Source organism: Mustela lutreola, chromosome 17 (assembly GCF_030435805.1).
Source record: "Mustela lutreola isolate mMusLut2 chromosome 17, mMusLut2.pri, whole genome shotgun sequence".
Classification (NCBI taxonomy): domain Eukaryota; kingdom Metazoa; phylum Chordata; class Mammalia; order Carnivora; family Mustelidae; genus Mustela; species Mustela lutreola.
In genome coordinates this window covers 39,057,205-39,189,898 of record NC_081306.1, presented here as the reverse complement: position 1 = coordinate 39,189,898, position 132,694 = coordinate 39,057,205, and the positions used below count along the sequence as shown (strand labels likewise).

Sequence of the window (132,694 nt, the reverse complement as noted above, 5' to 3'; positions counted from 1 at the left end):
CCCCTTGGCCGGCTGAACATCTGATTCCCCGAGCCCACTCACCACAGGGAAGGGTAGGGGCCCGGGGCGGCCAGGAGAAGAGTCCAGAGGGGCGAGTCCCCCGGCCGTCTCCTGACTGTCACCGCTTCGGGGCAAAGGGGTCGGAGGCTCCGCGTTCCGAGCGACCCGGGATCCCAATCAGGGCGGCGCCCCGGGTCTTGGAAGCGCAGACTCCTGCAGAAAAAAGCAGCACGTGCTTTTTCTCAGCCTTGCCTGCTCACGCTCAGCTGATGTTCATTCCCTCGGTTTTCTTCTTGATAAATTGAATTAGGTAATTTCTAGGAGTTGTAGCCGCTGATAACAAATAATTCCCCGCTTGGGGACAAAACTCTAAATACTGAGCACCTACTACGTGACAAGCACTGTCCCTCCGTCGTTCGTCGGTTTTGCTAATCGTCACAAAAACCCGGGAGGTACTTTTTAGCCCTAGTTCGCAGCCGGGGACAGAGGCTCAAACAAGGGGAGTGGCCTAAACTTGACGCAAAGACCAACCACTAGGTTGGGTTCCCTCACTGTAGCAGTCTCATCCCCCGCCGCTAATGCTTGGTGGGTTTGTAGTAACACTTGGAAAAGAAGGATCTGCAAGCTTAATGCCCCTTACATTCGTAGCTCCTCTAGGTCTTTCCAGGGCCTTCTGTAGCCTTTGGTGTTTCCCATCTCCTTTCATGGGATCTGCAGCGTGATCCAGCAAGAGGACAAAGGACAGCTCAGACCCCACCGTATTTTTAACATTTCCTCAGACCGTCTTATCCCTGGGTCACAAAGTTTAGCTCTTCAAAGCCCACCTCCCATACCAGTCGTCATCATCTCGGCATCCTGTGGGGGAGAAATGAGGGGCGGGCCTGACTAGCATTAGGGGAGAGCCAGGTCAAGAATGGAGACGGGACAAGAGTGGCCCAAGACTTTGTGGCCAGCAGGGGTGCTGGCCTCAGAGAGATGGCCCCACGGTGTGAGAGCCCCACCAAGGAAGAATAGGGGTGCATCCCCAACCTCACCAACCAGTCAAAAGTGGGCTTGGGTCAAGCCTGCTAACATCTGGGCAGCTGTGGACACCCGTAGGGGCCCCTATCATTCACGGCCTTGCAACTGCTCATGAGGTAGTTCAGTGAGGTCCTTTCCATTTGGACTAAAGTTGGCTGATGTCCTTTCAATTTCTTGATTAATTTCCCCTTCATGATATGCCTTTGTTTACTGACTCAAACTCCACAGAATCCTTGGCCTCTCGCTCCCTTCTCCTCCAATGATTGGTTCCCACCCCGCACCCTGCACCCCAGCAGCATCCCCTACCTTGGAAATCCATATTCATGAATGAGATGGTGTGAGCTTGGGATTTCCCAACATCACTTTGTGGGGACATTGCTCACAGACACAAAATAGGTCCTGCTGCTTCATTCAGGAGCAAGTTGAGTGTGACCTGTTATCCTGGGTTCTGTCTTGAAAGGCTTGGGGGGGTAGGGGACACACAAAAGAAGCCCTCTGGTAGGGAGTGAGTAAGCTCACAATGGCAGCGCAGCAAGGCTTGTGCAGTGAGGAGGTTAGAGGTACCCGTGAACCCTGGGTACCCTAAGAGGACCAGGGCAGAAGTCCCGTTTAGAATACCAGTGGTGGGGTGCCTGGTGGCTCAGTGTGTTAATCCTCTGCTTTCAGCTCAGGTCATGAGCTCAGGTCCTAGGATCGAGCTGCGCATCCAGCTCTCTGCTCAGCCGGGAGCCTGCTTCCCCTGACTTCTCTCTGCCTGCCTCTCTGCCTACTTGTGATCTCTGTCAAATGAACAAATATTTTTTTAAAAAGTATTTATGGAGCACATACTCTGCAACAAAACTGGCAACATCCACCCTCATGGAGCTACACTTTAATGGGGTGGAGGCGGTCACGGAAAGTGGGGAGTGCTACAGGGTGGAAATGAGCAGGGTCAAGGGCATGGCGGTGAGGTGGCCAAAGTGGTGCACCGGTGTGTGATCTCGCATCGGTGTTTGGAGTGGGTGCCTTGAGAAGGTGAGCAGAGCCTGGAGGGAGGTCGGAGTTAGCCGTGAGACCAGAAGGACCGGCTTCTGACTGTGCTCTGAGGGGAACTATTACATGGGAAGAGGGAGGATGTGGGAGAAAGAGGGGAGAAGGGGCCGTGCTGGGATCCCAGGGTCACCCACAGCAACGGGAGAAGGTGCAGCACGTGGGTGCCCATGCAGCTGGATGGAGGTGGGGCAGGGGGTTTGGTCTTGGGACTGCTTCTGTTTTCTGTATGACACGGGAAGCAAGGTCAGCAGTGAGGCCGAGGCCAGGGGAGCGGTGCTGGGGTTCCAGGAAAGAGGAGGAAGTAGCAGAGTCACCGAGGAGAATGGGCACTTGGCTAGGCGAGAGAGCCAGGCTCTGACCACGGGGCAGTGTAAGAGCGGACCGAGGGCAGTGATACTACGTCAGAGTGGGACCGGGAATCATCTCACCCGTGTTACCAAAAAGAGACAAAGCAAACCAAGACTTAATACCCTGCCCCACTGCAGTTTCAGCCCTTCCCAGGAGTGCAGTTTTAAGCCAGTCCATCTGGAATCTCCTGGCCAGCAGCGGTGAGGTGATCCACGGGGCAGAACCCTGCTATCCTCCTAAGAGGAGGCTCTCTCCTTGCCCTGTCCCCTTCTGCCTACGAAAGGCTCCCATTTTGTGCAGCTCTCCGGAGCGCCTTTTCTATCTGCAGGACGGGATGCTGCCCCTTCACAAGTCACGGACTAAAGTCAATTTGATCTTTAAACCTACTCAGTCGAGGTTATAAACACCTCAGTTCATCCCCGGGGCCATCCCATGAAGTAGAGTTGCCCGCCCCTCCACTGCTTGACTCAGAGAGGTCCAGTCATTTTTCTAAGGTCTCTCAGCCACGAAAGGTGGATCTTCCGATCCCACATTGGCACTCCTGCCGATCCTTATACACTGCTTCCACGCAAAGTGCACCAAAAAAGCCAGCCACTGCTGATTTTTACCAGAAATGCACTCCGATTGTAGAAGACTTGGAACATATCTTCCTCTGAGCACATTTTTCAGATAGCTAAAATTCTACACGCTTATCTCATGTGTACATCGAAATTTTTTTTTTTAGTATTGCTTCATCCATATAAGTGAGTAAATACGATTTTTAACTGTTATGTGTACAGGTCTTAGGAGCACTCTGCAAGGGATCTGGTCAGGCAGTGCACGTGCTGGCCCCTGCCTGGGAGGTGCCACTGTCCTCCAGACCTTGGCAGTCACCAAGGACTCTCCTCAGATGTAGCCAGAGGAAACCAAAACAAGAATCATCCTCTTTTTGCAGAATGCTGATTACCCATCACGTGAGTGTCTTGCACATTCAGGAAACTAGTATCTCACATGGTTGGGATTGTGGTTTAAAAAAAAAAAAATGTTGAGAGAGAAAGAAAGAAAAAGTAGCAGCAGCAGATATTTCAAAATCCAAGGCGGTAACCAATTACAAGCGCCTGGCTCAGAGAACGCACTCACCAAATACTTGCTAAATGTTTATCTTAGATAAACACTGTTTTAAGTTTTATGGGAAGTCTCCTAATTCTACTAGGCAAATATTTCTAGGTATTTCATAAATTAAGTACATACGTTCTATGCAACACAGGTGACAATTTCGTTCTGGGTCACATGGTAACTCTCATCATAATATATATTACTAAATAATATATATTACCATATTTAAATCCAAACAACAGCCTTCATTCTCTAAGAAGTGGTCCTCCTTCCGTCGGTCTACCTGGTAGAACGCACTCATAGAAACACAGAAAATGTCTCTGTTAAGTCAACATTTTCCAGCAATCCTCACAAGAACAGAGAGTAAATTCTGGATAGCAAGTTTCTAGCTAAGTAAGTCTCCAAGCAGCTGTAATCAAACCCCCTGAAAAGCAGCTCCGTATTAATGGATGTAACCGGTGTGTCTGGACTATTAGGCAAAAACAGGGAAGTCAAACACATTTGCGGCAACCATGTGCAAAATTAATCTAAAGCCTTTTATAGTTAACAGAACATGGTGCTTTTCCAAGACTTCTTGATTGGGGCACGGCGGAGGGGGGGGGGGGGTTGGAAGAGTCCAGAAAAACGACGCCAAATTTGGATGTTGAGGGCAGCACACAGAGGAAGTGGGCTGAGGTTTGGACAATAGCTGGTTGCTGTCCAGATTTCCACAAACAGAACAGCTCTCAGCTGAGCTCATCACTTAACCTTTGTAAGCCAGGCTTCCTTAATATTAAGACTTCAAGCATCCTCTCAAAACTCTTAACAACGTCTCTTCTGTGGGGGCATTTCTACCTTCTCACCTTCCACAATGACGGGATCCCCATTTCTGAGTGGAACTTACCGGGAGAAACCCAACCTTTGTCATGCTGTTACGAGTCGGGCACTATGTGGGGATTCAGATCAGGGCCAGGATAGTCAGATTTTATGACCCCCAATTTACATATACAGAAAGTACCTATCTCTCCACTCAGTGAGGCCCATTGTGGTTTGGGATAGTGTGTTCTTCCTGTTGCCCCAGTTCCTGGGATTGCAGGTGCTCAGGTACCACTGATCTTGCCCAAGATCATGCAGCTGGTAAGGATTTAAACCTAGATCCTTCCACCTCCAGAACTGAGCTCTGGCCCACAGGACCACGAAGTGCATCCCTCTTCAGGCTAGAAGTAGGTCTGGATCATTCCAGACAGCCATTCCTGGTTTTAAAAAGCCAAGAGTGCCCAGAGTGTAGGGAAGATGAACATGACTGACGCCCTTCGAGACCTCACTCCGCGGTTTTCGTGATTACTGAGTATCATCAGCAGGGGGGAAATGTACCTCCAAAACTTTTCTACCCTCTTCCAGAGGTCAGTGGAAGTTACTCAGATGTGCATAGGTATTTCCCTTTGAACTCTGTCACCATTGTTTATGAGAGTAAAGAGAAACCAAGTGCTTGTTACCATTTAGCAGAGCACCGAATTCAGTGGCAACTGGGCGTCTTCTTTGGTTGGGGGAAAGCACATGACCACTCCCAAGCTGAGATGAGAGGTCACCTCCTTAGGGCCGTGAGGGACCTCTGCGAGCTGCCCCAGCTGGTGATTTTTACAGCCCCTTGCAGGGCCTCCAAGGGTTCTGACCTTCCTTCTCTCAGCCTTTATTCTGTTTAACCAGTGACACCCAGAACTTGGTTCTTCTGCAAGCCACAGAGTGAAACAGAAGAGGCTGAGGCTTTGACATGGTTTCACAGTTTCATGAAGGAGCTCTGTGAAACCAGCCGGCTTGGAGGGCTGAGGGGACTGAGGTCCCCTAGAAGAGAGGCCACCTCTGCTGCAAGGGCCCTCCCCATCCTCAGTCCCTCTCTCCTGGCCAGCCCACCCCACCCTGTCCAGTGGCCCAGTGGCCCCTACCTGCCGCTTGCACTGTTGTCATGGCTAGCTTCAGGGGGCTGCCCCTGGGCACAGGGAGGGAGCCTGAGGACGGGGCTGGGAACAGCCCCCTGATGCTCCAGCAGAAGACAGACAGTGGCTGACATGAAGGAGTGATGGAGGAGAAGGCCCCGGGGGAGGAGCCATCGCGGGGCAGGGAGGCCCAGGAGGAACCAGGCAGAGGACAGAACACAGCCTCACAATACCTCCCTGTTCCGAGATTCTCAGGTTCCGAGCATGGAGTCCCACCATTAGGTACCACCCACGGGACTTTGCCTCTGGCAGTTAAGACAAGCCCACTTAAGATCATTGCCAAGGGCATTCTTGATTAAATCCATGACTTAGGAGAAGTAGGAACTGTAGAGCTATCCAGGTAACCGGCACCAAAGACAAAGGCCCAGAGTCCCATTTTGTCCTGTGTCCCACCAGTAGGGACAGGTGCAGCAGGGGACTGTAGCCTGCACCATGAGGTAAGAAGAGCCCCCTGAATTCCAGGAACCAAGCACCCTTCGAAACCATCATTCATTCATTTCTGTGGGTCGTTTCCCTGACCTTCCTCAGTCGAGTTCCTTCTGGGGTTCCAAGGTGGACCTAAAAAAAAGGAAAACTATTCTACGCCTCCACCAGGAGAAAGCAGGCACCCGGGAGCTGTGCGTAAAGCTGGTGTCAGGATCCAGAAAAGCAAGGGCTGCTGGGAAAGGCCCCACAGGGCCCACTCTGTCCATGGTGGGTCCTGGGTTCACTGGTCACCAGCACTTCAGCCTGAGTACTGCGGGCCAAAGGCTGAAATGGTGTGAAATGTGGACCGGCTCTGCACTGCACACCACACACCATGCTGCCTGTGAGTCTGTTTTCAAACCTGAGCTCTCATCTGAGGATCACATCATTACAGTGAACAAAACCAAGTAGTGGAGAACAATCTGTGGTTGGTGGTGCTATCCGTAACACAACCCTCAGCCCTCTTTAGCTTCAGAGAAGCCCCCGACAGTGAAAACACATCCTCTACCCACATGCTTACACACTGGAACCAAGACCTGTACAGTCTGTCTTTTTTAAGAAACCCCCTAAATAGCCTGAGATGTTAACTGTGAGGTCTTTCTTTTAGAGGTGACAGAGCCTTCTTGCCCATCTCATGGCTACGGCTCCTGGCTTTCGTCACCTCCAGGCCTCTGGAGGGGGGTCCCAGCCTCTAGTCCCTCGGGGCACCCCTCCCACCAAGCCTGGGAAGAATCACCTTCAGAGCCACGCACTCACGCACTCAACCGCGCCAAACAGCTCTCCTTGCTTGAACCCGACCACGGTTCCCCGGTGCCGCAGCACAAAACCCCAGCACTACGGTGTATCGTCCCAGAGTTACGGCGCCGTGAGCAGCACATTCTACATGGCTTAGTCCTTCCCTCCTCCTCGGGGCTTCCCACATCACTCACTTGGCACGTTTTCCTGGGACCTGAGTTGATTGGTCCTGCTCCCCACGCAGAGAGTCCAAGAGGTAGGGTGAGCTGCCCTGCGGTTTTCTGATTAAGCACACGGGCTCCAGGAGATCAAGCTGTCCAGATTCCAGGCCTCCATTGCCTTGACCTACAGACTTGGAGCCCACCTAGGGTTCAGTTTCCTTACCTGTCAAATGGGGTAAGAATTGTAGCAACCTCATCGGATTTTTGTGAGGGGGAATGCGTTTGTGCAGGGGGTGGGGGGCACTGAGTAAGACAGTGGTGCATGGTCTCTGTCTCCGCGCACTGGGTGCTGCCTGGAATCTTGTACAGGAATCTGCACGTCAAAACACCAACATCAGGTAAAGAAGGACAGTCCCTCTGCACCCACACGTATCACAGTAAAGTTCAGGGCAGATCTCTTCATCCTTTCCCAGGGGTTCCATGCGTATGTGATTTCCCAGAGCTGACTTCTCCCCTTGTGGACAGTCTACGTTTTGTTGTACAATTTGCTTTTTCTTCTCACTTGAAGATCTTTGCACCTCCATGGAGATGCCCAGGCCCTTTGTCCTCTTACTACAATAGAAGAGATGTCCCCGTTTGTTGGAAGGTCAAGCCCCACACTGAGATTCCGGAACCCAGATTCTTCCCGAGCTGACTAGGTTCCTAACTGTCCCAGAGCATCAGGCACGAAGAGGACACCCACATTCCCTGTACTTTTTTAATGCTCAGTGTAAGCTCTTATGAACCAAATTGTACAAATCTTTCTTTTTACATCTAAAACCCAACTAAAGTAACGGTCTTCACCAACTTAACCTGTAGCTATAAAATATGGCATGGTTAACTATTGCAGACACCACAGACAGCACAGAAGACATAGACTAATTTCCTAGGCTAAATATCAACATCATCGTCAAAATTTCTTTTACTTTTTAAGAAACCTATCATTCTAGGATTATAGCTATATTTATTTTTATATTTTTCCAGGGCTCAAGGCCCCAAACAAAAAGAATACCATCTCTAAGCAGCTGAATTAAGGCATTTTGGTTACAGATGGATTCTTGGCGAGGGCTGATCTAGGCCATCGGACTAAAGTTGCTTTTTAGAAATGTCATTTCCTGCATTGGTCAGATCTAGAAAACCCACACCTTTCACACAGGTTTTAGTTATTTGCAACCTTATGCCTCCCCTAAAATTATGTTGTTGTTTTTTTAAGATTTTAAATAATCTCTATACCCAATGTGGGGCTCAAACTTACAACCCTGAGATCGAGAGTCACATGCTAGGGGCAACTCGGTGGCACCGTCTGTTAAACATCTGACTCCCGATTTCAGCTCAGGTTATGATCTCTGGGTTATGGGACTGGACCTGAGCTCAGTGGGGAGTCTTCTTGGGATTCTCTCCCTCTCCCTCTGCTGCTCTTGACCTAGCTCCCTACTCCCCTTACCCCCCAAGTCACCTCCCACCCCGCAAGCACAGGCACTTTCTCTCTAAAACAGTCACGTGCTTTACTGACTGAGCCAGCCAGGCACCCCTAAAATGATACATTTTTAAAGTCTTGCTGGGTGGTATTCCAAAACCCACCTCTGGGTTTTTATGGATTGATTAACCTAGTCCTGTCATTATAAAACAGTGACTTCATCTGTGAGCATTACTAAACATTTATGTTTGCCTTATTAGCATTGTTTAAAGTGTTTTTTTTAAAGATTTTATTTATTCAAAAGAGTGAACGAGAGCAAGAGAGCATAAGCAGGGGGAGGGGCAGAGGGAGAGGAGAAGCAGGCTCCCCGCTGAGCAGGGAACCCAACACGGGGCTTGGTCCTGGGATCATGACCTGAACTGAAGGCAGACACTTCACCAGCGAAGCCACTCACACGCCGTGCCTTATTAGCATTGCACAAAAATTAAAAAGGCCTCTAGAAATTTTATCATCCAGAAATGAAGGATTGACTCTTCATGGCGCTGTCTTCCTTTGACACTTGGGTGACTGACATTATTACCTACCTGGGAACACGCTGTGAAGCCCGTTCATTACCTGGCTTTTGTGTCTGAGCACCGGGGCAGGCACCTGCCTGTTCTCATGAATAATCACCAGCACTGACTGTTCCTGCTTTTTCTGGGGCCACTGGCTCTGTTCCTTGGTCCCTTGCATTTAGCTGTTTCTACTGACACTGACAAAAAAAAAGTACAAAGCACTGCTTTATCATTGGGGGAAATCAACACACATATATTTCTTTTTTTTTTCCATGTATATATTTCTAAGCATGTATACCTATGTTGGAAATCTCTTACTATATTCATTTTCTAAGCTACACAACAAAGTATCCCATATTTAGCAACTTAAAACAATGTCCATTTCTCATCTCACAGTGTCTATTGGTCAGGAGTCTGGGCTCAGCCTTGCTAGGTCTTTTGCTCAGGGTCTCTCAAGCCTGCAACCAACATGTCGTCAGGCTATGTCTACACTTGGAAGTGTAAGTGGGGGAGAATTCACTGCCAGGCTCATTTGACTGTTGGCTGGATTCATTTCCTTGCAGTTGACTCCTGGGGGCCCCAGCTTCTTACCAGTTGTTGGTCGCCCTCAGATTCTAAAGGCTGCCTGAGTTCCCCTGCCACGTGGCCCTCCCCAGAGGCCATTTACAACATGGCTGTTTGTTTCTGCAAGGCCAGCAGGAGACAGTGTCTAGCCTCAGGAAAGCCCAAGTCCCTCTTAAAAGGGCCTTTATCTAATTAAGCCAAGCTTACCCAGGATCATCTCCCTTCTAATTAACTCAAAATCTACCGATTTGGGACCTTAATTACATCTGCCAAATCCCTGCATCTCTGCAGGATTCTACTAGCTAGAGGAAAGCCACAGGCCAGCCCGCATCAAAGGAAGGATGACAGAGGGGGCAGAGATCATGGGGCCTCTCTGGGGTCTGTGTCCACACCTACTTAGTGAAAGCAGTGACATTAAACAATCTCTTACAGCTACGCTTGTGCCCACCTGGGAACGTGTCCCTTGGGCTTCGTTACGAACGCACGGCTCTGCCCTAACCCCAGCCGCCCTCTCCCTCCAGGCTCTCTGAGCTCACTGTTTCTCAGTCTCATGTCTCCCCAGCTCCAGCCACCCTGCCTGCCTGCTGGTCCTGGGTTGTTGCACTTGACATTCCCACTATGCACTGCACTCATGTCCTCACTCCTTTATTCAGGTCCCTGCTAAGATGTAGGTCCATCAGAGAAATCCCAAAACTGTGCAGGGGCAGATTAGTGACGAAGAAGACATGCTCTGAGGCCACACGCCTGAAGATTGAATCCCGGCTGCCTCTGGGCAGGGTGACCTATGCCCCAGAGTCGTTCTTGGTCAAGTAAGGACAACAGTCTGGGCCCTTAGAATGGCCTGGCTCATACACCTAATTGTCCACCTCCCTCCTTTCCACCTGGTCTGAGAGTAGACTCCTATGTGGTTCCAGGGCCAGCCTGCCTGCCTTCTTGGCTGTCCAGACACCCTGGTCAGGGATCCCACCACGCTCCCGTCCCTGGTCCTTTTTGGTTTCTGGAGAAATTTCCTTTATAAACTTCTTTCAATTTCATTTCTTCTGGAGCAGGAGACTATTGGCTGCCTATGGAGGCCTCTCCATATCTAAATCAAATTCATTCTTGCTTCTATTTCTCCAAATCACTTCCACTACCTGTCCCACGTCCAACCACTCTCCAATATTTACTAAGTACTTACAATGCCTAAAGAACTATATCAGGTAATGAAGTAGCTTGTCAAACAACCCCGAAGTTCATGTTCCTAAAGCTTCCTTTGATGATCTTCATCATTTAGGGATATAGTGACAATAATTGCAAAATACAAATTGGGAAAAGATCATAGAGCACTTCACCCTTAAAACACACACTTGGGTATGCGTGGGTGGCTCAGTGGGTTAAGCCACTGCCTTCAGCTCAGGTCATGATCTCAGGGTCCTGGGATCGAGTCCCACATCGGGTTCTCTGCTCAGCAGGGAGCCTGCTTCCTCCTCTCTCTCTCTGCCTGCCTCTCTGCCTACTTGTGATCTCTCTCTGTCAAATAAATAAATAAAATCTTTAAAAAAAACACACACACACACACACACTTGGAAATACAATGGGGGACCAGAAAGAGGAATTCAGGAATTCTATAAGACCTTATGTTAAGGGCAGCAGTAACATACACCTGACTTTTTCTTTCTTTCTTTCTTTCTTTTTTTTTTTACATTAATGAATTGATTTTAGAGATAGCATGAGCAGGGGAAGAAGCAGAGGGAGAGGTCCAAGAAGACTCCATGCTTAGTGCAGAGCCCAACACAGGGCTTGATCCCACGAACTTGACATCATAACCTGAGCAGAAACCAAGAGTCAGATGCTCAACCAGCTGAGTCAAGCAGGTGCCCTCAGCTGATGTTTTAAGAGATTAGACTCCAGGCTCTTTCGAGCAGGAGCCTGGAGTATTTAATTTTGTACCTGCACCCACACTGTCCTTGGCCTGCTATCAACTGGCTTGAAAGTAACTCAAGAGCTGCTGTTGGGACTGATTCTTGTGTGAGTGACCTCAGCAGGTTCCCGCCTGCAGCTCTAGCGACTGCACATCTGACACCAGCAACTGCTCGAGGGGGTGAGGACACCACCACTGGCGACTGGGGTTTGCTACCCATCTCACCCCCAGGTCCAAAGCAACTCAGAAGGAATAGTGGAATATGGTGTTGTCCGGGGCACTGGTCCCAGCCCTGCCACTGCCTGGCTCTACAGGGAAAATGGATACGACCATTTCTAACCATTCAGTGTGTGAACTACCTTCTGTTGCCTACAAGATCTGGGAATCTTGGTAAGGCCCCTAAAAGGTGAGATCCTTGCTCCCTCAAATCCCAAGTCCCTCAAACATAGGCAAAGGAGTTGATGTTGGCCAACTGGATACTTGAGCGGGACTTTGGGTCTGTGGTGAGGGGCAGAGAGAACGGACAGATTGGAACACGTGCCACTGATGGCGGGCCCAGAGCGAAGTGGGGGCCATGGCGCTGGGGCAACACCCAACAGCATCAATGCCTGCACCCTGGTGAGGCTGGTGCTGTGGCAAGAAGGGCACGCCGATGGTGGCTCTCGGGGCCCTCATTCCTGCTGGTTTGCTGAATCTGGTTTTCCAGCCCACTGTCGATGCTGTGAGTTACACGATTCCCACTGCCATGGATACCCTTCCACCTTTCAGTCTGCAACCCCCAAAATTTGAAAATTAGCAATGTGAACACTAGCAAATTACTTTTTCCTTGTGCTGTCAGATGGGGCTGGTGACAGCTACTGGGACTGTCCCAATACAGACAGCGCTCTTTCCCCTTCTTTTCTGGGAAGCTCCCAGATGTCAATTTGTAGCATTTATTAACTTGGTTTTATGTATACATTTCAAATCAGAGATACACATAGAAAATGTTTAGAAAATGTTTTTCACTCTTACTTTTCTGGAAATGCTTCAAACATCTCTTCATGTCACTGTCACCATGGTTTCACTATCATGCCAGCATTCTTTCTGTGCCCTCAGATTTCTATCATTTTATCTTTTTTCTGGGTTGAGTTACAAAATTCTTGAAAATCCTGTGTGATACTGTCACTGGCAAGTTAATCTCATTCATGTAAAACTAGGACTGTTGCTTTTACCATGTGTCCTTTGGGGGAAAAAAAACCCTTTTAATTTAATTATTTTAAATACTCAGGGTTTTCTAGATTTTTTTCTTGAGAGAGAGAGTGAGAGACAGAGAACACGAGAGGGTCAGAGGAGCAAAGGGAGAGGGAGAAGCAAACTCCCCACTGAGCAGGGAGGCAGATGTGGGGCTCAATCCCAGGACCCTGGGGCCACAACCCAAGCTGAAGGCAGACACTTAAGCGACTAAGCCACCAGGTACCCCAAAACTAAACCTTTTTAAATTATAAAATATACTAGAGAAGACTGAGACATAAATATTGTGAATTATCATGAAGCAAAACTTACATAATAACTGCCCAGGTGAAGAACACTGGCAGCAATCCCAAAGCCTCACTATGTTCCTTTGGTCCTCCAAAGGCATCACATCCTAGTTTTTATGGTAATGTTATGATAACCATTTACTTATCTTTATATTTTTACCATAAACATATGTCGGCAAACGTAATTAAATTCTTGCCTATTTTTGAACTTTGCATATAAAAGGGGTCATATATACTCCTTTAGGATAGCTTTTTTTTTACTCACCATATGTTCTAGATTCATCCATGTTATTGCATCTAGTTGTACTTCATTTTTGTTTACCAATATTTGCTGTATTACTATATCACATTTAGTCATATATTCCACTACCAATGGACACTTGGAGCTATTAGAAACCGCTGCTAAGAATGTTCTCACATGTGCTCCTAGTGTTTGTATTAGCAAAGGCACTGCTGGCCACAGGGAAGGCCTATCTTCAGCTTCACTAGATAGTATCAGACTGACTTCCCCAGTGAGAGCACCCATTTCTACTTTTACTTGGCCTATGCGGTAGGCAACTCCTTGTGGCTTTAACTTGTATTCTCCTGCTTACTGGTGAGGTTGAGCACTTTTTCCTGTTTATTAGCCACTTGTATTTCCTCTTTCCTCTTATGTGCTATTCAGGTCCTTCACCTTTTTCACAATTAAAATGTTTGTCTTTTTCTTACTGATTGGCAGGAGTTCTTTCTATGTTCTGGATCCTAGCCCTTTGTTGGTTATGCATGTTGCAAATATCTTCCGCTCTGTGGCTTGTCTTTTTACCCTTTTAATGGTGTCTTGATAAAGAGAAGTTTTTGATTTTAGAGTAGTTGAATGTATTCATCTCTTTTGTTATAGTTGGTGCTTTCTACATCTTTTTTTTTTTGGTAGAAATCCTTCCTTACCTCAAGATCTGTGAGATATTATTAGGGGGCACTGGGTGGCTCAGTTGGTTAAGTTCTGACTCTTGATCTTGGGCCAGGTCTTCATCTCATTATTGTGAGTTTGAGTCCTGTTTTGGGCTCCATGCCAGCTGCAGAGCCTACCTTAAAAGAAAAAATTTTAAAAAATAAATTTTTTCTTGTATTATCTTGAAGAAGTTTTGTTCTTTACATTTTAAATCTATAATCAGAGTAGCCATATATCTAGCTTTGTAACTCCTGTCCTGGCATCTCCTCTAGTTGGCATCTCCTTTCACTCTCTGAAGTGTCTAAAAATTTCCTTAAGCGTTTCTTCTTGGAACACGTTAGCAGCAGTGAATTCTAATTCTAGCGACAAGAGATTACTGGTTCTTGGACAGGTATGGAGAAGCGTATCAGAATGCCTCAAAAGAGCCAGCTTGGGTCTGGCTTTCATCCCTAGTGGCTGGGTGGCACCTATTCTTGATGCACTGCCTGCCTGGGAGAGATGTGGTAAGTCCAGCAGAGCTGAGACCAGCAACTTCTTTATCAGCCACCACCCAGGGCCAATCCTACCTGTGTGGCAACCAACAGTGGAGCTCCATTTCTGTGCTGGAAAGAGAGCTGATGGGGTTTAAGATAGGAAACCTCACTCCAGAGCAGGTTAATAATAAACTTCCCTTGTGTCAATGATTATAAAATGCAATGAAAGACATTTTAAGTACAAGTGGCTTGACAAAGTATATTTCTGGAATCAAATATACAGTATGTTTCTTTTACATACAACATAGACTACGGTTTGGCTTTGCACATTCTGGGTAAGTCTGCTGCCATTAGAAGTTCCTGGGGTGTTTGGCTGACTCAGTCGGTACAGAGGGTAGATCTTGATCTCCAGGTTGTAAATTCAAGCCCCACACTGAATGTAGTTATTAAAAAATTAAAAATTAAAAAAAAAAAAAGAAAGAAAGAAAATAGTTGTTCCAACTACTGTCAGCCAGTAGTTGTCATGGAGTCTGGTGCAGAGTGATACAGGAAGTGTAAAGGAAGTATTGTATGAGAAGCTTCTGGCCCAAGAGATAAACACATCTGTACACTTGCTGGTACATAAATATTAAGGACTTAAAGGTATGAGTGCCAGCTTTACATTGCTTCCTGGAGTAGAGTTCATGTGAAGCAAATTAACCCGAGTTTTCTTTGTCTACTCCTGACCCATGTACTTTACCACTGACCTTATTAGTTTATCCTCCTTAACCTCAAATTAACCACCTTTATACACACAATTCAAATACATCCCTACAGGTTATAGTCTTTCCTGGCTTCTAATGTAGTTCTCTACCCACCATTGGACCTTTTTAGCTCCAGTGGAAAAGGTCTCTTGGCTGATTTGAATCCCCAGCAGCACTAGGACTAACCTAATGTAAGCTCTCCAAAGATGGCTGTTGAACAAACGCTTGACTTGGCCATGTCTGTGTGAATTTGTATAACCAGGCGGAGATGAGACAACTGGGATGGTGACTAACCCCTGGCTTCCAGGTTTAGCTCATTGTTTGAGTTTTAGATTTTAGGTATTGTAGGTTTCCTCTTAGAAATGAAAACATCACTTCTTCACTTTAAGGCCCTGTTGCCTATATGAATCAGGACATACATATACGTGAACTTTCAGTTGTCCTTTTCAACAGTTGGTTTCTTCTGCCAGAGATGGTGGACATATCACAGTTTTAACTGCTTCATCTAGCATCTAAGTAACTGTACAGTGTGGATTATCAGGAGTGGGACACCACTGACTGAACAGTGAGAAGGGGTAGCTGAAGTCCAGGAGCAAAGCTGTTCCGGTCCCGCCTTACCAGGTTCTCAGCCAGACATTTGACTCATCAGCTTTACATAAGGGTGGAATAACTGTAAACAGAATTAAAGTGAAAGTATCACGAACCACTTGTGATAAAGAGCTTACTCCTAGCAAATGAGTTTCCATAAAGAAAGGAAAAATCCAACAGTAGTCAGCAAAAAGAAATCCCATCAGAAAGACCTTAGAACAACCTCACCACATCCATTTAACACACGTGGAGCCTACTGGAAGCCATGTTAAGAAAGGGCCAAGGCAGCCATGCTTGTTGTTGGTGGAAGTGGGAGATGAAATGGACAGAGAGCGATGTGTGTGGGTCAGTTCTGCTAATCTCTGCTGTATTTTGCTCAGGCTTTTCCAACACTTTTCAGTGCATGGCTTATCCAGTATCTGGGGGCCTGCAGGAGGGATATTCATTCCTTTAATAAAAATCGAATACCTATTATGTGTTAGGTAATCACTAAGCCTTGGAAATTCAATAGGAGTAAGAAAGTCACTCCCTGGGGCATCTGGGTGGCTCAGCTGGTTAAGCGTCTGCCTCTGGCTCAGGTCATGATCCTGGGGTCCTGGGACTGAGCCCCATATCAGGCTCCCTGCTCAGCAGGAAGTCTGCTTCTCCCTCTGCCTCTCTCCTTGGCTTGTACTCTCTCATTCTCTTTCTTTCAAATAAATAAATAAATAAATAAATAAATAAAATCTTTTAAAAAATCATTAAGTCACTCCCTCAAATATACTGCAGTGTGGTCAGGGATACAGATAGAAAAACAACTCTAAGTATGTGGGGGGCTAGTATCAAGAACATCTAAAACACGAGGACAAAACAACCCACATCTGCTTTCCTTTGGGTTTAGTAAGAGCTGACCTTTGATCTGAGACTTAAGGCTAAAGGAGAACGGACAGTGAGAGGAGGATGGTAGGGCATGTGGGGCAGCAGGGGCTGTGTAGAAGTTTAGAGGTCTGATGGGGCCTGGTGCACAGCAGCAAGTTCTGCCAAGGTTGGAGCTTAAAGGTTCACAGAAGCTGCCACAGAATTGAGACTAACATGGAAGGCAGACATGGTGAGGAAGAGCCAGCCAGTTGGAAAACCTGAGCGCTCTCCTGTAGCGGACAGTGCTGGGGAAATCCAGACTGCCCAGCCTGTCATCTACCCAACTATCCCTCCCTGACCCAAGTATGAGAGATGGATACAGTAATGTCAATCATCCTGAAAGCAGACCTCTGTCAACCACCAGGAATGCTGCTGAACCCACTACTGCTTCTAAAACTCCTAAGACTTGATGCAAATGGCCAAGTGCCTTATATCCAAATATGCAGAGACTATAGTAATATATAGTAACAATTTCTCACTTCGTCCTCCCTCTAACCCAAAGACAAAGGTGGTGGTTCCCATTTTACTGATGAGGACACAGGCTCGGAGGTGAGTGACTTGTATAGTAAGTGATGGAGTGGGGATGTGAACCACTGTGTCTGGCCCAGAAGAGAAGTGGCAAGGAGGATAGACGAGAAACAAAAAACGAAGGTTAAAACAAAAGTGCAGAAATGGGAAGAAGCTATGGCGAGGGCAGAAAAATGCAGGCCTCCTGACAACTGAAGAGGGTCATCAGCTCTGCAAAGACTGAAAGGACTGGAGTTGGGGGTGGTGGCAGGGGCAGGACTGTGGGTCCCCAAAAGTTCCACTGCATCAGACTCTGAGTCTGACAGGGAAATTGGTATTAAATTCCATCACAGCACAGGAGCTCTGCAAGGACCACAGAGCACTCCTAACTCAACGCTTCTTTTAACGTGGACACTGAGGCCAGATAGGAGAAATGGTTACAAACTGTCACTGACCGAACAGTGCACAGGTCCCTCTACCTCCAGACTAATGCTTCTGCTGTCTGGCAGCCACTTGTTCTCCTGCTAATAAATATACCCTAATTTTCCTCTGAGGAACCAGCCCCCCTGTCTCACTGAACCCTCCTGCTGTGGATCTTAGTCAGCTGGGGCTGCTATAACAAAAACCTCACAGACTGGGGGGCTGAGACCACAAACACGGACCCCTCAAAGTTCTTGAAGCTGGAAGCCCAAGACCCAGGCGCCAGCAGGTCTGGCATCTGGTGACAGCCTGCTCCTGGCTGGTGGACAGCCACCCTCTCACTGTATCCTCACAAGGGGAGGGGGCGTGCGCCTTTCTGTTGTCTCTTCTCATAAGGGTGCTACCTTCTTAGGAGGGACCCCCCCCCATGACCCAATGACCACCCCCCTCCCAAGGCCTCTTCACCAAACAGCATCCCACTGAGGATGAAGGTTTCCATGCATGAATTTCAGGGGGACACACACAGCGCATTGACAACCCACAACACCAGACTAAGCCAGTCCACAAAAGCTACACTGAAGGCTACACACAAGACCACAAAACCATCCCGAATGACTCCGAGGCTTTTCGGCCTCCCACCCCCGCCCCGCCCCACCCCCACCCCGGGGAACTGGCCCCTGGGAGGCTTCTGCTGCTGGTCTGCATCCTCAGAAAGGAGCAAGAGCGAGAACCAGAGCGGGAGGAAGGGGAACTAGGTCCAAGCCACACTGTTTCGGCCTCTAAGACCGGCTGCACCTGGCCTGCCATCAGCCTCGTGTCCTGTTTGGTTTTTCTTCTCCTTCCTAACTGCGGGGGGGCGTGGGGAGGGTGCCCCCCCGGGATGCCCGGCCTGAGGGACGGAATGGGCGCCGGCAGGCGGCAGAGCACTCCCTTCTGGGCTCGCACTGGGTCCGAGGCCGGCCACCTCCCGTCAGGGGTCCTGTCACTGGCACCAGCGGCGTCTGTTGCCGCCACACCATGCCGTCCTCGCAGAAGCACGAGTCTGGAGGAATTCTCCCAAGAAGATTAAAGCTTTCGGCCTGTGCGCTCGAGGGCGACACGTCAGTCACAAGGGGAAGCACCTAGACACCTGTCCACCTGCGCCCGCCGGCTCGCCTCCTCCCGCCTCCGGTTGCCACAGTGCCGCCCCCCCACCCCGGGCCCCTCACGGCCGCCCTCTCTTCGCCTTACGTCCTGAGAACCCAAGGCTGGCGGGCGGGTCCTGAAGGGCCGACAGGCCGGGTTCTGAGGTACAACCTCCCGGTCCTGAAGGGACGACAGGCCGGGTTCTGAGATACGACGGCCCGTCCTGAAGGGACGACGGGTCGGGTTCTGGGGGGCGACAGGGGGTCTCTGGGAGGTTCTGGAGGCGTCGGTGGTCTGCGAGCCCGCTTGGGTCCCCACAGCGTGCACAAACCACACCGCACCAGCCGGCCGAGGCGCCTACTCCACGGCGTCTCCGGAAGTGAGTGGGCGCGCGACCCCCGGGCGGGCCCGTGATGCGGGGCGCCTCAGCCAATCGCGTGCGCCCGGCCTTGCGTCACGGCGAGGCCGGCCAATGGGCGCGGGCCTCACGGCCGCTTCCTGCCCGCCCGCTAGCCACGGCCGCCGGGGGAGGGCCGACCCGCTAGCCCCGCCGCGGACTAGCGATCGCGGCGACCCCGCCCGCCGGGCGCTCTCCCAGGTGAGTGCGGTGAGATGGGCGCCCCGGCCTCTTGGGACAGCTTGGGGCGGCGGAGGGCAGGGGGTCCTCCTCTCCCCGCCGCTGCGTTGGTGGGAAGAGGCTGTGCTCGTGCGATTTCCTGCACACCCTGCGGGGCGCCGTCGCCGTCCCTCGGAACGCCCGGTGACTGACGCCCCCGCTCCAGCCTTGGCGTGGAGTGACTTGGGGAGCGGGTTTTGAGAGCCTGCGGGTTTAGAGGATCGGGCAGCGAGGAGCCCGTTTGTCCCTCCCCTAGGCAGCGGCAGGAGCAGATCTGCTTGTGGGATTAGCACGGGCAGATGGTGAGGGCCGGGCGCTCCCTCTGTGCCACTGGTGGCCGGGCAGGGGCCCCACCTGTCGCCCAAGTGCACAGAACCGGAATGAAACCAGGCTGACCCGCCCGCGATGATGCGGGGTGGGATGGGGTGGGGTTCATCCCCAGATTGCCGGCTCGGGGCATCTGCTGCCCAGTGCGGCCGGTGGACCCTGCCTGCTTCGGGAAGGACTCGACTACCGGGCTTCTCCTGCCATTTTCTCCCGCGTCTTTGGACCCTGATGTCGCTTTTCCAACAGCCCCCGCAGGGGGCAGACCGTAAGCGACCATCCGAAGTCTCTGTTTGCTCAAGGGGTGGGAGTGCCAGGGTGTGATAAAAAAACCTACGGGAAACCTTTCAGGAAGGAGCCCTAAGGCAGACTCAGGGGAATAAATGGTTCGGGAGCTCCCTTGGTCCTGCCATACCCTGGTCCTACTCCCCCTACCCTCACCGTCTCTTGAGTACGTTTTGGTCTCTGAAGGAATCTGTTAGTAAACCCCTGCAGAAAGGCAGATGGCTCTGACAGTGGTGAACAGGTGACTTCGTGGATTGACTGAAGCTCCAGCTGAATGAAATTCATTGTACAGAAGTTCTCCATGAACCCAGGATTGCTTTCTTGGGAAGTGTTCACCCTAGCTCTACAAAACAAGGAAATCCCAGGATCCCAGAATCATGGGACTTAATGCTCAAACCTCCCTTTCAAGAGTCCTCTGACCTAGTGACCCCAGTGTCCCTGGATTGGTCACCTCACAGCCAGGAAGTGGCATATGGGGAGCTGGGGTGGCATCCTGGCAAGAAGAGGGGTGAGGCTGGCCTAGAATGTTCACCCCTGTCATCTTGAGCTGAGAAGCGATGGTGCCTTTCTGTCCACTCTGAAGTGAGTTTGCAGACATAACCCCCCTCCTGTCCTTTCTCTGCAATTAGCTGCCTGAACGATTCAATTATGTCTATATGGAAATTAGTGCTTAGTCATTTCTCTGAAAGGAAGTGTACCAAGTAAGCGAAAGTCGCTGTTCATTGAACTCAACCTAGAGATAGCCTGACTTCATTGGTTTCTTGTACGGTGAACTCTGACCTGAGAGATGGCTTTGAAGAGTAGATTTATATTCACATGACATCGCAGGAGCCAATTCCCTTCACCCCCAAATTCTTCCTTTTCCACCCAGCAGCTTATGATGAGGATATTCAAACACATGGCCAAGTTTAAAGAATTGTAAGCCTACCATGTCGCCCAAGTGCACTTACGCCCACCACTTAAATTCTGCTGTTGATCTTAGTACTTGTTTTATCCCATACCTATGCACCTATCATGACCTCACTTTAAACCTTAAGTCATTGATGTCATTCAGCTTCCCTGGGGCAGTATTTCCATCTGAGCAGCGGATGGAGGCGGTAATGATTATCGGTCCACTTTGGGTGACCGCCCACTACATGCAGAGTACTGTTAGGTGCTTTAGAAATGAAGAGGCTGAAGACTCAGGCAGAAGAGAAGGATTTGATTTTTTTCTGTTTTCTAAGGGATGGGCGATCAGCAGTAGTTTGTTAAGAGCAGGTGCCAAGTAATAAAACAATCCCAATAACTCAGAGTTCTTGCTGCGGACTCAGCATTTTCCTAGGCTCCATACCTGCATTACCTCACTTCATTCTTTTTTTTTTTTTTTTTTTAAGACTTTATTTATCAGATAGAGATCACAAGTAGGCAGAGAGGCAGGCAGAGAGAGAGGGGGAAGCAGGCTCCATCCTAGGACCTTGAGATCATGACCTGATTTGAAGGCAGAGGCTTTAACCCATTGAGCCACCCAGGCGCCCCTACCTCACTTCATTCTTACAACTTCATAAGTAGGTCTGTATTCTTTTCTGCCTTTAACAAATTAAGAAATCGAGGTGTAGAGAGGTTAGTTGGCTCCAGAAAGGGATGGAGCCCAGACCTAGATGCCAACGGTCCACCATGTAGTTGCCAGATGGGGAGAGTGGACCCCCCCCAGGCTTGGTCAGGCAGGAGCGAACGGGTGTCTTGGGGTCAACACACCAGCTCTTCCATCTGGCTGCAGGTACCGGTTTTCAGATGGCTCCAGAAGACTGGTGTTGTGACTTCCCATGTGTTTGACCAGTCCTAGGTGCCAGGCCAGAGAGGTCAGGGTTCTGGGATGTCTCCCAAAGCCTGGCTCCTGTTCCTTCTGCTTCCCTTCTTCCTCGTCCCTTTGTTCCTTCCTCCCCAGCCGGCGCTCTTCTTGGTGTTTGTAAGACGCGCTTTGTTCCAGAAGAGCCTATGTGCCTGTAGCAGTCCCTCTTGTTCTCTGCCACGTCGCCTCCGTCCGGCTGTCCCAAGCGCCCACAGCCTTGGTTGGGCTGCAGGAGTTGAACAGCCTGGCCCAGCAGCCTCGAGGCACCCGTTCTGCCACTGTCTGCCTCCCGGCAGCTCTTCCCTCCTTCCTGGCCCTGGGGCAGTGTCAGGCAGCGCTTCTCACTGCTCCCCACCCGGGTCCAGGCCACCGTGTGTCATTCAGCTGTTCTGTTTTGCTGCTGAGATTCTGAACTTGTGGTCCTGCCTTGGTAGGAGGCTTCTCTCTACCAGAAGTCAGGCTCCAGGAATCAGGCCCCAGGGGGGAGCACCAAGCACAGGCAGCACTGGAGGTGTGGGCGTGGCCAGTGGTAGAACTTATCAGTCCCCTTGCCAAGCCCCACAGAGCAGAAAGGAAGAGGAGAGAAAAAGGAGCAGGTGGGGAGGGGTAGGGAGGGAGGTGGTCCCCCAAGGAGGTCAAAGACAGGACCCCCATATCCCTGCCGTGCAGCTACAGGGCTCCACAGGACCTGGCCAGGGTGCCAGACCTATATGGAATTGTGACAATCCCATGGTCCCATGGTCCCGTGGGACCAGCCTAAATGAGGGGACTGCTCGCTATGGGGCAGAGGCCTCCCAGAAAGGCAGCGATGGGTGTAGGACTGAACTAAATCTGCGATGTCTCCTTTATTCTTTTGACAAAAAAGATAGGGAGGAAATGTTACCAAATAGTGACACCCATTAAATTTGGGGAGGTAGGTGCTTGGAACGTTACAATTTTTTTTTCCCTCTGTACATTTTTGTGCATTGAAAACAATGCCCATGATTAGAGGGAAGGCGAGAACAGAGAAGGAAACCTGCCCCAGACCGTGGACACCGGGAGCTGCCCCCCGGCCTCCTGCCTCTGGCTCTCCTTCGGCTGCCGCGGCCATGCCCAGCTCGGTGCTGTGGGCTGTGGATCTCTTCGGGAAGGTGTACACGCTCTCCACAGCTGGGCAGTACTGGGAGCTGTGCAAGGACAGTCAGCTGGAGTTCAAGCGTGTCAGCGCCACCACGCAGTGCTGCTGGGGCATCGCCTGCGACAACCAGGTCTATGTTTACGTGTGTGCCAGCGACGTTCCCATCCGCCGCCGGGAGGAGGCCTATGAGAATCAGGTAGGGTCACGTGTGTTTGCGGGGGCTGCGTTGGGCCGGTCCTCTGGGAAGGAAATCGCCCCACCCCAGCCGTTCATGTCCTTAATCGCGCTTGAGGTCCGGGTTGTATAGTGTTCAGGGTCTTTGGGGCCAGGGCCATCCTTGGGTCTTTATAAAGGCAGGCTGGCCGGGTCCGCACAAGGGTGGGCTGCCAGTGGTTTCCAGGAGCCTAGGGCAGGACCTTGACCTCTACTGCCTGCCCCTTAGGGCTCTGTGTCCTGCGGCAGGTTTTCTGCCCTTGGCAGCCATGCCCAAGTCCTGGCTCTTGGTGACGAGCCTAGGGAGGCTCTAATCCCTGAGCTCTGGGCAGACCCTCTGCCCACTCTCCATCCTGGAAGGAGGAGCAGGAAGGCCCCCCCCCCGTGGTGGGGTCCCACTCACCCCAGAGAGGTCCCCAGCACCCTGGACTGGCCGCAGGCCTCAGGCCTCAGGGCTGTCTCGGCTTCCCGGTCCTCAGCGCTGGAACCCCGTGGGCGGCTTCTGTGAGAAGTTCCTGCCAAGCGACCGCTGGCAGTGGAGTGACGTGAGTGGACTCCAGCACCGGCCACTAGATGGGGTGGCGCTGCCCTCACGGCACTGGGAGTGGGAGTCGGATTGGTATGTGGATGAGAACTTCGGAGGGGAACCCACTGAGAAAGGGGTAGGTGAATCCGGTTCCCACTGCGGCTCCCTTGTGGGGAAGGGGTGCTGTGGCCTGGACCCGTCCCCCCGTGCTGTCCCTAGTGCCCCAGCTCTGCCAGCACCCTGCATGTCCCCGCTTGCTGCTCGGGGCAGGTGACTCTGGGCGCTTCGGGCGGTACCACTGTCTCCCTGCCTGTCTTGCACCCTGCTCCCCACCTCCCTCGGCTCTGTCCTTCCCCAGGAGCCTTACAGAGCCCCCCTCCAACCCACCCCCCACCCCCGCGTGGTATTTCAGGGGTGGACATATGCCATCGACTTCCCCGCCACCTACACGAGAGACAAGAAGTGGAATTCTTGCGTGCGGCGGCGCCGGTGGATTCGGTATAGGAGATACAGGTCCCGAGATGCCTGGGCCAAGGTCTGCGCCAGGGCGGGGCCCCAGGGTGGGGCAGCCAGGCCCCTGCTGGGAGGGTCGCCCCAGAGAGCGACCGGAACAGCCAGCATCATGGAGGCCTTACACTACAGGACCGGGTTCTGGGATCGGCCCCCTTCTAGAGGGGTCACAGCAGTCAGGCCACTGCAAGGCACAGAGCCGAGACCTTGCATGTGGACATCTGTCTTCCAGGCTGGAGCAGTAGTGACTCCTCGGGGATAGTGGCCCAGGCCGGGTGGCCGACAGAGGGGACCCAGGGCCAGGAGCTCTTTGTCCTAATGTTGCCTTCTCTGTGAAGTCACGCAGCTGTGGGCCCAGCGTGCTGGGAGGTGGGAGGGAGGGGTAGCCTGGGAGGGAAACAGTGCCATCTACTGGCCAGGTGCCCTTAGGGACTGACGGCCTCTGCCACACCTCGTTTCAGATCCCTTCAAAGGATGACCCCGAGCAACTGCCTGACCCCTTCAATGACCTCTCTGTGGGGGGGTGGGAAATCACAGACGAGCCTGTGGGCCGCCTGTCCGTGTGGGCTGTGTCTCTTCAGGGAAAGGTAAGGCCCGTGTCCCCCTGTGCCTAGGATGGGAGGGGGCTGAGGGAGGCTGGCCACAGGCAGGCCCGGAGAGACTGGTCTTCAGGTGTCCTGCGGGAGGGGGAAGAGGCGTGGCGGGCTGCCCTCCTCACCTCGTGTCCTTACAACGGGTACTACCCTGCGCAGGCGAGGCGGCATGTTAGTGGGGTCCCCACAATAACGCCTCCTGTGAATTCTGCTGTCCTGTGGTCCTCCTCCTGCCAGACATCCCACCCATGCCTGGTCCTGGCCTGTCCCTTCTCTGAGCTCCCAGAGCATTGATCAGTGCTCATCCTGAGCTCAGAGGCCATCCACAGTGTCTCCTCAGATTCTGAGATCCCTGCCTATTCCCTTCTTGTGGCTTCCACACAGCAGTCTCCAATGGTATTGTGGATGGGGGGGAGGGATGTACATATGGCTAGGCGGATGGACAGGTGGACAGATGGGTGTTGGATGAGTAAGTGGATGGGTGGGTAGATGGCTGGCTGGCTGGGTGAGTAGGTAGATGGCTGGGTGCTGGGTAGGTGGGGGGAGGGGTAGATGGATGGGCGATGGGTCGAGGGGAGGTCAGTGGGTGGGTGGGTGGGTGGATGGATATTTAGAGAGGAGATTCTTCTGTCAGGGAGTTCATGAACTAAGGAGTAAAGCCAGCCCCTGATGTCAGGAACAGCATCGGTGGTCCTGCCTGCTGGTGACTGAACGCTTTAGCCATAGTGTTAGAGCAGATTTCATCTGTCCAGTACATTTGACCACAGATTCATCCAAATTCTCTGGTTGGCTTCAGAATAGACACAGTAGGTTTTAATCAGGCTTACCTCTGGGTCCTGTTTGGCGTGGGCTTAGGTCAAGCCATAGTTGTGGGTTTTCTCCGAGATATTCAGAGGGATGGTGGGGGGCTGGCCTGGAACAGAGCCTCCGTGGAGGGGCTGGGCCCACCCCGGATGCAGAGAGAGGAGAGCAGGGGTGTGAGAGCAGTGTGCGCGGTCATTGCATGCTGGTTGTGGGCCACTGCCGCCCCACGCCACTCCTGGGGACCTTGAGAGCTATGACTAGGGCCCTGGGCTCCAGGGAGAGCTAAAGAGAGGGGATCCCCAAACCACCAGAGGGAGGCTGCCCAGGTTCTGCAGTGTGGTCTGTAAGGGTGAGGTGAAGGAAGCCGTGGTCCCCTGTGTGAAGACAGTCTGGGAGGGGGTCCCCCAGCCTCCCGCACCAAGGTATAGCCCCCTCCAGGTGACGCGAGACAGTTTGGACAACATGTTCAGGTGGCTCAGCCTCAATATGTCATTATATTCATTGCTTTCAGGTTAAGGGGGAACAGAAGTGGACGTTTTAAACATTTGTATGAAACCCCATGGTTTGGGGGTTTCCCATCTAACCCCCAAGGACCCCACTTTCCCTGGAGACGGTGTGCTGAGAGTATATCGCCACTAGGGGGCACAGGATACCAAGCTGGGGCCAGAGGTCTCACTGAGGCCCTAGGTGAACGAGGAAGGGGTTCTTGCAAGCAGTTGATCCAAAGGGGTTTGTCTCCCAGGATGGCTGAAATCCAGGGTTGCGTATTTTCAGGAGGGGCGGGGGACATCTAATCTGGCATGAGGATCCTGATGGCAGTGAGGGCAGGAAGAGCAAGTCTGGACAGTCAGGGCCCTCTGGCCCCTAAGACTCTACACCTGGCTCAGGTGTACACTAGCAAACATAGCCAGCTTGGGGCAGCTCTCCTGTCCCGGAGCCCTGGCTGGACCCTGTCTGACCCTGCTGTGGGTTTCTTCACCACCCAGGTGTGGTACAGAGAGGACGTCAGCCACCCCAACCCTGAAGGCTCATCGTGGTCCCTCGTGGACACCCCAGGGGAGGCGGTGCAGATCAGCTGTGGGCCCCACGACCTCCTGTGGGTCACGCTCTGGGAGGGGCAGGCCTTGGTCCGGGAAGGAATCAACAGGAACAATCCCAAAGGTGGGCAGCCCTACACCCCATACAGGGAGAGGCAGGGGACGCCCAGCGTTCCGGCTGATGGGGGCCACCCGCTCTTTCTTCTGGGGTTGGGTAGGAAGTTCCTGGTCCATAGTGGAGCCTCCCGCCGCCTCTGAAAACGGGATCGTACACGTCTCCGTGGGAGTCAGCGTGGTCTGGGCTATCACCAAGGACCGGAAAGTAAGATGGGGTCCCTAGGGCTTGGGACAAGGGCTTTGTTTAATTTCTTCGCTTCCTTTGTTTCTTATTCTTAAAAGGAATCACTGGCCCTTATGGGAATCAGACTCAGGGCTGTGCAGTTTTTTTTTGTTCTTACAAGTGTGGTCTCAAACCCGTAGGACAAATCCAGGCTAACACTGTCCATTTTCTGGGCTTGAAGGCCTTGGTGATTTCTACCGTATGCCTGAACCCCGTACCAAGTGCAGAACAACCCTTTCACTCAGTAGGTAATGACATTTCAGAGTCAGATGCCAACTTTCTGAAATGCTCTCCTAACTGTATTTGTCCCTTTGCTTGTCACTTTACATCAACAAAGAAAGTCCAATAAAATAGGCACATTTCAGGTTGTTTCCATGGTCTCTTTAACCTCCCCTCCCGGGCATCCCCTAGCATGCCCGGGGGATGGATTCCCCCACACATCTGAGTCTCTGTCCGTGCAGAAGGTCCCTGAGCCCACAGTTCAGGTCACCTGAAGCCATCCACCTCCCACAAGGCCATAGCCTCTCTCAGAGCAACGCGTTCAGGGAGCAGAACTGTCGTATTTACCTGAGCCGTTTGCTCAGTCTTCAGCCAAATGTTTGTGCAAACCTTCTTTGGGTCAAGGAGACATTTTAGGCAGTCTAGAAATTGTTATAAAAGGGATGTGAGGGTTTCTCATTTAACCGGTCCCCTCCCTGCAACCCGCCTCAGGAACTGTGGTTAAACACGAGTGCTAAAAATGTGTGATCCTCTCAGCCTCAGAACTGCTGGGGTCTTGCTCACGTGGCCATCCAGAGTGGGTAAGGACAGTTGTGGGGAGCACAGCAGGGGCTGGGGTGGGGGAGTCAGCCACGGGGCCACATGTAGGCTTGAGGGAAATTTGGTTGGATTGTGTGTATTTTTATAAGTCAGCATGAAAAAATGTCAGGCCTTTTCTTTTATTTATTTTTTTTTTTTTAGTTTTTATTTATTTATTTGACAGAGAGAGATCACAAGTAGGCAGAGAGGAAGGCAGAGAGAGAGAGAGGGAAAGCAGGCTCACTGAGCAGAGATCCCGACATGGGATCATGACCTGAGCTGAAGGCAGAGGCTTAACCCACTGAGCCACTCAGGTACCCCCCCCCCTTTTTATTAAAGTAATCTCTACACATAACATGGGGCTGAAACTCATGGCCCTAAGATCAAGAATTGCATGCTCCAGTGCCCAGCCAGGCACCCCCAAAAAAGGCTTGAAGAGATGATTTCATAAAGCTATTTTCATATATTTCACATATCAAAAAAATCCAAAATAGGTTATTAATGTCATAAGTTTAGAAAAAATGGTTTTTCTAAATAATGTCGTTAAGACCATTATCTTTTTTTTTTTTTTAAGATTTTATTTATTTATTTGACAGAGAGAGAGATCACAAGTAGGCAGAGAGAGAGGGGGAAGCAGGCTTCCTGCTAAGCAGAGAGCCCGATGTGGGACTCGATCCCAGGACCCTGAGATCACAACCTGAGCCGAAGGCAGGCTTAACCCACTGAGCCACCCAGGCGCCCCCAGGCCATTATCTTACATAGAGCCAAGCTTGAGTGGACCAGATGGCATTTTCCAAGCATCAGGCAAAGATGGGGACTGCATAGAGGACCACGAGGGAGAGATGTCACTAGCAAGTTCACAAGGTCAGTGTCTGCATTAGAGATGCAGACATTGCCCACCTCCTGGTTTCTATGTGCAGTCAGACAGCTGATAACCTGCTGCTCCTGTCTGATGCCAAGAGGTGCTAAATTGGTAGAACATTCTAGAAAGATTCAGGCAGCCTTATCTCCTGGAGGGGCCAGAGAAGAGACAGGAAGCCACAAGGATAGGTATGGCTAAGGGCAGGTGACCCTCAGCAGTGTAGGACAGTGCCAAGCCCAGAGGGAGATGCAGCAGGCGTGTGGGGAAGAGGGACCTAGGTCACATCTTGTTTCTCAGTGATGTGCTGTGCTCCTTCGTGGCCTGAACCGAAGGACCAAATTATCCATTTGTTCTTCCAGAGCCTTTGAAAACCATCTTCTGTTTCAGTGACCCTCCACGGGGGCCTGTCGATTTCTGACTTTCCCAGGTGTGGTTCCGAAGAGGTGTCAACTCGCACAATCCCTGTGGCACCAGCTGGATCGAGATGGTCGGAGACATGATGATGGTCAACGTGGGGCTGAACGACCAGGTGTGCCCGGGACGCTGAGCCGTGGACCCGGCCGCCGGGGTCAGCAGCTCACCCCCAGTAAAAGTCTCAGAGTGGGGCCTTCCGCTCTGGGGCCCCCCTCCAGCCAGGCCCTACTCCAGCATGGGGGTGGGGGGGTGCCCCAGCTGCTCCTCGGGCTCCCAGCCTGCAAGGACTGGCTCGTCCCAGGCCCCTCCCCCAGGATGCTCAGCACGGTGGTGGGGAGCTCAGACCGGGGGCACACACCCTGGAGACCCGAAGGGTTTTGTCGAGCATTATTTGGACCAAATCAGCTCAGGAAATACAGAACGAAACTGATCTTCCCAGTTTTACAGATGCAGCATCTCTTGAACGTCACTCATATATTTGTGCAGCGTGGCGGCCTCAGAGATGACATTTGGCTGCTTTTCAGACTGCCTGTGGGAAGGCGACTCCTTTCCCAAGGCACTGCCCTAGAAGCTCTTTCCAGGGGTTCTGGCCTTTTCTGTGCCCCCACATGGTCCCCCCACCCACCCGCGTTGGCAGGGTGCACGGCAGCCAGGGGCAAGAGGGGTGCTGGCTGGTGTGCCCGGGGACTGAGGACGGAGGCCAGCCTGCCACAGCCCAATGATGGAGACACCGCAGCCCTTCCAGCAAGGCCGCCTGGGACCACGCTGGGCAGGCCATGGCCCTTTAGGCACCCCCCACAGTCCAGGGCCCATCAGCTGCGCAGCACACCTTCCTTCCTCAGCACCCGAAGGCAAAGGGGAGGTTGTCCACCCAGCCACCTTTCTCACAGAAAATGAAGTCAGGATCAAGGAGGCTCTCTTGCATCTTTAAAAAGACCCCAACTGTTCTCTGGGTTCCCTTGGGGAGCAGCTTTTTTCCCACTGGAGGCTACACAGGAGATGGGGACACAGGAAGACTCTGTCCCAGCACAGTGCCCAACGGCCCTGCCACCTCCTCTGGGCTCTGTCAGCCCAAAAGGGTCTGCCTGAGGCCGGGGAGCCAGGACAGGGTCCCCGCTTCTCCTGAGCTTGGTGCTGTGCCCTCCCCTAGTCATCTCCAGTGTCTGTTCCCTGCATCTGACCCGTGCGCTGACCCGTGTCCTCAGCCCCCACGGCTGTAACACTCGTGGGTGCACACACGCCCCCACTGCATGTTTTGGGGGGGATGCTTGCCTGCATCTACAGACATGTCCTCCAGCCTTGGGGTGCTCTCCCCCACACCCCCAAAGGGACGCCCAGGGATCCTTCAGGTCTGTGCTGGCCTCTGACCCAGCCGTGCCTCTCTGTGTGCTAGGTTTGGGGCATTGGCTGTGAGGACCGGGCCGTGTACTTCCGCCAGGGTGTCACCCAGAGTGAGCTCAGCGGGAAGACGTGGAAGGCTATTGTCGCCAGCCGAGAGAGTGACCGATCCCACTCTGGTAGCTCTTCAAGTCTCCTCAGGTGATCCCAGGGGCACTAGGGCACGGAGGACACAGGTCGGGAAGGGCCATCGGTGGCCTCAGTGGGCAGCATCTGGGGGAGGCTGCGAGTTGGCCTTGCAGTGGGGCACTGGGCCCTATGAGGTCTCTTCCTCCCTGTGCATGGTGTCGGGGCTTGGCCTGAGGGTGGCCTCTGGGAGCAGGCTGGGGGCAGGGAGGAGGTGGCAGGTGGGTGAAGGTGGGGTGTCTGTCCATGTTGGAACCCGGGGTTGTCCCTGAACAGCGCTGGCCTTTTGGTTCTGAGGTCTCAAGGTCTGGGAGAGAAAAGGCTTCTCAGTGAGGAAGATACCAAGTCCCGTCTGTCAAATGAAAGCAGAGAAGAAAACAGAGGATCTCTCTAGTCTAGAACAGGGACCTCAAACTTGGCCATGCACCAGAAGCGCCAAGAAGGCTTGTCCCCGCACCAACATCCAGATCCCGGCCCCAGAGCCGCTATTTCCGTAGAATTTTACATTCAGTAGATTTTGCGTTGTTTGCACGGTCCTAGGTGTGCCCACTGGTATAGCTCTGAGGACCATACCTTGAGAGCCATGTGTGTCGAGAGTGTGGATGAGTCCCGGCTCTGCCCACGGGCGTGAACAGCAGGCAGATGACTTAGCGTCTTGCGGGGGGTGCGGTTGGCGAATGCCGGAGCTCTGTACCTTGAAAGCCCGCAGTGCTTACCTACCCAGTCCAGTGGCTCAAGGGCCCTTGGGACAGCGCTCCACAGTAGCATGGACACCCCCAGACCCCAGTCCACATCCCCTTGCTCCCCCAGCATGGCTCACTCACCCAGCTGACTCTGTTGCACTGAACGCCCAGGGGGCTGGCCAGGCTGGCCTTTCCTCATTAACCTGAGGGTTTAGGCTCTCAGCTGGAGGTACTCAGATACTGGAATCAGCTGAGAAGCTTCCAAAATTACTGACGCCAAACCTTACCCTTGGCAATGGCTTCTTAAATACGACATCAGAAGCACCAGAAATGAAGGGGAAAATAGAGGCATTGGAATCTCATCAAAATTAAAACCTTTTTGCATCAAAGGACGCCATTGGGAAAAGAACAAGACAATCCACAGAATGGGAGGAAATATTTGTGAAACCCATGTTTGACAAGGGTCCAGTACCTAGACTGTATAAAGAGCTCTTATAGCTAACACGAAGACGACAACTCAGTTTAAAAAGGGCAAAGATAGAGCGACCCCGTGACCCAGCACTCACCCCGCTAGATCTATACCCAGAAGAATGGAAAACCGATGTCAGAACAAAAATTCATATATGAATGTTTGTGAGGACGTTATACACAGTAGCCAAAAAGTACAGACAACTCAGATGTCCATCTGCAGATGAATAAATAAAACATGGCATATCCGTACAGCAGAATATTCTTCGGCAACAAAAGGATGTACTGATCCCCGCTACACCAGGGGTGAACCTTGACCTCATCATGCAAAGCAAGCGAAGCCAGTCACAAGAGACCGTGTCTTACGCGTTGCCATTTATATGCAGTGTCCCGAAGAGGCAAATCCATAGGGACGCAAAGCACATTAGTAGGTGGGGAAGTGGGGGTGGGGGGTGGGTATGGAGAGCTGCTCCTTAATGGGGACAGGGTTTCCACGTGGGGGTGATGACGAAGTTCTGGAACAAGGTGGTGGTGGTCACTGTGTAACCTCATGGGTGTGTTTAATGCCGCATCGTTTGAGATGGTAAAATATTATATCACATGTATTATACCACGTTAAGAAAATAATACCACCAGGTGTCCGGCCCCAGATAAATGACGTGATCGGCCTGGGCTGCGACCTGGGTGTTCCAGCTTCCTGGGAGGTAGCTGTCCCTGTGTGTGTGATGCGGCATGGCTGTGGGTTGTCGGGGTCACGATGGACGAGGCAGGCCTGCCCGCAGCAGCGCGTGTCCTTCCCTCGAGGGGTCACGGGTCTGCCCCTTTTGTCCCCAGTGCTGGCTGCTTCTTTGGCGACGAGGTAAGAGGCAGTGGTGAGTCCTGTGCACCGAGCGACACGGATGCCTCTTTGGAAGCCAACAGAACGGGGCCTGACCAGCCTGTTCCTGCAGAATCTGTGGACAGTCCCAGGAACTCCAGGGATAGCTCGGCCTCAGGCCCAGGCACTGGCAGGACCATGGAGCGTGCCGTGGAGGTCCCTGGCCCCGCCACTCAGACTTCTGGGCCCGAGCCTGGCCCCGCCACTCAGACTTCTGGGCCCGAGCCTTGCCCTGGCCTGGCCTCCAGCCCAGCCGAACTGCCCTGGACCAATATTGACCTGAAGGAGCCCAAGAGAGCACCCGGCCACTCGGCTGCTGGCTTCCCAGAGACCACCGGCCTCTCCTCGCTGGGGCTCCTCCCACTGGGCTTGGAGGAGCCCTATGGGGCCGATGACCACCCTCTGTGGGCCTGGGTTTCAGGAGGAGGCTGTGCCGTCGAGGCCCATGCTGTACTCAAGTGGTTCACCGTCCAGTCGGGTAAGCGCAGGTGTCTGGGGGCCCAGCACCCCAGAGGGTGCTCCTTGTGGTGGGGGGAGCAGAGGAAAGAGCCCTGGCCTGCTGCCCATCTGTGGGTGGGCCGGGCACCTTGCCCTGAGGCTCTGCTGGCCTGCAGGCCTGTCCCCGTCGGTGCAGACGCACTCCTTGTCCATCATGCCGGCCCAGACAGCCGCCTGGCGGAAGCAGATCTTCCAGCAGCTCACGGAAAGGACCAAGCGGGAGCTGGAGCACTTCCGGCACTACGAGCAGGCCGTAGAGCAGGTGGGCAGCTCCCGGAGGCACTGGCCTTCAGCTGGCACCCACTGAGCTCCTACAGTATACTGTCCCAAAGGGGAGGTGGAAGAGACAGAGACGCGTCCATTCCTCTGTCTGCCCAGCTCGGAGCGAAGCTGTCCCTTCCAGGCCCTGTAGATTCAGGGATGAAGACATGAGTCTATCCATCCTGAAGAACTCAGGCCCCATCACGCTCCAGGCACAGCCTCGGCCCTTGGGACCCAGATACCAGCCTCAGTGGGAGGCGTGGGGAGGGGAGTGCTGTCCTCCCCTCGCTGCCGGAAGGGCCCCCAAGAGCCAAGAGGGTGTGGCGTTTGATTGAGATGAGTGAGAACAGGGTTGAGGGCTGGCCTGGAGCCCCTTAGGCAGAGCCCACCTCCTGGATGCCCACAGTCAGGTTGGGGGGCGCAAGTTACGCCAGAAACATGGCTCCCTGGGCCTCAGCTGCTGGTGCAGAAGCATCTTGGCGGCCCCGAAGTGTTGGGCCTCCAGATGCAGGCCAGGTGTGGGCCCCAGCTTTGGCACCGACTTCTTAGGTGACATTGGATCAGGCACAGACCACCCCACCCCCAGCCCCAAGCCTCAGATTCACCATCTAGAGCATGCGGTAGCAGTGCTGAGCCCACAGGTGTTTGAGAATTAAGAGGGTGTGCAGAGACAGCGCCGGCTCGGGGGCCTGTTGAGTGTGAGTTCCACCTTGGTCACTAGTGGGAAGTTAGGGAGCTGGGTGCGCATGGGGCCGGAGTCCGGGGCCCCGCCGGCCTGCCTGTGACTCTGTCCTGTGCTCTTGGGGCCTGTGCCGCAGTCAGTGTGGGTGAAGACGGGGGCCCTGCAGTGGTGGTGTGACTGGAAGCCCCACAAGTGGGTGGACGTCCGCGTGGCCCTGGAGCAGTTCACGGGGCTCGACGGGGCTCGGGACAGCATCCTCTTCATCTACTATGTGGTCCACGAGGAGAAAAAGGTGCGTGGGGGGCTCCCAGTGGAGGGGGGCTGAGCGCTAGCCCGTGGGAACAGCGGGTGCGGTTGGTGGCCCGCCAGTGCATGGAGGCCCCTGCTGCAGCCTCCGCTGGCCTCCTCCTCACAGAGCCGCGGACAGTCGCTGGGCTGTCGGCTTGGGGAGTTAAAGCCCCTCTGCCCTTCCCACTGGGGTTCAAATCTGGTCAGTTGGGTTCTCGAGTGTCTTGTCGATGTCAAGAATGTCACTAAGGCACTTGCTCACGAGCTAGGTTTCCCTGACGAGCAGGCTTGGTCCCAGAGCCGTCTCGAACCCACAGGCCCCCGGACCCCTAGGACTCGCTTTCTGGAACCAGGGGCACCCCAGGCCTTCCCTGTCCCTCTACTGCAGTAGAGGCTTTACCCAGAGGCCCTCCGTGCCTCCAGCCCCACAGGTCCCCCTCTGGCTTGGTGACAGCTTGCCTTCCATCCTCCGTAAACAGTACCTCCACGTGTTCCTCAACGAGGTGACAGTGTTGGTCCCCGTGCTCAATGAGACTAAGCACTCTTTCGCCCTCTACACGCCTGAGAGGACCCGGCAGAGGTGGCCTGTGCGCCTGGCTGCCGCCACCGAACAGGACATGAATGACTGGGTGAGCGCACGTGACCCACGGGCCGGGCTCCAAGGGCAGAGCGGTCCTGGGGCCGCCTGGACTGGGCCTGCCGCCGGCCCCCTTCTCAGCGCTGACCGGCCTTCTCCCCGCACCAGCTTGCCCTGCTCAACCTGTCCTGCTGTGAGAGCCGGAGGGTCCATGGCCGCCCCTCCCCGCAGGCCATCTGGTCCATCACCTGCAAGGGTGACATCTTCGTGAGCGAGCCTAGCCCAGACCTGGAGTCCTCTGAGCACAGGCTGCCCTGCGACCAGATGTGAGTCAGCTGTGCGCCGGACTAGCTCAGGACCACCAGAGCTTTGCTTCTAGAAGGGATGTTCTAGAAGGTTCCCACAGGAATGGCTGGCTGGTTCCCAGGGCCTGAGTCTTCCCAGGCCTGGTAGAGGACCCTGGGGGGTGGGGCCAGAAGCCTGGCAGGGCTCAGGCATATCTCAGCACCCTGAGCAGGTGCTGTGAGTTGGGGGAGGTGGGAGGTGGCTCTGTAGGTGGCAGGGGATAGAATGAGGTCACCTGCAGCAGATCAGCAGATGCTGGTGCTGCTGTTCTGTTCTGAGGCATCTGGCATTCAGGGTGAGAAGGCAGATAGGGACCCAGGAGGGGACACAATGCTCCCAATTTGACCCAGGGTTTCCCCTAGGTCCCTCTGAGGCCCCTGAGGATGAGGGAGAACATAGGTAAGACTTGAGGCCCTGGGTGCCCAGCACCCGGATAGACAAGTCAGATGACCTCCGCGGATAGTGGGCAGGACCTGGGCACACGGGAGGGTGACCCAGGTGGCACCCTGTACCTGCCCCCCTGGGAGGCTATGCTATCACCCCGCAGGGTGCTGACCCAAGTTGTGGTTCATCCAGATGGGACGGCCCTGCCTTCTAACCCCACGTGCCAGGCCCAGAATCCCAGAGGCCGTGTGGAACGGGCCGCTGGCTCGGTGCCCCCGCCCGCCGACCCTGAGTCTCCTGCACCCACTCTGAGGGCGTATTAGTTCCAATCACTGCCAGATGGGAAACCAGGCAGGTGCCATCAGCCTTAATAAAGTCCACCATTCAGAGCCCGAAGAGGAGTCGAAGTCGGATGTTCGAGGGAGGCCACGGAGCCGGAAGCAGGCGGAAGGCTGGCGCGGTGTGCGGCGTCTCCGTGACCTCTCTCCGCTCGCTCCAGGTTCTGGCGGCAGGTGGGAGGCCACCTGCGGGTGGTGGAGGCCAACAGCCGGGGTGTGGTGTGGGGCATCGGCTACGACCACACGGCCTGGGTCTACACTGGCGGCTACGGCGGAGGCTGCTTCCAAGGTGAGAACGGCCTGGATGCAGAGGCCGGCAGGACCAGCTCCCCGAGCCCGGCCCACAGCCTTCTCCGGCCAGTCCCTCCTCTAATCCTGCCTGGCTTCCCTGCCCCACTCTGGAGCCACTGGCCCAGTGTTGACTCTCGGCTGACAGCAGGCTGATAGGTGACCTTCACCACAGCCAGCCTCCACAGAGGATGGTCCCAGAGCCAACCCTCGAGGTGTGAGAGCCCAGAGACCAGGCCTGGTCTCCAGTGCGCCTTCCTGGGCACCCACAGCTGAGCTGGGGGCCTTGCAGGTTCTAGAAAGGCAGCTGCCAGAGCCTCCACTGTGTCCAGCCCCTCATTTCACAGATGATGCCTCAGGGCACATTGGGATAGCCCCATGACCTGGCTGTCCTGATTCCCAGGCCTGAATTCTAGCCCCTGGGTCATGCCTTCTGGGATGAGACCTTGTTGGCTCCCTAAGTTCTAGGAAACAAGGTCCTGTGTCTCCTCCTGGGAAATGCAGGCAGATTCTCAAGTAGAATGTTTGAAGCCACAGCCCACATGCCCTACACTGAGGGACAGCCAGTCCTGGAGAACCAGCTGTGGTCCACTAAGACCATGGGAACTGCACATCTTCCTCATTTCCTTATGAGGCAGGAATTAAGTTTGTCTCCACTTCACAAATGAGGAGACTGGGGCTGGTGGACGTTATGTGAGTGTTAATAAGGAAGGAGCTGGTGGGTCTTCTCATGGAGGGTCTACAACCCCAGAATAATCACACAGCGAGAACCCCAAGCCAGGCCCGTGAACCCCTCTCTCCTGGCCCTCCCCACCTACGCTCTGCGGCCTTCAGGGCTTCAGACGCAACCCTGAATCCCCAGCCGGCAGCCTCTTCTCCCCTCAGGCCTGGCCAGCAGCACCAGTAACATCTACACGCAGTCGGACGTGAAATGTGTCTACATCTACGAGAACCAGCGCTGGAACCCCGTCACAGGCTACTCCAGCAGGTGAGCGGTTCAGGCGCCAGCTGGGGGCCTGTCCAGCCCAGGCCACCAAGGTTTCGACAGGAACACAAAGTTGGTCTGTGGTGGCCTCACTGTCGGGTCCTCGAGGGGGATCCAGCTCATCTGAGCTCCGTTCCATCTGGGATGGGGAGATCACTTGTGATCTTTCAGTGTCACCCTCGCGGCTTGAAGGATTTCCTGGTGTGTAAATATTTGTGGGTTTCTCTGTTCACCCCAGTAAGTCAGGGTTTGAGCTTTGCCGAGGCAGTTAGTACACGGTGCCAAAGTACATCCCAGAGACCTCGACGTAGGTTGTGTGTAGCTCCCCACTTCCTCCTCAGTCCTTCGGAAGAGGGATAGGGCCACCATGTGCTCTCTGGTCCCTGCAGAGCGTGCACACCAAGGGCCACAGCCCCTGCCACCCGAGCCCCGTGGCCACCTGCCCGACACCGTGGGGGGCCTGTCGCTCTGTGAGTGTCCAGGTCGGCTAGGCTGTGGTCAGCAAGCACCACAGACTGGGCAGACTAAAAGTGGACGTTCATTCTCTCCCTGTCCTGGAGGCTGGGGAGCCTGGAATCAAGGTGTGGGCGGGGCCACGTCTGTCCGGGGGCTGTGAGGGACAGTCCGCTCCCAGCCTCTCTCCTGGAGGCCTCAGCTCCCTTGGTTTGGGGCAATGTCCTTCCTGTCTTCACATCACTTTCTCTTTGAGAAATTTGAACTCAGCAAGGACACTGTCGTATTGGTTTAGGGCACACCCTAAGGACCCCATTCTGACTCAACTACCTGCAAAGACCTTTCCAAGTAAGGTCACACTCACGGCTACCGGGGATAGGGCTCCAACGTCTTCTGGGGGCACAGCAACCTGTAAGAGGGGAAGAGGCAGGCTCTCAGCTCTTGGGCGGGTGGCCTGGCCACAGGTGCCACCCGGGCTGCCATGTGACGGGAGGTCAGCAGGTTGCTGTCCCCACCCTGGGGCAGTTCTGGTTTTGCCCCTCACCCCCTTGGAGATGCAGGTGTCCTAGGTGCTCGTGTCTTGTCCGTCGCCAGCTGGTGCAGGCCGGTCTTCTCCTCTTGCAAGTCACCCCACCACCCTCATTGTCCACCACAGGGGTCTGCCCACGGACCGGTACATGTGGAGTGATGCGTCGGGGCTGCACGAGTGCACCAAGGCTGGCACGAAGCCCCCGTCCCTGCAGTGGACCTGGGTGAGCTCCGGGCTACGGGGCGGGGGCTGGCACTGGGGGCCGCCCCGGCTGACCCTCTTCTCCTCCAGGTTTCTGACTGGTCTGTGGATTTCAGCGTTCCCGGGGGCACGGACCAGGAGGGGTGGCAGTATGCCAGTGACTTCCCTGCGTAAGTGTCTCTCCACGTGAGGAGGGGCCCTCACCTGCCCTGCCGTCCCGGCTTGCTCCGGCCCCTGCCAGTACCCGGGTGCAGCCAAGGCGCAGACCCCTGTACCCCTGTACGCCCACCTCGGCTGCCAGCAGGGTTTGGAGCCAGCCCAAGAGATGAGCTCAGGTCAGCACACCTGCTATACCTAGAGCTCAGCGGCAGGCTTAGGGAGGACAGCCGAGGCTCCCTCAGTGTCCTGCTGTGTCCCTCTTGCCCTGGAGGAAGGTTCAGGGGGATCTGGAATGAGGCCAGTGCCATCCTGAGAAGCAAAGGGACAAGTGGGTGACAGGTCCACCAAGCCGGGAGGCCCTGGTGGGCAGTAGGCCCTTCATGGTGCATAAGTCATATCCACGTGGAAATCCAGAGCTGTGGGAGCCCAAGCCAGAGTCTCTGAGCAGGCCCAGGCCCAGGGATGAGCCAGGTGTCTGCGACGGGCAAGCCCATAGGCATCCCCTCCAGCCACGGCCAAGCCTCCTGCACTTGACCCTCCCCTTGTCTTGGCCTCAGCTCAGCTGTTCCCCAGAAGGGCTCTCATGGGCCCAGTGGTGGGGAGGGCTAGAACCCTGGCCCGGCAGCCTCCACATCCTGGCCCCTGGAGACCCTGATCCCGGGGAGACCTGCGCCCCAGAGACCCCGGCCAGGCAGACCCCGTGTCCTGTGATCCCTGCTGCCTGTGGAGCGCACTCTGGCTCACACAGAGGCTCTGCCCCTAATGAGTGGAAAAAAATGTGTGTGCAGACAAGGGTCCCTTTCTGGAAACTTCCACAAAGTGGTCTTGATTCCGGCTTCTTTCTCTTGCAGCTCGTATCATGGGTACAAAACCATGAAGGATTTCGTCAGGAGAAGGTGCTGGGCCAGGTAAAGACCAGAGTGACATGGTGACTGGGTCTTGTGGGCCTGCCCTTCCTACGGGGCCCTCCTGGGCCAGTCCGCGTGGGAGAAAAGCAGAGGGAAAGAGAATCAAAGTAAATGTCAGCCCAGGAAATGCCCTTGGGCTCCCAACGCTCTCTGGTTTCTGAAAGTTTGTTTGCAAGAACAAATAAGAGAAATGTCACTGGCAGGCTGTGCTCTGAGCAGGACAGGCGGGTCAGGACGGGAAGCCTGGCTGGGGGTGGGGCAGGGTGCGGCTCCTCTCCAGACCTCCAGGGGGGCCTGCAGAGGCCATGTGGGCCAACGGATGGCCTGCTGCCCACCTGCGCATCTCTAGCAGGGGCCTTGCCAAAGCATCAGACCCCCAGGCTCTGCTCTCTTCCACTGTGCAGAAAATGTAAGCTGGTGACCAGTGGGCCCTGGCTGGAGGTGGCCCCTATTGCCCTTGGGGACGTGTCCATCATCCCAGAGAGCCCAGGTGCCGACAGGAGTGGGCACATCGCCCTCTGGGCCGTCAGCGACAAGGGGGATGTGCTGTGTCGCCTGGGCGTGTCGGAGCTCAACCCCGCGGTGAGCACCCTGCCTCCGGGCGGGGGGCCACTGGGTCCGCCCACCTGTCAGGCCCCGGGCCCTCCTGAGGTTCTGGCAGATTCTTCCCGAAAGAGAACTCTGGACTGCGGTCCAGCTGGGCTCAGGCCTCCCGGGGCCTGCCCAGGACAGTCGCTGGGACCGGCGGGCACTAGATGAGGCCTGAGGGGGTCACTGGGTTGTGTGGGCACTTGTTGCTGAGGGTGAGATTGGTGTGCAGAGCTGCCAGCTCCTGGGACCTTGGGCAGGGGGAGGGGCACAGGCTGGGCCCCGGCAGGCCTCACTGTCCCCCTTGGGCTCCCATCCCCAGGGCTCCTCCTGGCTGCACGTGGGCACGGACCAGCCCTTCACTTCCGTCTCCATCGGGGGCTGCCACCAGGTATGGGCCGTGGCCAGGGATGGCTCCGCCTTCTACCGGGGCTCTGTGTCCCCCACCCAACCGGCTGGTGAGTGCCGCCCCTCCCAGTGGATCCCCGCCGGTTGCAAGTAGGGACAAGGGGGGACTGGGGCTGGTCAGAGCGAGGCTGCATGTGCCTCTGCTTCCAGCGGGGAAGGAAGACAGTCTCCTGTTCAGTTCAGCTGGACAAGCTTGGAGTGAGTGCTGCCTGTGGACCAGGCCCTGGGGCCGAGCGAGGACACTCCCCAGAGGCCTCACCCCCTCCTGCTGAGACTGACTGGGGGTGGTCATCCCGGCGATGGGACGGTCCCTTGCAGCCGCCCTGCACCAGCCCCGGCCTCCAGCCCAGGGTATTGCTGTCTGTGGGCACTTGCATGTCCTGCCCTTTGGGATGCCCTCTTGGGATGGCCCCACCTAGCCTACTGCCCACTCAGGGCTGCAGGCCATGCTGGCTTGTTCTTGACTGAGTGTCGGATGTCCAGACGGTGTCTGGCACAGGGGCGCTCGGATGGGTGCTGGCTTGCAAGGTGCTGCCCTCCACATGGGGACAGGAACTTGCGCATGGTGGTGCCTAGTGGCCCCGAGACAGACTGTCTACTCCATGCCAAGCTGAGCACCTTGGTGTCCCTGTTCCGAGATCGTGCTGCTGGACCCCACCCTCTCCTGCCATGGCCTCTGAGAGCCCTGGGCGAGGTGGGGTGTTGGGGGGTTGCTCTGCTTGGCTCTCAGCTCACACCGGGCCCTGTGACATGCGTGTGGCCTGGCTGGCCTGGGAACAGAGCCCGGCCAAACCTCCCTTGAGCCTGCGAGCTGCAGGGGAGGCCACGTGGACCACGAGCACAGGGGGTGGCAGGTGTGGTGTCGCCCGGCTGCACCCTAAGTCCCACCTTGTGCCACAGGGGACTGCTGGTACCACATCCCGTCTCCTCCCAAGCAGAGACTGAAGCAGGTGTCCGTGGGGCAGACGGCGGTGTACGCCTTGGACGAAAATGGCAAGTTGTCTCTGAGCCTCAGTGGCCCCCAGGGGAGACAAGGGCTTCCCTGGGCACCCCAGTGGGACGAGACCCTGGCCAGCCCCAGGGCCCCGACACATAAGCTCTGTAAGCCACCATGAGAGGCCGTCAGTCTTGAACAAGTCTCTGTCCCGAGCTGTGCTGGGTGGGGGGTGCCAGCTTGGCCTGGGGCCTGCGGTGTGGAGCCCCCCGGGCAGCATGGGACTGGCAGAGGTCACCTGCCCGTGCCTCAGGGCTATTGCCAGTTCCCTTTCTTGCTTTGTGGCTGTCGTCACCACGAGCAAAGCAAGGAAAAGGGCAGAGTTGGGACTGGAACCAGGGCTTTGAGTCCAGACCCTGTTCTCTGTATCTGTCTAAAGAATTCCTTGTGCTCCGTTTCTCATGCGTAGAGAGAGCCTGACGCCACCAGCCCAGCACAGCGGGACGATTATGAGGCTCAGGCCGAGTCCAGTGTGGGGAGGGTAGAGTTGGCCCCGGCCCTGGCTTCTCTCTCTTCCTGGGCCGGCAGGAGCCCCAGGAAGTTTGGGGACAGCTTCCGTTGTCTCCGTAGCCAGACCCCAAACGGGGTCCCAACACTCTGGGTCCTTCTCTCTCCAGGGAATCTGTGGTATCGCCAGGGGGTGACGCCCAGCTACCCGCAGGGCTCCAGCTGGGAGCACGTGTCCAACAACGTGTGCCGAGTGTCCGTGGGGCCCTTGGACCAGGTCTGGGTGCTCAGGGTTGGGGGCCCGGGGGCCGAAGGTGGACGCTTGCTCTGGGGGTTTGGGGGTGCTCAGGGTTCCTGCTCCGGTCTCCGCGTGCCGTGCCCGCAGTCCCACTGGAGATGGGGGCTGGACCCTCGCTGGGTCTGTGTTTCAGGTCTGGATTATCGCCAACAAGGTCCCGGGGAGCCGTAGCATGAGCCGCGGAACTGTGTGCCACCGCACAGGCGTGCAGCCTCGAGAGCCCATGGGACAGGGCTGGGACTACGGCATTGGGGTGAGCAAAGCCATGTGGGGTGGCTTACCTGGCTCGGGGTGGCGTGGTCACACCGCATGCTCTGGGACCTGCTGGCAGGGTGGGCGGGAGGCCCCAGAGAGAGCCCATCAGGGGTCCTTGATCTCCTGCAGTCTGGAAGCATGGTCTCTCCCCTTAACCCCTGACAGCCATGGTTGACGAGGCTCTCTCCTTCCAGGGGGGCTGGGATCACATCACCATCCGGGCCAACGCCACCAGAGCCCTCAGGAGCAGGTCCCAGGAGACAACCACTGACTGGAGTGGGGAGCCGGGCCTTCCCAGCACGCCCTCGAGGGTGGCTGGAGCCCTACACGAGGCCCATGGTCCCGTCTGCTGCTGAGCCCACCTCCCCCCTCACCTGAAGCAGGTTTCACGCAGGTGTTAAGGATCAAGGTGGATACGGGAGCCTTCCCATCTGAGCCAATCTTGAATGTGGATCCTGGAGGGAACCTGGCCGGAGGTCCCGGCCACCTCAGAGGCACTGGCTGAACCAGCCCAGAAATGTGAAGCTTTGTGGGCGCTCCTGCACGGATCCCTGTCTGCAAGGAGGGCCACGGAGTGGGCTGGGGGCCACTTCACTCCCACCTGTCCGTTCCCACTCTGCCTCCTGCCTTTTAAGAAAGGGAACCTAGAGCCCCGCAGGAATGCTGCTCCAGGGAAGCCAAGCCCATGAAACCCCAGGGCACAGATCCCCCTACCTCCCGACGAAAATGGCTGTGGGGCTCACTCAGGGCCGCTTTGCCCTGTTCTGGAATGCTTTTTCAGAGCCAGATGCGGAACTACGGTTAAATTTCAAAAGTTAAGAGTTGGCAGCTTGGAAGGAAAGGCTGGGGAGAGGGGTCTTTCTCCTGGCTGGGCACAAGCCCTTGGCGGTCCTGGCATAAGTTGTCCATACAGAACATGCTGACATCTGCCCCCAGCCAGCCCCCCCCCCTCGCCATGGGATTGGGGGCTGCTCCCTCTGTGATCAGTCGGGCGGGGCTGTGGGGACATGGGGTGTGCCGGCCACAGCCCCAAGCCCTCCACACCAGGGCAGGAGCCCTCCACCCGGGACCGGTAGGAAAGCACCTCCCATCCTGCAGCTTCTCTTTCTTTTTCTTTTTCTTTTTTTTTTTTTTTAATTTTATTTCTAAGTGATCTCTCCATCCAGCATGGGGCTCGAACCCACAACCCCGAGATCAAGAGTCGTAGGCAGTACCAGCTCAGCCAGCCAGGCGCCCCTTCACTGCTGCTGCTTATGTGATGACGGCCCCATCTGGGGAAGCCTCACATGTGCTTCCTGCAACCAGACACGTTGCCTGGAGGCCATCAGAGCCCAAGCTGGCCTCTGCTCATTTGGGGACAAAAACGGACAGACTCCAGCCTTCCCCGGAACTCCCATCTGGAGGGGTCAGGCGTGTGTTTGACCCCATCTTGCAGGGTCAGGCTTGTCAGCAGAGGCTAACTAGAAGGAGGTTTCCTGTGGGGTCCCCTCCTGCACCGGTGGGGGCTGACGGTCTCTGCGTTTGCTGGGAATGGTGGAGGTGCGACCGGGAGGTGTGAATGCGGGTTGGGGACGCCGTCCTGGGTGTTCACACCGGTCAGGTGGTCTCCGGGTGGGCACTGCGGGTTTCTTCTGTAGCAGCGATCTGTCATCCTGCGGTGACTTGCTGTCCGTAGCTGGGTGACTGTGTCCTCGCTGCTGAGCGCGCACCGTCTCCCTGCTCAGCATCACCGAACCGTCTTGATTCCTTGGCTGCTTTATTCAATAAAATCTCACAACGGAGCATAAAGGACATGCTATTTCTTTATTGCTACCTTGTGAAAACGCACAGTTCCCCCACAGTAGCAGTCGTCATAGAATCTTTTTATTTTTGTTTTATGACACAGCATTGGTTTCATTAGTACTCTGAAGGGACCATTACGAGAAATCAAAGCAAATTTGGGTCACTTAAGAAACATTTTTACCACAATTACAGCAGGGGCACTGGCCGTTCAGTTCCAGGTAGGTTTTCCCACACAGAAAGGTCACAGTTCTGGTTCCTCAGCTCCAGTCCGTGGGGATTTCAGCCTCCAGAGCTCACACAGGTCTGGTCCACAGGTGGGTGCGGGCCCGGTGGCAGAGTTTGGGGCCAGTGGGTGGCCAGCTTTGGGCTTCCTTGCAGGGCAGATGTGCCCAAGACAAGGGCAAAGGGAGCAGACCCAGCAGCAGGCCTCACTAGCCCATCACCAGACACCCCAAAGCTCGACTGGTACCTTTAAGCATCCTCTGTGACATGGCCACAGGGTATGCACATGCCCTCTGGCCACGAGACAGAAGAAGGACCGGACATCTGGGCCCAGGTCACCCTCTGGGAAGCAGAGTGGACACAGGTGCCGGTGTGAGACAGAAGGAGCTCTGAAAGCTGTCACCTGCAAGGTGGGGACCCACAGACCCTCCCACCACCCCTGGTCTTCGGGCACGGTCTCTGGGACAGAGCCTCTGCTGGGTGCCCCTCCCGCTGCTTTCAGCTCAGTTTGTGGGTTCCTTCAGCAAGTTCAGGGGGTACACTTAGCTCTATGGCCTTGTGTTGCATTCCAGCTGGCCAGGTCACCCACAGCAAGTGTGAGCCCCGTCAGTCCTGAGCTCCAAGCGGCCCTCAACCCCGGCTCCCATCAGCAGAATGTTCTGAGCATTGACCTTCCCAAGGGGCCACCTCCAAGGGGCAGGCCAGGAGCACCTGGGGAGGGGGGGCACCTGACCGTGCTGAAGGATGGCTAGGGCGAGACCACGCCTCATGGGGCCTGGGGAGGGTCCAGCCAGCGTTGGACCCGGAAAGTGAGGACCAACGTGGCTAATGGCTGCTCTGAGGGCTGCCGCCTGCTGTCCTTGATACTGACGCCAAGCCTGGCAGTGGATGAAGCAGTTGGGGCCGGGACCCCTGGGGCTGGGAGGGTGGCAGCCCTGCTTCCATATTCCTTGGTCCCCACCCAGGAGGGGGGCTTGGTCCCTGGGGGCTTCGGGGACAGCTCTAGCCTCATATGCCAGGTCAACTTGACCCTCGCTCGCCACAGCCTCTGTCATTGCTGTTCCTGCCTGAGGCTGCCAAGCTTGTCCTGTCCCCTCCCCATACTGACTGTGGGCACAGGGGTGAGAGCAGAGAGATGCCAGGAGGCGTTGAGAGCAAAGTCGCCAAGCCTGTCGCTACAGAAGGAAGCTTGGCCTGAGGCGGCCAGGGACCTGCCAAACTGCCCAGGCCTGCCTTGAAGGAGCAGCACCAGGCTAGGGAGGCGAGCTCTTGCCACCCAGGCTCCTTCCCACAGACAGCCCTGCAGGGTCACCAACTCCAAGCAGGGCCCAAGAACACCCTGAATTTCTGTCAGACCGCCCTCTGCCACTGACATGTCCCCGGCAGGGACCAGTATGACAGCAAGCAGCAAACCTGAGTGACACGGAGGTGGGCGGCTTAGGGGAGGCAGTGGCTCCCAGCCTCCCTCCCAGACCTGTCCCCAGCCCCCCAGTGCCAGGCCGCGAGCCCCTCCACAGTCAGGAGCCCCCACCCAGCAGGAGCGAGGACAAGGTCCCTGCCGCTCTCCCTGCCAAGGTCCCTTTAGAATTAATTTGAGGTAATCGGATTAGTATCTCTAGGGGCTTGGGGGTTTCTACCTGACACACGCTGAATTACACGAGTCAGTCATCTTGGCTTAGCCACGCTCTGTGGCCGAGGACTTTGTTTGCTCGGTGCCTCAGTTTACCCGGAATGAGGAGGCTATATTGGAGGTTGGAGGAGGACCCTTCCAGGGCCTGGGCCTCTGCAGGAGCTGGGAAAACTTACCAAAACTGACTTTTTCCTGGAATCTCCCCATGCCTCAGGAGGGAGTTGGGAGTGAAGAGAATTTAGTTACAAAGGCCTGTCCACTGTGGCCCTAGTCAATTAAAAAGCAGGTCCTGGGACCTCTGCGGCGGTTTGGGCTTTATGCTGCCCGGAGCCATGGCCCAGACCAGGCCGCTCACTGGTCTCGTCCCCTGGAGGCCAGGACGTGCTCCACGCAGGCAGCTGAGTGTTCAGGGAAATGGAGCCACTGGGGCGACGTCCACGTGGGCTGTCACCACCAATCTGGGACTCTTGGCATGGAGGCAGCAGGGCTGGGGGGAGCGGGCCTGGCCGCTGCCCCCCAGGCCAGGCGCTAGGAGCCCTCTCGGAAGCTGTGGATCTGCGTGGAGTACCTGTGCAGGTGGCCCTCGGGCTGGGGCTCCGTGGCCCCCAGGGTGCCCCCAGCTGCCTGCTGCTGCTGGTAGTGCTGGTAGAGCTTGGGGCCCGGCCCATCCAGGCCCGGGAGGCGACCACTGGACATAGTCAGGATGGTAGAGGTCAGTGACTTGATGTAGTTCTTGGCCAGAGTGAGCGTCTCGATCTTGGAGAGCTTCTTGTCGGCCCGCACGTGCGGGATGACCTCCCGCAGTGCCTGGAAGGCGTTGTTCAGCTTGTGCATGCGCTGCCGCTCACGCTCGTTGCTCTCCAGCCGCCGCTGGATGCTGTTCTCTCGCCGGCCACCGGCTCCCGAGGGCCCCGGCCGCCGGCGCCCAGCCTCCGCCCGTGCCCCCTGTGCCCGCGCCGTCCTGCTCCGCAGACCCTTGGCCAGCTCCGGCCCCGACCCCTGCTGGGCCCTGTCCGGGGACCGTTCCTCTGCGGTGGCCTCTGTGTCCTGCGATGGCACCCGGCGCCTGGGGGGCCGGTTCTTGGTCTTCATGGCTCCAGGCCGGTTGTCCCCGCAGGTGGTAGCTCTAAGGGAGGCCCTTGGAACTGAAATCCAGAACACAGGCCACTGGGGGGTCACACAGCAGGTGTGGATGCTTAGGACGCCCAGCAGACACCCGGGGCAGCCATGCCCGGCGGCCCCCTCCCTGTCCAGTGGCAGCTGACCACGTGGTGCACAGTGACCCCAGGCCCCTTCCCCCTCACACATGGAACCCTCACCCCAACCCTCTGGCCATTCCAGTTTGACCTCACAGCGACCCCCCACACTTCTCTTTGACCTGGTGTACACTCTGGACTCCACATGCGCTGATCCCGGGCCCATTCTCCGGCCCCTGCCCCTCACTGCCCCCTGGGCTTAGGTGGCCTTCAGCACTTTTCTCAGACCACCCAGAGACGTGGCAGGACTCCAGCTCAGGGAGGAGGTCTGCCAGAGGTTGCTGTGTCTCCCCCCCCCGGCACCTAATCGACAGGTGCCCACTCCAGCCACCTCACTGGCTGGCTGACCGTTGGCTGTCACACATGCAGGGAAGACATTGGGGCCACAACCGCTGAGGACATGGGGCAGCTGTCCGCGGTCAAAGATCGACAGTGGCCAGAGCCTGCCACAGCCCCCAGTCCCACCACATGGACGGCCCACCCCCACTACGTTTCCACCCCCCCCCCCCACGCTGACCCCACCAGGTTCCGCCCCTCGGTCCTCGCCCCTCGGCCCCACAGGGATCCCCCACCCCCAGTTACCTGGAGATCCGCAGCTGCACGCGCCGGGGCTGCCCACGGGGGACAAGGACACGTCGCTTTAGCCGCCCCGGGCGGGGCCGCGGCCGCATGTAAATGAGCCCTCGGGGCGGGGCTGGGGCGGGGCCGGTGCGCGCGTGTCCCTGCCCGGCGGCGGGGGGCGGGGGGGGGGCGGAGGCGCACCTGCGGGCGGTGGGAGGGCGGGCCGGCGGCGCCCCTGCACTCCAGGCGGCCGCCGCCGGCCCGCCGCGCGGAGCCGCAGCTTGGAGCCCATTCGGCGGAGTGGGAGACTGAGGCGTCTGCGAGCCCGCGGGCGCGGAGGGAAGCCCCGGGACCGCGCCCGGCCGCGGCACCTGGCCTTGAGGTGAAGGCTGGCACCGCCAGCGGAAGCCCGGAGAGTTGGCGGAAAAGCCATTTTGCAGTAACAATGCTTTCTCAAAGGGGCAGCAGCCTTTGAAGCTCCGGGGGCTTCCCGAGCCTCCCCCGAACCCCCGACGGAGACTGCCAGCACTCCGCAGGGCGCAGGTCCAGGGGCGAGTGGGCGGAGCCCTGCCCCGCGGAGCGCCTGCTCGGCCGCTGCGTGCGGGTCACGGGGACATACGTGGTGGTCATCGGTCTCAAGAGGTCTCCAGCGGGGCGAGAGGTGCACTCAGTTTGGGCTCAAACCCGGCTTCCATCCACCTGCTTTACTTAATCGCCGGCCCGCCTACCTCGGTTTCCTTACCCTTCAAAGGAGCGTGAAAAGTTGTTTAAAGCAGCCTCTGGCTCAGGGGTTTTTCCAGGCTGATGGGGCACACCTGCAGGGCCTTGAGGTCCCGCGTGGGCCTGGCCTCCCGCCCCTCGTGACCAGCAGAATCAGGGCCAGCGCTGATCTGGCACTTCTCAGAGGGGCTCACAGGGGTGCTCCTGGTCTCCATCTAGCCGTTAAGGTTCTCAGGGGAGTTAGTGTGACAGAGTAAGTCAGGGGCCAGACTGGCTTGGTAGGAGGCTGTTACTGTCCTCCGCTGGTGGCTGAGACAGGGCAGGGAGGGCCACAGAGGCACAGAAAGGCTGGTGCTGAGCTGATTAGCCTCTTGGCTTACAGCTTAGTACAGGTTGTGTATCAGAAATTAAAGTGCCTCTTTCTGAAGCTCATCAGTAAAGGCTTCCAATTGCACTTTGAGGAAGCACAAGCATATTTGCAATTTCTGTTTTCCAGTGATTATGCAGACTTTTGCCTCCTCGGAAGCGTGGGGGATGTAGGCCATGGAAAAGGGCACATTTTCTCCAGGGACTGGGGCAGTGAATGACCCAGGGCCACTGGCAGCTACTGCCCAGGACAGGGCAGTGCCAGGTCACCCGCCCTGGGCCTCACACAGCAGGGGGAAAACCCAGGGAAGAAACGCAGCAACAGAGTTTATAAATATATAACTATATTTATTTTGAATATTAAATAGTTTTTAAATTACAAGCAATTTATTGAATCACACTATGCATCAATATACAGTAAAAATCTTACAATTTAAAAATGTACACAATTTAAACTGAAAGTTCATTAGCGGTGATATTGCCGTGAACCTCTCACAACTGTGTCAAGCACAACAGGGAAGCCGCGTGGGTGTGACTGCCCCCCGTGGGTCTTCACTTGGAGAAGGGATTCAACAGTGGAGGCACGCAGGGCCCATTGGTGAGGTCTGTCTGCACTTGTGTGAGCCCAAACAACCTAGGTCAAGTCATTCAGGTAACAGGTTGTTGGTAATTCAATACTGTCTACACATCTTTCAGAATTTATCTGTGTACTGAAGAGGAGTTTCTTTGTTAATAGCCAAAACCGGAGCCAACCCCGCTATTAGGATTATCGTTTATGAGACTGCAGTCTGAGGTCACTGAGTTACCCATTCTTATTTTAAGGCTACTTCTCATAAGGCTACTCTTCTGAAGCCCCCATCACTGAAGCCCAATGTTTGGAGACTAACACTGGGTTCACTTCCGGAATTGTCAAACCATGGGCTGAGTAGGGTAAAACCAGAAGCTGCCTCCCTTGTGCCCCAGGCCCTCAGGACAGACATGCAGTAAGTCACTGACCCTACAGGTACCCTATGGAAAATATGAATACCAGGGAGAGGTTTTGAAAGGCGTTTTACGGCAGCAAGACATACAAAGACTTTTCTGAGATAAAACCCACTTCATTACAAACAATCACCTGTACATTTAAAAATAGAACGAATGTTCTGTTTTCAATTCAGCTTCGTGGAGCTGCTTCACCGTTAAGATGAATGGCTTCTTACCCAGACGCACAGTCCAAGTTCCAGAAGGATTTGGGGAGCACTTTATCATTTTTTTAACATTTCTTTTTCTGGCTTATGACAGGATCATTCGATAACACAAATTAACATCTAGCTAGGAAGGAAATGAAGGTCAGATTATTTTTATTATAGGATTTAAAATATGTGAACTCCACCAGAGTAGCACTAATTAAAACCTGATAGATTCCAAAGGCAGCCAGGAAATACCACTGTGAACCGGTAGTACCCATCTCACACATTTTATCTGGAGAATGACACTGATTCATTTCATTGCATAACTTTTTAGAACAAGTTCCTTTTTAAAACCCACTGTTGGTAACCAATGTAGTAAAAAGCAAAAAAACCAAAAAAACGAAACAAAAAAACACAAAAAAAACTGACTTGAACAACAAAGCACATGCTGACACCTCAAAGATGGGCTGAAAATTCTAATCTACATAATTGGTTTCCCATGTATTGCTTGAGATTTCAAAAGAACATGTTGACTCACGTGTTTATTATAAATATAAAATCTTCCCCACCATGCAACACCACAGTAAGATTTACTACTCCAACCCCCCCCCCCCAACTCAATGTATAAAATGCTTTCTTTTGGCAATTATTCATGACAGTAAGATAGACCTAAAATAAATTAAAATGGGAATTAGGTTGTTAAAATCTTCTTAATCATAGTGAAAAAGGTATAGCCCCTGAATAGCAATAAATTTATCCCGGGCTGATTATACAAGAAGACTATATATTCTATGGATCTGCTTGACTGTAGTCATTAAATCTGAACTTGTTAAAGTTTGAAAAAACTTGTATTAATTATCACCTCTCCTGTAGCTCTCAACAAAGACTGATAGATGTAAAAATTCAGGAAATTCAAGAAGTCTTCATAGCAAGAAATTCAGAGTTATGATAGTTTTGGCAAAATCCCCTTCTAATGCCCTATTAACTTTTTCTTGTTCAGTATGCACATCCCAAGACCCCACTCTCCTGGCTGTGCTCCCCACTCACACCAAGTGGAGGGTAATGGAGGCTCTTTCTCCATTCTGAGTTCTTGCTCTGGAAAGTTATTGCTAGTATAAAATGTTAGTGGAGTGAACAATAAAGGTCATAATTCACTTTGTAAACTCTAGCCAATATACACTTGCATCTCACGCTAGGACCAGCATTGCTGGGATTTCTATCACGCAGCCCCAGTGGACCTGTGTTACACTGGAGTCAGGGAAGCAAATCAGCACCGGAAAACATTTGGGGTGAAGGCCAGCGTGTGGTGGACACAGATCCAACGCCCGACCCCAATATACACGGCTTCATGGCAGACATGCCAACCCTCCTTCAGCACACGCTGCTCTAGCCCCTGGAAACTTCCTGATGTCAAGGCAGAACTCAGACTGCAGAATGAGGTCAGCTTTTTATCGTGAACACCCTATTATTCCCGGCAACATTAGGAGGCAACGCTGGACACACTCGGTCCCTTTCAAGGCAAGGGGAGAACGTGGTGCTTAATGTGGAAGGGAAGGGTCGGTGCAGGTAAGTCTCAGGGCTGCGTCTGGGTGGGACAGCCACGTGTGGCTGCCCAAGGTTCCAAGCAGGAGGACGTGCTAGCTGCGCAGGCTCCGCCACTGTCCCTCATCCTTCCTCCCGGCCACGGGATGTAATGTATCTACCCGGTTATGGAGCCCAGCTGCAGCCGGCCATGACACAGAGTAGTTCTTCCAGGAAAATTCACCTCCGGACGTTATTTGAAAGCCCAACACGTAGTGTGCACAAACAGCATGAACTCAGACTGTCCTCAGCAAGCAGAGACCCGTGTGGGCAGCTTCCTCTTCAGAGTTCGGCACCGTCTGCAGGAAGGTGCTACAAGGACACCGAAGCCACAGCTGCCTGTGCTTCCAAACACCAAGCAGCTGAGCCGGCCTGGGGGGCAAGTGGCACAGGGGCCACAGCAGAGCGCGGCACAGAGGGAGGGCCCGCGGGTCCCCAGGGAGGGGGCAGGACACCGAAGCTGAGTTCCGGGGTGAACCACCTGTCAAGTTTTACTGAAGGGTTTAAAAAAATGGGGCAGTGGGGTGGGAGAATCACAAGGAGGAGCTCCAAGACCCCTCAGAGGTCTCAGAGACTACTCAGAGAAGCCTCCCCTGCTACAACCTGCGTTATAGAAAGAGACAAATGTGTGTTTCATTCGGTCAAACAGAACGAAGCAGTCTTTTTGGACTCATCAAAAATATTTCCTGTAAGAACAAAAAACACTAACATTCGGAATCATGTATCATTTACAAAAAAGTACCATATGTACAATTCCAACAACTCTAGACAGCAGAACACTCAAAATATTTAAACTTTACAAGTACCATGCAGAGCAAACAAACTATAAAACAGAGAAAGAAATCAAACCAGTGGATAGCACCAGCTTGACCTGCCTTATTTTCCTTGAATAATTTAAGATTCTGTACAATATCAGGTACTCTTAGAACATTTATCCACAGTGCAATTACAGAAAGCAATTAGTGATTTCTTTAAAAATAATAAATATGGCTCACTGGGGCCCATTCCCATCGTGCTCCTCTGGGCCCTCGCGCCCAGAAGGGATGCACAGTTGTGCAGTGAGAGAACACTCCACATGGAAACCAGAAACAACCCGGAGCCTACAGTTCCCACACACCGGAGCAGGGTTGATGCTCCCCAAGGACGACCAGGGCGCGAGCACCTCTGGTGCATGAGCGTGGCCACCAGACCTCCCTGGCCGGGCTTCCTGCCATGGGCATGGAGCCAACGCAGCTCCCTCCTGGCCGCCTGAGTCTCTCTCCTGGGCCGGGCCCGCTGCAGCCGACGTGGAGGGGATGTCACTGCTGGGCTCCGCGCAGGAATGCCGCCCTGGGGGAGCAGCCCGGGACCTGGGAGCGCATCCGCGTCCACCTAATCCTTTTCTCCGTCTTCGCTGCTTCCTATTACAGGGAATATAAGCAAAGGTGGGTTTGTGAAGTGATCGGCACAGATAAAAATAGTGTGGACAGCCTCTGACCCGCGCTCCAGAAAGAGGAACTGAAGCTGGGAGTGGGGCTGCCCACCACCTGTGCGAGCTGTGCAGCTTCCTGGGACAGCAGCACCTGCCACACTCCCGCACACACATCTGCTCAGCTCACACACGGCTCAGGGACCGTGCTTAGGGCACAGGAAAAAGCCAGCCCCGATCTCTGACAGATCCCTAGGTAATGGGCATTATCTAATCGGCACAGTTCAACAGAGCACGAACACAAGTGAAAGCTCTTTATATTTCATAGTTAGTATTTGAACGGCAAACTTCAAATCAAAAAAATGTACCTATTAACATTTATCTTCCAATCTGGTTCTGGGGAACAAAGGATCCACATGTTCAGATAAGACCACTTCAAATGCGCCCTGGCCCGTGACTTCCCACCCAGACCTCTGCTATCACACAAGACCAGGACTTAATGGCAAAATCAATACTCCCCGGGAAGAGCCAGAGCACATCTGGGCTCAATCCCAGTCTCTCAGGCCAAGTGTTTTTAAGAAGGGCTTCTCTCTGGGGGAAAGCAGCAGAGATGGGCGGGGTGTGAGGGGGGGTTGTGGCAAAAGTGGAAAAAGGAGGAAAAAAGGTGGCAGATACGCTGGAGCCATGCTGCCACGGGCAGGCCAGGGGCCGGGAAGGAACAGCTCAAGTAGCAGTCAGCATGCAGAGGGACAGAGGCCCACACACGAGGGATGCGGCTCTCGAGGCTGTGAAGGCTTTATAAAATAATCTTCTTACAATCTACTCTGCACTAGGAAGGCACCCAGCTAAAAAGCACGCAGGTCCGGCAGGGAAGGTCTCACGGGCTGGCCCCCCGCCCCCCTCTCACCTCCCTGCTCGATGTCCGAGTCCGTCAGGTGTGTGAGAGAAAAGCTGGCGATGTTGGCGGGAGAGATGGAGAATCTGGAATACGGCGGTGTGTGAGGCCAGCTCTGCTCCGCGCTCCGGGGTGGCGGAGGCGGCGAGAAGTACTTGGATGTCTGAAGAGAAGGCTTGGAACTAAGAAGGTTACTTGTTGTCTTCGACATAAAAGGGTCGGGGGAGAAGTCATCATCCCACTCAAAGCCTCCACCTAAAAGGAAAAAATAAAAACAGTTCTTCTTTATGATTTCATGATAAAGAACAGAGAGTTGGGGCGGGACGGTGAGGGGGTGCTGTGGTGGAGTGGGGGACAGGAACACAGGTGTGCTCTGCAGATCAACCAAAACCGACTTGGGCCTGACAGATGGCACAGCTGCTCCCGGTATTTGGCGGGGGGGTGGGGTGGGGGGGTGGGGGGTGGGCCGAAACAGAGCCATTTAAAACAATCCATGATGTTCTCCTCCGAAAAGTTCACCTTAATTCACACCGCCCTGTTTTTCAGTTTCTTTTTAAACCCATCAATGAAGTGACGTACCTTCTTCATCAGTTGAGCTTTCCGAATTTATGCACCTGCTCAGGTAGGGGGAGCCTGAAGAAGGTGCTGGGCTGTTCAACTCCGGGCCGTGTGCATCTCCTCCGCAGTGCCCCAGCTCTTTGGTTGGGGTCTCCTGAAAAGTCAAAGAGAAACTGCTATCTGCGAAGGCCAGCTCGCGAGAGCGCCCCTCTCCCGTGTACACATGAGAGGCTGGCACCATGTCTGACGCACAGGGTGCGTTCCGGGCCTGGGGAAGCTGCACAGTCCCGTCTCCCCCACCGAAGCGGCTCTGGCAGCTGGGCAGAACGCGCGCAGCAGCTGCTGGAGGCCTCCGGAAAGTAAACAGTAGCAGGCCGGCTGGGAAAGAACACCAGAACTCGAAGTACACCAAAGCAGCCACAGTGTGCCGTCCTCCCACTGCCCCTGCCTCAATGGCTCTGGGCTGGACCCAGCACAGCTCGAGATCCAAAGTGGCCACTGGGGTGGACGGAGAGACCTCCAGAAGCCCTTTGGTTCTGGTTCTGAAGCAGGCAGGGGGTCTTCTGACCCTTGGGGGCTGGCGAGGGGGGAATTCCAGATTTTTTTTCCCTCCATTCTCTTGCTCCCTAGCCCTGAGCAATCCCGGGGTGACAGACACCTATATCCTGAGGGAGGTGACCTCCCTCTCCAAAAAGAAGGAACTGGGATCCCAAGAGGGTGAGGAGAAGCCCACTGCTTCTCAGCGGCATAAACCATGCCGTGGAACATACTAAGGAAAGCCTCCGCTCTTCAGCTGGAGCACAGGGTGGAGGGGGGGGGCGTGGTTCTGGGGACACCATGGAGAGGGAGGAGTTCAGGAAAGAGACCCCATCAAGTTTATGAGCTCCCGCTGTAACTACCTCCGAGCTGCGCCTGGTAGAGCTGACTCAACAGCACACACCAAAGCTCTAAGAATTGAACCGCAGGGCAGACCACTGCCAAGACCCATCCTGGCCAGGGTAGGACATGCTGAGGACAGATTCAAACAGTACAGCAAAAGCTTTGGAAGGGTGACCCCAATCCACAGGAGGACGGTTAGAACTTGTGACCTGAATCCCGATGGGTAAATGCCTGCTAGAACAGAAATCTCTGCCGTCTCCTTAGAGTCTAAACGAGACAAAGTCACGTACACAGTAAGGATACAATCTAAAATCAGTCAAGGATTTTAATCAAGAAAACCTCAATTCACAGAGACGATGACGGTCAACAGATGCCGTGCCAGGGTGACACAGATGCTGGGATTCTCTGAAAAGGTGTCATGAAAACGCTTCCACAGGCAAGGGCAAATGTTCTTGAAGTGAATGTAAATAGATGAGAGTCTTGGCAAAAGAACAGATGATAAAAACCATAACTAAATGCAAATTCCAAAACAAAAATACGGCAGCCGAAACCTAAAAACCCCATAGATGGACTTAATATCAGAACAGAGATGACAAAGAGTGGATGCCTCTGAAGGAGAGCAACAGAAACGAGCCAATCTGCACAGTAAGGAAAACTGAAGAAAGAGCCAATCGACCACACACAGCGGCCTGACATTGGCGTACCAGCAGGAGGGGACCCATTTGGGGAAATACTGGCTGAAAAGTTCTTGAATTTGGTGAGACATAAGACTACAGATTCAAGATGCTCAGCAAATTGGAAATGGGGTAAATTCAAAGAAATCTATGGCCATAATCCAACTGCTAAGAAGAAAAAGAAATTTTCCAAAGAAGAAAGTCCTGACAGCAATCAGACATAATACTGAGAGAAGAGAATGGTCAATTCAGAATTCTATATTCAGAGAAAATATCCTTAAGGAATGAGGAAAACGAAGATAATCTGTTGTCAGTAGGTTTGATTTAAAAACAAACACACAAACAAACAAAAGAAATGGGGGAAAAATGGCCAAACAAATTTCTTCCAACAGAAAGGAAAGAATCCTGGAACATCATAAATGAAAAGAGAAACAGTAGGGATGGTCTGGTTCAACAGAACCCATCAGTCTCCCCTTGAGTTTCTTAAAACTTGTTTGATCACTGGGAGTGAAATGCGCACACTGTGGGATGGGGCTTGTGAGTGGACTGTACCAGACAATGGTAATAAGGTTTCTGCATCCCACCTGATACGGTGACTCGAAGTAGACTGTAAAAACTATGTGTATTGTAATCCTCCAAACCACTACAAAACTATACTGAGAGAAGATACACAGCAAAAAAAATGCGATAAATTCAAAGATTAATATTAAAAAATGCTTAAATTACCACAAAGAAGGCAGCAAGAAGGAAGCAAGAACCAGAGAAACAAAGAGAAACAGCGAACAAAATGCTACACCAAAATTCAATAAGACCAATTTTATTAAAAGTGGCTTAAAACCATCAATTAAGAGAAGTTTTTCAGACTTAGACTTAATCTCTTTGCTATTCACAAGAATCTCTTTGCTATGTCAAACATAATGACGTAAGACTAAAAGTATAAGGATGAAGAAATATACCTCATGCAAATACCAATGGAGGGAAAACCGGAGAGGCTATCTGAGTATCAACAAAGGAATACAGAAGAACATTACAGAAGAGCAAACAGGTCAATTCGACCTTTGCAAGATCTAGTGATCTTAAACGTGCATGCAGCTAACAACAGAGCCACAAAACAGAGAAAGGACAAATGAACAGAAATGAAGAAGAGAGTCAAATTCACAACTGCAGCTGGCGACTTCAACAACTCTCTCTCTCTCTCTCTCTCTGGCCACAGAGGGAACTCCGGGCACACAGGAAAATCAGCAGCAGTGTAGAAGCAGCAAACACTACCAACCATCTATACCTGATGGGCACATTCTTTCTTTATTTTTTTAAGATTTTTTTTTCTTTTTTAAAGATGTATTTATTTATTTTATTTTAATTTATTTATTTGAGAGAGAGAAGAGAAAGAAAGAGCATGTGCAACCACGCAAGCAAGGGGAGGGTCAGAGGGAGAAGCTGGCTCCCCACTGAGCAGGAAGCCTGACGCCTGACGGACTCAATCCTGGCTCTCCAGGATCATGACCTGAGCTGAAGGCAGATGCTTAACCAACTGAGGCCCCAGGCATCCCTTAGGCACATTCTTTCAAGTACACATGGGAACATTAACCAAGATAGACCGTGGCCTGGCTCTTAAAACAAACCTCTGTAAGTTTAGAGGAACCGAAGCCATACCAAACATGCTCTCTGACTGTAAGTAACCGAATTTGCCTAGAAATCAATGAACGGATACGAGAACATCTTCAGCCCTTCATTTGCAGAGAGGCTGAAGCGTGAGCTCACAGAGCCGTGCTCAGCAGGCACAGGAGGGTGTGAGGGCCTCAGACTCTGCCACTGCCTGGATCCGATCCACAGGGGCCGTGGCTGGCCAGCACCTCCGGAGCCACCTGTGAGCCACGGACTGTTCCAGCTTGCACCTGCGTGCTGGCTACTGCTGCCAACTGCTGGGTTATACAAACTTGGTCTATAAAGAGTAGCTAATTTCAGTAGAACTCTGCCAACAAACCCAGAAAGGGCATCCAGGTCTCCTTCTCGTCACTTAATAGGAGTTCCTTGTCCAAACTGCATTTCTGCGTATTCTCAGAACTGTGACCAACCCCAATTTCCTATTTTATTTATTTGAGAGCAAGGGAGAGAGCGTGCACACGAGCGGGGCACCGGGGGGAAGGGAGGGAGAAACAGCTCCCTATAAGCAGGGAGCTCAATGTGGGGCTTGATCTCAGAACCCTGAAATCATGACCTGAGCCGAGGGCAGAAGCTTAACCCAGGCCCCCCCAATTCCTATTTTTGAGGAATCATAAAACAGTTGGTGGCCTCAAAACAGCTATCAGGAAAACAAAGCACAATCGATTTCCTAACACACCTTGGAATTTTTCTAATATAATAGTTTGGAGATTAACAGGTACCTGGTCAAACAGATAGACTGTGACATCATCGAAAAATGTCACCGCCTTCTTTTCTTTTTTCCAGTCATCTGGGAGCTGATCAACCGCACCAGTGGCCGAGGGTTTCAACAGGCTCCGTAAGTGCTTCCCATCTTCGTTGCTGAGGATCACGGGCACGGGGTGCTCGGTCTCGTCCTCCGACTCGGAGCTGAGGCTGTGCAGGTTAAAGGCCCGCAGGTCCTCGTCGGAGTCGTCACTGTTTTCATCTTCCTCGTCTGCGTCAATGCCGTCCTCGGAGAGGTCGAGCATGCCCGACACACCGAGTTTCCCCAGGTATTTCCCTTCGATATCTGGCTCCTTCAGCTTGGGGCCCTCGGCATGGCCGCACAAGGACTTCTCCACCGTCAGGTCTGACGCGCTGCCGGAGCAGAGGGCGGAGTTTGCGAAGGCGAGGAGCTCGTTGGTGTTGGTTCCAGTGGAGGCGAGCGTGCAGGAGTGCTCCTCTTGTGCCTCAAAGTCCTCACCGCTGCTCAGCTCGGAGTTCAACAAACTCAAGGGACTGCCAGCCTCGTCTTCAGGAGGAGGCGTCTGCTTGGAAACATCAGTTGGTGCCGGTTCTGACGTTTCTCTCAATTCCAGGGAACTGGAATCCTGCGAGGCAGGTAGACAGCTTTGGTCTGGCTGGCACTGTCCGGTTTCCAGGCAACCGTCCTTGGCGCCAGGACTCTGCTCTGGGATGACTGGCTCAGGCAGGGGCTGATCTGTTACCAATTCCAAGGCTGAGGCTGAGGGTCCCGGGACCCCATCCGACTTCTTATCTGGCTCAGAGTCGTTATCTGAGAAGTAAGCAGAGTCTCGGTATGAGCTCTGAGAGCCAGCTGCGAAAGTCTGCGAGGTCACTTCTGTACCTCTGTGGCCATCGGCTGTGTCTGAGATGACAATGACCGGGTTGGGAGGCAAACTGCCATGACTGTCGTCACCTGCTGTGGCCGCCTCTGAGGCTGAGGCGCTGTCAGCAGCAGGGTGCAGAGTCCATTCAGGGGACTCCAAGTTCTCTGTCTCGTAGCCACTGTCGGCAGGCTTATCGGGGGGCAAGAGTTTCTGAGGCGTGTGAGAGCCTAAAGAACCCAATAAAACTTCATGGACATCCACAGAATCCAGAGAGTCTGGGGTCTCCACAGACTGCTCTGAAGTCGGAATGGGTGTTGACAAGCTGTCTTCTAGAAGGCTGTCTTGACTGGTTGAGTCTGAGGAGAAGGCGGATACCAAGCCCCCCTCTTTTGTAGCATCTTTACAATGCAGCTGACTCAAAGTCTCCACAGCTTCCGAGTTTTTCTCCAGCAGACTATTGCTGTGATGGTCTTCTGAAAGGGGCTGGTTTTGTAAGTTCTGTCTCAATTCTGGAAGACTACTTCCTATACTCACCTTATTGGCCAAAACGTCATCAACGAGAACCGAGTCACTTTTGGTCAGTCTCAAGGCCTCTTGACCTAGATGGGTCAAGTCATGGGACCTGTCGCCAGTGCCGTGTGCTTTGGCATCAGCTGAGGGAACTACAACTGTGATGGCCACAGAGTCTGGACTGATTTCTTGGCAGAGACAGTCTTCGTGGACACTGACGTCAGAACATGTGGGTTCTCCCTGCTTTAGGAACGTATCTGGAGGTACATGGTGAGGCGTTCCTTCTGTTTCGAGAGAGGTAGGAGGTACCTGCACTTCCGGGGACGACGGCGATGAGGTGTTCAACGTGTTGTCCTTCAACACGACACCTGTATCTTTACCCTTTGTGCTTAGGTTTTCCTGCAACAAAGAAAAGTCTGGTTTATTTTCAGCAAGCTTAACTTCAGGATCTGAAGAATTTCTATGTGGAGTTTCTAATATTGTTTCAGCGAAACCAGCATTTTTAAGTTCTGTTTGAAGATCGTTTACATGTTCTTTGCTAGACAATGAGTCTTTTAGTAAGTTTTTCTCTTGAAGAAATAAAAAGTTTTCCGACAATTCTTGAACAGTCAGTGGATCAAAATTATCCTGGTGCAAAAGGTTTTCTGATAAGCAAAGAGGCTCGCAGTCAAAAAGCTTACGGGGCTTTTCCTTCTCCAAGTGGCACGCTGTTACTGACTCTCTAGAGGGATCCAGACTTGAACTTAAAACGGTCGGCTTCAAGTCCGTTTGAACTCCGTTTAATTCCATTAAGTCAAATATTTTTTGGTGACTGGGCAGATCCTCTGATTTGTCCAGATCATTAAATATACTGTTGAATGGGCTCTCGGGGCCCCTGGGAACATGTACGTCCTCGGGGATGCTGGAATCTTTGGGCTCTGCACTGCTTTGGAAGAAATCCTCATCTGTACTGGACTCCTCGAATTCAAGATTCTTGAGTGTCAGAAACTGGGACGTCTCATCACTGGTCTTCTCTGGGTTATCCATCTCTGTGGTGAGCAGTGCGGGTGGGTAATCGAGCTCCAAGTTGCTCCCACTTTTTTCTTCCAGCTGGATGTAATAGTCACTTCCAACAGAAAGGTTGTGGGCATCAAACACAGGAACCACTCCAGGGGCCCCACGGGGGACATCCTGGCCACTGTCGTCCTGTTTCCCTGGCCCGGGATCTGAAAGTGAACTCTCAAACACTTCAACCGGGAAGAAGATGCTTGTGTAGGACAAGGCTTCGTCTGGGGCGCCCCGACCGCGTTCGTCAAAGTGGTCGTGCTTAGCCGCCTCCCAGACATACTCGAAGCTCAGGCCCTGGCTGGTCTCAGTCACGGTGAGGACCTCCTCCATCTCTCGGCCTAGCCGATCCCGGGCGAAATGGTCAAGAATTGGGAACGCGGCATTACTTGAAGTGTCTCTGCTATTTGTATTTGGTTTAAGAGCATTCCACTGCTGTTCAAAGTCGACTTCGGAGTCCCTTTGGCTCTGCATCCGCAGGTACGTGAGCAATCTATGCACATCCTCAGCCGCCGGTCTCTTGTCTGGCGACAGCCAACAGAACTGTAAAACTTCATACCTGCGCGAGAATTGAGAAGAAATTAATGGATGGACAATAGATTGCTTTAAAATAAGAAAGGACTTCACAAGGATTCCTAAGCCAACTCAACACCTGAGAAGCTTCTATGCTATGATCACTGTTGACCATATCAGTTCACGGGGAAAGAGGAAATAAAGAAATATAAAAATCATGCCACCTAGTTTTTTGTGTTTCCAGAACACTTCACAGTATCCGTGACTGTCATTTGTTTTTCTGGTGTGTATCCAGTGACTTAGCCCCAGAATTTAGAAACAGTTGTTTTTTAAGATTTTATTTATTGGGGTACCTGGGTGGCTCAGTGGGTTTAAATAAGCCTTCGCCTTTGGCTCGGGTCATGATCTCAGGGTCCTGGGATTGAGCCCCGCATCGGGCTCTCTGATCAGCGGGGAGCCCGCTTCCCCCTCTCCCTCTGCCTGCCTTTCTGCCTACTTGGGATCTCTCTCTCTCTGTCAAATAAGTAAATAAAATCTTAAAAACAACAACAAAAAAAGATTTTATTTATTTATTTGAGAGACAGTGAGAGAGAGCTTGAGAGGAAAGAAGATCAAGGTAGAAGCAGACTCTCCTTGGAGCTGGGAGCCCGATGCGAACTCGATCCCGGAACTCCGGGATCATGACCTGAGCCAAAGGCAGTCACTTTACTAACTGCGCTACCTAGGCGCCCTAAAAAGAGTTTTAACATGATCTCTTCTTTCAGAAATTATCACAGGTATCCTGTGTGGTCAAGAATGGACTTGTCTCACATTTTTAGATTTACTCACTTTATGTTGCAAGCATTCTCGGAGATAAATTCTGTCCTAACTCATCTGTAACTATTCCACCCAGTAAAAAGTAACACAATATTATGTAGCACATGGTTTCCTTAGATCAGAAAAGTAGCTGGAAGTGGAGGGAAAGGGGAGAATATGAAGTCCAGAGAAGCCAGCGACCAGGAGCTGGGTCTTCGAAGGGTTGACTGAATACAGCTGACATCTCAAGCCGGTGAAATGAACAGAAGGGAAGACAAAGATGACATCGAAGTCTTAAATGTCTAGAGTCTGGGTCCAGTTATCCTGGGTGAAATGGGTTCCAGCAGCGTGGGGAGCTGAGCAATGCCTAAACGCAGGGGGTGGCCTCGCTTCAGAGGCCGTGTGCACGGGGCACGTGCTGGTGCAGAGGCTTAGGAAGAGGTAAACCTGATCTGAACTGTCTGTGCAGTAAGAACTGGTCTGAAGACTCGTAAGAAGTAAATCTGTTTTGCAAATGTCAACATGCATTATGCAAATTAGCTTCTGCTTTCTATTTAAATATTATCCTTTCTATGCTCTTTTCTCCCGTTATTAGGTATTACTTACAAAAAGAGTCTCATTTGAAAGCAATTCCACAAGAGGAAACTTCCCTTAATATTGACTTTTCTAAATTAGTTCAGACTTCATTGCATGTAATTCATAAACCCCTACTTGTTCTACACATTTAAAAAAAAAAACAACTTTAAATTTTAGAAAGAGATGTTAAATTTATAGTCAGTTGTGAATAATATACTAATATCTGCTTTTCATAACATTTATTGTTTAAAAATAGGGAATATGCAACTAACACCCCAAGAAAGAGACAAGAAAACGTAAAATGGAGTCACCCACCATCTATCAGAGTAAGGCTGCTCCAGTTGGGGTTTAGGGAGCTTTGTCTCTCTCTCTCGAATCACTTGATTGAGAACATCTAAGTTGGAAAGGTTGCAATAAGGCTGAGCAGCATTATCAAAAAGCTCCCAAAGTGTCACCCCCAGGGACCTGTGGAAAAAGAAAACAGTTATTTCTTCCCTTCAGAAAAGGTCTTTCCACAACATTTTCATTTGTATGCTCATTAGTGACTTTACGGACAACGTGTGTACTGAGAAGGTTATTAACGACAGCTCCTTAACGTGATTCTTCAAAAAGAGGTATTTTCAATAAAATGAGGACAAGTACAACTCCTCATATTTACATATTTACTACTGAGTACTCTAGAAGTTTTGGCCAATGCAAAAAAACCCCACAAATTAAACAGGTAACAGGCACAGTTATAGGGAAGAGCTAACGTGACTGTCAAGTTTAAAATTCAAGAAATTATTTGAAAGATCGTTAGGATTATTTCAGAGATCAGCGAAACAGTGAGATACAAAATAAATATCCTGAAGTGGATCCCCCCCAAAACCCCAAAACTCCCATTCACAACCGCAGTAAACACCAGAAAAAAGAGAAACCTTTATATTAACAGATCATCTCTTCTTTGATGGACCCACACATTTCCTAACGGTGCGAGTTTGGCTGCTATTATGAAGGGACTTCTTGCTGTCATTCTGCCCCCTATTTGTGTGTCTGCCACCTGCCTGAGCCTCTTGATGCCTCCAGGTTCACGGCTGCTACCGCAGGAAGGAGGGAACGCGCCATGGTACTCAATCCATTCTCTCTGGCCAAATGCTCTGTCACCATGGAAACGGCCTCTGCAGCTCAGTACACTTACTCTCCACCGCCTCTATGCAGTCTCTGGGTTTCTATCCCAGCACGAGCCTTTGGTCGTGTAGTAGCATCTCCTAGTCACTGCAGTGGCCCCCTAACCCTGGCTGGACCATCTGTGTCCTCTGGGGATACAGAGGTATTTAGGCCCTACCCCCAAGGACTCTCAGCGGGTAGATGCAGGTGTGGCCTAGGAAAGTTTATTTTAGAAGTTCTCTAGGGGTGCCTGGGTGGCTCAGTGGGTTAAAGTGTCTGCCTTTGGTTCTGGTCACAATATCGGGGTCCTAAGATGGAGCCCTGCGTTGGGCTCTCTGCTCAGCAGGGAGCCTGCTTCCCCCCTCCCTCTGCCTGCCTCTCTGCCTACCTGTGATCTCTGTCTGTCAAATAAATAAATAAAATCTTTAAAATATAAAAAATAATATAAAATAAAATAAAAAGTTCCCTAGTGGTTCTGACATCCTGCCAGGTTTGGGTTATTGATGGTTTACATGACTTGGATTGACACCTCCAGATGCTTGTCTGAATAATAAACTGCACTGAACGAATGTCTATTATGTGACTCTGTGCAGTAACATATACCTTGAGTTAATTTCTCCACGCCAGCTTCACAAGTCAGTGAAAAAAATCAGCACATTCAGTATCTAAACGGAGAAATCACTTCTACCGGAGGAAATAAATGGACCCAAATTTCACAACTAAATTCAAGAAATTCAAATTCTTTTCCCTGGCACAGACTTGCCAGAGGCAGAGGGCCGTTCTCGATACAAAAGAAGTTTAAGACACTATTGATGACTTCAGCGAGTTTACAATTTAACTGAGGAAAATAAGAAATTCAAATGAAACACTAAAGACCACAGAGATAGTATATAATTAATGGCAAAATGAATGTTATGGCTACCATGTTTGGTGTGATCTTGGGCATTTAACTACTTGCGCCCATTTCTCCAAACCCCTGATTTAACTCACTTTCCCTCTCCCAACAGGGCCCATTCCCAAACCAAAGCCCTCTCCAACCCCCAGCCCACCCTGTTCTTCAGAAAACACGAAGCATGGGCTTTCTCAACTCCCCACTCCACCAATTCCAGCATTTCTGAGCACCCCCTACTCATTTCCTCAGGCCACGGAGAAAGATGAGACATGCCTCTGCCCCGGAGCCCTCTACCCCATGCAGTGTCCTCCAGGATAACTGCCACCGATCACTGCTGCTGATCCCCAGCTATTCGATTCTTCACTTTGCCCTGGCTCCTGGGCCCTTGAGGACCACTGGTCTCACCCCTCTGGGAAGAAAAGCGTCCTGTAGTTCTTACCCTCTCTTCCACAAACTCTCTGAGAGGCCCCTCTTGTTCCCCCCAGTACAGGGCAGCACGGGCCCTGCCTTGGGCCGCAGCTCGCACTACTGTCGGCCCTACCACCAGAGACTGGTTCTCAAAGTGTCCGCAACAGGGGGTGGGTGGGCTCTGTCTCTGGGAACACAGGCCAAGTCTGCAGGTTCAACACCCTGCTAGGAGGAGTAAAAATATGGATGAAGCATACAAAGCAGCTTTTTAAAGGCCCCAAAGTCGGGCTACCAGGGAACTGCCAGGAAAAATTCTAGAACTTAAAGAAATAAGGAGAACACCAAAACCACCTTTGAGCCGGTGCCTTTGCTGAAGCACAGAACTCGGGCTTTTGGGGTCTTGGTTATAAGGCAGTGCAGGTGGGGGTAAAGAGGCCAAAGCCCTGGGCCTGCCCAAGCTCAGGGGAATCACAGACCTCCTCACAGTGAGATATACCTGCCCCCTGCCTCCTCACAGGAGCCTGAAAGGCAAGCTGACTCAGCACTGAGGTGCTGTGAGTGTACATGTGTATGAGTGTGAGTGTGTGAGAGTGTGTGTGTGTGTGAGGTGTGGTCCCTAATAAGCTGTAACCTCAGCACCGGCCCGTGACTGGATATGCAGCCAAAATTCACATCACCTGAGTGTTAAAAAAAAAACCCTAAGGCTGAATATGTGAGGCTCCCTCACGTGGCAGGGCTCCTGGGACCCAACACAAGCAAGGAAGTGTGGGTCCTGTCTGGAGGAATGCTTCCAGTTCTAGGTTTCCCAGCTCCCCACCCCAAGGAAACAAAGCACCATGGAGAACCAGCAAGATCAAATCCACCAAGACTTCAGCGACTGGAATTATCTGATGCAGATCCTAATCCAATTGTTTTAAAAATGCGGGACATGTTTTTTAAAAAAAAACAGAGTTCCTAAAACTGAAAAGTCAACAGCTCAATATAGAAAACTTAACAGAGAGATTTAACAGAAGAACAGACACAGCTGAAGAGAGAATTTTTAAAAAGAGGAAGAATTAGTGGCTGGAGCACAGGTCTCAAAATTATCTAGAGTGTGGCCCAGAGAGTCAAAGAGATAGAATGAAAGGAGAGATGAGACAGAAGGCAGGGCAGGAAGGCATCACACACATCTAAACGGACTTCCCAAAGAGAGAAATGGAGCAGAGGCAGTATTTGAAGGGTAGGGCTGAGAACAACGCCAACCTATAGATCTGAAAAGCCAAATAAATCCCAAGCAGAAAAACATAAGAAATCCACACCCACACACATCATAGTGAAACTACAAAAAAACAAAAGACAAAGAGAAGAGTTTAAAAGCAGCCAGAGAGAAAAGGTCACATTACCTTCAAAGAGCTTAGGTAGACTTACGGCTGACTTCTCAATAGCAACAATGGAAGCCAGAAGACAGTAGAATGATCTCTTCAATATGCTGAGAGAAAGTAACTGTCACCAAGTAAAAATATATTTCAAAAATGAGGACAAAATAAAGGTATGTTCAGACCTACAAAAAACTGAGAGTCTGTTACCAGCAGGCCCTCGCTATAAGAAATTCTGAAGAACATACTTCAGACAAAGGGAGAATGATCCCAGATGGAATGTCTGAGATTAAAAAAAAAAAGAAAGAAAGAAAGAAAGAAAAAAAGAATGAAGAGGAAAGTGATTTAATTATGTGGATAAACCTAAATAAAAAAGTGCTAAAAAACCAATCATAATATCTTGTGAGGATAAAAGAAAAAATAATACCCAACAATAAGATAATAGTTTGCGTGCGTGTATGCATGTACACAGTTGCGTGTGCGTGTCTATGCAGGTGTGTGGTGTACAGTTAAACCAAGTTAAAGTATGTTAAAGTATCCTGAGGTCCTTGCATTGTTCAGAGGGAGGGTCAAAATATGAACAGTACACTAAAATAAGTGGAATATACATGTCATAACTTCTAGGGTAACCTTTAATAAAAGTATAGGGCTAGCACATACTCCTCCCAAACTAACAGGAAAAAGCAGTTAAAAAAATCAATCCAAAAGAAGGCAAGAAGAGAAAAAGAAAACAGAAAAAGCAGGATAATAGCACGAAAAAATGTATATATAAAATAAGAAAGCTGTAACAAAAATTGTTAGTCCAAGACATAAACACATTTTTTTCAACTTTCATTAAACTGATGTCCTATAAATCACAGTATTACATATTGGTCCAAACCTCTTTCTCTTTTTTTCAGTCATTTTAATAAATACTTAAAATGTCTATTATACTGTAGATCCTACAGTAGGCAAGAAAATAGACCGGGTTCCTGCTTTTATGGCCCTTATTACTGTTGAATGGATAAGAGAAAAGTTAATTATATCATCACAATTGTGATAATTACTATCATGTCAATAAGCTGTCTTTACCTCACCATCAGCCTTGGCTGTGTTCCTAAATCTTGTTCAATTATTTTTCTTTAAGTACTCAAGGGGAAAGAAGTTAGGATTCTGCTACTCAAAAGTCTAACAGAACGGTAAATCAATACATACCAGATATTACTATACTTAGTTTGATCTGCAGTTAGTAGTCTGTCTTGAAAGCTGGTTACTAATTCTGGAGCAGTCCATCGCAGAGGGAAAATTTTTTTATCATCCGTTTCAATATAATCCTCCTGTTTTTTCAGAAAGCATACATAATTTTACATTCTATTACATCTTTTAGTGAACTCAATGATTTAACAACAGGTCATTCTCAGAAAACTCATACTAAACCCAAAAGACATATCAGAAAAATAAGTGGGCCTGGAGAGAGATTTTCTGGGCAGAAGGTAGGTGAGGTTTTTCTCTGAAGCCTCCTGGGCTTCGTGAGCTGCTCTCTGAGCCACGAATGCTTGCTCAGTCAGCCTTCCTGGAAAAGGAAGGTACGCCGCGTTTGACACACAGAACACGGACTCTAAGCAAAACATCTTTTAAAACATGCTGGGCCTTATGCCCTGAGTAGGGCAGCAGTGCCCAAGGTTAAAGAGTAAGACTGGGTTCTAAGTCCATGCTAAACAAGCCTTTTCCTTGATCTATAAAATGAGGATGATACAAACCCACCTCCCTTCACGGTGAGGATTAAAATTGATACTGTGGGCAAGGTACACAGCAAGGGCTCAAGATGCTAGAGCAACTATGTAATCAAATTACCAACTCACATTAGCGTAATATATGTTAGTTACAGAATACTATGAAAACATGACCCCTGTGGTCCTCACGTGCACCCCAACAAACAGACATGATCCTCATGTGCTCTGCGGCTGGCATGAAGCCGGGACCAGTCACATTCTGTGCCCCGTATCATGCTACCTCATTCAGCTGGGCTACAAAAAAATACATGAAAACCTCACCTACTTCTTATTTTATTTGGAGATATATTTATGGCAGAGTTCAAAAAAATCTTAATTCCAAGCTTATTATAATTTGAGCCAGAATTTTATTGGAGAAATATTGATATGTCATGTACAGTGTCATAATGATCATTACCATGATTATTACCCATGTGTTCATACTAAAATATATGAGGCACCATCAAGCTATATCAATTACATTGTGTAAAAGTCTTATTTTTAACCAAAACCTTTGGAAAGCTGTCACAAAACCTCAGCAGAGAGCCACCGATGTAGACAAACCACAAGTCAGAAGCCAACTCTGCTGTTAAAATGACTAGAACAAACCACTCTCCAAAAAGGCACTGTAACCAAGATTCTTAATCCCCCTTCTTCCAAAACCGGGGTGGCCTTTGGTGATATGACCACCTCATGTCTATGAAGTTAAATCAGCTTCAGGAGAGAATCTTTAAACACTGACTTACCTTGTACCTGCTGAATCCTATTCCGTAATCTCCCACTTTCACATTCAGGTCCGAGGTAAGAAAACAGTTCCTCAAGGCTAAATCACTGAAAGCATAAAGAGTGAAGTGAACACAAGGACAAGGGGAACCCGTAAGTAGGACAATGTCACCCCAAACTGCTATGAACAAGGCCTTCTCTATGAAGCAGAGCAGTATGTTGAGCTTCCTGATTAGTAATGTTTCAAAATTCTTTTTTAGGGGCGCCTGGGTGACTCAGTCAGGTAAGCCTCTGCGTTTGGCTCATGTCATGATCTTAGGATCCTGGGATCGTGCTCTGCATCAGGTTCCCTGCTCGGCGGGGAGTCTGTTTCTCCCTCTGAACCTCCCGCTTCTCATGCTTTCTCTCTCTCTGTCCCTCTCTCAAATAAATAAATAAAATTCTTTAAAAAAACCCAACAATATTCTTACTTGTTTATCTGAGAGAGAAACAGGGATATCGAGAGAAAGCACAGGTGGGGACGAGAGGAAGAAGCAGGCTCCTGGCCAAGCTGGGAGTGGATCCTAGGACCCTGGGATTATGACCTGAGCAGAAGGCACCTGCTTAACCGAATGAGCCACACAGGCATCCTTAAATTTTTTAAATGGGAAAAGGATTATATACTGCATTTTTCACTACTAAAATCCACGGAGATGATCAGATTTCTTTTTCTTACAAGTAACTGTTAAGGCGGGGAACCTGGGTGGCTCAGTTAGCTAAATCCTGACTTGTGATTTCCGCTCATGGGTTATGAGACTGAGCCCAGCACTGGGCTCCACGCTCGGCGGGAAGTCTGCTTGAGAGTCTCTCCCTCTGCCCCTCCCCCTTGCTGACTCACACTAATAATTAAATAAATCTTTTTTTTTTTTAAAAGTAACTGCTGAGGTTAAATACCGACCATATCTGTACTTTGTGCTGCATCAGTACCATATTTCCTGGTATCTTAAGAGTGACCAAGAGCGGCACCTGGGTGGGTTAAGTGTTTGCTTTGGGCTCAGGTCATCATCTCAGGGTTCTGGGATCGACCCCTGCATGGGGCTCCCTGCTCAGCGCAGAGTCTACTTCTCCCTCTCCCTCTGCTCCTCCACCCTGCCTGTGCTCGCTCGCTCTCTCACTCTATTTCAAATAAATAAATAAAATCTTTAAAAAAAAAAAAAAAAAGAATGACCAAGAATTTTAAAATACTATGAGCTAAAGTGTCTTGAGTAATTTTTTACAGTAACTTGTATTACTTGAGTCTAATGGTAGTCTACTTATTATAAGATGAATAAAATGACAGCTTCAAGTACCCAAAACTAATCAACATTACAAATGCTAATTTTTTAGCTTCCTTTTCAAAGACATGTGAGCATTATAAGGAGCCCTTTCCAAATTACTTCGCTTTCCTGCAAACCCCACCTCTCCATAGGGAGGGGAAGAGCACATTTTTAGGACTTATTGGAAAAAATTACATAGGTTATTTAAGAACTGGTTAATTCTCAAAAACATACATGTTGAAAAGTAAAAACTACTTTTTCTGAAGGAAACTTCCATATAGACAACAGAGTAAAAACACTTTGTATTTAGGTATAAGCCACTTTTTATCTTTTGCTCTTTTTATCTTTCTGATCATCTATTGGCATAGAAATTCAAGAGTCCACTAAACTAACGTAGAAAAGCAGACCCCATTTATAGTTTCAAATCATAAAGGCATAGGAGAAGAATAAATGAAACAAGATGGGATCGGAAGGGAGACAAACCATAAGTGACTCTTAATCTCACAAAACAAACTGAGGGTTGCTGGGGGGAGGGGGGTCGGGAGAAGGGGGTGGGATTATGGACGTTGGGGAGGGTATGTGCTATCGTGAGTGCTGTGAAGTGTGTAAACCTGGCGATTCACAGACCAGTACCCCGGGGATAAAAATATATTATATGTTTATAAAAAATAAAAAAATAAATTAATTAAAAAAAAAAAAACTTTCTGTAGTCCAAAACTCAAAATGTTTAGACAGGATTTTAGACGACAAAAGCTTATATTAATGATTAAATTCTTCATTTTCCAAGATCTTAATTTCCAAAGTTTACATGGCCGACACAGGACCATGATGAGGCCGATGTAACTCTGGGACAGCCTGCCTGGGACGTAAGGGCACTGAGCCAATCATACGTTAATGGCTAAGATTTATAAAGCACTTACTGTACACTGGGTATTGCTCTAAGCTCCATACATGTATTAACTCATTTAATCTTCACAAGGAACCTTGTAAGTGGACGCTCTTATCTTCCCCATTCAGACCTGTCTTCAGCTTACTATTTCTTATAGTAACTTCACCAGAGCTGCAAAGCCAGCAAGACGCCGTCCCCCCTCAGGAACCATCAGTGACAATGCACCAGCAATCAGAGCGCTGCCCCGGTCCCCGGCGAACACGTGCTCATCTAGACGGCCAGCGGGTGCTAGTCAGGCGGCTCCACGCCAGGTTTACTAGCAGTAATTTTCACGGTGTTCCCCTCAGAAGCCTTCATTCAGGCCTGTGGTGTCTGGGAGCAAGAGAGAAACTTCCAATCTCAAGGAAATCAGTCTCTCTGTTTTGGAATGAAGGGAGGCAGGTGCGAGGCAGAAGCAATACACCCACAGAGGGCAAAAAATGGAAATGCCCTCCGTCGGGCGGCACTGTCCACTGGACCGACAGCGGCAACAGGACAGTGCCACAGGTTCTGCCGACAGAGGCTCTGTCACCCGGCACCACTGATGGGCATTTCCAGAGTCTCTAGAAACAGATCCTTCTCAGCCTTCCCCACATCTCTCTCCTAAGGCCAGAATTAAAAGCTGGGTGGCTCGGCACTCCAACGGGGCCCTGTGTGTGTCCCTGCGAGGCGGGCAGCGGCCTCAGCCCTTGGCTCCCTCCCTGCGGGCCACCGGAGCACCTGACCCCTGGGCAGTAACTGGGCTGCCCTGCTCCCTCCCCCTCTCCTCTCTCCTTCCACATGTTCAGTGCAAGTCTTTAGACAGAGCAAATGTGAAGGCTACGGAAAAATGAAAAGCCACCGAAGTCCCATTAAGTAAAAGGCCATTGGCTTTGAGTGTAAAAGGCACCCTAAAATTCTAACACAATCCAACTGATGCTCTCAGGGGAAGGAGAAAGGCTTCTCCTCACCTAAAATCCGAAGTATTGAGGACCCAAACTGGGGGAGGCTGGAGGAGCTTCCTCTAAACCTGCCCCCTGCTCCCCCACAAACGTGGGAGCAGCACAGCACAGCGGGGCAGGAGGTGGAGAGTGGGGGAGCCACCAGGGTGATCTGGGAGCTCCTTAGGAGCACTTAGGAGCAGTGTGACTTGGGGCAAGTCATTTAACATACCAGAGCCTCAGTTTACTCACAAACAGGGATGTGCTGTAGGAGCTAACTCACAAGGTTTCGTGAGGATAAAATAAAGCGATATGTGAAATGTTCTCAAAATGTTAAGGCGCTGTCCAGTTCTAAGATAATGATATAATTCAATTCGGAACTGGAAAAAGCAAATGTTCTCTGAAGCCTAACCTGCAAAGCTAGAGAAGAGAAAAGCACAAAGGTGTAACTTAACAACACAGGTAATTCTTGACGTCAATGGCTGCTTTTGGTCAGGAAACACAAACATACCCAGTATATTCTTCCTTCAAGTTGAAAAACAGGTCTAGTGGTGAGGCTGCCACATGATCTGACAGCCTCTGGCTCTGTCCCCTCGGCCGGCAGCAAGGCCGTGGCCTCCACGGTCAGCGACGGCCTCGGCCGCGGGAGCGGTGCGGAGCGCTGCGGGAAGTGCGGATGCGCAGACCTAAAGAGCTCCCCATCCTGACTCCCAAGGAAGCGTCACTACATGTTCTCGGCTCAGCCAGAGCTGGAGTTGACCCGGCCCCTGAAGGACCGCTGGACTGGAAACGGCGCAGAGAGGCTGCAGCCATTTTCAAAATCACCCGCACCTCTGTTCGTGTTGTTTGTGCTTTCCTGAGCAAGCGGAACTCCTGATACACAGAGGCACACACAAGAAGCAAAGTCGCTGAAACTGACTGCTGAGTATTCTTCTAGGGCGTGGCACGCGTTATCTTAAGTCCTCTAGACAACAGCGCTTTAGGATAAAATGATCCCCATCTCATAGAAGAAACGAGTTCAGAAGCACTAAGTAATGTGGCTTATCTTGGTAAAGCTGACAGAAAGGTGAATTAGCAACCTGAACCCCTCATTCCTGCTTTGCTCACCAGAACGACCTGCTCTTGGGAGTTTCTGAAGTTAAAAAAAAAAAAAAATCACTAAGGGTTTTGAAGAAACTGCCACTTATCACTCGAAGATGGGACGTAGCTCAAAGCGGTACAAGTTCAAGATGAAAGCCAGAGGACGGTGATAGGGCACAAAGGACGCAGGTTTGACTGCTTTTGCCCCGATCTATCAGGTCAGGCCTTGCTAGGTGAACAAGACTGTATTTACTGAGCTTCTCCCGAAGGTCAGGCCCCTGCTAGGCTCTGAGTGTATACAGGACACCTGTGCTGTGAAATTCTGGGTGGATGCCAAGAAGGTCGTCTGTGGCTAGAATGTGGGCCACCACTACTGGCCTGGGTTTTGAGAAATGGTGATAAAATGGGGACAAAGCCTTCAGTTCTCAGTTTTCTCCAGGGTTGGGCCGGAGCTGACACTGAGCCGGACACTCTGGCTTCTATGGGTCTCAACCTCTGGTTACAGCTTATCTCCTCCCTGGACGTGATTACGAGACCGGACGAAATACATAAGGAAGTAGTTTTCAGGCTCTGGACAGTGAAAAGCCCAGGTTCTCATCTTGACGAGAAACTACATAGCCGAGGTGAGCTCCACATGGCCTCCAGCTTTCTGTTTAGGGTCACTATCCAAACCACGGCACAGAGATATGGAGCCCAGAGAGCCACGGCTTCCCTGGATGGCAGAAACAGAGCCGGCCAAAGAGGCTGAACCGCAGGGGAGGGAGTAAGTTCAGAGAGTGGGCCAGCACCCCAGAAATCTGCAGGTGGGTCCCTCTGAGTCTTTGTCTGCGGTCGACTCCTGACTTGTGTACGTTGTGTGCCCTGGGAGAAAATAAGGCTGACAGGAGGCTCACAGAGCTGGGTACTGGTCAGAGGGGAGAAACTCCCCTCAACAGCCTGGTTCTGCCCCTCCGAGTCCTTAAGAAGGAGGTTACTCTGACATCAGGCAGGCGATCCTCTAGGCCTGTCCAAAAGGTGCCCCACCAGGATGGAGCTGAGCTGCCAATCAACGGCCCACTCTACAGAGTGGTACTTCTCACTCTGGGTGTGCACTGGAGTCGCCTGGGAGGTGAGTGAAAATGCACTAGGTCTGCAGTGGGGCTGGCAGTACCCCTCAGACAACCCCCAGAATCCAAGCCCGGCCTCGAAGGCCACATCAGATCAGGGTCAGGGAAGGCCAGTGTGGTTAACAAGTGATAAACCAGCTGGCTTCAGAACACGGGGAGCACTCCACCGGGGATTCCCGAACAATAATTTTCCCATAAGGCCTAGGGTCATCTGGAAAACTGGAACATTTAGTACTTTACTTACACCTAAGGATTTTAAGTTGAGGGCAAGGGTCCCGAGGCAAAGGCCTACCACCCGAAGACCCCTGCTTTCATGTCCCCCTGCTCTGTACATAGGCACTCAGCCAGCAGCGGGTGTTCCTCCCCAAGGGCAGAGCACAGCCCGCCGGAGCCTCGAGCCAGTCCTCTTGTGCACACGCGCAGGCCTTCCGCAGTAACCGAGTTACGGGGATCCTAGGCTTCTTCCGAGGCTTCCTCAAGTACCGCCATTCTTTCTTTTTTAATTAAAAAAATATGGTCTTTTTCTTTTAAACTATCTTCCTCCCCCAACTCCACCCATTCCGGGTTAACCCGTACTAAGAAACTGGTAGGTATAATCTTTCTGTATTTTCCCATATACGCGGTGTATACACAAGAAAATACAGATAAGGGGAATAAGGAGCATGTGCTTTTATGCGACATTATTTATGCCTACCTCCCTATCTTTATTTCTCACCCAACAACATCAAGGCTGGAAAACCCCCCAGGGCAACCAGTCACCCCACAGCTCTGCATCTTTCTCTATGACAGCCGTGTGGTACTCCACAGCGCCGATGGCCTGGAACGAACTGGTTCTCGGGCCCCCCATGAACGCTTACTTTGTTGTGTTTGTTTATTTTGCCGCCGCCTCAAATGACGCAATGACAGATCATTCTATGCCATGTCCTTAAGTTCCAGGGCCTCTCTGTCCTATGGAAGTGAGTCTAGCAATAGGAATGTGTAATTTTAATTATACAGTTATCACCCTCGTAGCTCTTCAAAAACTGGTAATGTCCTGGTAACTCAGGACAGAACTTGCCCATATCCTTACTAGCCACAGACGCAGCGGTTCCTTTAGCTCTGAGGTTCCAAGCCTTTAACCTGCCCGTCCCTAACTACCAAATGGGATCGACTTTCCATCTACTGGCCCGTCTGTCTCGGGCGTACTCTCGCCAATTCATAGGCACCTGTTGCGTATCCTGAGAAGTCGCCCTTTGGCTGGCTGCAACTGGTGTTGGCAGCTACACCTTCTCAAGTCTGTTGTCCACTGACTTTGTTGTGGTGTCTATTGCTATGCAAAATATTTAATTTTTATAGAACAGTCAATAAAAGGTGTAACAGCCACCCTTTATTTTACAAGGAAAAGAGGGTCTTTCTGGTTAGGAGGCCTCGCTCATCGCTAGGTAACACATACAGCTTTCCAGAATTCTGCCAATATCACACCTATTTTTTTTTTTGGATTTTGATTTTCACGTACAGGACGGTACACAGGTCCAGTAATTCCCCAGATGGGTAATGAACTGCGCCCGCACTTAACAGGGAAGCCCTCTCTTCCCCCCGATTTGAGTTTCACTTTGGGCACACACTCCCCTGCTCTATGTACTGTCTGCTCTCCACTAGTCTGTTTCTCCATCAAAACCAAACCAGTCTCTATCCCAGTGGTTTGCTGGGAGCTCTAACAGCTCGCAAAGCAAGCCTGCTTTGCTGCCTCAACGATTCACTTCTTTTTCATCCTCTACTGACTCTTCTAGACACTATTTTTCATGTGAAGCTAAAGATAATTTTTACCACCCCCCAAATCCTCTAAGGTCTCTTATTAGGATTACTTATGAAGTTCATGTATTAATTTTGAGTTAACATGGGCGCCTGGGTGTCTCAGTCAGTTAAGTGGCTGCCTTCAGCTCAGGTCAAGATCCCAGGGTCCTGGGATCGAGCCTGCATCAGGCTCCCTGCTCAGTGGGGAGCCTGCTTCTCTCCCTCTCCCACTCCCCCAGCTTGTGCACTCTCTCTCTGGCTCACTCTCGCTCTCAAATAAAATCTTAAAAAAAATTTTTTTTCAGTTAACTGACATTTTTGTGCTGTCTTCCCACCATAAAATGGGGCACACATTTCCATTTGTTCCCGTTTTATGTCCTGCAGTAAGACTGCATAGCTTCCTTCACATAGTCCTATATCTTTCTCACATTATTTATTCCTAAATAATTTATAATTATAACAAATAATTTTTGTAGCACTGGTGAAAACGGAATGGGGTTTTTTGCCCTATTTTCAGGTACACTTTAGTATATCTATAATCAAACTACAATAATTCTCTCATTAATTAAAAAAAATTTTTTTAATGTTATTTATTTGAGAGAGAGTGAGTGAGAGAGAGCACAACAGCTGAGAAGGTCAGAGAGAGAAGCAGACTCCCCATGGAGTTGGGAGCCCGATGCGGGACTTGATCCCAGGACTCCAAGATCATGACCTGAGCCGAAGGCTGTTGCTCAACCAACTGAGCCACCCAGGCACCCCATCTCATTAATTCTGTTTTTTAAAGAAACTAGTATCTTGCTTTTTTCCCAGTATACAGTATCATGTCACCAGTAGTAAAGAGTCACCAGTGATTGTTTAGGGTAGCTTACGGGATAAGAGCACGGGCCCCGGAGTACATGGCTCTGGTTTTGAATACCAGCTCTGCTCTATGACCAAGATCTCCTGAGTGAAGAAGACGAGACTAGAGCAGGTGAGGCCCCACGTCTGGGACCCTCATTCTTTCATTTCACACACACGGGCCGAATGCCTGCAGACTTTCAGCTCAAGCCAGATTCCGCAGCCTGTGTAAGGAACGTCTTTGGATTTTCCTCATGGGAGCAAGATGATGGTACTTTTTCTTTTCATTTAATACCACTGTGTGCCACATACTACCTGTGGCTTTGATATAAACTGATCAGTCAGGGAGAGCTCCCCTCAACTTGGCAGATGGGGTGCTGCCCAATTCTTGGATCATTTAATAAAGCCAATTAGATTTTCAAAAATAAAATAATCAGAAGAATTAAAGCAACCATAGTTATTGCCATATAAACATTTTCCCCTTGAAGACTAATCTTTAAGAGAGGAAATATGAGAAGGAGTTTAGAAAGATACAAGCTGAAGACTTTGCAGGCACACAAATTAATGAAATACCCTAATATTCCACCAGCTGAAAGAAACACTCAGCTAGAGGTGCAGCACAAGCCGATTAGGAACCAGTTTTCCACATCTCTACCACTGTGGCTACAACACACAGTACAGATTAAGGAAAAAATCATGTAAAATGCACCTAACCCTAGTGTTCATGTATCATGCTCCTGCAACACTGGGTGGCCGCACTGAGAGCCAGAGAACTTCAGGGCTTCTCAGCAGAAAATTACCTGAACTTTAAAACCAGGAAAATCCTAAAGAGGCTCTCTCGTGAACAGTGGTGACCTGTGTACTCCTCAAGGCCATGACCACACAGGTCTTCGGCTACCTGAGCCACCACAAGGCCCACACCACCAGCCAGAACCTCTGTGTACTTAGCTCACTGTGGTGACCTGTGGTATCTCACTGCAAATGCTAAGGAAGGCTGACAGGCAAGGGACGGCAAGTCCCAGGCTCTAGGCCAGAAAGGCAGAATGCTGTGGAACGTAGCATACTGGCAGCTTCTGCTATTTACATGGCCTTCACGGATGTCACATGTAAACTTCGGAGATGCAGGCTACCCAAGACCCAGGCATACGTCTCCTCTTAAATAATAAGCAAAAATACAATTTAACTGGGGGTGCTTTACTAGATCAGTTTCTAAAACAACGAACAGCTTTTAGTTGGACGTGTGGGCTATTATTCTATGTTCAACCAACACCAAAAGCCTGACTTTGAGTCAGCCAATAAATACTCTGAATTCTGATTTAAAAATATGCTATATGGTTTGTTATCATTAAAAAAATAATTTAAAGCACAAATTTTGCCCCAAGTGGGAATTTTACATAAAATATAGCTACTTAAGAGAGAAAAAGAATGAGAGAGAGGGACACCTGGGTGGCTCAGTCGGTTAAGCACCTGCCTTCCGCTCAGGTCATGATCCCAGGGTCCTGGGATTGAGCCCCACATTGGGCTCCCTGCTCATGCTCAGTGGACAGCCTGCTTCTCCCTCTTCCTGCCACTCCGCTGCTTGTGCACACACACTCTCTCCAACAAATAAAATAAAATTTTTAAAAAGAGAGAGAGGGAGGAAAGGGGACAGTTGCCAATTGTTTAAAGAATATTCTTTACCTGGAGTTTTTGTACCTGGATAACATCCAAATCATGTGATTTAATTTATCATCTTTATATGTTCTAAAGCACACAAAATTCTAAATTAAATAGAACTTTGACCTATAGAAACTCACAGGAAAAGAACATTTACTCTGATGTCTTTGCCAATTTTTAAAATACAGTAGGAGGAACACACCTGAACCTTAAGTGCAATTTCTAGCTGCCTCTGAGGCCTTCATGCTGATGTCTGACATGACACTCTCTCTAAATGTCCCAGCCTCCAAGATCTAAAACTCCTAAACTACCTTTTAGAGACTAATCCACCATGTCTTACAAAAGAGGAATACAAATATGCTGGGCATTAACCTGTTAAAAGAGATTAAAAAGTGAAATCCAAGATTTCTCCATTATAAAGCAAACAGATATTTACATTTTGAAGTTTCGTGTAAGGGATTCTGCCTCGTGCTTGAAGAAATCCGTAATCTTTGGGGTATTTTATAAAGCCCTTAATCAGAATGACCTGCTCACTATGCATGTCAAGAGAGATACAGATGTATGGAAAAATGTTAATATTTTCTTTCTTCCCTACCTGGAAACAACGTTGACAATTTGATAGAGTACTTTTCCATGTCTGCTCTCACATACACGCGCGTGCACACACACAGGTATACACACTCACACCTCTACAAATACAAGCAGGTGTTTTCTTATTTTAAAAAGAAGGAGTCACGTTATAAATATATTCCTGTGCAATCTTTTAAAAAATAGAATACTCTTAAAAAAAAAAAAGAATACTTTATAACCCTTAAAGTCAACACACACATACACACACACACACACACACACAACAGGTGCCCCTTTTCAGCTCTTTGGATCACTAAGAGTTAATTTATTTAGTTAAAGTCAACTAAAGAGAAGCTGGTTTCCCTGGAGACCTGGGAAATAATTTCAAACATATTTTAAACATAAATCAGAGCACAGAAGGCTAGAGGAGAGTCAGCAGAAATCTCCTTCTGGGTTCACAGAGCCATTACCTCAGACAGGACTCAAACCCTTTGTTGTTTTAATTACGAAAATTACATCAATGGCCTGAGCAAAATATAACGTGCTCCAAAGAGCTGTAGCTATTCAAATCTGACCAGAAAGGTTTCTACACAAATGTGTTACACTGACGGGCGTTCTGCTCACACACAACGCCATATCACCTACAAGTGGCCCGGGGACGGGGCAGGCCGGGGGAGGAGAAGCAGGCCTCTCCGAGCCCTGACCCTCCACAAAAAGATGATGCCAGCCTATCAGATCCTCTCTTCCTCACCCAGGAACCTCGAAGTCAGAACCACAGCCTGAAGCTGACACAAACGGGACGCACAGGGAGATGTCAGCACGGCGACTGGCACCGTCTGCTCTCAGCTCTGAGCCAATGGTTTCATGTTCTCTGAAATTCCGGAAATGGCTTCTAGACCTCAGGCTGTATGAAGACATTCCGTTCCCCAGTTTAGGTTTAACCCAGCCCAACTCTGCCCTCATGCCAATACCGGGACGGACAGGACAGCTTCTACTTGTTCACCCTCTGAAGTCCTCTGCAGAACCTTGACAACCAGCGCTGCCAGACAGACCCAACTGCACCGCCGGCCGGACCCACCTGTGCAGGAAGTGTAGCTTGTGCATGGCGGCCAGGCCCGCGGCGATCTCGCAGGCCATCCGCTGCAGCAGCATGGTCTGCGAGTCCCCCCTCACGTGCTCTTGCTCGTTGCGCAGGTAAGCTTTCAGGTCCCCCTGCAAAAGGGAGTCCAGGTCAGCTTCCAAAGGGGCCGAGGTGAACGCACTGGCAACTCAACAGGTGCCTTAGCTAATGTTAACTACTAAGATTATTTACCAGAAATCACTTAGATTTGACCTTGATAAAGAATCTAATTCGAACAAGTCCCAAATTACAAAGAGTAATTCCACCCAAAAACTTTAAAGTACAGAAAACACTATTGTCTTTCAGGATCATACTTAGTTAAATATTGGTTAATCTTTAAAGAAACTAAATATTAGTTTATATGACCACATGTAAAACAAAAAGTCAAAATAAGGTAATTTTTTAATGATGCACAATATAAACTAAGTGCAGACGTAGAGACGTTTCCAGGTAACCGAGATGATATGCTGCCGTGCGCGCTGCCTTTACGGATTTCTAGGAGATACACGGTCGGGGAACATTACGTCACAAAGGCTATCATCAAAGCACCTGTGAGCAACAGAGAGGGAAAGAACCAAAGAAAACTGGATGGGAGAGGAAGGGGAGAAAGCATGCTGAGTGCTGGCCAAGTCTCTGCCAGCCTCCCCCTCCCCAGGGCCCTGTGCTGCCCAGCCACTCTGAAAAAGAACATTCCAGGCCCTCCAAAAAAATTCATAAAGTTACGAAGCCTATTCAAAGGGAGGCAGCACGGGCAGGAAAATGAACAAATTCACACCTGGACACTTGACCTGCAAACACTGAAATGCCGAGCTCTCCAGGAGCTCCTGCCAGACTTCCCCATGTTACTCTGCCTCTCTGAAGAGACTTTAATCTAGGAATGTGTGTTTTGGGGAAATACACATTTAAGGAAATAAAGTCTTCCATGTTCTCCTTATCACATGTGTAAGTATTTATTGATTAGACTCAATTCCAAATTAAGTGTTACATAAACGGCTAATACAATTTAGAAAGCAACTCAATAGCTTTCAGTGTGCGTTACACCTGAGTCAAGGAAAGATACCTGTGGGGGGGAACCAACTAAGGAGCAGAATACACTTCCTACCACTGTGAGGAAAAACAGCCAATTTGTCAAATTCCTGGAGTAAAAATCTTAAAGCACAAATATTTGGTTACAAACATCTGCCGACTTTTAATGCTAAGCACATAATAACATAAATTCCAGGTCACTCCAGGAATCTTTCATTCCCAGTTTCAAGGATTTTTATGTGAATGACAATGCTGAGATTAGCAATCACTGCCATCGGAACTTTTGAGCAGTGTGCCAAGCACCGTGCTAGGAGCTTCTACACTCACTGCCTCAAATAATTCTTGCAATTTGAAAACACTTCCTGGATGTGAAAATGAGGCCCAGGTGGAGGCAAAGAGCTGTGCACAAAGCCACAGCCAATAAACAGGGGGGCTGCGCTCCTACTTCTTGGTTTTACCAACCTGTCAAGATCCTACTTAGGGATGCAAATCGAATCAATTTATAAGAATGAATGTAAAATAACTTATGCCAACCCTATGGATTTGTTGGATTCTCCAAAAGTTAATGGAATTTAGGTGGGGCAGTTGGGGGTGGGGGGGGCTTGGGGTAGGGATTTCGGACCCTCAGAACCCATGTCTCTGACCTCTTATTTCCTCCCAGACATGATGCTGGAATTGCAAGCTGCTCCAGAGCAGAAAGAGACCCTTTCCTGACTTTTACAAACACGGTATCCCTGCCTGCCTCTATCCCGCACCACACCCCCCAGGCTAGCCTCTACCCAGCGGTGGCAATGGTGGAATAAAGACGATTCTCCCATTACATTAACCCAGACAAACACCAGCAAAAAGCTCCAGGCCTATGGGCTAATGGGATTTTCAAAAGGTGGCCCATGCAGAAACTAAATATGAAAATAAATAGTTTTAAGTTTATTTACATTACCAATGAAATGGCAACTTAAATCCCATTTGTCTAACCCCTCTCCTGCAATATCCATCTAAGGAAAAAAAAAATCACCTCACACAAAAGTAGCATTATGTTGCACTGTGTCTGGCCAATTCTCAAAGCAAACAGAAGCTTCTGGCAAACACTGAACACTTCACAAGTGACTTTGGCCATGAAGGCAGAATGGCAGAGTGGGTGTAGGTATTTTTCAAGGTTATCTTAAGTACAGTTTACCCTTGGACCAGGCAGGGGTTAGGGGCACCGAGGCCCGAGCGGTGAAACATTCACATATAACTCTAGACTCTACAAAAATGGAACAAATAACAGCCTGTTTTTGACCAGAAGTCTTACTGTATAATATGAAGGGCCACTTAACACACATTTTGTATGTTATGTATATACTATATTTTTAGAATAAGGTAAGACAGAAAAAATAAAATGTTTAAAAAATCATAAGGAAGAAAAAGTACACTTATGGCACTGCCCTGCACGTATCAGGAAAAATCAGCATCTAAATGGACCTGTGCGGTTCAAACCCCTGTTGTTCATGGGACAACTGTATACTCATTACCACTCGCTGTGTTAAGAGGTCTTATCTCCACGACAATTCACTCTCCAAATTTCACCAGAAGGCAAAATAACAAGCAAAGGGGATGTTGCTTAGGAAAGTTCATGCTCCTAATGTTTCTAGCTCTCCCCACACCCGTGCTGGAGGTGAACTTAGCAGTTAGCACAAGCCAGGCAAATACCCCTAACCTGGGTAAGGAGCTAACATCAATGAGTGAGGAGGAGCCTGGTCACTGTTTCTCCTGGATGGGATCGGCGGCAGTCTGTGCAGGACCCAGGGTTAGTTCTATCATCTAGAGAGATCCTCAGAGCTCTCCTGGCACCAGTGTTTAAATCTTTTTTTTTTTTTTTAAGGTTTTATTTATTTGAGAAAAAGAAGGAGTGGGAGGGGCAGAGGGAGACAGAAAGAGAGAGAGAGAATCTCAAGCAGACTCCACACTAAGTGCAGAGCCTGACGTGGGGCTCAATCTCATGACCCTGAGATCATGATTTGAACTAAAATCAAGAGTCGCATGCTTAAAGGAGTGAGCCATCCAAGTGTCACTGGTACCACTATTAAAAAAAAAAAAAAATCAGGGGTGCCTGGGTGACCCATTGGGTTAAGCCTCTGCCTTCAGCTCAAGTCATGATCTCAGGGTCCTGGGATCGAGCCCTGGGATCTCCGCTCAGCAGGGAGTCTGCTTCCTCCATTCTCTCTGCCTGCCTCTCTGCCTACTTGTGATCTCTATGTCATATAAATAAATAAAATTTTTTTAAAAAATCATCATATAACCTTTAATTACAGTAAAAAATATTTATATTAAGTAAATGCTGAAAATTGATTCATTCTGTCCAAAACAGACAAAACTGTATTGAGATATCTGGTTTACTTAGGTTTCAGTGGAACTTAATGAGTAGAGAGGGATTATTTGGGCCCTTATTTAAAGGGGGGAAAAAAGAACCATGAAGAACAGCAATGTATTCTGAATTAAAATACATTTACCTTTATCCAAGTCTTAAAAATTTCTCAGATCCTCCCACAAACCTCCCAAAAAGACTAGAAAAGAAACATGTAGGACACTAGATGGCAGCAAAGCGCTGTACCAAGAACTCTGAGGGAGCAGGGACAGGGAATGGCCTCCTGCACTGAGTCACCCAAAGACCTTCACAGGGACCCTTCCACGTGTCCTCTTGACTTCCAACCCAAACCGAGATGAGGGCTCTAGCCAGCTTTCTGCAGGGCACTGAGAACAATAAATAAATTTCATCAAATTATAAAAACTCCACAAGTCAATAGTTTAATCACTGGAAAATTAGAGCCATTTATAGGCTTAACAGGATGACTTGGGGGGGGGGGATTTATGATTTATAAACAAAAATCTGAATGAAAGGACGCAAGACGGGCATAAACAGCCACAACCTCAGCTCCCCCCAATGAACGAAAACATCCACGTCAAAGTGAAAGCCCTGAGCACCTGTCTGGTGGTGATCCCCCTGCCCGCCCCGGGCTGCTTCCTCCACTGGCAAGCCCCCGCGTGCCAACACCCACACTCTCTTCTGCTCCTACGGATTATTCACCTGGTGCCCAAACACCCCTCAGATCAGTTGAACCAAGAACCAAACAAGCCTCCCTCTGCCTCCACCTGCCTCTCGCACTACCACCCCATTTCCCTCCTCCCTTCCCAGATGAGCTCTGCTCTGGCTGGCTCACCTCCTGCAGGGCCACTCTCTCAAGACCACGCCCCCACCCCCCACACTCGGTGGCAGCCGCTCCCACGGTGCCCTTCCACTGCGTCTCACCAGCACAGCCAAGGGGCCCTTCCTTATCTCTCCACCTGTCTCCAAGTCTCCTCCTATCTCACTGTGCTGGTCGATCTTCCTCCTCTCCCTGAGCTGTAAGTGCCGGCACAGCCCAGGGCTCTATCTTGGTTCTCGTCGGACACTCATTTCTAGGTCACCCTATCCACCCCATGGCTTTAAAAATCATCTCCTGGGGCGCCTGGGTGGCTCAGTGGGTTAAAGCCTCTGCCTTCGGCTCAGGTCATGATCCCGGGGTCCTGGGATCGAGCCCCGAATTGGGCTTGCTGCTCGGCGGGGAGCCTGCTTCCCCTTCTCTCTTTGCCTGCCTCTCTGCCTACTTGAGATCTCTGTCAGATAAATAAAATATTTTTTAAAATTTCAAAAATAAAAAATAAAAATAATCTCCAACACATTTTTCAGGCTCAAAGCCTCCCCTCCCCTGAGCCCCAGACTCTTTCTCCCAGCTGTTGAATTAATGCCCTCCCCTGGATGCCTTAAGAAGCACCTCAAATCTAATAGGCCTGATACGTAACTTGGACAACCTGCTCCATCTCAGGAAAAGCCATCCCTGTTTTCCCAGTAGATGAGATCAAAACCAAAGACCTCATTCTTGGGTGTGCTGTCTCTAGATTCCCACATCCAGCCCATCATCAAGCCTGGATCTATTTTCACCGAGAACCAGGGCCTCAGGGCCCAGGGCCACAGCCAGACATGTGAAAGGAGAGACTACCAGCAGGGCCCAGGGACACCCTCTCCACGCAGGTGGCCATCCCCTCACTGTCAAGCCTCATTGTGGTAGGTCATCCTGTAACATTAGCACCCCCACCCCCGGGTCAGGGACACTGTCCACATGCATCTCCATTCCCCTGTAACTCCACATCCTCTCTTCTACATGAGCTCTAGGGGGGCAGGGACATGTCATTCATCTTCGTATGACCAGCACCTAGAAGGTTTCCTGGTGCGTGAACTTACTTAATAAATATATTTATAAATAAGACATACCCTTTATTTAGGCATCTTCTGTACAAAAGAACAATTCTACAACAGAGGCTCCCCACCGGTTGAAAAAATATATACAAGCATTAAACCACCTGGTATAAAAACACACAGAATAAAATGAAGCCATCGATTAAAATCTCCACTTCGCCACTGGTAATTACGTGACCTCAGGCAAGTCGATTAACCCAACCAATAAGGAACAGAGAGCATGGCGCGGAAGCCAGACAGACCTGGGTTCCACCCTTCAGTGAAGGCCCTCATCTCTCTCAGGCTGTTTTCCAATTGTAAAATGAAGCTACTGCCACCGTCTCACAGGGCTCTCAGCGAAGGGACATTCCCAGGCCATTCCCAGGCCCAGCACAAGGCCTGGCACAGACAAGCTAGAGCCCTCCCTTCCTCAGGACTCTTGACGGGCATCCGCCAAGGTGCCTTCAGCTCTAAGTGCCCACGACTCCAAGTGTTACAGACTCTTGATGAGAGACGGAATAAAGCAAACCCCACAGCGGAATATGCCACGCATCGAGAATCCCAAACAGACTTCTTTCCCATTCTCACGTGGCCACTGCTAATTCCTCTCAGAAATTCCCTCCCTGCTTTATCAGCTGATTATCATGAAGGAACCCCGACATCAAGAATGCCCCCTTGCCAAAAAAATACCATCTCTTGCTTTGGGTCAGGCCACAGGATCAAAGAAACTGGTGACTCTTGAGAAAGATTAAGACGGAGCAACGTTGTCCGTCACCTCAGCTACAGTCGAGGCTCCAGAGGTCTGTCTCTGCTCTTCATGCTTCCAACTGATCTCTCCCAGCAGACGCCAACCTCCGTCTCCAGTCTCCACGCCCTGCGGAGCACTGCGGCCTTCTCTGCCCGGCTCAGGCCATTCCTGCTAACACGGGTCTTTCCAGCCACTCTGCACACTCCAAGCAAACACCTTCTCCAGTGATCCTAGTTCGAGCTGCTATACTTTTTTTCCCCTGAGGTCAGGGGAATGCACTACAGACTGAGCTGCCAGGTGCCCCAGAACCGCTTATATTTCTATACACATGACTCAAACCTCTAATCATTAATTATGACCATTTTTATGTTAGTTAGTATAACTAACTAAAAATGAATAAAAATAACTACCATGTCCTAAGCACTTACTATGTGCTCCGAAGTTTATATTTATCATCTTACTAATGGTCAGGGTTGTCCACCCGGTACGTGGTATTATCCCCATTTGACAGATGTCTACACTGAGGCTTAGAGAGGTCAGGGAGCTTCCCAGGGTGATAGACAAGTGGCAGAACGAGCACCCGAGGGCAGGCCAGCCTGGCTCTAGAGGCAGGAAACACAAGGGTCCCAGTGAACTGCTTGTGTTCTCAAGGGGACAGCGCGGGAGAGCAGTGACTCACCTCCGTGCAACCCGGGGTGCTGGGCACAGCCCCTTGTACTTCTGGCACACTCTGCTGAATGAGTAATCCTTACCCCCAAAACAGTCTCCTCGCCTGGGTATTCACGTGAGAGCACTGTGTACCTGCCACGGCAACAAGTTACAGACAACACCCTGCCATCCTCTCGCCGCCCAGGCACGCCGCGCCAGCAGCATTAGAAACCGCTGGCTGCCGTCTAGCTACCGAGCTTGCTCAGAAGAGTTTTCATTTTCTCTCATAAAAATCCAAGATAAAGTGCTTCTCAACAACAGCCTGGTAATTCCATCTCGCAAGAATTACTTAAGTGCAAAAATATTCTCTCCTTTCTACTTAAGTGATGTTATCACTGAGTATGATCACTGCCCGATGACGACTGAAAAGGCCAATGTTCATTCAATAGCTCTTGACCTACTAAGAACATGTGAAGATAGTGGCTCTATTCACTGTGGCTGCAGCTGCTTATTACCAAGACTGAGCTATTACCCTCTGTCCTCTGGACCCCTGCCAGTGGGCGGCTTTGCCTTGGATGACGCCCCTCTGCTCGGGATGGCCTATTTCTGGGAGGGTTGTGGGGCGTCCAGGCTGGGAGCAGGGCTCAGTGTTGAAGCAAGGCTTTGGTGTGTCAGAGGACCAGAGGACGTCTCTGCTGGTGGGGGTCCCTCTTTGGTTCACTGGGATGACGCTACCTGACGCTTCCTGCCACACAGCCACTGCACAGACTGAGCCCAGACAACTGGACTTCAGAGCTGGCGACCCTGCCGGGACCCCAGAGCTTGCTGCTGCTGCGCCTGCTCCCTCCGAAGCTCCCTAGTGCCCAGAGGTGATGAGCACAGGAACTGACCTCACAAACATGACCCCTCAGCTGCTGGGCCAGGTGGAGAGTTCCCTGGGTCAACAGCCTCTATTTGGATGGGAGACTGGCTACTCCAAGCACTGCCAGATTTCCCAAGGGCATAGAAGCATCCTGCTAGTACAGGTGACACCTGGGACAGCGCCTTGACCAAGAGCAGGTGTGTGCGTGCGGTAAAAAATGTGTAACATAACATGACCATCTTAGCCGTTTCTAAGTGTCCAGTTCAGGGACACTAAGCACCTTCGCACTGTTGGGCAGCCGTCCCCACATCTGTCTCTTCCCAGAGACTCCGCCCCCTTACATTCTCGCTCCCCATCCCTCCTACCCAGGACCTGGCACTCACCATCCCACTCTCTCTGTGAGTCTAACTCCTTGAGATGCCTCACACAGGTAGAAGAATCATGCAGTCTTTGTCTTTTTGTGGTTTGGCTTATCTCGCTGAGCGTAAGGCCCTCAAAGTTAATCCCTGTTGAAGCAGGTGCCAGAATGTCCTTTCTTTTCAAGGCTCAGCAATACCCCACTGCAGGGAGGGACTCTATTTCCTTTATTTTTTCATGCACTGATGGGACGCTCGAGTTGCTTCTACCTTTGGGCTGTTGTGAATTACACGGCTATGAACACGGATGTCCAAATATCTCTTTTGAGTTGTTTTTCATTGACTTTGGATAATATGTATACTTAGAAGTGAAATCACTGGGTCAGATGGTAATTCTATTTTAACTTTTTCAGAAACAATTATTGTTTTTAAAGTTTTACTGTTGACCAGTGTACCACTATTGAATTAAAGATAGCGATGAAGTCTGCACTGCTAACGAAAGCTGCTGGTGAGGGGGAGGGCTCCTTCCACACGTCTAGCCCTCAGGAGTGGACACGTCCCCATTATGATTTAGGAAGTTCACAGAAAATATGTTTCAAGAAGTCATAGCTCTTAAACGTGGAGAGCTGTCTGCATAATCTTCACTGCAAAATACGAAAGCCAGTACAACATAGGCAAGTTCATATTCTCTGAATACTCAAAGTACTTGGAGAATACACATTTAAATGTGAAACCTAAAAGTACTGGGGAAAAATTTTTTTAAAAAGATGTCAACAGAGGCCTCTGTGGGGCTCAGATGATTAAGTGTCTGCCTCTGGCTCAGGTCATGATCCCAGGGTCGTGAGATCAAGCCCCGCATCGGGTTCTCTGCTCAGCGGGGAGCCGAGCCTGCTTGTCCCTCTCTCCCTGCCTCTGTCTCTCAAATAAATAAAATCTTTTAAAAAATTGCTAACAAAAAGCATGTATTTATTATATTTCTATAAAAACAATGTGTAATGATAAAGATAAAAATAATACTCAAGAATCTTACCATGGGTATTTATGAGGATTATAAAGGTGCTGTTTGTGTATTTTGTTATGTCTCTGAGTTTCTTTACAAACCAAAAAGAACAGGTAACTTTGTGAAAAAATAAATTAAAATAGCACAAAAACTAAATCCATTGCCTGAACCACTCAGAGGAAAACATCAAGCTGAGCACCCAGGGGCCTTTCCCATTCCAGGAACAACCACCACCTCTAACAAACTTCCAGGAACGCTCAGGGAGGGGGAGGAATAGGAAATACCCGTAGTATGAGAGAGATTAACCCAGAAACCTGGTATTTCAAGTAGATTCGCTTCTTGCCGCATTTCTATTATGTTCAACTCACATAGACTGTGGTGACTTTCACTCAGAAAAAACAGGAGCTTAGGGATCCAGAAAAGCCACCAGAGAGTGTCTCAGAAAACAAGAACTCCGACAGCACACTTGTCTTGTCACAAAAAGCTCCATCTTTATGTTTTTTTCTCAAGTGCTGGCAGCACAGTAATCACCCAACACTGGTCACCCTGAGGCCATTAAAATAAGCCATTCTCATATTGTAATAACTGAGGACCATAAATATTATAACTGAAAATACTGAGATAATCCAAACAAAATATACATGCAATAAAATGATCAGAAACATCACTGAGAACTCCTCCGTCTTAGTTCTCATGCCTCCATTCAATAATTTATCAGGCTAAATAGCAATGATCACATGTCTACTCCCTCTACGGAGCAGCTCTAGAGGACAAGGACCTCACTTTCCTTCTGTATCCTCCTGTCTTTCCACAGCAGCAGTTCAACAAATAAGCATTCAGGGCTCTCTGACGTCCCAGTTTCCTTGGAGGAGGGTTAAAATATTAATTTTAGACTTAGTAAAATTCCATATGCACATTATATCTTCCAGTGTAATCATACAAAAAACTAAGAATGGTATCTAGTGGGGGAGCTTGGGTGGCTCAGTAGGTTAAGCATCTGCCTTTACCTCGGGTCATGGTCTCAGGATTCTGGAATAGAGCCCCTCATCAGGTTCCTTGCTCAGCAAGGAGTCTGCTTCTCCTTCTACCCCACTCCCCTGGCTCGTGTTCTTTCACCCTTACACTCCCTCTCTCAAATAAATAAATAAAATCTTTAAAAAAAAAAATCAAGAATCCAAAAGAAGGCTAGCAAAAAAGCAAGACAAAAAAACTGAAACAGGTAGGTAGGAAAAATAATATAAAACAGGTACATAAAATTCCAAATATCTCATAGATATAATAAACATAAATGGAGTACATGATCATGTTAAATGATCAAGACTGACAAATTAACAGAATTTTAATAATAGGCTATTTAGAGTGAAATATACCAGAGAAAAGGACTGAAAAAGATAACCACGTAAATTCTAACCAAAAGAAAGCTGGGATAACTATATTAGTATCAGTAAAAACAGACTTAATCCTTAGTAACGCTTAAAAAGAGACCCTTCGTAATTATAAAAGCTTAAAATTACAAGATGTTGTGTATCAAGTCTAAATGGTATCCTTGATTCAACACTCAAAGCAAATACAACTGGAATAATATGGAAAATCCATAATCAAAGGAAATTATGTCTCTCATAAATAAACAGAAAACAGACTCAGACTCCTCTACCAATGCCCTCCCCAATCAGATGGATGAGGAGACCTAACAACCTCACAAACGTGACCCAAAAAGAGCCACTGAGATATACCCGTATAGAATACCAGAATACACATCACCCCCCCGCCACCTCCCACAGGACCCTACAGATACTAAAAAAAAAATACACTGATCCCAGGGTGGGGAAGACTCTAGCCCAGGAGGGAGATGCCGCTGCCCCAGAGCTGACGCATAAGATGAGTGAGAACCACTCTGCTCTTATCAGTCACTGAGGTTTGGGGGTTATTCTGATATAACCCAATGAAAGCTAACAGACCAAGGTTATTAATATTTCTTTGGAAATATTCTTTGGAATTAACCACCTTTGCCAATGAGCATAATATTTGAATCACATTTAGAAATTAAAACAAAAATCCACAATGGCTGCTGCTCTCTTTCCATTTTACCAGTTGAAAATATTGTCTGAACTAACTGGGGACTTATCCTGATGTACTCCCACTTTTCTGTGGATAGTCTTAATGTTTTAATGTTCTGAAAACTGAGACAATGCAAGGAAGTCGATTAAAACTCAGCTTTTAAAAACAGATGATTACAGGAAATTTTCACATAAAAGTTATTATTCATAAAAACTGTATAAAAACAGTTTTTCCAACTATAAATCTCAGTAAGTAATATGAGCATGCTAAGAAATGAGGCTATTAATTTTCGGTTAAAAAAATCATCTCTTTAGGGGCACCTGGGTGGCTCAGTTGGTTAAGCGACTGCCTTCGGCTCAGGTCATGATCCTGGAGTCCCAGAATTGAGTCCTGCATCGGGCTCCCTGCTCGGCAGGGAGTCTGCTTCTCCCACTGACCTTTCTTCACTCACGTTTCTCTCTCTCTCTCTCAAATAAATAAATAAATTTTAAAAAATCACCTCTTTATTTAAGAATATAAATGGCACACACATTCACTAATTTAAAAACCTGACAGGTCAGGAAACCTGGGTGGCTCAGTCGGTTAATAACGCATCTCGCTTTGGCTCAGGTCATGATCTTAGGGTCCTGGGATTAAGACTCTGAGTTAGGCTCCCTGTGGAGCAGGGAATCTGCTTCTCCCTCTCCCTCTGCTCTACTCCCATCCCCTTCTCTGCTTGCTCACTCTCTCTCGTGCTCTCTCTCAAATAAATAAATAAAATCTTTAAAAAATAAAAATAAAACAATAAAAACCTGACAGGTCACAAGTACTCTGTAAGATTACGTTAATGGGGAAAGTGTTTCAGAGTGCCTAGCTGAGTCAAGACCTCAAGCTCAGAATGGTGATCCTGAATCCACGCTCTGGCTCTGCCATGTACTCGATAAACAACTTTCTCTTCATCTCTGGGAACCTTACTTTAATCATATATACATATATATCTATATATAAAGTGTAGACAAATATGATTAAATGTAATGCATGCAAACAGCTTAGCATAGGGATGGAATATAAAACACGTTAAGTGTCAGTTGATAGTATTTTCAAAGGCAATGACGTAGTACATCACAAAGTTTTAAAAACAGGGGGCAGAAGTGAAAGCAGTCCCTCATCCACCACTTCTATGTGTCCAAATCACTTGGATAAAACCTTTTAAATGCTTGACCTTGAATTCCCACTAAAAACTTACCAAGTCACAGAACTCGAACACCAGGAGATAGGGAATTGCTTCTACACACTGTCCAACACACTGAAGAACATTCGGATGCTGAAGAATGCTGGAAAATAAAATCACAGTGTTGTTCACTAGGGAGCATGCTGGCAGAACTGCTCAAATAGTGAACTAAATTTTAAATTCATGATGACTAAAATATGCTAAATAGCAAAGTCATTTTAAAGATGTGATTTCCAACAGACTACAGACCATGTTTACAGAACGCATATTAAGGTTTACTTACTAGTAAGGTTCTCCATTTTTCAAAAAAGTATCTTGTTCCTTTGGGCTTGCACTTGCTTTTAACTCCTTCACTATTACTCTTGCTACGCTGGTGCCCGTGTAAATCTCTCCAAGGAGGACCTAAAACCAAAGAACAGTTTTTCACTTCACTTCCTTCGAAATGGTAAAGTAGTATGTCTTACCATCAGGAACAGAGTACGGGAAAATAAATTAAGCAACAATTAGGCCTTCTGCAATGAAAATACTACCTCAGAAAAAAACTTGAAAAATGAAACCATTTTCTTTCAGTATGAAACTGTTCACTGGGTACTGAAGCACTCATACACGTATCTGTATTTCTTTTTTATTTATTATAAAATTGTACCATACTTTCACGGATATGACCAATGACATCACAGAAGAGCCATTTATAAGTTCAGTTCAAACATAACTCAAATGTTTCCCAAAACACTTCAACTGGGTTTTGTTATTTTGTCTCCTTCACATAAGAGAAAGTAAACTGATACACAGGCAATGTACAAATACACTCTCATTGCATTATAACTTTAAAAATCTATGGCATTCCAATTATTCCAGACCTGTATCTTATACTAAAACTTCAGTCAAAACACAAGAAAAAAAATAGGACACTGAAGTGAACAGAATATAAAATGAATAAAAATAATGGGGTGCCTGGATGGCTCAGTTAGTTGCACAACTGACTCTTGATTTCGGCCCAGGTCACAATCTCAGGGTGGTAGGATCGAGCCCTGCACTGGGCTCCACGCTCAGCACGGAGTCTGCTTGGGATTCCCTCCCCTCCCTCTGCCCCTCCTGCTTGTGCTCTCACTCTCTCCCTCTCTCTCTAGAATAGATCAATCTTTTTTAAAAAATGAATGAAAAGGACGCCTGGGTGGCTCAGTTATTAAGCGTCTGCCTTCAGCTCAGGTCATGATCTCAGGGTCCTGGGATTGAGCCCAGCATCGGGCTCCCTGCTCAGTGGGGAGCCTGCTCTCCCTCTGCCTTCCCCTCTGCTTGTGTGCATTCTCTCTGTCTCTCTCAAATAAATAAAATCTTTTTTAAAAAGATGAATGAAAATAAAAGCACACTACAAGTAAAACAACAAATATAAATACTGGACAATACAAAGGCATTTCAAAACATAATATTTAAGACGAAAATAAGTAAAACTTTAAATTAAGAATGATCAAAACTAAAAGCCTTCTTTTTAAAATAGTTTTTAATAGTTTTATCAAGTAGATTAATTTTAATGCCCTAGAAATAGACAGTAAGGCTTTGAACAGAATATAACATGTTTATTAAGAATGTAAAGGCAGAATGGGGTGCCTGGGTGGCTCAGTGGGTTAAAGCCTCTGCCTTCGGCTCAGGTCATGATCCCAGGGTCCTGGGATCGAGCCCTACATCGGGCTCTCTGTTCGGCAGGGAGCCTGCTTCCCTTCTTCTTTCTCTGCCTGCCTCTCTGCCTACTTGTGATCTCTGTCTGTCAAATAAATAAATAAATAAATCTTAAAAAAAAAAAAGAAGGTAAAGGCAGAACAATAAACAGAACAAGGAATTCTGATAATTAACCAAGTCATATACTATTCACTGAATAAAATATCCAGAAGTGAACGTCCTCATTTTAACACCAAATCTACCTGCACCTGTATCCGCATGCTGTTTTTATCCCCTTTTCAAGAGCACTCTTACAGTAACCTTCCTCTCTCCTGCATTAGCAGTTTCCCCACTGTAATGTAAAGAGGCTAAAAGAGCAGCACATCCTATAAAAACCAAACCAAAGCAAAGCAAAGCAAAAACAAAACAAAAACCCAACACCTTCCCTTGGCCCTCGGATGGTCCCAAACAGCTTGTACTCCATTTCTCTGCTCTCTTTTACAGTAAGAGTCCTCAACAGGGTTGTCTAAATGTGCTGTCTCCACTTTCTCTCTTGTGCCCACCACATGTGAGCACATGACCTCTCTACAGCCTCTATGACAACCCCATGGCCCTCACGTGCTGGGCCCTACCTCTCCCAGTCCTCATCTTAGCTTGCCAGCACCATTTACTACCATTCATCTTCATGGCACTCCGTTTCCACAGACTCTCAGAACACCCCACTCTTCTGCACCCCTTCCTACTACTGGCTGTCACCTCAGCTTCCATCACCGACCTGCGCTGACCTCTCCTTGCCGCAGACCCTCAGGGCTTGGTCCTTGTGCCTCCCCCTCTTTTTGACGTTCACAGTCTTGGTGATTCCAACTAGTCTCATACCTCTGAATACCAGTTATAGACAGAGCTCTCCCAAATGTGTATCTTTGGCCTGGAACCTCTCCCTTGAGCCCCAGATGTATACCCCAACTGCCCACTCCGTACTTCCATCTGGATGCCTAACAGCCATCCCACCTAACCTAACCCAAAGCGACCTCCTAACTTCCTCCTCCATGCCCGCTTCTCCTTAATCTTTCCCATTTCACGTGCCAGCAATTCTGTTCTTCCCACTAATCAGGCCATAAGCAGCCATCCTTGATTCCCCGCCTCCAGACTCCACATCTGACCGACCTCCAGTCCCGCATGCTCGTATCTGAAAATCCACACTGACACGCACCACTTCTCACGGCTCCATGCTGTCATTCAAGTCCAAGCCTGCCTGCATCTCCCCCTGTTGTGACTACTGCAGCCTTCTGACCAATTTTCCCACCTTCCCCTTCGTCTTCCATCACATAACCGCCCAAGTGATCCCTTTATAGGAAAGCCAGATTGCGGCAGTCCTCTCTCAGACGCTGGAGTACTTTCCCAGCTCACTCTGAGTAAAAGTCCCTAAATGCATATACTCTATCTCACATCACTTGGTTCCCCCACACCCCTCTGAGCCAGTCTCCCACTCCTGATTGTCTGTGGTCTGATCACTGGCCACCACACCACGACAACACCCTGCCACAGCCAGCGGTCTCGGCTTCATCAGGGCAAGGGTTCTCGTTTGCTTGCTGCCACACAGGCCAGGACTTCACCTACCTTCCTCCACACTGAACCCTCAGCACCAAAAACAACATGTGATGCACAACAGGTTTTGCTAAATGGCTTAGAAGATTTGGTCACTAATAAAGGTTGGATGACATCAAAGACACAGGACTGACAAACAACTCTGATGGAAAGCCAAGACACACAAGATGGCTGATCACTGAACAAACACCTCTTCTTGTCTTGACCACCCTGCTTATGAGGCAATCGCCACTCAGGAACCTTTGACACAGAACCACTGTTAGTTACATCACAGAAATAGCTGCGATAATAAGATTATTCCTTCTGAATATCCCTTGGTAAAAAGACCAACAAGACACTGTTTCAATTTGTCCTTTGACAGCCTATGAGAAATAGAGGACAGATCTTTGCCATGGTTTCCATTGTAGTAATACCATGTATCGACGGTTCTAAAGTGGTTTAAGTATTGTAAGGAAGAGCGGGGAGAAAGGGAGAAGAATTAAAAAAATAATTTGCCTTGAGGAGGATAAAGAGCTTCTAAAATTCCAGTCTCTCATCCCTTCTTACTGTTCTATGCCAACAATTAGAAAAGTACCTGATATATAAATAAAAGACCTTCTTGGAAAAAGGCATACACCTAGAAACCCTGAAGTTCAAATTCCTGTGTGGTTTCAGGGTACAAAGAGTAGACTTAACTGGTACCATAGCAACTAAGAGAATATGGAATGTTCTACAATACAACTCTTCATTAGCTTTAGATTCTAAACACTGTAAGTAGGAGGGGAAAAAAAAAAAGATGTAAACAACATTTTACCTTTCCAAACCAGCCATTTCCAATTTCCTGAATGTAGTTTAGACTGTGGCGGGCAACTTGAGACTTCAAACCTTCTGTAGGAAAAAGAATATAAAAAATAAATATGGGCATTTAACTGAAATAAAATATTAAATATATAATCTAAAGAATAAACAGAAACATAAATTTAAAGCTTTACTAATTAAGGTAGAAATCAATTCAAATAAACATACCATCATTTTCAAACTGATATGGCCAAAATCACTTCAAGTTTTAAAACTGACAATATTTTTCTGAATGCATTTCCTACCTGATTATCTTTAACACTTTGCTCTCTGTTTTCTCATCTAACCCCTCTCCTATAGCCACTAATCACCATTCCAGTGGTTTTTACTTAGTCCTTAGCTTCACAGTGGAGGTGAAAATCTTGTCAAAATCTGCCATTGTCAACCTTCCCAGAACTTTGGAAGACAGTCAATGATTTCTGGAAACCAAATCAAACCAGAAGAAAGGCCACTGAAACAGGGTAGAATTTCTCTGTGTCTTTGAATTTATCAAGGCCCCACTCATCCCAGCCCCCGGCGCAGCAGTCAGTCTTCATGATGGCACATATTCTAGTGTGAATCCCAGTTCCAGACAGAGCGCAATGAGCCTTATTATTCCCAAGGAACTGTGTTTCCTTGTTCTGGAAGTTTCCCTGAGGGACTGCCACATTCCCTTGGTTTCACCAAACTCAGAACTCTATCAGGACAGAGGGTTCCTCAAAAACATATTCCTCAGAGCCCCTGGGTGGCTCAGTTGTTAAACAACTGCCTTTGGCTCAGGCCATGGTCCCAAGGTCCTGGGATCAAGCCCCAATCTTCAGGCTCCCAGCTGGGCAGGAAGCCTGCTTCTCCTCTCTCACTCCCCCTGCTTGTGTTCCCTCTCTTGCAGTGTCTCTGTCAAATAAATAGATAAAATCTTTAAAAAAAAAAAAAGTTCCTCAAAAACAGTGAAAGCCAAATGGACAACACTTCTATCTGGGGCAAAATGTAACAGTAGAGGCAAACAGTAGACACGCTGAAAGCTTTAGTGGAAAAGCAGGGGAGTGAGTTTTGGAAGATGAACAAGGGCTCTGAAAAGTTATTGCAATATACAGAGGAACCTTGAGAGCCACCTGCGTGCCCAGGGAAGGACACACACTCATGGAAGGCTTGAGAAGAAGTAAACTTTCATCTCTAGCCAGGTCATGCCCAGCACAAGCAGGAGGTGATGACTAAGGCAGAGTTGTAAGTAGCCTGGATGAGGAGTGTCCCAACATGGAGCTAAACTGCAAAGACCCAAAGAATGCTTTTTTTGTTGTTTTCTTTCTTCTTCTAAGCATATCGTATTATTCAAAAAGGTCCAATTTTCAAAAAAAAGTACAAAACATGCAAAGAAACAAGAAGGCATGGTCTACTCACAGGTACAAAGGAAATGTAAAAGAAAGTGTCCCTGAGAAAAGACAGACAGTGGCCTTACCAGGTAAGAATTTTTTTTTTAAAAGATTTTGTTTATTTGACAGACAGAGGTCACAAGTAGGCAGAAAGGCAGGCAGAGAGAGAGGAAGCAGGCTCCCTGCTGAGCAGAGAGCCCAATGCGGGGCTTGATCCCAGGACCCTGGGATCATGACCTGAGCCAAAGGCAGAGGCTTTAACCCACTGAGCCACCCGGGCACTCCCAGATAAGACTTTAAATCAACTGTCTTAAACACGCTCAAACAGCAAAAGGAAATCATGGACAAAGAACTAAAGGGCACCAAGAGAATGATGTCCTGATAAGTAGAGAAGATCAGTAAGTAGATTCAGATTAGTAAAAGGAGCCAAATGCCAATTTGGAGCCAAAAGTATAACTGAAACAAAAAAATTCACTAGAGGGGTTCAACCAAAGACGGGAGCAGAGAGAAGCAGCAGTGAACTTGAAGAGAGTTCAAATAGAATTATCCAGGCTGAGCAGAAGAAAAAAGAATAATAAAAAAAAAAATCAATGAGCGGAGGCTAAGGGACTTGTGAGACAGCACCAAGGAACCATATACACATAAGAGCCCCAGAAAAAGAGGGGGAAGGGGGGACAGAACAAATATTTGAATATATAACAGTAAAAAAAGGTCTGAAGCTGATAAAAGGTTTGAATCTACACATCCAAGACGTTCAACAAATTCCAAGTAAGATAAACTCAAAGAAACGCATACTGAGACACATCATAATCAGACCGTCAAAAACCAAAGATGGAGAATCTTGAAAGCACCAAAAGGGACCCACTTGTACATATAAGGGATCTTTGATTAGATTAACAACTGATTTCTCACCAGAAACCATGGAGGCCAGAAGGCAGCAGGATGTCACCTGTAACGTGCTGAAGGAAAAGAACCATTAAGCAAGAGTTCTATACCCGACAAAACTGTCTTCCAAAAAACTAAGGAGAAATTAAGACATCTCCAGATAAACATAAGTTTAGGGAGATTACTGTCACTATGCCTGCCCTACAAGAAATGTTGGAAGGAGTCCTTCAGGCTAAAGTAAAGGGACACTAAACAGTAACTGGAAGTCATATGAACAAATACAGATCACTGTTAAAACTACAGAGGTAAATATCAAAGCCAGCATTATTGTATTTTTGGTGTGCAGCTCTTCTTTTATTTTCTTATGTGATTTAAAAGACACATAAATTATAAATCTGGGATGCCTGGGTGGCTTGGTTGGTTAAGCAGTTGCCTTCGGCTTGGGCTGTGATCCCAGGGTATTGGGATCGAGTCCCACAGTGGGCTCCTGGATCAGCAGGGAGCCTGCTTCTCCCTCTGCCTGCTGCTCTCCCTGCTTGTACTCACTCGCTCTTTCTCTTTCTCTGACAAATATATAAAATCTTTAAAGAAAAAAAACTTAAAAAAATGAAAAATCTATGTTAATGGGTACATAAGATATGAGGATGTAATTTGTGATAACATAAAAGGACTGAATTGCAGAGTTTTTATACGGTACTGATGCTAAAAGTTGGTATCAATTGAAACACAACTGTTATAAATTGAAGGTAGTTGTGATCCCTAAGAAAATATCTAAAAAAATATAAACAAAAGGGAATGAGAAGGGAATCAAAATGGTAAACACACAAATCCCAGTGGCCTGTTTTGCAGAAATGGAAAAACTGATCCTACAATTCATACGTGGGGTAGCTCCGTCAGTTGGGCGTTTGCCTTCAGCTAGGGTCATGGTCCTGGGGTTCTGGATTAATCCCCATGTCTCAGACTCCCTGCTCAGCGGGGAGTCTGCTTCTCCCTCTCCCTCTGCCTGCTGCTCCCTCATTTGTGTGTGCATTCTCTCTCTCTCTCTCTCAAATAAATAAAAAATCTTTTTAAAAAATAAATAAAATAAAAATCATATAAAATTTCAAGGGACTGAATGGCCAAAACATTCTTAAAAAACGAAGTTGGAAGATTCATAAGCGTCTCAATTCCAAAGCTATAATCACCAAAACACTGTGATACTGGCATAAGGCTAGATAGATACAGATCACTGGGATTGAGAGTCCTGAAATAAACACAGATATGATCAACTGATTTTCAACAAGGTGCTAAGATAAGCCAATGGGGGAAGAACAGTCTTTTCACAAATGGTTGCTGAGGCAACAAGCTACCCACCTGTAAAAAAATGAACCTGGAACCTTACTTCATACCATATACAAATATTTATGGGTCAAAGACCCAAATTTCAAAGGTAAAACTACAGAAGTAACAGAAGACAATATTGGTGAAAATTTTCATGACCCTGAGTTTGACAAAGGTTTCTTAAGTATGACACAAAAGCACAAGCAACAAAAGAAAAAAATAAATTGGACTTCATCAAAATTTAAAACTTTTCCATATCAAAGGACACTATCCAAAGAGTGAAAACACAACCCACAGAATGGGAGAAAAACTTGCAAATCACATCATTATTGTGAAGCTATTAAATAATTAAGACCGTGTGGTACTGGAACAAGGAATTGACAAATTACTGAAATAGTACAGAAGGCCTGCAACAGACACATACACATATGGTGGGGTTTTTTTGTTCTGTTTTTATTTGGGAGAGAGAGAGCAAGAGAGAGGGGCAGAGAGAGAGGCCGACTCCCCAGTGAGCAAGGGCCCGACGTGAGGCTTGATTCCAGGACTCCAGCATCCTGACATGAGCCAAAGACAGACATTTAACTGGCTGAGCAACCTACATATGGAACTAAAAAGCAGAGAAGAATGAAAGGACCAATCAGTGAAGAAAGCTGAGAAAAGCACAGTAATCTACCAAAAAAGATTCATGGGTTCCCTAACACCATACTCAAAAATTAACTCAAGGTGGGTTATGGATTTAAATTAATTTAAATGTTAAAGCAAAACCTCAAAACACTGTAGGAAAAAAAAGTAGTTAAATATCATTTTGACCACAGAAGAGGAAAGGATTTCTTGAGACATAAAAAGCTCTCTTTAAAAAAAAAATTTAATTTTAAAAATTACAAAAAAAGAGAGAGGGATTGCATTTCTAGCTTAAGAGGCTGTTAAATTCGGCTGTATTAAAATCAGGAAACATCAAAAAATTCTTTTTTCATGTATATTTGACTAATTTTTCTTTAGTGTACATTTTGATTTCTTATTCATTTTCTGTTTCCATATTTACTAGTTATTTTCTTAGTGGTTGCCATGGAGATTACAGTTATCACTCTAAATTTATAACAATCTAATTTGAACTGATACCAACTTAGCTTCAATAGTAATAGATATATCATTTGACATCCAAATAGCAGGAACATAAATTAGCACAACTCCTTGTGGAGGTTTTAAGCTGGCAATATTCCCCCAAATTATGTACCTTTGACCGCCTCTGAAAATTTATTCTACAAATATACCAGCCCAACATCAATGAGCAAAACAACACAGGTACAAGCTTTATTTTTAATAGCGTAAGATTAGAAATAATAGCACAAGATTAGAAACAACCCAAATATCCATTAATAGGTTAAATAAATTGTGCTAAGTCCATACAATTTAAATAGTAGAAGTTTGTTAGCAGGAATAAATAAACTCTCTTTATGCATATGGAAAAATCCCTAAGGTACATCTGCAAGTGAAAAAAGCAAGATGCATAATAATGCATTTACCGTGTCCCATGAGTAAAAAAGTGTGTGTTTTGTGGCAGTGGGGGGAAAGGGGCACGTAAATGGGAATATTTATATCAAGAAAGTCTAGAAAGATGTATAAGAAACAAAGAAGAGTGGTTATGTACAGAGAGTGAAGGTAGGAGCTGAGGTCAGATTCAAAGATTAGAGGCTTTTCACTACATATACCTTTTTATGTTTTGATTTTTGAACTGTATGAATATATTATGTATTTGTAAAATAAAATACATTTTAAAAAGAAAATAAAGGAAAAACATGCAGAGTTTCTTCTAGATTTGCTCTTGAATATATGGTGTACTTTTTTTCACTTTATCATGAATACCTTTCCTCCTCTTACAGGACTACATAATACTTCACTGGATGGGCTTAAAATAACTTAGCAAGTTATTACCGACACACATTTATAACCTGATGCTGCAATAAATTCCTTTGTAGGTATTTATTTGCATACTGATCTAAATTACTGAGAGCCGAACTGCAGGATCAAGGGTAAACACATTTGGATACATATTATCACAGACTACCCTTGGGAAAGAATGTCTCTTATCAATTTACAGTCCTGCTAGCAGGGAGTGTCCAAGGGCCTGTTGCCCACACACTCCCCTCAACCATCACCACCTTGCTTCCTTTCTTCTCATCTCTGTTTAGCTGTTATCATCTTACCTTAGGCTTATATTTCTTTAATTAATAGAATTCCTATTTATTATTGGCCATTTGAATTTCTTTTCATGAATTTCTCCTTTCACATCCTTGACTTATTCTTTCCTATTCAAGTGTTCCTCTTCTTCTACATTTGTTTGTAAACTTAGTATATATTAATAATATGAGGGTTTGTTTTTTTTTTTTTACCTTCTTTGTTGTTTACAAATATTTTTACTACTTGGTCAAATTTGTTTAGTGTCTTTTTCCATATGGAATATTTCATTTTATGAATCAAACTTGGCAATATTTTCCTTTATGTTTCTGCATTTGGTGTCAAGCTTGGAAAGCCCTTTTCTATCCCAAGATCATAAAAATATTCTGTGACTATTCTGTGCAGAGAAATTGAAAAGAATTTCTTCCTATTAAGAAGGAATTTAGAATAGAGGGTTCTAGAAACACAGAAAGGTGTAGGAATGTAATGAGGATGGCTCTCCAGGTCACTGCCATTTCTGTTGTGCCCATGACTGTGCTCTGGTCCATCCCCACTATATCTTGGACAGAAGTCATCAGGCTCTTCTCTGTCATGCCTTCTTGTCCACAGTAAGGGGTCAACACTGCCAGACTCAGGGGAAGCCAACCAGAATGGCTCTCCAAGGGTTTTCTTTCTGGTTGAGGATAGAGATGTTCCTTTCGTCTGGTAGTAAAGCTACAAGGATCTGAACCTGGAGTTGGCAGCAGCCACACTCCGAGCTGAGGAAAGAAGGTGGTGTGCAGGATTTAAGCTGATATGCAAAGAGAAGAGAAACAAGGACTGAACAAAGGAAAGCATGATGGTGTCCAAGTTCCCAGCTCCAGTTGCCTCTAAGGTCTGCCTAACCCCTACTCTTCCCATCACCTGGTTCTAGCATCAAAAAAGGTCCCCTTTCTGTGTATGCTAATCTGAGTCAGGATTCTATTACTTGAAATGAATTCACTAGTGTTAAGATTCCAAGATGATAAAAGCCCTAGAGAAGTCCCTCAGGGCCTCCCTTAAGTACAAAGGAAAGCCTATGATCAAGAAAGTGAAGAGAAGGGACGCCTGGGTGGCTCAGTCAGTTAAGCAGCTGCCTTCGGCTCAAGTCATTATCCCAGCATCCTGGGATCGAGTCCTACATTGGGCTCTTTGCTCAGAGGGGAGCCTTCTTCTCCCTCTGCCTGCTTCTCCCCCTGCTTGTGTTGTTTCTTTGCCTCTCCCTGACAAATAAAGAAATAAAATCTTTTTTTTTTTTTTTTTTTTAAAGATTTTATTTATTTATTTGCCATAGAGAGAGAAGCGAGAGCAAGCACAGGCAGACAGAGTGGCAGGCAGAGGCAGAGGGAGAAGGAGAAGCAGGCTCGCTGCCAAGCAAGGAGCCCGATGTGGGACTCGATCCCAGGACGCTGGGATCATGACCTGAGCCGAAGGCAGCCGCTTAACCAACTGAGCCACCCAGGTGTCCCAGAAATAAAATCTTAAAAGAAAAAAAAGCAAAGAGAAGAGAAATTACTTCCATCTAGAGAGAAGTATACCTAAGTTACTTAAAGTGATCCCAAGGGTATGTTAAACTCCTGTTAAATTTCACTATTTTGGTTGAAGGAAAGGTATTGTTATTTACTAAAATTAAAGATAAATACTACATGTTAGTTTTTTTAATGTTGCATATATTAAATATACCTAACCATACAGATATTTTATAGGAAATGCATCAGCTGTGTCATATTTTATCTTATGTCTTCTCTTAGTCACGTAGGCCTACAGCAGTGCAATCAACTCGGGTTTACGCTGCCCTCAACTTACACCACTGCATGCAGAACCACGAGAGGCAGGAATGGCACAAAGACCCCACAGCCTTCTCTTAGAAATCTCAGAGATCCCCGATGCTCAAAATGCCAGTCATATCCTATCTTACAACAATAAATCGATCAACATCTAACCAAACCTCTACCTCAGGATGAAAAATCAATCCAACTCACATATCCAAATATACCCCTCCTCCCCAAACACAGGACATCCGGGGGAAAGACCACAGTGTCCTACTCAGCGAGACGAGCAGTGACGAGAACTACAAAAGCAAAGGCCAGGAGCTCTGTGTTCCATTTCAATGAACAGGAGGAGACCAGTTTATACTGATCTCAGACTCAGGAGCCAAAAGCAGAGGACTCAGCTTTTGCAGGCAGGCACTGGACCAGACCACTACAATTCAGCTTCCCCAGGGAGCAGGAGGAAGAGAAATACGCAAGCAGAAGAGAGAGGCAATCCAAGCATTTTTATGGTTAGCATCAAGGTTCCCACTCTCACCTCTTGAGAAACGATTCACGAAACCATGACGCTGGGACGTAAGGCCTTACCTACAGAAGGCTGGAGCTGGGACGGAGCTGGTAGTGAGATATTTGGTACTGAAAGTGTGAAAACTTCTGCCGGGGACTGAACGGAGGGAGTATCTTCTGCTGGTGGTGTGAAATCGATCTCATCATCAAAATTATCTTCAAATTCCTAAAATAAAAGAGGAGCAAGGTTATATCTGATATAAACCAGCCTGAGAGCAAATATTAAAAACATATGCTAACATCGGAGACAAGAGCATTTACTCACTCATCTGAAACATACAGTCTTAAATTTTTCCCCCGGTTTGTATCTACTTAAGTAAAAAATATATATAATTGTGTTCTCCAATGCCAAACAGCAGAATCAACAAGGTTTAAAAATAAATTATACATACTTTATGCAACTCCTTCAACTGAGAGCTTGAAGTTAAATGCAAACTTTTCTAAAATGACCATGGAACTTCAAATGGAAATACTCTTTTAGGTTGGAAATTTTAAGTTACTAGAAGTTTAGCTATACTTTATTATTCACTTTCACAAATCTCTTTGCATATGGAATCCAAACAGATTTGTTTTATTTTAAAACACGATATGAGCATCTAATTGAAATAGGATTTCAATCAAGGTAAGGTAAGGATAGTTAAAAGACTCAGGGAAGATATTTTCTTGGAAGTCCTGTTTCTCTGGGAAAAGTAACATTAGAAAAATTACTAAACTGGGTAGAAAACTCATCGGTGTCTGAATGAAGGTCTAAAGCTGTGTAGCATGTATGTACTATTAACACAGAGAGAATGTCTGGTTTTCTTTAACTTTAAAACTCCCCTGGCTGCACCTCCAACCCCTACAAGGGAAAAACCAGGAGTTGTAAGGGTAGATTTCTCTGATATAGTATATATGTTCCCACATGCTTGTGGGACATTATTCTCATATCTGCCATCTATGTTGTCAAATGCATTAGGACATTTATTGCTATCTGTAATAGAGAGGGGGCAGGATGAACAAGTACCATAACTTCAATCCATGAAGCACCTCTGAATGCAAGAGCTTTGCTCGATTCCCCTTTGGACATTCCTAAAGCTTCTCGCATTAAAAAAAGACTTGGGGTGCCTGCGTGGCACAGTCGGTTGAGCATCCGACTCTTGGTTTCGACTCAGGTCTGATCTTGGGGTCGTGAGATCGAGCCCTGTGTTGGGCTGCACGCTGAGCACGGAGTTTGCTTGGGTTTCTCGCTCCCTCTTCCTTTGCCCCTCCCGCCTGCTCTTGCCTTCCCTCTCCCTCTCTCTAAAATAAATAAATCTTATGGGGTGGCTGAGTGATGGACACTGGGGAGGGTATGTGTTGTGGTGAGTGCTGGGGGTTGTGTAAGACTGATGAATCGCAGACCTGTACCCCTGAAACAAATTATACATAATATGGTAACTAAAAATAAATAAATCTAAAAACAAAACCAAAAACCCCACTTTACCCATCACTCCTACCTTAAAAACAATGCCAATCGAAACCCTGGCAGCATCATGACATACCATTGGGCAGCCAATGATGTTGAGGATTCAGAGAAGTAAAGCAGTGTAATAATAAACATGGGGCTACAGAGAATAGCCCGGGTCGCTATTCTAGTTATATCAAGTGGCTGCCCAGATACACTCTGGCAAGTCGCTTCCACTGCGAGGCAGCAGCTTCCTGGTCTGTAAGATGACTTCCAAGGGACCGAGTCTCTAACACTGTCCAGTTCTAAATCTAAAGGAATGGACACTCGCCTTCAGTCATGGCTTAGACAGCTGGAGAGGATCCTCTCTACTGTGTGCTCCTGGGGCCACATGCACCAGAACCATCTGGGTACACCTGACAGAAACACTAATCACAATAAACTCCCTCGGTCAATACTGAGACCTAGTCGGGTCAGAACAATCGAAGGCAAGAATGAGGCATCACGACATTTGAGAGAGCCTGGCTTTCAGTTTCAGCAACACTGATCACACTTGATCTTTGTCCCCAGAAGACAAGATATCTGTACACAGTCCCTCAGCAAGACTGAGGGTCAAGGGACAGAGGTGCTCTGCCTACCACCGTGCCCCCATGCAGTCATTAAGTTCCCACAGACGTATCTGTAGTGATTCTAGGGCCTGGGGGCTGAAGTTGTGAATAAAACCCTATGTATGCTTGAGGTAGAATCTTCGAGGGAAAATGGCCTGTGCTAGTACGTCTTTTCCTTCAGCCTCCCTCTGCTCTCATCTTTCCACGTGTGTAATGTTAGTGTTGAGCCAAAAGGACAACACATCTTATCTCTCGGAGCTGCAGTCACACTCAAGGTAGAGAAAACACAGAAATAGTGTGAGGTCTACAAAGAAGGTTCATGCGTCCACTAAAAAGAGGGTTGTAGCTAGAAAACAGCTTTTTCCCGCAATTTGAACCAGTGGTCCTCGGGGCCCCCTGGACAGCCCCAGGACAACTGGCAGGGCTGGACAGTAGCGATCATTTTCTCTGTGTGCTTCCTTCTTTTTCTTCAAGAATTCCTCTTTAACGAGTATTTGCTGAGCCCTAACGCACACCAGCAGGCATATGGTTAAACTCTACAGCGTGATATCCCACTTGGTTTCCAGCAGATTCCACCCATCTGCAGCTCAAACATCAGCCCTTCTATAGTATTCCCCACCACCCCCTACCCCCACCAGAATTTACAACTGGTACCATTCTCTCTCCTCCACCGAGAACTCAAGGGTTCAGGTAAAATGGAAGATGCTCTTTCTCATACGCAAAACACACTGGGGATCCCTTGGCCTCGATAATCTTCACAACCACAATGCACCAGCATATAAAAGTTGGAGGGGAAAAAGAAAAAAATCAGCCTGCTTTTCCTTACAGGCCTCACAGCAAGTGAATTCAATCACTCTGTATTCCTCACTTGGCGAAAATTAAAATAGGCAAGTGGTTACTGTCGATAATGCTCTGAAGCAAGGTCAGCGAACTACAGCTGGTGGCCCAATCCAAGCCACCTTGGTGTTTGTAAATACAGTTTTACTGGCACACTGCCACAACCTGAGGCTTTGTGTCTCATGCCCATGTTGAGGAAGTGCGACAATGGTGGGGTTGAAGCAGAGGGGTCGTGACAGAGAACGTCCAGCCCCCAGGACTGCCTATTTACAATGGCAGAATATATTTACTGTCTGGCCCTTCCAGAAAAATTCTGCCTGCCCCTGCTCCCGAGGCCCTGGGTGTTACGCAGCCCATCTATCTATTGATAAATATATCAGAGGATTTTTTTTTTTTTTTTGAAGATTTTATTTATTTGACAGAGAGAAACACAGCAAGATAGGGAACACAAGCAGGGGGAGTAGGGGAGGGAGAAGCAGGCTTTCCACTGAGCAGGGAGCCCAATGTGGGGCTCAATCCCAGGACCCTGGGATCATGGACCTGAGCTGAAGTGTTCCCACCATCTGCACTCACCTTGAAGTCTATTTCCGGGTCCTTACAGCAGGATACACAGTTTGCAGTTAACACTATTAATACCAGTAAACTGCACACAGACAGGATCACAAAAGATGAGAATTCCGCAGCAGGTGCCTCCCCTAGAAAGAGAAAGAACTATTAATGTATAAAGCACATTAACAACATGGACATTCCAGAATCAACTTTAATACGCAAATCAAATCAATAGATTTCCCACCCAAGAATTAAGAAAATAATGCCTAGATGCTGAAGAGGAAGTAGATGACCAATCCAGAATAAGAAGTCAGGGTTTAAAAAAAAAAAAACAAACTTTGAATATGGAAACAATTTTTGATTTACAGAGGTGCTGCAGGGACACCCCAAGCACCCCCATTCACCCTTCACCGGGCTTCCAAATCTTATGTCCTCACAGCAAAGTAATCAAAACGGTACAGCACTATTAAATGAACTTCCAACTTTACTCGGGTTTCCCCCAGTTTTCCCACATCCCTTTTCTTTTCTAGGATCCAACCCAGGCTACCAGCGCTGCACTCACTCCTCCTGCCCCTCTGACTCCTCCAGGCCCTGAGCTTCCTCACTCTTCCCTCGAGTGTCGTCACTTGGACACTTCTGAAGAGTGCCAGTCAGCATTTTGTAGAATGTTCCTCAGTCTGGGCTGCCTGATGTTGTCTGCTTAATGACTGGACTGAGGTTACAGATAGGCAGGAAGAATCTAGAATACCAGAGCAAACTATTCTTCTCATCACATCAGGAGCACACAGCACTGGCACAACTTACTCCCAGTGATGTGAACCTCCCAACTCCTGGCCCAGGTGTCACCACTGAGAAGTTACCAATTTCCCCCTTCATGTATTCCTTAAAAGTGGGTGACAAAATCCAGGCACTCACTGGGAAAAGGATTTAAGCTGCACACCTTGGAAGGAGGAATACTACAGAACTTGCAGATAGATGTTAAAAATGCCACAGAAAATCTTATTTGGGAAACATTCTGAGGCTGTGCAAACACCCCGTGTCTCCCTAAAGCTTGGCACTTTGTCTCTGCGCTTTACCTGCCATAATTACCACTATAACATTCTAACGGTGATCTTCTATTCCCTCGTCCTTTCTACACTTATTACTTGGAATTCTTCCATAAGGAGGATTTGTCGCTTCTCCTTCAATTATTTATCTGGTCATTATTTAGCTATGAACTCATAGGCATTTATTTTATATTCTTTAGGTTATAGTCCACTGTTAAAATTATTTTGTAGCTCAAATTATTCCAGCTTTGGCCCTTTCAAGCTGACTACGGGGTTTTTGGACATCTTTCCCTCTCTCCAACACTGTCTCATTTTCTGGTACTACCAGAAGCTCCAGACTTTTCTATTATTCCCACTCCAGTTTTAGAGCCAGCCACTTCTTCAGGGAACCTTGGTCTAGTAAGCAGCCTCCTACCTCCTACCAGAGCAGGGGTCTGCAAACTGAAGCCTGGGGCCTGGGTTTCGCATGCAAGTGGGGGGACTCCAGCTTAGAACGAAAAAGTGTTTTTCAAAACAAAACAAAACGCAAATTTACTTTCAGTAAAGAGTTATGTGGAAAACATCATTTTCGGTGCGCCTGAGTGGCTCAGTGGGTTAAGGCCTCTATCTTTGGCTCAGGTCATGATCTCAGGGTCCTGGGATCGAGCCCCACGTTGGGCTCTCTGCTCAGCGGGGAGCCTGCTTCCCCCTTTCTCTGCCTGCCTCTCTGCCTACTTGTGATCTCTGTCTGTCAAATAATTAAGTAAAATCTTAAAAAAAAAACCCAAAAACATCATTTTCAACTAGGGCTGTTCTGAAGCTTTTCTTTGTTAGGGTGAATTGTGATGTCTCACCTAGTGGTGTTTGATTAAGAAATAAACTCCCCCACCCCACTTGCTTTTTTGTGATATACAGGTAAGCTTGATGTTCCAGGGCACCAAGAGGAAGCATGGAGACAAGTAAAGGAATGATGTCACCATTTTCCTGAAGTGAAACTATACCACCTGAAGAAAGTAAGAACTAACCCAAACTCCTTTGTGGTCAAAACACATCCTTTTTTTTTTTTTTTTTTTTTTTTTTTTAAGATTTATTTATTTATTTGAGAGACAAAGAGAATCTCAAGCAGACTCCACATTGAGCATGGAGCCCGATGCAGGAGTTGATCCCATGACCCCGAGATCAAAACCTGAGCTGAAACCAAGAGCTGGATGCTTAACTAACTGTGCCGGGCAGGTGCCCCGCAAAACGCATTTCTGTATATAGCATGACCTCAGTGAAGAGCACAGAAGTCTAAAATCAAGAGCAAACAGGACTAAATTCCTTTCCAATAACAAGAGGTCCCTCTGGGAAATGACAACGCTGACACCCGTGCTGTTGCAAGCAGGACTCGGGCTGGCTGAAGCCTTGCTCAAGTCTGTACTAAAAAAATAACAGTTAACCAAGGCTTGTCAAGAATCTGCAAGCCCCAGACGGAGCCTGGGTGGCTCCATCAGTTAAGCGTCTGACTCTTGATTTCAGCTTAGGTCCTGATCTCAGGATCGTGAGATGGACCCCCACATCGGGTTCCAAGCTAGGCAGGGAGTCCCCTGGAGATTCTCTCTCCCTCAGTGCCTCCCTTGATGTGCACGCATGCTTTCTCTCTCTAAAATAAATAAAATCCTAAAAAAAAAAAAAAAAAAAAAAAGAAGAAGAAGAAGAAGAAGAAAAATCTCAAGTTCTAAACCAAAAAATCTAAAACAGAGGAAAATCCATACACTGAACACAGAAAATAACTTGGTGATTCCTCTAAAGTCAGCTGCCCCTAAGAGAAAGACTCCCGAATCAGACACCCGTGCGCAACGTGGAAAGCCAAGTACGAAGCGGAGAGCCACTAAGAAGCACCTCTCTGTGAACGGGGGCCCAGACAGACAGCACTTCCTCTCTTCCTTCTGGCAGCTACCCGCTCTCTCATCCTGCAGGGCCTCTGCTTCCCACTGGTATTTATTCTGACAACTTTGTTTCACTCCCTTGACTCATATAATGACGATTAAATAGGACTCCTGAGGCTTAGGCAGCAAAGCACTTTTATAATACACTGTATTTTATTGATTTTTAAGATGCCGTTTGGTCCAACCTCACTTTAACTTTCCTAAATGTCAGGGGCATCTTACACTCCAAAGAAAGCTGGTTTAACTGGCAGCATTTCTTCTTTCTTAATGGCACAAAAATAAGGGTGTGTCATAATCAATCATATCTGAGGTATGATAAAATATAATATTACTCCATTTGATGGTCACAACACCTCTGAGGGGATGTGACCACAGACGAGGACAATGATAAATCCAAACACACAAAGCGGGAAAGCGGCAGGGCCAGACTCTGGATCCAGGGGTGCTGAGAATAAATCCCCCCTCACTTCCCTTGATACCACATGGTTTTGCCCCAAGGAGGTTAACTTTTAATACTTAAAAACAGCTTAACCTAAGTCCTTTGAACCAAAGTCCATTGCTATTAATTAAAAGCTCATACTTCTAGGGCTCTCCTCCAAACGCCACAAAGTGGGTATTAAATGACCTTTTCCCCCATAATTTTTTTTTTTTTTTTTTAAAGATTTATTTATTTATTTGACAGAGAGAGAGATTACAGGCAGGCAGAGAGAGAGAGGAGGAAGCAGGCTCCCTGCTGAGCAGAGAGCCCGATATGGGGCTCGATCCCAGGACCCTGAGATCATGACCTGAGCCGAAGGCAGCGGCTTAACCCACTGAGCCACCCAGGCGCCCCTCCCCCATAATTTTTTATCATCACATACTATCTATTTATTATAAAATTTGATGAGCACTGCCTGTGGGCCAGCTCAATTATCTGGTTCATAAAACTGTCTTCTGTGAGTCATTAGGTAGGCATGAAAAAGTCAGACTCGTGTTAAAAATAACTAGTTACGAGGCGTTTTGCCCCACCTTGATAATATACTTATTTCTGTTAAGACACTGCAGGGGCATCTGCTCTCCCAAACTCGAGATTTCTTGAGATTTCTTCTACGGACCCTCCCGTCCTCCAGTGCCACCGAAAGGCCTCTACAAATTACCACCTAAGAAGAAATTCACCAGGTAGGCTCAAGAGGAAATTTTTACAGCTGTACCACTTTTAAAGAGTATTTTATTTACTGTAATTTTTCTTTTGATGAGTCCAAGGCACTGTTCTTTAAAAAATTCAACGTACCAGTGAAGGGAAAACTTCCATAACATGAGGAAATCAAACCCATCTGTGAATAGGCTGGAAGGCTAAGATGCGTTTGCACAAACCACAGAGAGGAAACAAATTCTAGATGTGAGGAACGACAACTAAAATCCCCAGGCCCCAGCGGTTCAAACTACAAACTGGGCCCCTGGAAGGTTCCTGATTACAACAGTTAGGAAACTATGAAGAAAGAGAGCTTTCCTTCCACATTCTCAGCCTACAGCATTCAGAAATGCATAAAATGAACCAATCACCTACTAAAGAAAAACATCAATGACCACAGGGGTGTCTCTACTCTTTTAGGCAGCTTTACAGATTACAACCGAGAACAAGGATAATTAGAGGTTTGGAGTAGTTAGTATGTTTCCCCAAGACACTGATTAAAAAATACTTGGCATCTCTAAAGCTCATTCTGTGAGTTTTCATTTTACAGTTTTCAAACCACTTTAATAGATATCTAGCGCTTGATTTAATAAGCAGAAAACTTGAGAAACTCTAAGAGGTGGGTATATATTACCTGTTTTATAGACCAGTAATTTGGAGAATGCAATTTCACAGCAATGACTCAGAGTAAGCCAGGAGTACTACCCGATTATTAATTCAACCATTATAAATCCCTGCCTCGAGCCTCCATCAGAACTTGAACTCCTATGTAATTAACTAAAGAGTTACTTGTGAATCCGTTTTTGGATTAAATAAAATTTTCTTAAGGACCACAGATTAAAAACAAGTGATGGTTTGTGGAAGCCCATTAGGGACTAAAAATGCCAATAATTCTAATTTTGTTATTCTTTCCTCAGTCAGGAGCTGATACACTTTTATAGAAAAGTTTTCTCATATTTACTGTTTGGTTATCCAGTGGTAAATTCAAACCATTTAATCCCCTGATTTGTTCCTCTGACCACTCCCCATCCTGAAGCTCTTTAGAAGGAACACCCAAGAGTCACCTCATTAGCATAAACTCAAGTGTGGTTGAAAGGGCCTTGTTATTAATAACTAGAGATGCTCCTATCACTTCATCACTGGGGAAATTACAACAGTTTTAGGAGTTTTGTGCCAGGAAAGGGGACAAAGGCCAAATACATATTTCCTATTCCATCACAAATATGTATATACATTGGAACATGGATCCGGAGACTCTATGACCTGCCTACTGTTGGCTTGGGTACGGCCTGCGACCTAAGAATGGTGTTTACATTTTTAAATAGTCGCTTAGAAAAGAACAAAAACAGGAGAATAATTTTGCTGAATGTGACATTTATATCAAGTTAATAATGCAGAAAGAGACAACCGGACATTAGTGCCTCCCGACAGACAACCACCACCACCTGCTAAACCGGAGACTGAAAGCAAACAACAATAACGAAATAACCAAGCCTGTATCTGACGAGCCTCTAGCTCTAAATGCCAATTCACAGGAAAGAAAGAGAATTGTGGAACATATCAAATACCAGCACAAGAATGTGATCGACACAGCAGAGGCTGCGAGGAACGTTAAGGAGAAAGACGTGAAGAGGAAATTTTTACAGCTGAACAGACGGAGCAACCGACTGCGAGGTATGGGCACCATCGGAGTCATGACTCGAATTCAAAAAGATCAGGACATCTGAGACAACTGGAGATCTGAATGAACACTGGTAACTGACCATATTAAGGAAGTATGACTCACTGCTCCTAGGAGTGATAATAATAACGTGATTATGTTTTTAAAAGTAGTCCCTTACCTTCTTACAGAGAGTGACCTGGAATTTGCTTCAGACAGTATGGGGCAGTGAAGTGATGGGCTAGCACGAAAAAGGACAGCCACGAGCTGACAAAGGCTGAGTGAAAGCCACAGGGGAGGTCAGAATAGTCGTGTCTGTCCGGTCTTGCACAGATTTGTATGTTTGAAGTTTTCCATTTATTAAAGAATTTCTTCACATCCATTAAATAAAAAGTTTAAATGGGGGGGGGAATAGATATAACAATTTACAGTCTATACTCTTGCCTCCTCTAGGAGCGTGTATCAGTTTGAGATGCTGTTAACAAAGTACCACAAACTGGGCATCAAGGCCCACGAGCCGGTGCTGGCGGGTCTGACCCCTTCTGAGAGCTGCGTGGAAGGAAGCACTCGGGGCCTCTCTCCCGCCGTCTGGGAGATGCCCATCTTCTCCTTGCGTCCCCTTCTCCTGGTCTTCCCTCCGGATCTGTCTCCACATCCCGATTTCCCCTTTTTATAAACACAAGGTCATGTTGGATTAGGGCCTAAAGATGTAATTTTAACTTGATTACCTTGATAAAGACCTGATCTCCAAACAGGGTCACACTCTGAGGTCACAGGGGTTAGGACTTCGACATATGACTTTGGGGGAGCAGGGATACAAGTCAAACCATCTCTATGATATATGTTTAAAAAGAAAACAAGACAAAACGAGAACAGATCAGAACAGTGTGCGCGTGCACAGTGCTATACTCCTGGCCAACAGTGGCCACCAACGGGGAGGGAAATCGGGTGGCTGGGGGATGAGGAGAGGCTGTTATATCCTTCTACAGCTCTTGAATTTTGTCCTGGGGCTTCCCACGGTCTTTAGCCTTATGCCCACACTCTGTAACAAGTCCCAACGTCCGCCGTCATCAGCTACCAAGCCCCTGCCTTGGGCTCTCATCACTCCTAACTCTCTGCTGCATCTAGTTTCATCTACCACGAACCACTCTCAGCCCATCCAGGCAGATCCTCTGCCCCTCCAGAGTCTGCAAGTTTACATCCCCTACCAGGAACCTCCCGCACTGACACACCCCCTCCACTAATTCAGCCTCACCACTCAGATCTCAACTTGGAAAGCGTCCCCGAAGTTCCACGGGTCAGAGTCCCCGCCTCTGGAGCCCCAGTGCGCCTGTACTGTCCACCGTAGAGTTTCTCACACTGAGTGTTTCAAAAGCCCAAGTGTCCTCCCCACAAGACTGCAAGTTAAATGGGGTCAGCAACCGGGTCTGTATACTCCAGCAATGACTCCAGGGCCCAGGACAGAGCCTGGATTCGGTCAGAAGGGGGCATGGATGGAGTCAGAGAGACAGCAACTAAGAGGCTTGAGAAAGGGAGGGAAGATTAGCAAGAGAGAGAGAGAGAAATCCATAAATCTTCTACTTGTTATGAGAAGAAACTTTTATTTCCAGGGTCAAATAAGATTATAAAAGTAGCATTCCTTCAGTGATTTTATGCTCTTATCTGGCAAAGATTTTCCTCCCATTACTAATCACACCCCAATAGGCCCTATACTGGGATGGTTCTGATTTCTCCCACTATTAATAGTTTACCATTTATTCCCTAGGTCACAGACAACTTCCACATTCCTTGTTTACCCATTTTGCAATTCATGTTTAGTAATGTAACTATTCAGTTGTTTTCTTTAAAAAATAAGTTTTTTTCCAAAAGCAAACTTCCCCCAACTGATGTTCTCCTGTGATAATGAGTATTTATTCACACCTGTGTTCTCCACACAGCTGCCCTTCACTGGAAGCTGTCAGAGCAGATTCGCTCCGCCCACAAGGGAGGAATGCAAAGGGACCCTCTCCCCTGCGGCAGCCCCGGGGGGCATGCTGGGCTGAGGGGAAAGCCCAGAGCACAAGGGGGGCTCCACTGGGACACTGATAAGAGGAGGAAGAAAAAAGGAACCTTAACAGATGCCTTCTAAGATGTGACTCTGAGTTTTCTTTAGTCTGAACACACCGTGTACTCATCTGCTCAGGCCGCCCTAGCCGTTCTGCACACACCAGTGACTTGAACAACAGAAATCCAATGTCTCACAGTTCTGGAGGCTGGACATGCAACATCAAGGTGTAGCAGGGTTGGTCCCTTTTGAGCCTTTCTCCTTGGCTTGCAGAAGACAGCTGTGTTCACACTATGTCTTCACATGGTCTTTCTGCACATCCATGATATCTCTTTGTATGTTGCATATTAGATTAGCAACTAAGGAGTTAATGGCCTTATATTAACATATTCACTTTTTTACTCATCTCATAAAGTGAATTCACTTTATTCACTCATCTCCAAATACTGTCACCTTCTGGGGGGGCTGGGTATGGACAGGAACTCAGTTAGGTCCATAACACCGTGCATCCAATAATTCAGGGGCACCCCCCGACCCCGGCAGGAGATCCATCTTGGGCAGCACCCAGGATAAGTATATGCTGCCTTCCTCTTTGGCTTCCCAGGAAGCAGCAGGTTGGGAATGGAAAGGATCAGTGAGACAAGTGTCAGAGGCAGATGTCACCCTCTGTTCTCTCTGCTCTGCTCTCTGGCCTCCGGAAATTCACGAGAGATTTATGTGTCTACTTAACAGTTAAAACCGGTGGCCACTGGGCTGACTAGACAAAGGGAACTCGGAACAACTCAGGGGATTTGGGGATCAGAGATCTTCCAAACTGGTCCTGACATAAAGTCCACTTTTTTTTCTTTTTAAGATTTTATTTATTTGACAGAGAGAAAGAAATCACAAGCAGGCAGAGAGGCAGGCAGAGAGAGAGAGGGGAGGAAGCAGGCTCCCTGCGGAGCAGAGAGCCCGATGCGGGGCTGGATCCCAGGACCCTGGGATCATGATCTGAGCCGAAGGCAGAGGCTTTAACCCACTGAGCCACCCGGGCACCCCATAAAGTCCACTTCTAAATACAAAGTTTTGGCTTTTTCTTTTTTTTTCTGTAAAGTTAGGACTAATAATTGGATCTTTTCCAATATCCTGACAAGTAGCTTCACATCCTGGAGACCGAGTAAAGTGAATCATCAGCATACTACTTGGGGGAAAAAATTTAGACAATGATCGCAGATCACACATTTCGATGTAAAATCTCGAAACGACACACCCATCTATCATAAAGCTTTCTCGTGCACAGAATCTTAAGTCACTAAATGTTTTCCTTGCCTCTTAGTGTAACATATTTATAATAACATTAAATAATCTAGAACACCCCTAATATATTCTAATATTAGAGAGAGAAAATGAAGCCTAGCACTAAATATGTCCAAGGACACAGACAGTAAACAGTGGATTGATGATCTAGCCGATGAATCAGAGATTCCACAAAGACCCCTAAGCCAGAATATCAACAGCCTAGAAAAACAAACCGCACTGTGTGCTAATCACAGTGGTGTTCTTTTTGTTCAAAAATGACTTTCAAGGTCAGCCAACCCAACTGTTCTCTCATACTTGCAGAAAGGTTATATAATTTGAGCACTGACTGAATACCTGTGAATGAGATCATTTTGTATGAAGTTGCTGCTGTTTCTCTCAGCCTATTCCACCGAACTGTTACTAAAGTTTCATTTCATTCCAATTTAAAAAACACCGAGGAGGATGAAGACTACCACAAAGGACTTTGTCTAACATGGTAACAGTTCCGCCAAAGGAATGTCAGGCTCACAGAGGACTCCTGTGAGATGACTCTGCCCCCACCCCAGGGAAAACCATGGCAGGGATGATATTTTATGAACCAGAATCTTAATGAAGTCGATGTCATAGTCAGGCTGTGGAGTCACCGACAGTGCTCAGATGTCTGCCACAGCTCTGAATCAGGGTTTTCCTGCAGTCCAGGAAGCCAGCTCAGGAACAGGCAGCATCTGGTCCCAGAAGTAGAAACTCATGGCCAGTTTCCCAGGGCTCCATCCCCCATAACTGGTCCCTTCAGTGCCCGGCTAATATCTAAGGGAAAGGACATTCTGTCTTTCCATATGACTTCCTGTTGAAATGTGGAGAAATGTACAGGTAGATGAATGGTAGTACAGGAGTCACAACACTTAGCCAACACAATTTCTGCACAGCAGGACCCAAAGGATGGGAGAAACAACCTAAATGTGTGCTCCTTACCTCCCGGGTAGGGCAGCCCTTAAATACCCTAGAAAAACATGTCTAGCTTTTCCTTAAATTTTCCTTTAAGACTGATATAGAGTCTATGGTCTCAGAAACTTTCCAGCTTCCTAAGATCTCATTTGAACTCCTGCTAATACAATCGTAATGTATTCTTAGGCTGTATGTCTTTGAAAGTTCTCTCTTCAGAGAGGAAGCAGATTGTGATGGATGCAGCCCAAATGGCCATAGGGATGGTTGGGACTTAAGGGCGGGTACAGAGAATTCAGTATACTCTTCTGTGTATGTTCAAAATTCCCCACGATAAAGTTTTATTTTTTAAGTACTATCTTTGTAACGAAGCCAGAAACTGCTTATGACACGGACCTTGACAAGATTCTATGGTACATGCAGGCAATATTACCTAGGATTTCCTCTCTGATAATGCTTCACTGATACGTCTTTATCCTTAAAACATAGACCCAATGATAATTTAACCCAATATAACCAGGTGCCTCCAGACACTCAAGGGTCCAGCACAAGATAGAAGAGTTATAGATAATTAAAAGAGCCAAGGGGGGTGGGGTGTCTCCTATCTACACACCTGCCCCATCACCCTACTATGAAGTCCACGGGTCAGCAAGTCCCGCCCAACACATCCTTCATTCAACAAATGTTTACTAAGCATCTTCTACAGAAGCATTGCTATAGGTTCTGGGAATCTAGAAGACCCCACACTCACAGTTTACATTCTTGTGCAGGGAGACAGATGAAATATATAGCAGGTAAAAATATATAGCACCTCAGACGGTGATGAGCAATATGGAAAAATTAAGCAGCAGACTGGGGAGATTCATTATTTTATGTAAAGTGACTGGGGAACACATTTCTGATATTACAATTAACCCAAGAAATGACAGGAGTTTGGCCCCAAGTGGTTATATAATTCATGCTGATACTTAAATGGTGCTTACTACGTGCCAGGCACCATTCCAAACCCACCCAATCCCACAACAAGCCTTTGAGGTAGGTACTACTATTTGCCTCATTTTAAAATGGAGAAACTGGGACGCCTGGGTGGCTCAGTTGGTTGGACGACTGCCTTCGGCTCAGGTCATGATCCTGGAGTCCCGGGATCGAGTCCCGCATCGGACTCCCAGCTCCATGGGGAGTCTGCTTCTCTCTCTGACCTTCTCCTCGTTCATGCTCTCTCTCACTGTCTCTCTCTCAAGTAAATAAATAAAATCTTTAAAAAAAAATAAAAAATAAAATAAAATAAAATGGAGAAACTGAGTGACGCAGAGGTGAAGGTGCTTCTCCAAGGTCACAGCACCTATGTGACACTGTTATACCAATAAAGCTATCCAAAACTAAAGCTCTGCAGAAAATCACATATGTTGAGTTGTTCTCTTATGTATTATGTGTTAACTGAGAGAAGGGGCCCAGGAGAGAAAATATGGATGACAAAGAAGGATGTCCCTGATGACTAAGCCCTGGAAGGAAGCCAGGGCTGGAAAAGGATGGGATTTAGGGCATAAATCAAGAAGGTAGTCTTAAAGAGCTGAGAAAAAGAAAAGTGACATTCGTCTAGGACTCTGTGTTTCTCAATACCTATCTGTGTGAATCTTAAAAAGTATACACAAAATATTTGCTCAATGAGCGTTTTTTCTTGGGATCCGCAGCACTCAGCAGATTTTAAAAAGGGTCTATTCCTCCACAAAAGCATATAAATTGATGGTATTTCTCATGTTAACAAATTTATGATTACATTTTCTAAAAGAAGTATTTTTATCACCTTTAATTAAACAGTGCAACTTCATTTCACAGGCGGAAACTAAAACTAATTTTTTAAAAGATTTTATTAGAGATAGAGTGCGCGAGCGTGAGTGAGCACAAGCAAGGGGGGGCAAAGGGAGAGGCAGAGTCCCCGCTGAGAGCTAAGCCCAGGAACCCAGAATCATGACCTAAGCTAAAGGCAGATGCTTAACCAACTGAGCCACCCAGGCGCCCCTAAACTGTTATTCTTAATTTTTTTTTTTTTAAAGTTAAACATGAATGTGAGTTTTGGGCCTGTTTATAGAAGTCTGCACTTCAGTTTCCTAATTTTCAATAAACAATTACCTTTAGTAGTTCAAGAATCAATTATATGACAACTACAGTTAAATTTCATCTCTGGGGGTGCCTGGGTGGCTTAGCCACCTGAGCGACCAGCTCTTGATTTCTCAACTCTTGATTCTGGCTGAGGTCATGATCTCAGGGTCATGGGATCAAGCACTGCGACAGGCTCATTCTCAGTGTAGAGTCGGCTTGGGAATCTCTATCCCTCTAAGTCTGCCCCCAGACCGTGGCTCGCAAGCTCTCTCAAATAGATAAATAAAATCTTTAAAAAAATTCATCTCTGGGGGTGCCTGGGTGGCTCAGTGGGTTAAAGCCTCTGCCTTCAGCTCAGGTCATGATCCCAGGCTCCTGGGATTAAGCCCCGAATCGGGCTCTCTGCTCAGCGGGGAGCCTGCTTCCCTTCTTCTCTCTCTCTGCCTGCCTCTCTGCCTGCTTGTGATCTCTGTCTGTCAAATAAATAAATGAAATCTTAAAAAAAAAAATCATCTCTGTACTTTCAGATAGTAAATAGAAATAACCAGGGACACCTGGTTGGCTCAGTGGGTTGAGCAACTGACTCTTGATCTCTGCATAGGTCATGATCTCAGGGTGGTGGGATCCAGCCCTAAGTCGTGCTCTGCACTCAGTGTGGAGTCTGCTTGACAATTCTCTCTCCTTCTCCCTCTGCTCCTCCTGCCTGTGCTCTCTCTCTCAAATGAATTAAGAAAAGAAGGAAGGAAGAATGGATGGAAGTAAGGGAAAAGAAAAGAAAGAAATACCCAGAGAAGTGACTGCAATCAGTCTGTGTGCATGTATGTATCACACAAATGAAAGCATTCTGAAAGTACTAAGCAGTGCACTTGGTGAATGGCGGCGGTGCGGTGGGGTTCTGGCTGTTAAGGGCCCTCCCTCTGGATTCTGTTTGCCACTGACTAGCAGAATGGACTCGAACTCACTACTGAACTTCTCTGGGCCTCAGGACCTTCACCTGTAAGCTGGCACATCAGCTTTAAAATCCTCTATACAAGAATTCATAATTCCAAAATTTTATGAGTCTACAAGTACCTGTAAGTAAAGTTAATTTTCTTTTTCTTAAAGAAAACGAAGATAAACAACAGATTTCTGGAGTGCACCCGGGCCCCAGGCCTCCGGTAGAGCACTCCCAGGGGACTATTTTGGTAAGTTTGTTATTTTTCTGTGCCTCACTAGCAATCAGTGTCCTGGTGTTGCCTTTTAATAATAGTCTGAAGTCAGAGTCAAGTGGGGCTCTGCGCTGTGACTGGCAGGCGGGATCCTTGGAAAGTAACCATTGCTGCTGACACAGAGAGAACCATCCTACACAGGCACACTGCCAGGTGGAACCAGGAAGAGGATTTTTTTCCCCCCTTGTGGAAGGAGCACAGGCTGAATTTATCGGGGGTTTGGGGAAGAAACAGTAATGTGAAAAATACTTTCAACTGAAAATTCAGCAGCTCATCCGAGAGGCCACCAATAAACCACAAGGGTCTGGTTTCGCAATTTAAAAAAAAGCTGAAACTACACAATTTCACAATTACTAACTGGTTAAAGAAGCTACTACAAATGTGCAAAATGAGTGCACACTCATCCTCCTCGACCTTCTAAATCTAAGACGCCTTAGAGATTTACTTCCTATAATTAAAGGTTGTGATGTCATCATGTCAAACTAGAGTCTCCTGGGCAGTAGAACAAACAAGGCAAAAAGACATTCTTGGGACGGACTTTGAACATGGGCCTCAAGGAGGGAAAAAAAAACCATAAGCTTTTAAAATATTAAATAATAGTGTTTTCACTTTGGATAAAAGCAACTTCCCTCTCAAAAATCACTATCATAGATGGTTGTAACTCAGTTATTTTTCTCCCACCCAAGGCATTCACGTGTTGCCAAAAACAACAGTCCTGAAATATCTGTACTAGTATGTGAGCCCAGGATGTGTTCTTAATCAAACTGGATTTATTATACTATCATTACAATGTAGCAATTTCAGAGATTAAATTGTGTACTTTCTTTAGCTCATCATAAGGCTATTTTGTACATACCAATACATCCACAGCAAATGTATCAACTGGCTAAAAAAAAAAAAAGGAGCTTGTTGAAAATATGAAATAGGGGCATCTGAGTGGCTCAGTCGGTTCAACACCTGCCTTCAGCTCAGGTCATGGTCCCAGGGTACTAGGATTAGGTCCCTCATCCTTGGCTCCCTACTCAGTGGGGAGCCTGCTTCTTCTTCTCCCTCTGCTTGTGCTCTCTCTCTTTCAAATAAGTAAATAAAATCTTTAAAAAAAAGAAAAGAAAGTAAGATACAAAATGGGTTACAAATCCCAGGCTAGTCTAAAATAAACTAGCTTAGAAAAATAAATTTTTTGAGGGCACCTGGGTGGCTCAGTGGGTTAAGCCGCTGCCTTTGGCTCAGGTCATGATCTCGGGGTCCTGGGATGGAGCCCCGCATCAGGCTCTCTGCTCAGCGGGAAGCCCACTTCACTCTCTCTCTCTGCGCCTTGCCTCTCTGCCTACTTGTGATCTCTGCCTGTCAAATAAATAAATAAATAAAACCTTAAAAAAAAAAAAAGAAAAAAGAAAAATAAACTTTTTGAAAGCAAGACGTTAATGACACGATATTATCTCAGAAAGAAACAACCCTGAAAGTTACTGAGCAGGTCACGAATCCAGGGCTCTCACACTCTCATGCGCACATCTCACCGGGGGAATCAGGAATGTCCCTGAGTTACGCCAGCTCTAGCTTAATTTCCTTGCTGAGCTAAGCTCCAGCAGGCAAAACCCTAGTCACTCCGGGGCTGAGACCACGAGGCTCTCAGCTCACAGCTCTGGCATTTGACCGTCAGGCTACCAGCTCGCAGTTTCTACCGATTATTTATACAGGATATTTATAAAACATAAAGGTCATTATTCATACTGACCTCCAGAGAAGGGGCTGAAATTTAGAAAAAAAAGGGGGGGGGGCGTTTAAAGCTGTAACTGTTCTGCCCTGCAGTGTTTAAATTGCTTTGCAGTTATCACATACCTACTTTTCACAGGAAGATTCCTCAGAATGATATTCACATACCATGGTCAGGAGCAGAAGTCTCTCCAGAACTTAGATGTTGACATTAATTTTTAAAATCTAAATTGTTCTTCCTCCCTTGAGTCTCACTAGTTACCCAAGCCAAAGGATTTCCATCAAATAACTGATTTTATCTTATCTCTAGTACAAGATGAAATATTTATGTTGTGAGGGCAGAGAAATCACCACAAAACGAAAGTACTACAAATGCAGATTTCCAGGCCAACCTCCAGAATTCTGATACGTTCAAAATGTTATTTGTTTGCCATTCAAAAATCTGCATTTCTACAAATGCCATGGTGATCCTCATGCAAGTCCTGTTTTATAAAAAAAAATCTTCACTTTTCCTGAAACACTTTCAGCTCATCAGGTACCGTGGCATTTACATCAAAGCAAGGGGGAGGCTGAGCTAGTAGGAAGCATACAGGTGAACAAGATTCACCACAAATAAAAATTGTTGATGCTGAGTTATGGGTACCTGAAGATCCACTATATTATTTACTCTACTTTTGAATATGTTTGAAATTATCCAGAACAAAAAGTGAAAAGAAATGAAAAACTCTGCAAACAGATCAAAACAAGTCTACAGCTCCTTGTAAACTTTTACCAATTAAAAAGTTACCAATTAAAGGAGTTACTTACAATCCTTTCCAACAATTGCCAAAGCTGACAGACCCGTGCTAAAATAATTCGCTCAGAGATTCGCTTTTTGAGACAGTAAATTACATCTATCTTTCAAATATCTATTGCTCTAAAAATAAAAATAACATCCTGCCAATAACATTCTATCACAAACATAGGATGTAGAGTGCTTAAGGTAATGCTGACGGTCGGTGGTCAAAGGACAGGAAGAACCCATGGGCAGGGCCCTTCCAAGTCATTTGTTCCTAAGAGGTCCTTCGTCCTTCCAAAATCTCTTTCTCTCTTCTTCCCAACCCATAGAATTAGCTATAGGAAGGAGAGAATCAAAACCCCACTACTCAGGGGTGCCTGGGTGGCTCAGTCGGTTAAAGCCTCTGCCTTTGGCTCAGGTCATGATCTCCGGGTCCTGGGATGGAGCCCTGCATCGGGCTCTCTGCTCAGTGGGGAGCCTGCTTCCTCCTCTCTCTCTCTGCCTGCCTCTCTGCCTGCTTGTGATCTCTGTCAAATAAATAAATAAAATCTTTTAAAAAACAAACAAAAAACCAAAAAACAAAACAAACAACAAAAAAACAACCATCACGCATGCCCCAGCAGCAGCAAGCAAATCCAGGACCCAGATCTTGTTTCTAATATCATTCTCCAAAAAAAGGTACCAGCCTGAAGATATGGCTAATGCTACGGCTGGACAGGAAGAGATATAAGATGAGCCTACAGCTTCTTCAGTGCCAGAAAGTAAGAAACTGCTTTAAAAAAAAAAAAAAAAAAAAAAAAAAGTGGAGGTGGTGATACCAGAGCAAACTGAAGGAGCTCCTGATGGCCAAAGCTGGTACAATTTAAGCAGCAAAATAAATAACCTGGTATTGGATTATAACCCCAAATGTAAAATCGATATCAACTCTGATATAAATAATTGAGTAAGAAAATTAATGGGGAAGAAAGTTGAACCTCCCATACTAGAGAATTCCAGATAACGTGTGTAGGTACTTGTCCAGGAGGTGGAGCCTAACTCACCGCCCCTCAAATGTGCACCATGGAGAAGGGAAGGAAAAGAAACTTCACCACAGAGAAAGCTGACAAACGGTGATCACAGTCAGGTGATCACATGACCAGTCTGTTGAAAGCATGTACTCTTGACACGATGTGATTAGAACGGCACTTTATCTCTGTGGTCTTCCTCCCAAAAACATGTCACCCCAGCCTAATAATGAGAAAAACATCAAACTCCTCAAGAAGAGTCAAGATCATCAAAAGAGAGGAACATGGCAAAGGAGCCGAAGGAGACGTTGACACCTAGATGTAATGTGGTATCCTGGGACAGAAAAGGACACTAGGGAAACACTGAAAAATACGAAGTATGGACTTCAGTTAATAATCACATATTCGGGGGCACCTGGGTGGTTCAGTGGGTTAAGCCTCTGCCTTAGAGTAAGGTCATGATCTCAGGGTCCTGGGATCGAGCCCCACATCGGGCTCTCTGTTTAGCAGTGATCCTGCTTCCCTCCCGCCACCCCTCCCCCGCCTGCCTCTCTGCCTACTTGTGATATCTCTCTCTCTCTCTCTCTCTCTGTCAAATAAGTAAATAAATAAAATCTTTTAAAAAAAGAAATCACGTATTCGTATTGGCTCCTTATCATACAAATGAAAGACGTTAAGAGGGAAAACCGGGCAAAGGATATGCAGAACTCTTTGTACTGTCTTTGCAACTTTTCTCTAAATCTAAAATTGTTCTGAAAGAGGTTTATTATTTAAAAATAAGACAACTACAAATGGCCTCATTCCAGGCAGTGGGCTGTGGATGGATGAAAAGCAAAGTCTGCAGGAGAATGAGAGGCTGTAAGCGCACATCCTCTCCTTTTGGCTCACACACTCTCCAGAGGACTGACTGGTCTGTGAACTTCGATCCCCAGCCCCATCCTCACCCACAAACTGCTAAGCATGCATCCACATCTCGTGAGATACCATGCAAACACCAGAAACACCGAGGAGACAGGACACAGTCCTTGCAGTCCGGGTCAAGAGACAAGGCTTAAAGAAATGAGTGTCATTTGCTAAATGCAAATGGTAGACTGGTAGAGCCGATCCAAACTTTTTTTGATCAAAGCTCATCAGTAAATTTTCTTCACATTCCTTTCATTTCACGCACACCGATTTACAGAGCATTAAAAATATGTTAGTGTACCAATATATTCTGTACCTTAAAGAGTCACATAAGTCAAAATTTTTAAAGAATGAAATGAAAGTAAATAAAAACTGAAGCTCCAATGTTTTCATCCCGCACCCAACAGAACATCTTGTTCCGCCAGCGAACACTCTGGTAGGAGTTCATTGCAGCAGGCAATCTCTAGGATCTGGGCAAGAAGAAAGGTCTTGGTAGGGAGACTGGGGCAGCAAAGGGCTGAAAAGAAAAGACCAGAAAGAAAAAGACAACAGCAGAGAGGTGCCGGAAGAGCCAAACAACAAAGAGAATGTAAGGAGAGCTGGGAATAATTTACAAATGAGAAGCAGATTAACTTTGCTCTTGAATTGCCACGAAAGGTGGACAGTGGAGGCAGGGACCACAGATGCCCTACGGCGGAAATCTGGTTGCACTGACTTTTCCTGACTAAGGCTTCCCAAACTGGGGTCCGATGCCAGAGGCCAGGGGCTACTACTCTAGCCATGGCACATGGGTCTTGGCGCACCTATCTGACTCGATGGTAATTTAGGCCTTTTAAAAAGACACGTTATACCGTAAAATGCAAAATCTGCCAAACTGTTCAAAATAAAAGCTGTGCCACCACTATCCCTGCAAGCCCCAGGAGGGCAGAAGAGTACAGGGGCTGAGCACTGCCTTAGACCAAGATGGGCCATAGAGAATGAGAGGTACTCCCCATGCTGTGGTTTGGGGCACTTGAGGCATCTAGTGTCAACAATCTTTGTTTTTCCCATTTGACTCACAATAAAGTTAAATGAAATTTGGAATCTCTGCATTGTGCTAACCTTTGAGGGGAGAAAAATACCTTTTTTTAAACACTGAGGTTATTTTTCTGATATGCCTGTTCTTTGCGGCAAATAACTGTAATGCCAAGGCACGGTTCCAAATTAGTCACTTGCTAACAATTTAAAAATACTTCACTCCAATATTTTGCTCTGACACACCGATTTTACCATATTTCCTCCATTTTTTCTTACGGGGTCCTCACCTGATGATTTACAGAAAAGTTGAGAACTGAAACTAAAAACAACCCTAGATAGGAGTGTTTTAGACCAGGATCATTTGTACAACTTCTCCTCTTTCTAATATTCCTTTCCTTGTGCCTGAGTAATAAATAAACCTCTTAAGGAAAGCCTGGCTGTCTTAGATGGGGGAGCATGTGGTTCTTGATATTGGTATCAACTCATGTTGGTATCAACTCAACTCATCGACTCAACATGGTATCAACTCATGTTGAGTGTGGTGATTACTTAAATAAGCTTTAAAAAGATAATAAAATAAAATAAATAGACCTTTTAAGAAAAGTAAGACACAGAAGACAAAAAAACATATGACTTTTTAAAAGAGAGGGAGGAAGAAACTCAGTTACAGTCATCTCTCCAAATGATACCTTCTAAGGGCCCAGCTTAGCAGGCTGTTTTCAGGGATGCTTCATTCAAATTTACATTTTGTTTGGGGTCAGCTAGACCTGCATTGCTTATGGTTCCTTTAGGTACACTAAAACGAGAACTGTTCACATGCAAGAGCTTTAATAAACTTGACATTTGAAAACAGGTTTATTACATAAAAGTGGACTAATCCAGATCATCCTAAAAATTTTTAGCACAATTCCCCAACATTATGAGTTTCGAGAAGTAACAATACCAGCCTATGTATTATCCTTAAATAAACCAGATTTCTCTGTGAAAGATCTCTTCTTTACCCATCATACAAGTTATTTTAAGTAACAAAGGTTTTTAAATCCAGTAAACTCTAGGCATGCCATGATAATCAGCTACCACTTAGAGTTCATTCTCTGAACCATACCACTCACCATTGGTTGATTCCATGGTAACCCCTCAATTTTACAAGGAAATCTGAAGCAATGAAGAAGCCTAATGTAGCAGGAAAGGCACACCACCATGATGTGACCTCCCACAACTCTTAGGGTAAATATCATTATCCGTTTTCTGAGTTGAGTTCTGAGAAGCTTGGAAGGTCAAGGAACTGGCCCAAGGTCTCAACACTACTGAAGTGGCAAAGGAAGGCCTCCCATCCAGACCAACTCCAAAGTCCAAGCTCTGTCCTTCCACAACATCCGCTCTTCTTATGATTGGTTCATGACTTTCACTCTTAACAGGACTCAAAGGTTGACTTAATATGTCCACCTACAAGGACTCTTTTGAAGACTCATTTGTTGCAGAAGCCCTTACGGTTCTTTTACATTTTACATTCCATTTACATTAAAAGTCTTTTTGTGACGTGTTACAGCTGCTATCTAAGTGACACAGCAGGCCTGAGGACTCCCTAAATTTCAAGAGAATTGCATGAACAGTCAACACGTTGATATCAGCCAAACTGTAGGGATTTGATAACTTTAATGCTGATCAGCTACAAAACTGTTGGACAGACTTCCTAATGCCTGTGCAAATGAGCATATTTAGTTAACCCCAAAATACCACCAACTGAGCAACTACAACACTCCCAACCGAAATCAAATCTCAAGCCCTACAGCCATAAATCCTGAAAATATCTGCCTTGGAATCCTGTTGAAAATCATTTTTATTTCTCAGAAACTACTGAAATAAACACAAAAATTCACACTTTTAGAAAGCACTTCCTTTACTGCAGAATCTTTTTCAAGATCCAAGTCTGTTTGTTTAATCTAAAATGAGAGCCCCGGTTTCACAAGCCGCTGTTTAATAAGTAGCTGAGTCCCACCGGCTTCACAGACTTCCGTGAGCTCCTTTATCTGGAACTGCTAAAAGCTTCCTCTGTACTCGGTGACCTAATATGCCACAGAACAATAGAAGTGGGTTTCCTTGTCTAACCACTATCCTAATATTAATAACAAACTGCGGACTTAGAAAAATGCCTTCACAAATACAAACAGAAGATCTTTACGATGTGAATCTCAAGAATCTTACAATAGGTACATAAATGTTTTCTAGGAGAAGAATGATCTCATAACTATGACCAGGAGAAAAGAATTTCTCAACTCTAACCTTAGTTTGGTAATTTCACTATGTGTGAAAACAGTGGACTCTCTCCCTTTATGAGTGAGGACCAAGGGGATCTCCATCTGCCTAACAAGGGCCCTTGCAGAAATAGACATTCTCAGGAAGAGGCCCCCAAAGAGGGTGTAAGCAACTTCCAGAGCAATAAAGAGAAGCCCAAAATAAAGTTCAAGCAAGAAATGTCTTCCTTGTACACCTGAAACTAATATAACACTGTAATAAAAACTTAAAAACAAATGAAATGCCTTTTTGCCTGATGGCAAAGGCAATCCACATAACTTACAAAGCTTAATTACGACTGAACGGGTAAATATCCTTTTCAACTTCCAAACCTAGAAATGAATTTTGGCTTAATTTTAGCTAACCGACTCATTTCTTTCTGCATACAAAGGTTAAACTCAACCATTTTTCCCAACCTATTTTTGATATGCCATGCTTTCTTCAAGGCATTATTAACCAGTTTGAAATTCAAGGAGAAAGAAAAATGCCAAGGAGGCAAATAATACTATGCGATGGCTCTATCCTTAGTATGAAAATGGCCAGTCCCCCCAGATAATCAAAGGCTTGAGAGTTACTATGTTTTTAACACTTAACTGCTCTTTTATCTAGCATATATGTTCAAGAGGGGTTCGTCTTTCTTAACCAGTGAGATCACTTCCCATGATTAGCTCAAAGGTTTCTTTATTCTTCTTGGCCTAATACATCTTCACCAAGAATCCAGCTCTGTTACCGGGAGCAATAATCTCTTTTGGATAGAAATACATACCCCCAAATCTATGTATGATTATGCATCTTTCCCACAGAATTTAACCTTAGGAAACTGTCATTCGTATACCATATGTCTAATCATATACCTTTTGATCAACAGAATATGAAGGGAAAATCTGCAAAAGCTGCTACAAGTCAGCAAATATGCTTTGTTTATGTCAAAATCTGGTATTTCTACTTACAGATTAATTTTCCTGATTGTTTTGTTTTACAACGCTCCCAAAAAACCTCAGATTTTGTGATTCACACCTCCACAGAAGAGTGGAAGAATGGAATAAAAGTCCTGTTAAGAGATTTATAGGCAGACACTCACATAGAACCTGTCTTTCAAAAAATATAAAAATTTAAGTGCAAAGTCATCTGGAAACTTCTTGAATCCCTCTCACGAAATACTCTCTGTCCACTATCCTACTCTAGTGCTAATTTTCAATTTCACCATCGGTTTCTTTCAATATCAATATCAACATCTTTCTATTTGGCATTTTATAACTTCCCAGATATGTTCTGTGACTCTTACCTGAGCAACATACACTTCGAATAAGATTTATTTTTCTTATCTATCAGATCAGAAATCAGAATTCACCTAACAAATATTTGATCTAAGGCAGTGGCAAAAATTTTGCGATACATTACATGGTACTATGATAACAGTTAATACTCAGCTAAAGGACACTCAATGACATAACCCGGTGTAGCTCTGGAAACAATTATACATAACTTTCATCGTAGATGTGTTTGTCTTTACTAGGGAAGGTAACGTCCACATTGTGTACCCAGTGAACATCATTTAAAAATAACTCTTAACCTCAGGAGTATGCCTAAACATTTACAAGGCTTGAAGTGGGGAAGTGGAAATATCACACAACTAGGGGAATCCAAGACCTGGGTATTAGATGTGGCTCCACCGACAATTTAGCTGTGTCACCTTGGCTAGGTCATTTGACCCCCAGGGCCTCAGTATCTTCAACTGCAAAACAAAGATATCCAACTTAATTTTCTTTAAGGCCTCTTCCAATACTAAAATTTCACGAATCTACGAAGTTTCAGTCTCTCCTTAAAGATAAACACTAGATCTTACCCCAGATTTTTTTTTTCTTTAAGGAAAAAACAAAAACAAACAAACAACAAACAAAAAAACCAACTTTGGACACTTTCCTGGGGTAAAGTTTTATCTGGGAGAATAAACCACAACTGAAAACGATGTTGAGAAAATGGGGAGAAAAAAAAGAAAATCACACCCTGACGTAGCTAAAATAGAAACTTCAATCACCCTTGGGTCATTCTGTCAATAGTTATTCAAAGGCTGCTTCTCTAATCACTGGCTTCCTAAAATAGAAATATTTACAGAGTTGTTTCCTTCTCATCCCCAGAAACTCAATCCGAATAAAAAGCACAGCATCTAAAATCAATTTACAACTTCAGAACAAGTTGCAGGGAGCGAAGGAAACTCCGCACATCTCACCAGGTCATTTGCATTTAAGTAGGATTAGGGCTAAGAAACGGTTCTTATTATAAGATGTGAGAAACGCACAGGAGGCAGGTGACATCTGAAAGGGAAGCAGAACTGCCCGAAAGGGATGTAGGCTGAGAACCTTCGGGCAACAGGTTCAGAGCGGGTACCGCAGCCTACCCCGGGAGGGGTCGATCGGCAGCCCGCTTGCCGCCCTCCCCAGCCCCAACCGCATCGCCTCGCCCCCGCTTCGGCCCTGGAGAGGCTACCCGCTCCCCCACCCCACGCCCCTGCGGCAGAAACCTCCCTAATCGCGCGCTTCCCCCGGCCTCCCGCCACGGCAATCTCTCCGATTCCTCGGCGCCGACGCCGGACCTGGCCCGCAGCCTCCTCCACGGCCACCCCCGTCGCAGTGGCCCCGCAGCCTGAATTCCCGCAGCCCCGTCCCCGCAGCTGGCCCGCTCACCTGCACCTGTTTGCGGAAGTGGCGCGGCCCCGGCACTGCCGGCGGCCAGGAGCAAGAGCAGCAGCAGCAACGCCGGCGGCCCCGGCATCTCGCCCACGGCGCGGCCCCGGGGCCGGCTCTCGGGTCGCCTTCCGTCGGTCTCTCCGTCAGTCGGTCCTGCCTGCCTCAGCGGCACCGGCGCCGGCTGCTCCTGAGCACACGTCGCTTCGGCCAAACCTCAGCCTGACTCCTGGTCCGCACCCGCCGCCCGGGCCACAGAAACACCATCCTTCCCGCCCGCCCGCCTGTGCCGCCGCCGCCGCCACCTCTCAAAAGCAGCAACGGCAGCAGCCCTGCGGAGCCGCGAGCCAGGGTAGCCGCGCTCCCGCCGCCATGATGGGCTGCGTCATGTGACGTAGGGCGGGGGCGGGACGCCGTGACGAACGGCCCATCCAGCCAATGGTTAGTACCACACCGGCCCGAGAGGCCCCGCCCATCAGCCTGAAAGAGGGAGGGTGGCAGCCGGTGCGCCCCCTGCAGACGGAGGAGTGCGTGGGCAGCAGGTAATGCCGACAATTATTTTAATTTTTTAAATACAGAGAAGTATAAAGGAGACAATAAAAAGCATCAGAATCCATCTGAATTTTTTCAGTATTTTAAAATGAGCAAAAATAGACCTGTTTTTGTTTCCTGCCTTTTTTTGTCATAGCCGTTTTAGGCCATTCTGCTTAGGTTGACCTATACATCCTACCGGCCATCAAAGACACCCGGGCTTTCGTTTCAGTTCAACAAGAATGTAATGGCTCTCTCCTCACACCCACTGACTCAGTTCCTGAGCTTAAGATGTTCCCTTTGCCAAGAGTGCCCTTCCTGTCCTCTCTTGGCCACCTGGCACGCTCTATCCACAGTCAAGAGTCACCTAAATGCTGACGTCACCTAAAAAGGCCCCGCCCAGCTCCCGGAGAAATGACTGGCATCTCCTAGTGCCCCGCCCTGTCCCTAGACAGACTGCTATCCCAGCCGTCATATTTCATCGTTCCTGTGA

At 48.4% G+C, this 132,694-nt stretch overlaps 3 protein-coding genes across 4 annotated transcripts; 1 reads left to right on the top strand and 2 right to left on the bottom strand.

Annotated features, from left to right (window-relative positions):
* Positions 1-19,005: 19,005 nt before the first annotated feature.
* TECPR1 (tectonin beta-propeller repeat containing 1) lies at positions 19,006-43,994 on the top strand. Its single transcript, XM_059155029.1, has 25 exons — positions 19,006-19,099; positions 22,543-22,867; positions 23,364-23,546; positions 23,823-23,945; positions 24,382-24,507; positions 26,304-26,478; positions 26,573-26,676; positions 28,782-28,883; positions 30,162-30,307; positions 32,278-32,798; positions 32,935-33,080; positions 33,898-34,053; positions 34,529-34,678; positions 34,795-34,952; positions 35,855-35,982; positions 36,867-36,969; positions 38,075-38,171; positions 38,240-38,319; positions 39,160-39,216; positions 39,621-39,798; positions 40,127-40,262; positions 41,113-41,205; positions 41,824-41,930; positions 42,085-42,204; positions 42,401-43,994. The coding sequence occupies exons 2-25, from the start codon at positions 22,643-22,645 to the stop codon at positions 42,560-42,562; spliced, it is 3,576 nt and encodes a 1,191-aa protein (XP_059011012.1). The 5' UTR covers positions 19,006-19,099; positions 22,543-22,642; the 3' UTR covers positions 42,563-43,994.
* A 53-nt stretch (positions 43,995-44,047) lies between these two features.
* On the bottom strand, positions 44,048-47,782 carry BHLHA15 (basic helix-loop-helix family member a15). The gene is made up of 2 exons (XM_059155030.1): positions 47,679-47,782; positions 44,048-46,985 (listed from the first exon to the last, which is right to left on the bottom strand). Exon 2 carries the CDS (start codon positions 46,930-46,932, stop codon positions 46,369-46,371), a length of 564 nt encoding a protein of 187 aa, XP_059011013.1. The 5' UTR covers positions 46,933-46,985; positions 47,679-47,782; the 3' UTR covers positions 44,048-46,368.
* Positions 47,783-49,070: 1,288 nt separating this feature from the next.
* LMTK2 (lemur tyrosine kinase 2) lies at positions 49,071-132,065 on the bottom strand. 2 transcript variants are annotated; one of them, XM_059155027.1, is made up of 14 exons: positions 131,671-132,065; positions 107,945-108,066; positions 104,525-104,669; positions 96,377-96,450; positions 92,606-92,724; positions 92,338-92,425; positions 80,118-80,251; positions 68,898-68,982; positions 67,595-67,716; positions 62,915-63,064; positions 58,292-61,274; positions 54,376-54,508; positions 53,809-54,051; positions 49,071-52,893 (listed from the first exon to the last, which is right to left on the bottom strand). In XM_059155027.1, exons 1-14 carry the CDS (start codon positions 131,756-131,758, stop codon positions 52,865-52,867), a joined length of 4,515 nt encoding a protein of 1,504 aa, XP_059011010.1. In that variant the 5' UTR covers positions 131,759-132,065; the 3' UTR covers positions 49,071-52,864. The 2 variants fall into 2 exon arrangements, with proteins under 2 accessions (XP_059011010.1, XP_059011011.1); XM_059155028.1 differs by having other exon boundaries at positions 131,677-132,065.
* Between the last annotated feature and the right edge of the window lie 629 nt (positions 132,066-132,694).

Bases quoted from the DNA above. Each gene is read 5' to 3' on its own strand.
- LMTK2 (XM_059155027.1), bottom strand. From the start codon at position 131,758: ATGCCGGGGCCGCCGGCGTTGCTGCTGCTGCTCTTGCTCCTGGCCGCC. The intron at 108,067-131,670 runs GTGAGCGGGCCA...TTCTCTTTCTAG, and splicing joins ACTTCCGCAAACAGGTGCAG to GGGAGGCACCTGCTGCGGAA. The intron at 61,275-62,914 runs GTGGGTGACTCC...ATTCTCGCGCAG, and splicing joins CAGCCTTACTCTGATAGATG to GTATGAAGTTTTACAGTTCT.
- BHLHA15 (XM_059155030.1), bottom strand. From the start codon at position 46,932: ATGAAGACCAAGAACCGGCCCCCCAGGCGCCGGGTGCCATCGCAGGAC.
- TECPR1 (XM_059155029.1), top strand. From the start codon at position 22,643: ATGCCCAGCTCGGTGCTGTGGGCTGTGGATCTCTTCGGGAAGGTGTAC. The intron at 39,799-40,126 runs GTGAGCACCCTG...TCCCATCCCCAG, and splicing joins TGTCGGAGCTCAACCCCGCG to GGCTCCTCCTGGCTGCACGT. The intron at 41,206-41,823 runs GCAAGTTGTCTC...TTCTCTCTCCAG, and splicing joins GTACGCCTTGGACGAAAATG to GGAATCTGTGGTATCGCCAG.